Below are 144179 nucleotides of genomic sequence, written 5' to 3'. Positions count from 1 at the left end.
TCCACTTTCACAACTGCTGTTCAACATAGTACTGGAAGTTCTACCTACAGCAATCAGACAAGAGAAAGAAATAAAGGACATCCAAATTGATAATGAGGAAATCAAACATCCACTCTTTGATTATGACATGATTATAATACCTAGAAAACCCTAAATCCTCATCCAAAAAGCTCCCTGAACTGGTAAATGGATTCAACAAGGTTTCAGGATACAAAATTAGTGTTCACAAATCAGTAGCCCTGCTATACACCAACAGTGACCAAGCTGAGAATCAAATCAAGAACTCAGCTTCTTTGACAACAGCTACAAAAGATAGACCTTTACAAAGAAAACTACAAAACTCTTCTGAAAGTAATCATAGACAACACAAAGAAATGGAAACACATCCCATGCTCATGGTTGGATAGAATCAATATTGTGAAAACACAATATTATTAAATGTAAAATGATCACTTTTTAACTTTAATCAAGGGTTATTGAAAGTGCATATTTAGTAAAGGTAAATATGTAGAAGAGATGAATATGAGGATTGTTACTTTTAGAGCCCATATCTGTTTTAATAAGTCTGACTGGGTTGATTAAGGTAAACAACTATTTTAGGAGTATTTTCAAAGCTACAACATTTTTCTTTTTGTAATATTTGAGTATATGATAGTTGCAAATAATTTGACTGTACTAAAACCTGAATTTAGGGACTACAATCTGAATGAATAAAAATAAAGCAAAAAGTATATAATTTGAGATAATAAAACATTATGTTAACATACAGTATTAGCACTGACTTACTCATTTAATTAATGAATTGAGAATACAAGCAAATAAACAGTCATACTTTATTTTTAATGTAGTTTTGTGGGGGAATAAATATATTTTACTGTGAATCACTGCACTGAATTAAAGTATTAAATAGAATATACAATATAAGCCAGTATATGTTTGAACAAGTTACTCTGGCATTATATTTTATTCATTTAGTCATTCACAAATCATAAATTACATACCAGCACATACCAAACTCTGTACTTGTGGTGATTAGCTTTTACATATTGTTTTCTATTCTACATCAGACACTGTATTAGAAGGCTGTTTCTTTACACACATGAAAACTGAGATTTAGGTAAGTCATTTGTTCAGGATCACAAAGGTAGAAGTGATATAAAACAGATTTGAACCAATGGGGTGTTAGTGTAGAAGTGATGTGTATTCACAGAGTCAGATCTGAGTTCCATCTTGTATCTCCCACTTACTTGATGAGAAACTTTGGGCAAATAATTTAACATTTCTAAGCCTCACTTTTATTATCTCAAGGTGAGAATATTAATACCTACTTCATGGAACAGATTTGAAGATTAAGTAAAATGACATACAAGGCCAAAGCAGCATAGCACAAAGGCTTGGAGAACTGAACTAAACTATGACATAGACTACTGCCAATATCTCAGATTAATCCCTGAATGGAACATGTATGGGACACACAAAAAGCCACACAGCAAAAACTTAAAAAACTGAAAAGTTATTGGAAATACAAACATCAAAACAGTGTGTGTAGTCTGAGTTGAACAATATTGAGTGCCTGAAAACCAGAAAACCCCACAGCAGTTCTCCAGAGAATTCATTCAGCAAGACCAGTAATCTCACAACATAATATCAAAATTTACTTAATGTTTAAACAACAAGAAAAATGTTATTTATTTCAAAGTTATTTGCAAGAGGAAAGGCTATAACTAGCACAAACCCCAACTCCAAGATAAATAAGATGTTGAAATTATCAATGAATAGTTAAAGCAGCTATAATAACCATATTCTTTGAGATCAAACTAATAATCTTAAAATAAATGGAAGGATAGAAGTTCTCAGCAGAGAGTTAGAAACTATAGAACACCGTGGTAACTTTAGAACTAAAAAGAAATATAATAGTCATAAAGAATTTTTAATGAGGTCCATATTAGAATGATGATCACAGTGAAATGAATCAGTGAATGCAAAGAAAGATTAATAATCAAATCTGAGAATTAGAAAGAAAATGCATGAAAAAGAAGCATAAATGAAGCTTCAGGAGCCAATGGGACAGCATAAAATATATCACATTTGTGATTTTGAAAGCCTAGATGAAGAGGAGAAAGAGAATAAGATAGAAAAACTAACAAAACAAAATCTGAGCAAAACCTGGCCTAATATTTCCAAAATTTGGTGAAAGACACAATTTACAGATTCACTTCTTGGTGAATGCCAAAGAATAAAAATTCAGAAAGACTTTGCTCATACATAGCATAATTAAGTTGCTAAAAATAATTAAACTTTGAAAATACCCAGAGAAAAGACATTAAAAAGAAGATAACAATGATGTGAAAGTCTGCAATTTCTCATCAAAAACCACAAAGGCCAGAAGACAGTGAGAAAATACGTTCGAATGACCAATATATAAGAATGCCAACCCAGAATTCTATATACAGAGGAAAGATCCTTTACGTAGAAAGATAGAACAAAAGCATTTTTTAAGGATGAAAAATTTTTAGGAGACATGCTTTAATGAAGTGCTAATGAAGTTCTTCAACCAAAATAGGAATGCTGCCAAGGAGAAAACATGAAACATCAACAATGAAGGAAATGATAAATATCGAGCAAATGTAGTAGATTATTTCTTTCCAGAGTGTTTATTAAAATATGTAAAACAGTTTAAAGCATAGATTATATAATCAAATGGGGGAAGTTTAAAATGTATGTAGATACAATACTTATGACAACTATAACATAAAAAGGAGGCAGTAAAATGTATATTATTGTAACTCTTCTGTATTTTACATAAAGTAGTAAAACATTATCTCTGTGGAAGATTACTTATTTGTATTTTAATCACTAGTACATCCATTAAAAATAATAAAAAGAGATATTGTCAAAAGTCAGTAGATAAGTTAAAATTGATTACTAAAAATATCCAAATAATGAAAAAGAAAGCAGAAGAGAAGAGAACAAAACACCAAGGATACAAACAGAAAACAAACCTAAATCTAGTATTTCAATGTTATATTAAATACAAATGGTCTAAAATATCAAATAAAAATATTATTAGATTAGATATTTAAAAAATGCATATACTTTAAATACAATGGTATAGAGATGTTAAAGTACAAATATAAAAATGTTACATTTTAATATCAAAGTAAAAATAATATGACCAGGTATAAGGTTATTTCATAACAATAAAGTTCCAACTAATCAAAAGGACATAACAATTCAAAACACTCATACCTTTAATAACATTACCTACAAATACATAAAAACTTGATAGAACTGCAGAAGATTTAGACAAATTCACAGTTAACAAATACCTCTTTCTCAAAAACTGACAGACTATCCTGTCAGAAAATTAGCAAAGATATAGTAGACTTGGATAACACTATCAACAAACTTGAGGTTACTGACATTTTAAAATATTTATAGAACACTACACAAAACAACAGCAGACATGAATTCTTCTCAAGTAAAAGAATATTTGCCAAGATAAACCATATTTTGGGACACAAGACAAACCTCAATAAATTTAAATGATTTGTCATGCAAATTATGTTTTCTGACAACAATGAAATTAAACTTGAAACTGATAACAGACAGACCTTGAAAAACTCACACATATTTTAAAATTAAACTTATTTTTAAGAATATGTCTTAAAAATAAATATTTTAAAACATGAGCTGAACAAAACTATAAATACCCATACCAAAATTTGTGGGATGCAGTTTAGCAGTAATTGGAGTAAAATAATAGCATTAAATCTTTATTAGAAAGAAGAAAAGTCTTAAATCAGAAACTAAATTTAGGCATTGGCAAATTTTTCTGTATAGGTCCAGATGTTAAATATATAAGCCTTATTGAGTCATATGGTCTCAATCGCAGCTACTCTGCCATTGTAGCACAAAAGTCATAGACAATACATAAATAAATGTTGATGACTAAGTTCCAATAAACCTTGATTTACAAAAATTAGGCAGCAGGCCAGATTTGGACATAGTTTCCCGATTGTTGACACTCACCTTAAAGACCTTTTCATGCCAAAAGCCTGCAGCAGGTAGTTAAGGCAGCGAGGGCCCATCTGGAGAATCCACTGCAGGATACCAGCTGCAGCATGGGGGGCGTGGCTGGGGCTGCATGCTCTGTGAAGCAAGAGGGAGACAAGAAAAGGCAAGAGTTACACCTGCTTCTGAGTTGGCAGTCCAGAGCCTGGAGTTCCGGACCTGCAGCCGCTCAGCTGCAGCTGGACCCAGCATCCCTGTACTCTTCTGGGCCCAGGTAACCCCCCTGGCTCTGCAGGCTTGGAAGTGCCTGTTCCCACTGCTTGGCCTCTCCCTGCTTTTGGTGCCCATGCCAATTTTGGGGCAAAGTTGAAACCAAGCCTGGGTGCTGCTGCAACCTGGCTGGGTGTGCATGTCCTTGGGGGTGGTGCTGACACGCCAGCTCCCCGATCCCCATGCCTCAATCCCCCTCAGGACTTTGGGCACCAACAAGCATAGGAGGGAGGTTGAGGGGTACTGAGGGCGGCAGCGTAGTACCAGCCTGCAGGTGGCTCTCAGCATGAACAGCCTTGATCCAGTGGACAACATGATTGATGGCAGCAGGAGGCAGACAGGTTCCTGAATGGAAAAGGGTCATCCCAGCCCGATCTTCAAGTCAGGGATGGGCTGAAGTCTAGGGGCTGGACTGTCAGTTCTAGGTAAAATCTGTGGCCTAGAATGCTTTGCATCATGCACCAGCAATTTAATTTTAGCAAATTAACCTCATGTGATAGGAAGGAGAAGAAGCATCCCCCTATTCAAAATAATCCCTCTAAAAACTCCATTCTTTTCAGTGGTGGGCATGGTGGAACAGAGCAATGGCCAATAAATATTTGTTAAATAAATAAATGGTAAACATAAAACACACATAGCAAATACACTTATTACTTACCAAAATTGTAATGACATAATTATGAAAACATTTATTTAAAGTTAGCACTCTGTGGAAATGTAAGCTCCCAATGGAGCATGAATTTATTTTTCTACTCATCACCACCATACAACAAATGGTTTGTTTAGTGCCTTATCCATGATAGGAACTCTATAAATATTTTCAACATGAAAGAAAAAATGAATGATTGAGTAAAGGGAAAAAACAGTGTTGTTTAAACAATGGCACCAGATAGAACTAAATTTGTTTACTTTCTTTTCTGGTAAAGGGGTTGTTTTGTTCATTTTTTGTTTTAAAAAAGAATAAAATATGCAATAATTAATAAGATAAAGGCAAATGGAGAGAAGTAAAATGTTTTACCCTTTTTACATACTGTAAATAGTTTTGCGTTTAAGATATATACACAATACCACAAGAATATAAGAAGGGAAGAAAGTGGAAATGAAATATGCAATAAATTAATGTTAACTATAATCACCCTACTGTGCTCTCAAACACTAGAACTTTTTCATTCTATTTAACTGTATCTTTGTATCCATTAACTGACCTCATCTCTCTCTTCCCTATACTTTCCAGCCTCTGATAACGATAATTCTACCTTCTACTTCCAGAAGATCAATTTTTGTAGCTTTCACATATTAATGACAATATGTACCATTCAGCCTTTTCTGCCTGGCTTACTAAATGTAACAAAATGACCTGAAGTTCCAATTATGTTTTTGCAAGTGACATGATTTTATTCGTTTTTATGGCTGAAGACTATGCCATTACATATATATACCACATTTTCTTTATTCTTCTGTTGATGGATAGATACTTAGGTTAATTTCATATCTTAGCTATTGTGAATAGAGCTGCAGTAAATATGGAAGTGCAGATATTCCTTCACTATAGCAATTTCTTTTATTTTGGATATATATCTAGCAGTGGGATTGCTGGAAAGGTCTATTTTTAGTTTTTCATGAAACCTCCACACTATTTTCCATGGTAGCTGCACTCATTTACACTCCTACCAACAGTGCACTAACACACCCCTTTCTCTGCATCTTCACTAGGCTGTCCTTTCCACAATGTATATTCTAGGGGCCTTTGTTATCTTTTAGAAAGTTCACTATTAGCATATAAAATGTTACTAATTTTTGTATGTTGATTTTATACTATGAAACATTATGGGATTGGTTTATGTGTTGTTGACAGTTATGTTAGACTCTTTAGTTTTTTTGTGTGTGTATAAGATCATGTTATATGTAAACAGGGACAATTTGATTTTCTTCTTTCTAATTCAGATGGCTTTTATTTCTTTATCTTGGCTAACTGCTATAGGTAGGACTTTCAGAACCATGTTGAGTAATAGTGAAAGTGGGCATCCTTATCTTTTTCCAGATCTTAAGCAAAGTCTTTCAGTTTTTTCCTATTCAGTATGATATTAACTGTGGGTGTGATACATATGGACTTTATTGTTTAGAGACCTGTTCCTTCTATACCCAGTTGAGATTTTTTAATCATGAAGAAATGTTAAATTTTATTGAATGACTTTTCAACATCAGTTGAAATGATACATGATTTTTTCTTCTTCATTCTGTTAACATGATGTATCATATTTATTAGTCTGCATATGCTGATATGAAAACTAATGGTCAATGATATTTTTATTGTGTTGTTGAATTCAGTTTGCTCATATTTTGTTGAGAATTTTTGCATCTATGTTCATCAGGGACATTGGCCTGTAATTTTCTCTTTGTTATCTTCTTTTCTGGGTTTAGTGTCAGGGTAATTCTGGCCTTAAAAAGTAAGTTTGAAAGTATTCCTTCCTCCTTAATTATTTGGAATAGTTGAGTAGAACTATTTTTCATTTTTATTGAATAGTTGGTAGAATTTAGCTGTGAAGCCACAAGGTCCTGAACTTTTCTCTGATGGAGGACTTTTTTACTACTACTTCAATCTCTAGTTATTATTGGTCTCTTCACGTTTTCTGTTTCTTCATGGTTCAATCCTGGTAAATTGTACTTTTTCAGGAGTTTATCAGTTTCTTCAGGTTTTCCAGTTTGTTGGTATATAGTTGTTCATAACATTAGCTAATGATTATTTGTGTTTTTGAGATACCAGTTGTAATGTTTCCTCTTTTTGTGTCTCTGATTCTGTTTGAGCATTCTGTTTTCTAACTAAAAGTAACTAACTAAAGATAAATCGATTTTGTTTATCTTTACAAATAATCAAGTTTTTGTTTTGTTGATATTCCATATTGTTATTTTACTCTGAATTTCATTTATTTCTTCCATGATTCTTTATTATTTCTTCCCTCTTATTAATTTTGTGTTTGACTTATTCTTGCTACTTCTAAAAGGTGCATTGTTATTTGAAGTTTTTCTACTTTTTTGATGTAGATGTTTATTGCTAAAAACCTTCCAAAAACTGTTTCTGCTTGTTTTGATATACTGTATTTCCATTTTCATTTGTCTCAAATAATTTTCTAAATTTCTTTATTGGCCCATTTGTTGCCCAAAATTAAACAACATGGTTTAAGTTCTGTACATTTGGACAGTTTCCAATATTCCCTTGGCTATTGATTTATAGTTTTATTCAATTGTCAGAAAAGATATTTGCTAAGAGTTTGATTTTTAAACATTTTTTAACACTTGTTTTGTGACCTCATAGATGGTCTATCTTGAAAAATGTTCCATGTGCTAATAAGAATATGTATATTCTGCAGCTGTTTGATGAAATGTTCTGCAAATGTCTGTTACATCATTTGGTCCATGATACAGCTTGATTTTTCTTTGTTGACTTGCTGTCTAGATTATCTATCCATTAATGAAAGTGGGGTACTGAAGTCTGTGTCCTAATATTACTATATTGCAGTCAATTTCTCCCTTTATGTCCATCAGTATTTATTTCACATTTTTGGGTGATTGGGAGTTGGGTTCAATATATTCATAATTGTTATAAGTTCTTGCTATACTGACCCCTTTATCATTATGCAATGGCTTTCCTTGTGTTTTTAATTTTATCTTATCATTTTTTACTTAAAGTCTCTTTCATCTGATGTGAGTATAACTATTCTCGCTCTTTTTTGGTTTCCTTGTATGGAGTTACTTTTTTCAACCTTTCATTTTCAGTCTGTGTTTCTTTGCAGACAAAATGAGTTTCTTGTAGGTAGCATATAGTTGGATTTGGTTCAGTCCCTCTGTTTTTTAATTTGATAATTTGATCCATTTCCATTCAAGGTTATTATCTAAGTTAAAGGTTTACTGCTACCGTTTTGCTACTTATTTTTTAATTGTTTTGAAGATCCTTTCTTCCTTTTCTCTTTATGTCTTCTTTTATGGTTAAGTAACTTTCTCTAATATTATTTTTTGATTCTGTGTTACTTATTTTTAGTGTAATTATTATAGATTTTTGCTTTGTGGTTACCATGAGGCTTACAACAGCATCCTATAGCTATAACAAGTTATTTTAAATTTATAATGATATAACTTTGATCTCAAAGAAAATATAAGTCTTAAAAGCAAACTCTATAACAGAATTACAATCTCCATTTGGATTTACTAATGTTTCAATTTACAAGTTATTATGTTGCCTATCTCTTAACCAGTTGTTTTAGTTATTGTCATATTTAATAGTTTTGACTTGTAGTCTTCATACTTAATATATTAAGTAGAAAGACTCTGGTTTACTTATCACAATTATAATATCGAGAGTATTCTAACTTTATTTTCTTTTTAACCAGTGAGTTCCTTTAGATGTTTATTGTTACAGATTAGTGTCCACTTCTTTCAGATGGAAGAACTCTCTTTAGCATTTCATTTTTAAAAACATATTATTCATTTATTTTTAAAATTTCACCTCTTTTTTTTTAAACAGAATTTCACTTTTATTGCCCACGCTGGAGTGTAATGGTGCTATCTCAGCTCACCACAACCTCCACCTCCCAGGTTCAAGTGATTCTCCTGCCTCAGCCTCCCAAGTAGCTAGGTTTACAGGCATGTACCACCATGCCCAGCTAATTTTGTATTTTTAGTAGAGACAGGGGTCTCCATGTACAGGTTTGTTATATGAGAATATTGCATGATGCTAAAGTTTGGGATACAAATCTCCTCACCCAGGTGATGAGCATAGTACCCAATATGTAGTTTTTCAACCCATACCTTACTCTCTCCTCCCATCTAACAGTATATAGCATCTAGCGTTCTCATATTTATGTCCATGTGTGCTACATGTTTAGCTTCCTCTTATAAATTAGAACATGTAGTACTTGGTTTGCTGTTCCTGGATTAATTTGCTTAAGATTATAGCCTCCAACTGCATCCAAGCTGCTGCAGAGGAATTTTATTCGTTTTTATGGCTGTGTGGTATTCCATAGGGAATACGTACCACATTTTATGAGGTAGATCTGGTGTTAGTGAATTCCATCAGTTTTTGCTTATCTAGGAAAGTCTTTTATCTCCCATTCATGGTTGAAGGATAGCTTTGCTGACGACAGTATTCTCAGTTGGCAGAGAGGTGTGTTTTTGTTTGTTTGGTTGGTTGGTTATTGTTGTTTATCCCTTCAGCACTTTCAATACAGCATTTCAGTCTCTCCTGGCCTACAGTGTTTCTGCTGAGAAATTTGCTCAATACCATACTGGGAATCTGTTGAAAGTAAAATGTTTCTTTTCTCTTGCTAGTTTGAGTATTTTTTCTATGTATTTGAGTTTTGCTAATTTGATTATAATGTGCTTTGGGAAATCCCACTTATAGTTAAATTTGATTAGTGACTTCTGAGTTTCCCATATCTGGATACTGTCATATTTCTCCCGATTTAAAAACTTTTTTGGCCATTATTTGCTTAAATGTGCTTATAGGCCTTTTTCTCTCTCATATTCCCCAAATATTCCAATTATGTGGAGATTAGTTTACTTTATAATTTCCCATAATTCTTGTAGACCTTCTTCACTCTTTTTAAATATTTCTTTTTGCTTCTCTGATTGGGTAATTTTGTATATTCTGACTTTAAATTCACTAAGTCCTTTCTTTCTTTCTTTCTTTTTTGTAAATCTGATATGAAAGGTTTCTAATGAGTTATCCAGTTCAGTTATTTTATTTTTTATTCCTCACACTTTTAATATTGTTCCTATTTTTTCAAGTTTCTCATTTTGTTGATTGTTTTTAAATTTTTATTTAGTTTCTATCCATATTTATTTGTGATTTTCTAAACTTCTTTGAAGTTCTCCATATTTAGAATGGCTGAATTCCTAGCAATTATTTCCTTATATAAAGAGAGGAAGAGGATTTTTCTGAATGCTCTGTCAGACATTTCACAGATCTTTAATTATTCTGGATCCATTGCTGGAGCCTCAATAAGGCCTTTTGGTGATGCCATATTTACCTGAGTTTTCACAATCCTGATGTGGTTATTTTGATGCCTACACATTTGAGGAGACATCCACCTCTTCCAGTTTTTGCAGGTGTTCTTTGGTGATGTTAGGTCTTTATGTCTTAGTATTAAAGTGAAACACTTGAATGTTATTTCTAATCCTGGAAAGGATTTATAGTGAACATTGGAACTAAAATACTATACTGAAACTGAATTATTGCCTGCCATTTTTTTCTCAGTCTGAAGATGACTTATGGTAAGCTGAGCACTAAATCTTAAATACTGCCCCAAACTATACTGCTGCCCTGACATTATGTCTCATTCTAGGGAAATTTTAAGTAGACACTGAACTTAATCCCCACCATTTAGTTGTTTCTAGTTAAGGGTAAGGCTCTATGCAAGCGCCTGGGCTTTATGGAAAATTCAGCTAGGAATTTGAACCTTCCCTAAAATTGTGCCTCCTGTGTTGCTATGGCCCCTATCAGTCTCCTCAACAGGGTGTCACAACTTACTACAGTACAGAGTAGCCATCAAGATCCATGCACCAGTCACTGCAATCATCACCCTGCTTTTTCTTTTCAATTCACCTCAGATGGTTAGGTTTCCTGGCACTCCCAATAGTTTCCACAGGACAGGACTCAAGTAAATTACCTGTGAAGATTCGCAGAGCAATGGGGAAACTGTACTTCCACTTTTAATTCCCTCCTCTCACCCCAGTGACCACAGATCTAGAGAAACTATTATTCTTTTTCTTTATTTTTATTTTTTAGATGGAGTCTCACTCGGTCACCCAGGCTGGAGTGCAGTGGCACAATCTTAGCTCACTGCAACCTCTTCTTCCCAGGTTCAAGTGATCCTCTGCCTCCTGAGTAGCTGGGATTACAGGCACCTGCCACCATGCCCAGATAAACTTTTTGTGTGTGTGTATTTAGTAGAGATGGGGTTTCACCATGTTTGACTGGCTGTTCTTGAACAACTGACCTCAAGTGATCCACTCACCTTGGTTTCCCAAATTGCAGGGATTACAGATGTGAGCCATTGTGCCTGATTGGTCTAGAGAAATTCTCTGTGAGAGGTGTTATGCCGGTTTTGGGGAGGAAGTAGCACACTTTGAAATGACCATTTCTCTTACTGTTCACGGCTTTTGTCAGTTCTATGGACTTAAAAGCTTTCTTGGCTTCTCTCCTGAGTTACGGTGTATTCAGAGTGGTATTTTTGTCTTTACATAGTTTCTAATTGTACTTTTGTTGCGGAAGTGATGCCAGATTTTCTTTTTCACCATCTTGCTGACATCACTGATGAAACTGCATCAGAAACTTTTATACACTATTACTTAAAAAGTAGACTGCTATAGGTACTTCAAAAATGTCAGGATTGGTTTTGTGGAGTAGAAGACATACAGACTCTATGGATCATAATTTTCATTTCAGATATACATCTTGAAGATATTCATTCATGTATAACACTTCATATCTCTCATGCCTTCAATACTTATACGTATATAACAGTAATCCTTTGTGGCACACCTTTCTTTCTTTTTTTTTTTTTTTGAGATGGAGTTTCGCTCTTGTTACCCAGGCTGGAGTGCAATGGCGTGATCTCGGCTCACCACAACCTCCGCCTCCTGGGTTCAAGCAATTCTCCTGCCTCAGCCACCCGAGTAGCTGGGACTACAGGCACGCGCCACTATGCCCAGCTAATTTTTGTATTTTTAGTAGAGACGGGGTTTCACCTTGTTGACCAGGATGGTCTTGATCTCTTGACCTCATGATCCACCCGCCTTGGCGTCCCAAAGTGCTGGGATTATAGGTTGAGCCACCGCGTCTGGCCTGTGGCACACCTTTCAACCCTGGACAATATTTTATAGTAAAATTTTGAATGCAACCATATAATATTTTTATTTGGTAGAATGAAGAAGGCATGTCATGAAGAGCTCTCAAGCAGATTTAAGATAGAATATGTATGGAATTTGAGAATGAGGAAGAAAAACATTTTATCAAAATTATCCTGTGCCTATAAAACACCGAAAATTGTTTCATTTATCAAAATCACTCAAGTAGCAAAATTACACATTTTTATTTTTAAAGATCAATATTCTAGATAACCCTCTTTTTTTTTAAGCATCCTTTTTCTTCTCTATCAAGATAAAGTGAACTCCCTGATAACTAGGTTATAATCATTGATTTGTGTATCTAACTTGGGTAGAAACAACCTCTCATAGGTCCATAAGTACTAAAGAAATCTTAGATTTTATCAAACTAGGTTTACTTATTTAAGTCGTAAAGAAAGAACCTTGCAAGGTAACATATATCTAACATATATCTAAAGGGATATATTCATGAACACATAAAGCATTATTTTCCTCTTTTTCATAATTTTATATCTGAACTTATGTAGCTCACAACTTCTTCTTCTTGTATCATAAAATTAATGCTGCCTGTCAGGTTCCATCATTGCTCTAAATTCCCAAGGTCTTCTTTCTATTTCACTGGGTCCTCACAGATTCTGCTGCTCTGTCTTTCCTTCCATTTAAGCTCCATGTAAAAAGCAAAATTTACTCCTCTTACCCTACACAGAAAGTTCCCCTTTTCTGACAAACAGGTCTTGGTGGAGGAGTTATCAGGGGTCAAGTTCACATTCTACCTTCTACCATCACAAAGCAACCCTTTTCCCAAACAAATATAAAAAAGGTAAAGAGAAATTCTGGTTCTTGTAGATAGAATTTCCTCTCTCCTTTGTTGTAATTATAAAAGTGATACTTGCATTATTTGAATTTTAACATATATCTAAAGGGATATAGAATCAAAAGTGAATATTTTCCTCCTCTGCCACTTTCTTTCCAATACATTATGACTATCCAGTGCTTAACAATTTATTGTATTGTTGAATAAATTCTCAGTGCATATAAAAACATTTTGCAAGTTTTCCTCAAATATGTATCTTGGACATACATTTGTATCTGCATCTAAAATTTTAGTGTTTAACAGTGGCAGAGTATTAAATCATTTAATGAAACAATGACAAACGCTTACCATTATTCTATCTCCTTGTCCTGCTTTCTCTTTTACTGTCTCATTATTGGGCAAAATCATGTGAATACTTGAAGAATTTCCTGTGCATCTGTGTGCCTGTGTGTGTGTATGCATGCAGCAGAGAGAAGGAGGTTTATCGAGAGCTTATGGCATAGGAGGATATCCCAAGACCAAAAGAGGTTTTCCAAAAACAACAAGCATTATCCATTAATATAATTGCTTACCAGAGCAGGATAAATATGCACTAATTCCTGATCATTTCTCTGAAAGTTTTATCTTCCCTCAAAACATCCAATTCTCAGCTTCTCAAGGTCAGAACTCCAGCTTTTGGCTCCTAGACTATTTCTACCAAATCCTCACTAATTCAAAATAAAATATTTGGATGGAAAGAGTAAGGAAATAGCTGAGGGAATAAATGAGTCAAGTTCTACTCTGCACAAAATCTTGAATGCCTGATATCATTCAATACTTACAACATCTTATAATATAGCTATTTTTAAATCAAATTTAGTGCAGGTGAGAAACTGGACTTAGAGTGTTTAAGCAATTTTCTCAAACTCTCTGCATGTGCTCTTTCTGTTACATTATATCATTTTCTTACCAAAGAAAGAAAAACATCTCCTAAAAGTTATATCTAAAAATGCCTGAAGTTGTTTCACTGCATGGTTTTCTCTTGTATTAGTCCATTTTCATACTGCTGTGAAGAAAAATCTGAAACTGGGTAATATATTAAGAAAAGGAGGTTTAATGAACTCACAGTTCCACATGACAGGGTAGGTCTCACTATCATGGTGGAAGGCAAAGGAGGAGCAAAGGTATGCCTAACATGATGTCACTCAAGAGAATCTATATAGGGGAACTGCCCTTTACAAAACCATCAAATCTTGTGAGACATAATCACTATCATGAGAATAGCACAGGAAATACTTGCCCCTATGATTCAAGTACCTCCTACTGGGTCTTCCCATGATACACGGGGATTATGGGAGCTACAGTTCAAGATGAGATTTGGTTAGGGACACAGCCAAACCATATGATTCCACCCCTGACCCCTTCCAAATCTCATGTCATCACATTTCAAAACCAATCATGCCTTGCCAAAGTTGCCCAAAATCTTAACTCATTTTAGCATTAACTCAAAAGTCCATGGTACAAAGCCTCATTTGAGACAAGTTCCTTCCACCTATAAGCCTGTAAAGTCAAAAGCAGTTAGTTACTTCCTATCTACAATAGGGGTAAAGGCATTGGTAAATACACCCATTCCAAATTGGAGAAATTTGCCAAAACAAAGGGGTTACAGGTCCCATGCAATTCCAAAATGCAGTGGGGCAACCAAATCTTAAAGGCCTAAAATGATCTCCTTTGACTCCATGTTTCACATCCAGGTTAAACTGATGCAAGAGGTGGGTTCCCATGGCCTTTGGCAGCTCCTCCCCTGTGGCTTTGCAGGGTACATCCCTCCTCACAGTTGCTTTCACAGGCTGGTGTTGAGTGTCTGTAGCTTTCTAGGTGCATGGTGCACGTTGTTGGTAGATCTACCATTGTGGAGTCTGCAGAACAGTGGCCCTCTTCTCACAGCTCCACTAGGTAGTGTCCCAGTGGGGATTCTATTCGGACTCCAACCCCACATTTTCCTTCTGCACTGCCCTAACAGAGGTTCTCCATGAGGGAGAATTGGCAGCACAACTCTGTCTGGACATCTAGGTGTTTCCATCCATCTTCTTAAATCTAGGCAGAGGTTCCTAAATGCAGGCCACCAAGTCCTAAGACTGTACAAAGCAGCAAGTTTTTGGGGTCTGGCCTATGAAACCACTTTTTCCTCATAGATCTCCCAGCTTGTGATGAGAAGCACTGCTCTGAAGACGTCTGACATGCCCTGGAGATATTTTCCCCACTGTTTTGGTGATTAACATTTGACTCCTGGTTACATATGCAAATTTTTGCAGCCAGCTTGAATTTCTGCTCAGAAAAATGGGTTTTTCTTTTCTATCATATTGTCAGGCTACAAATTTTCTGAACATTTATGTTCTGCTTCCTTTTAAACATAAGTTCCAACTCCAAAGCATATCTTTGTAAGTAAATAAAACTGAATGTTTTTAAGTCATGTCTTGAATGCTTTGCTTCTTAGAACTTTCTTCTGCCAGTAATCTAAATCATCTCTCTCAAGTTCAGAGTTCCACAGATCTCTAGGGGATGGGCAAAATGCCACCAGTCTTCATGCTAAAACATAGCAAGAATCACCTTTGCTGAAGTTCCCAGTATGTTGCTTATCTCTATTTAAGATGACCTCAGCCTGGACTTTTTGTTCGAAACCACTCAACCAGTCTCCAGAAAGCTCCAAACTTTCCTACATCTTCCTGTCTTCTTCTGAGCTCTTCAAACTGTTTCAACACCTGCTTGTTACCGAGTTCCAACGTTACTTCCACATTTTGGGGTATCTTAATGGCAGTATCTCACTCTACCAATACCAATTTACTGTATTAGTCCATTTCTATACTGTTATGAAGAAATACCCAAGACTGGGTAATTATTTTTAAAAAGAGATTTAATCGACTCCTTATTCCACATAGCTGGGGAGGCCTCACAATAATGGCTGAAGGTGGAACAACAAAGGCACATCTTACATGGCAAGAGGCAAGAGAAACTGTGTAGGGGGACTTCCCTTTATAAAACCATGAGATCTCATGAGTTTTATTCACCATCATGAAAACAGCATGGAAAAACCTGCCCCCATGATTCAATTACCTCCCACCGGGTCCCTCCCATGACCTGTGGAGATTATGGGAGCTACAATTGAAGATGAAATTTGGGTGGGGACAGAGTCAAACCATATCATCCCTTATACTAACTGAATACCTACATCATGGCTGATGAGATTATCAGAGTAAACTGCATAGATAATTTTAAATGGTACTTATCACGAGGCCACCAAGACATTGACCCTCATTGATGTACTCAACAATACTCTCATTTGGTTTATGACAAGACTTAAAGATTGATAATAGAGTTTTGTCATCTGAAAATGTCACATAATGAAATCTGCTATTTTTGTATACAGGAAAATGAGTATCAGAGATGTTACATGGCATCTGTGTAATAATAGACGTATTTTATGGTAAAACTTAGATTTTTCTGTGGTCTTATAATATTTTCTCTGAGCAAAACCATACTGGTGAACATCCACAAATAACCATGTATCTCATGAGATAAATTCTATAGAAACAGTGAACTACATCAAACAATAGTCCAAGGTAAACCTCAATCTGGAAAGATATAAGAAGACTGAGAAATACAGCCATCTCGTCTTCAGTGTTTATATTTTAAGGATTAAACTGAAAGGAAAATGAAATGTGAAGCATTTATTTCAACCAGTTTGTTCTCACTTGTTCAGATTTAGTTTTTCTGCTAATCAACTTTAGTTTTCAAGATAGAACTAAAACAAAAGTAGCAACAAGTAGTAAATGCTTGCTAGCATTCAGGCCTTCAGTAGCTTTAAAGATAAATTTCTATATGTTGATGCAATACATAAAGTGAAACAGGAAACAAAAACATACATTTCATCATGAAAAATAACCAAAGTAAACAATTATTATATTGCAAACATAGTATGCATTTTATGAAAGGGCTTTTCTATCAAACTTCAATTACTAAAACTAATTTTTAATAATATTTTATTGTAATTAAGTTTTAACTTAAAGTGATTTAAAGTGATTAATAATGTCTGGTATAGCATGTTTTATTTTCCCTTATTCTCTGTCTATAAATGGATTTACAAACATTTTTAAATTGTGGAAAATTTTGAAAATAATAGTTTATATGCTGTGTAATGTGCTTTCCTTAGTGAAATCTTCCCATAATGCCATGATCATGCAGTGTTTTTACATTGCATATCAAAAACAAAAGAGCATAGCAGCATTATTTTCCAAGATGTTAGCACAGGCTTATTTTCCCATAATAATGGAGTTCAGGTAGCTGACAGAAACATTATAAAATGTCAGCTCTCCAATGTAGCTGCACAGTTTAAATTCAGTCATATTTCACACATCTGTTACGCAGATCTATCCAAACAGAGGTAGAATCCAGACCATAATCTGTGTTAGAATGGCCTTGAAAGTAAAATGAGAGAACTCTTCACCTACTCACTGATACTCTTTCTGCTGTACACAGAAGCAACAAACCCAGGTTAAAGTTGCCGAAAACAAACAATTAGAAATCAAATCAAAGCCTGTTTGGCTTCACAATTGAATGCTGAGATGCATTCAATTGTGAAGCCAAACAGGCTTTGATTTGAATAGTAACAATGCAAAGTAATAGGAATAGTAACAATGCAAAGTAATAGCCTGCCAAATTCAATGAATATGGCTTAATACCTTTGGACCATAGCAAGACTTGGGTAAAATTAAAAAGTAATGAAAAGCTCTTTGGTATGCTCTACTAAATTAGTATTCTGAGGCATGTGTCTACACACCATCCATAATGAGGACTGTTGGTTTCATTTACAGACACTGGCTACATTAGCTAGCACTAATGTGTAAAAACATATTGTATGCTGGTCTATAGAGGCACACCAAATTTTCATTATGTTTCAGTCAAAAATTGCTTGTTTTGCAGGATGGAGTCCATGTCAATAAAATGGATTGGGTGTCACTTAAACCAAGTGACATGCTAATCTTCTAGAGGCCTCTGTCCTTAATCTCTACAGGACATAAGTCAGTTTAGAAGCATGTGCTGTTCTCACAGGTAGCAACTATTGAGCTCTTTAATGTAAATTCAAAAGCAAAGCTTATCAGTGTGTTTCAGAAATTGCTTCAATGTAGTTTGCTGTCTATGGAGAAAAAAATCCCCATACTTCATCCAAATCCATGGACAACTTCCAAGTTTTTATAGTGCCTGGGAGCACCATTTAATTATAAAGAAATTGGTTTTGGTGATAGCTGCCCTGTGACCAATTGGATTAGAGGCATTTCTTCTGGCTATTAAGGTAACTTGACTATTGCCCTTGTACAGTTAGGCATGATCAAAATACTAAGCAAAGCAATGTCTCAATTCAGAATTTCAAGACCCAGTACCTAGATATTTTTAAAGTATAGCTATAACTAACCATTTAATAACAAAAGAACAGAGTAATGGGATTAGGATTAAGAATTCTTTACTTTGTAGAGGGAATTACAGAATATGGAAAATGACACTGATTTCTTTTCTAATATTTTAACATTACATTTGTCATATCATGGAAAAGCTAGAAAAGCTCAAATAAAATTTGCAAAATGTTTCCAGAATCTAAGCTAAATTACTTGACAATAAAATATTTAAAACACAAAATTAAATGGAAGTCTCCATTCTGTAATATATTTTATTTTCTAAATACCAAGTAGTGTTCACTTTGTGCCCACTTGCTCTAAATAGAATAAAATACAATCATTAATGGAAGTTATTATTTCAGTAGTGTATACTGGAATATACTTCAATATAACACTTTCCACAAAAGAGTAAGAGTCTCACATCTATTATTATTTCTGGTATTAGATGACATTTTGTTGATAAATACACACATGAACTTTTGAAGAAATGCATTGAACTAAAATTAGAATCACTCACATAAAAAGATGTCATCTACAGAATAAAATGATCAAATATTATACTACTTCTGAGAGCAAAGCAATAGGCAAATAGCTAATATGTAATGGAGTTAATGAGTCTGCTTGAATACTGGGATATTTTCTTTAAATTGGAATTAGCAAATAACTTTTTAAAAAATTTAGACTTTATTTTTAAGACTGTGTACGAAATATATTTTTCACTTTTAGGAAATAAAATATAATGATTCAAATTTTATTTCTATTGGATAATTTCAGGTGCCACTGACTTGCATTGTTGTAAGTATCGTTCCTTTTAATTGTTTACACATAAACACTGAAGGATACTGAGTAGTATCTGTAATGTTTCCAGGATAAAAAAAGTCAATTTCTTTCTTAAATATATTTTTCATATTAACTTGTTTTATTCCCACATTCTTAGAATAAATGATGTATGTGTTGTTGAATAACTCAATGCATATTGTAAGATCTAGTTGATGAAAAATTAGATTTACTAGGATAAATTAGTTTACTGGTAGCAGTAAAATACAGATTATTTTTACTTAGTTGTAAAATGATGCCAAGTTAAAATTTTGGAGCCATTGTCAAAGGGTTAGTACTATCAAAGCCATAATATATGCATCTTAATGACACATTTAGGAGGAAACATTTTTAAAAATAGTATTTCATACAGTTATGAAGGATGTTGATTTTGTTGCAAGTATAACATTTAAAAAATATTTAAACATATAGGTTAGAATGTCTTAATGAAATAAAAACATTAGTATGTGTAGAATTATCATTTGTCAGCTTTGAACATTATACACATAAGATATTCCTTCAAGTAATTAAAATGTTTGTGTGTCAATAAATATATAAGTAAATATCAATTCTAACGTAAGTTATATAGCATTGTTCTAGATTTTTATCCAGTGTTCTTAGGCGAGAACACTGATTTTTTTTTTTTTTTTTTGAGACGGAGTTTCGCCCTTGTTACCCAGGCTGGAGTGCAATGGCGGGATCTAGGCTCACCGCAACCTCTGCCTCCTGGATTCAGGTAATTCTCCTGCCTCAGCCTCCTGAGTAGCTGGGATTACAGGCACGCGCCACCATGCCCAGCCAGTTTTTTGTATTTTCAGTAGAGACGGGGTTTCACCATGTTGACCAGGATGGTCTCGATCTCTTGACCTCGTGATCCAGCCGCCTCAGCCTCCCAAAGTGCTGGGATTACAGGCTTGAGCCACCGCGCCCGGCCTGAAATATTTTTATTTATTTTTATATTAAAACATTTTATTAACTACATATAAAATACCCAATTGGTTTTTGGTGGGTTTTGTTTGTTTGTTTAAGAAAGAAAATTACGGTAGAATTGTTTGCTTTTCTTAAAAGAAACTTGGAACTGACATTTGTCTCTAAAATATATGAAGTTCATGTGATTCCTCTGAAGTCTCCAAACTGACGTTCAGCTGTTGGAAAATGTTCTTTGTTTTGTGTGACATTTGCTCACAGATGTTTCTGCATGATTCTGTCCACACCTGTTTGTTCTATTGAGTGTCTGCCAATCTGAGAGAATCAGAATGTGTAATGCATGGATATATATTAATAGAAACAAATACTTAAATGTTAATTTAAAAATAAGGATAAAAGTGCTTTGAAATAAAGTATACTATAATAGTTGCTTTCTACATTCTGTTCTTGGAGTTTAAGGATATTTAAAATGTGTGAGCACAAAATATATGTATATGTTTAAAGAAAGTGAAAAAAGAAAGAGAAAAAAACCAAGAGTTGAGTACTAAACTACATTTCCAGAGGAGACATATTTTTTTCTTTTGGAAACTAAGTGAATTTCTTTTCTTTCTATGAACATACGAAGAAACACCGAGTTAGGAAATATAGAAAAATATATACTACTGGGTAACTAACAAAAAAAAGTCATAATAGAGTCCTGAAAAATAATATATTTACATTATGATATATATATATATATATGAAAAGAAATAAATATATTTTCCATATAGGTATTACATTCTTATTCTGGAAACTATTCAGGTAAATTCAGAAAACTTTAACTCTGCATGGCTACAACAAAAGTATCATTGTTCTGGAATAAATCTTAGGGATAAGTAGAAAAGGTAGTGGAATTGAAATATCTCAAGCTTACTGAATTGTGATATATCAAGATTGCTTTTCTTAGTCTGAAAATGAATGTATCATAGTAATATAAGATGTCAACATCAGGGAACATAGTGAATACTATATGGAAAGCTGCTGTAAATCTAAAAGTATGCCAAAATAAAATGTTTAAAAATATGTCATATTTTGTTGTATGAGAGATGCAGCCTTTATCCATTCATTTAGCAGAGGTTGATTCAATGGCTACTGGTGCTTGTCCCTCAACTTGGCACAAAGTGGGCAGTGAGATAATTAAAAGCAAACTACATAATTCAGAAAATACAGAAGCCAAGCTGAGTGCAGTGGCTCATGTTTGTATATCCAGTACTTTGAGAGGTTCAGACAGGAGGACTTCTTGAGGCCAGGAGTTTGAGACCAGCCTGGGCAACACAGTGAGATCTCATATCCAGTTTTTTTTGTTTTTTGAATCGGAATCTCACTTTGTCGCCCAGGCTGGAGTGCAGTGGTGTGATCAATCTCGGCTCACTGCAACCTTTACCTCCCGGGTTCCAGCAATTCTCCTGCCTCAGCCTCCTGAGTAGCTAGGATAACAGATGCACACCACCACGTCCAGCTAATTTTTGTATTTTTAGAAGAGACAGGCTTTCACTATGTTGTTCAGTCTGGTTTCAAACTCCTGACCTTGTGATCCACCTGCCTCAGCCTCCCAAAGTGCTGGGATTACAGGCGTGAGCCACTACACCCAGCCCTAATTTTTTTTTGTTGCTGTTAACTTGGCATAGTGGTGCACACCTGTAGCCCCAGCTACTAGTGAGGCTGAGGTAGGAGGATTGCTTGAGGCCAAGAGTTTGGGCTGGGTAACATACAAAAAAAATTAAAAAGAAAAGAAAATATAGAGACCAAGGTTATTGACTTCATGAAACTTACAGAGTCATATAGTAAATATTTGGTAATCATATGAAAAAAAATACAGATATATGATAAATTCAAATTATTTTAGTGTTAAATTTTAATAATAATTTTAATATGGCAAATGCTTGTTGCTGAGAGAGAAAATTAAGAAATTCCACTGTAATATTTAAGTTTTTTAAAAAATTGTGGTAAATATAAACAACACAAATTTAATAATTTTTAATTGTACAATTCAGTGGCATAAGTATATTCACATTGTTGTGTAACCATCATCCCTATCATTCTCCAAAACTTTTTTAACATCCCAAACAAATTCTCTACTCATTAAACAATAACTCCCTATTTCTTCCTCTCCCCAGCTCCTGGTCACCACTATTCTACTTTCTCTTTCTATTCACCTCTATTCATAATAAGTGGAATTGTACAACATTTGTTTTGTGTCTAGCTTGTTTAATAATGTTTTCAAGGTTCATCCATGTTGTAGCACACATCAGAAAATCATTCCTTTTTAAGGCTAATATTCTATTTTATATATATGCTATTTTGTTTATCCATTCATATGTTGATGGGCATTTGAGTTTCTTCTATTTTCTGGCTATAATAAAGCTGCTATCAACATCAGTGTACAAATACCTGTTCATATTTCTGCTTTCAATTCTTTTGGGTATATACTCAAAAGTGGATTGCTGGATCATATTCTATGTTTGTTTGTTTATTTATTTATTTATTTTTGAGAAACTGATGTGATGTTATCCACCACTGCTATTTGTAAGCAAAACTAAAGTGTACAATGAGAAGGTCAATTGAAGAGTACGTTAGACAGTGATGAAGGGATGAAGGGCATTGGAGGGAAGAGAAAATTGGAAACAGAGGTGACATCATGATGCAGAGGTCCTGAGGCCACATTGGCTAGTTCTAAAGATGCTAAAGGCTTAAAGGAGGACAGCATGTCGTTGGCCATAAAGAGAGAAAAGGAGTTGGGTTCAACATGAGGTGCAGACCTAGTAAGGGGCCAGATCAGACAAGACCATGTAGGCCACTGCAGAGCATTTTCGTTTTATTATATGTACAAAGAAAACACAGTGAAGAATTTTTTTTAAGTAGGACTAACTTATGACTTAAATTTTATGTGAAAAATGGGAGTAAGGCAAGAACATATGAAGTGAGACACCTTAAGAGGCTATTACCAAAGTGCTCCAGGTATGGCTTTATTATCACTTTGCATGAGGAAGGTGGAGTTTGTGATTAGACTTAGGAAACTTGGTGATGAATCCAGTTTAGGAAGTATAGGAGGTAAGAGAGATAGAGGTGGCAGAAATAACTTACAGCGTTTTATTTATAACAGTTCAATGGATGTTTGCATAATTTACCAATAAGAAAGAGATTATGGAGGAACATCTTGATTTGGGAATTTTCAAATTAGAAATGCCCATTAGAGATATGACAATTCTAGAATTCAAAAAGTCTCTCCTTGACTTTAGAGTTATTTAAAGAGGAAAAAGTTTAGAATTTTTTTTTTCAGATTCATCTTGACCTGCAGAGATATAGTGATCCTATAGAGTAAGCATTTTTTTCCTTTTTCTTTTTTTGTTCATTTTAATCTGAAAGTCAAAGACAATTGCATTATTAAAAGAAAAGAAATCTAACAAAATGTACCTAAAACCTTCCTTCCAAAATTATTTTATTTCATAGAGACATTAAAATTTATTACTCACAATTATCTGGTAAATTTACCCTATCTAATTTGTCAAATCTTGTAATTCAGGCAAAATATATACTACCTTTTCAATATATTAATACAAAATGACCTGACTATACAAAACTAATTTACTCTATATATCTGAAGTCTCACAATTGACTTCATTTTATAGATTTTTTTTCTCAATTTTATTATCTTCTGCCTTAGTAGGAACTTCTTTGTATATTACATTTTAGTTATTACTCCTGTGTGGTTGAACTTTGTGAATAGAAGTTTCCTTCTATTCACAAAGGAAATCTTCTATTCACAAAGGAAATCTATTTGTCACCTACTCATTCTTAGGACTTTAAATTGTTGCCACTTGGTCACTTACAATCTTAGTGTGCTTTGAATTTTATTGGTTTTATGCCACCTTTCAAGTAGCTCTTTGCCATTGATATTTTACAATATTATTACATAATCTGGTGATACTACTTTCTAGTAAATTTGCATCATAAAACTTCTCAGTCTTGATTATTGGCATATAATTTTTGACTCTGCATTTACCTTTAAAAGTGGCATGCTTATACAGATTATTTTAGACATAATAGGAGAATGATGACCCATTTGAGACCACGATAAAGGGGTAAGAGATGGCCATGATGATACTGCCTAGACTGAGTTGGTTGGACACTAACAGTCTTCTGACAAATCTGTAAAAGTTAATTCATTGAGAATTAACAGTAGTAGCAGCCATTTAAAGAACAAAAGAAAGATACCTAAACTTATACACGGATTGTATAAAGATACAAAATAGGAAAAGAGTCAAAGGTAGACAAGTTGACCCTTAGCTGAGGCTTCTTTTAAATATTCTAATATTAGTGACATGGTATTCACTGTGATAGGAATGTTGTACTTGTAGTCGGACAGGCTTGTGTCCAAATTTTGAATTTACTTCTTATAACTGTACAAACTGGAGCATGTCATTTAACTTCTCCAACTTGGCTCAGTTTTCTCATCATTAAAATGATATTAATTATAAGACTGCTTCACTGGATTCTTGTAATTATTAGATGAGATTTGTGTAAACAGCTTAATCCAGTGAGTAACATGTAGTAAATGATTAATTAACAGTACAAGTAAATGGTAGCTATACAGATATTTCTACATTATTGACTTTTTTTCCTAAATTGCTCTACCACCCAAATAAATGGATATCATATATCCTATTCATATTGCTGATGTTACATTAAAATGTACAGCTTATTCAAATTATATATGATACTACAAATCTACAAATGTGTAAAGAATGTGCATTTTCATCTGCTCTATTTTGTGATTTTAAAGAATACAGGCATGCCATGTTTTATTGAACTTCACAAATGTTGCTTTTTATTTTTTTTTGAGATGGAATTGCCCAGGCTGGAGTGCAGGGGCATGATCTGCACTCACTGCAAGCTCCGCCTCCCGGGTCTCCTGCCTCAGCCTCCTGAGTAGCTGGGACTACAGCTGCATACCACCACACCTGATAACTTTTGCAGTTTTAGTAGAGATGGGGTTTCACCATATTGATCAGGCTCAAACTCCTGAACTCAGGTGATCCACATGCCTCAGCCTCCTGAGTAGCTGGGATTACAGGCGCCTGGCACTGCACCCAACTTCACGCCTGGCTATTTTTTTTTTTTTTTTTTGTATTTTAGTATAGACAGGGTTTCACCATGTTGGTCAGGCTGGTCTGGAACTCCTGACCTCAGGTGATCCATCCGCCTCGGCCTCCCAAAGTGATAGGATTACAGACATGAGCCACTATGTCCAGCCAAATGTTTCATTTTTAACCAATTGAACCACTGTTTCAACACTGTGTCAAGCAAGTCTATAGGTACCTTTTTTTTAGACAGAGTTTCAATCTTGTTGCCCAGGCTGGAGTACAATGGGGCAATCTTGGCTTACCACAACTTCTGCCTCTGGGGTTGAAGTGATTCTCCTGCCTCAGCCACTGGAGTAGCTGGGATTATAGGTGTGTGCCACCACCCCTGGCTAATTTTTTGTATTTTTAGTAGAGACACAGTGTCTCCATGTTGGTCAGGCTGGTCTCAAACTCCGGACCTCAGGTGATTTGCCCCCTTGGCCTCCCGAAGTGCTAGGGTTATAGGAGTGAGCCACCACACCCGGCCAGATACCATTTTTTCAACAGCAGGTGCTCACTTCCCGTCTCCGTGTCACATTTTGGTAATTCTTGCAATTTTTAAAGTGTTTTTATTATTATTTTATCTGTTATGGTGATCTGAAATCAGTGATCTTTGATATTTCTATTGTATTTGTTTAGGGGCTCCATGAACTGTGACCTTATAAGTTGGCAAACTTAATTTATAAATGTTACATATGTTCTCACTGTTCCACTAACCAGCTGTCTGTCAGTCCTCCTCCCTCCCCTTGGGCTTCCCTATTCTCTGAGACACAACAATATTGAAATATACTGAACTCTTGAAATTAGGCTAATTAATAACCCTATAATGGTATTTAGGTGATCAAGTGAAAGGTAGAGTCACTTTAAATCAAAAGCTAGAAATAATTAAACTTAGTGAGGAAGGCATGTCAAGATTGAAATAGGCTAAAAGCTAGGGCTCATGACTCAAAACAGTCGAGCTGTGAATGCAAAGGAAAAATTTTGTAGGAAATTAAAAGTGCTACTCAAGTGAAGACACAAATGATAAGAAAGTGAAAACAGCCTTATATCTGATATGGACTAAATTTGAATAGTCTGGATAGAAGATCAAACGAGTCACAAAATTCCCTTAAGCCAAATCCTAATCCAGAGCAAGGCCCTAACTCTCTTCAATTCTAGAGAAGCTTGCAGAGGTAATGAAGCTGAAGAAAAGTTAAAGGCTAGCAGAAGTTGGTTCATGAGGTTTAAGGAAAGAAGCTGTCTCCATAATGTAAAGTGCAAAATCAAGCAGCAGGTAATTATGAAGTAATGCATAAGATCTAGCTAAGATAAATGCTGAAGATGGCTATACTAAACAACAGACTTTAAATGAAGATAAGTGCCTTTTACTGCAGGATAATGCCATCAAGGGCTTCCATAGCTAGAGAGGAGAAGTCAATGCTTAGCTTCAAAGCTTCAAAGGACAGGCTTAATCTCTTGTTTAGAGCTAATGCAGCAGGGGACTTCACGTTGAAGTCAATATTTGTTTGTTCTAGAAACAGAACAACAAAGCCCAGAATATAGCACATCTGGTTATAGCATGCTTACTAAATATTTTAAGCTCACTAGTGAGACCTACTGCTCAAAACATAAATTCCTTTTAAAATGTTACTGCTCATTGACAATGTCCCTAGTCAGCCAAAATTTCTAATGAAGATGGACAAATGATGAATGTTGTTTTCACAACTGCTAGCACAACACCCATTCTGCAGTCCCTAGATCAAGGAGTAATTTCAACTTTCAAGTTTTATTATTTGAGAAGTATCTTTTGCAAGGCAATAGTAACCACAGATAGTGATCTCTTTGATGACTTTGGACAAAGTAAATTGAAAACCTTCTGGAAAGGATTAACTATTCTAGATACCAGTAAGAACATTTGTTATTCAAGGAAGGACATCAAATATCAACAAAATATGGAAGAAGCTGATTCAAACCCTCATGGATGACTTTGAGGGATTCAATATTTTAGTCCAAGAAGTAACTACAGATGTAGTGGAAATAGCAAGAGAACTAGAACTTGAAGTGGAGCCTGACGACGTAACAGAATTGCTACAGTCTTATGACAAAATTTAAATGATGAGGAGTTGCTTCTTAGAGATGAGCAAAGAGATTTTGTGAGATGAAATCTACTTCTGGCAAAGATTCTGTCCACATTGTTAAAATGACAACAAAGGATTTAGAATCTTGCATAAACTTAGGTGCAACAGAAGTGGCAGGGTTTGAAGGATAAACTCTAATTTTGAAATAATTTCTACTGTGGGTACTATGCTATGAAAGAGTCTTGCATGCTTCAAATAAATCTTGAACGAGTTAATTGATATGGAAAAGCTTACTCTTGTCTTATTTAAAAGATAACTACAGCCAACCCCAGCCTACTACAATCATCACCCAGATAAGTCAGCAGTCATCAACATTGAGGCAAGACCCACCACAGCAAGAAGATTATGACTTGCTGAAAGCTCAGATTATTGTTACCAAAGTATTCTAGTACTTTGGCAAAAAATCAAAACTCTTTCCTCTGTATTTTTAAAAAATACTTTCCTAGGGCTGGGTGTGGTGGCTCACGCCTGTAATCCCAGCACTTTGGGAGGCCGAGGCAAGCGGATCACGAGGTCAAGAGATCGAGACCATCCTGGCCAACATGTTGAAACCCCGTCTCCACTAAAAATACAAAAAAATTAGCTGGGTGTGGTGGCATGCGCCTGTAGTCCCAGCTACTAGGGAGGCTGAAGCAGAAGAATTGCTTGAACCTGGGAGACGGAGGTTGCAGTGAGCTGAGGTCACGCCACTGCACTCCAGCCTGGCGTCTGGTGATGCAGTGAGACTTTGTCTTAAAAAAAAAAAAAAAAAAAAACTTTCTTAGTATTTTTAAATTAAGTTATATATTTTTTATACATAATGCTATTGTACACTTAGAGTACATTACAGTGTAAACATAGCTCTTAAATACACTTGGAAACCAAGAAATTTGCATGACTTGCATTATTGTGATATTCGCTTTATTTCGGTGGTCGGGAACTGAACTTGCAATATCTTTGAGGTATGACTATATGTTGCAGAAGATATTCACTATAATCCAGTGACTGCTTTTTACATCCAGGGGTGTGACCCTTTCATGACAAGAGTTTGTGAAGGCAACACTTTTCCCTCAACTGTCCTTGGGAGAAAACGTACTCATTAATAGGAAGGTGACTATGATTTAGAAAAGACACTGACCAATGAGATGGAATTTCAGGTTTCAGACCTTGTTCTGACACTCAATAATTATACAGTCTCTGCCAAATTATTTATTCCATTTGGAACATAGTATCTTGTTTGGAAGTGAATGGGTTAATTTATGTCATTCCATTTATCTCCAATATTCTCTTATCTGTTCCCTGTGCATTTGCTTAACTCTTTGCAAATATAGAGTTTACGTAGCAAATCTTCTTAAACATTAAAAGGCCAGTGTTGGTTATAAACTGAGTACAGAGATGGCAAAACTAAATAATGATGGAAAATGACACTTTCCTTTATTGAGATGTATTAGAAGCACAACGGCAACATTGTCAAACTATCAAAGATATATCAATGGAGAAGTTTTATTGCCAGAGGAAAGAGATTTGATTTTCAGTTGCCAAAGTACTGTAAGAGCTGACAGAGGAACCTGGACCAAAAGCAGATGAATAACTTCTTTATGTTCAATGAATAGATTTCATTTAGACCTTGATGACACATTTCCTTCACACATGTGCTTCTTATGCTACTTTCAAGACTTATATTCATTTCTGACTAAGAGTACTCCATACACCTATAGTGGCTCTTTTCCAAATCTGTTCCAAGTAGAGCTGAACTCGGTAGCATGGGAATGGGGGGTGGGTAAAAATGAAAGTTATTGAGTGTTGAGTACTTGCCAAGGAATTTGGTAAGAACTCAACATTCTGATTTAATCATAGACAGTACCTGAAGTAGTTATCCTCATCAACTCCATTTTACAGATGTAAAAACTGAGTGTCAAAGAAATGAAATTATTTACTCAATATAATAGGGTTAGTAGATATCTGTGCCTCAATGTGAGCATCTATTTAAAAAAAAATTAAGGCAGGCCTAGTGGAGATGAAATCTCTCAGCATTTGCTTGTCTGTAAAGGATTTTATTTCTCCTTCACTTTTGAAGCTTAGTTTGGTTGGATATTAAATTCTGGGCTGAACCAAAGAAGAGCCTGCATAGGCAAGACAATCCAAAGCAAAAAGAATAAAGCTGGAGGCATCACACAACCTGACTTCAAATTATACTACAAGACTACAGTAATCAAAACAGCATGGTATTGGTACCAAAACAGATATATAGATTAATGGAACAGAACAGAGGCCTCAGAAATAATACCACATATCTACAACAATCTGATATTTGAAAAACCTGACAAAAACAAGCAATGGGGAAAAGGAATCCCTATTTAATAATTGGGAAAACAGGCTAGCTATATGCAGAAAAATGAAACTGAACCCCTTCTTTACACTTTGTATGAAACTTAACTCAGGATGTATTAAAGACTTAAATGTAAGACCTAAAACCATAAAAAATCCTAGAAGAAAACCTAGGCAATACCATTCAGGACATAGGCATGGGCAACGACTTCATGACTAAAACATCAAAAGCAATGGCAACAAAAGCCAAAATTGATAAATGGGATCTAATTAAACTAAAGAGCTTCTGCACACCAAAAGAAACTGTCATCAGAGTGAACAGGCAAGCTACAGAATGGGAGAAAATTTTTGCAATCTATTCAACTGACAAAGGGTTACTATACAGAATCTACAAAGAACTTAAAGAAATTTACAAGAAAAAACAACGCCATCAAAAAGTGGGTAAAGGATATGAACAGACACTTCTCAAAAGACGACGTTAAGCAGTCAACAAACATATGAAAAAAGCTCATCAACACTGGTCATTAGAGAAATTCAAATCAAAACCACATTGAGATACCATCTCAAGCCAGTTAGAATGGCAATCATTAAAACGTCAGGAAACAACAGATGCTGGAGAGGATATGGAGAAATAGGAATTATTTTATATGGTTGGTGGGAGGGTAAATTAGTTCAACCATTGTGAAAAACAGTGTGGCGATTCCTCAAGGATCTAGAACCAGAAATACCAACTGCCCCAGTAATCACATTACTAGGTATATACCCAAAGGATTATAAATCATTCTACTATAAAGACACATGCACATGTATGTTTATTGTAGCACTGTTCACAATAGCAAAGACTTGGAACCAACCGAAATGTCCATCAAGGATGGATTGGATAAAGAAAATGTGGCACATACACACCATGGAATACTATGCAGCCATAAAAAAGAATGAGTTCATGTCCTTTGCAAGGACATGGATGAAGCTGGAAACCATTATCCTCAGCAAAGTAACACACACAAAAAAACACCAAATACCACATGTTCTCACTCATAAGTGAGAGTTGAACAGTGAGAATACATGGACACAGGGAGGGGAACATCACACATTAGGGCTTGTCAGGGGGTGGGGGGCAGGGGAGGGATAACATCAGAAGAAACCTCTAATGTAGATGACAGGTTGATGGATGTAGTGAACCACTATGACACATGTATACCTATGTAACAAACCTGCAAGCTCTAAACATGTACCCCAGAACTTAAAGTATAATAATAATAATAAATTTAAATCTCACATGCTTAAATATGATATGCAGCTCAGAACTGGTGCCTTTGATACATTAGAAGTATGCTGAGATATTTTTCTCTTTGGTCAGTCCCTATAACTGTGGCCTATGTCCCAGGCCTGTTTGCTCCAGCTTCCAAAGGCCTTCTCCATTTCCCCCTGCACATAGTGCTGGCATCATTTTCCATGTATGCATGATGTAATAAAGTTTAGAGGCCAGCTCCACCATATGACCTGAACAAACACTGGGAATAGAAAGAATACCTATACTAAGTGACATACTTAGGCTTTTATCAGTTTTTTTAAAACATGAAATTAGCATGGGTAAGAAATGAGTTCTAAGAAGTAATGTATACATCTGTACATTACATCACTGGTTAAAATATGCCAAATTTATAATTGTGAAAAGAAGTTTGAGATAGCACCTGGGTGGTTGTCCTTTCAGAAGTGTTGAAAAATGAAAGAGAAGATCAATGCAATACTTGGTTATACTAAAATTATACAACAGCTCTAATAATGTTGTTTGTTAAATTATCTATTTAATATTAATACACTGTTTATGTCAACAACATTCAGATCCAAAGAATGCCTGTCATTTATCACATATAATTTTAATGTTTTAAAATGTCTTCACAAAGAAATATATTTAAATCTAGAAATTTTCATAAGTGTATAAATACAGATGACTCTTTGGTCTAGAGGTTGAGTCAGACTTTGTGTTTAGGGGTAAGTAGACCACTGCAATGTCTTTAGTGTTGAACTCATGGGGTTCTGGGTGGCCAGGGGCAATATCTACTATTAAAATAACTTTAAAATACATTCCCTTACTAGCAAGGTACTTTCTGACTTCAGGGACAAATACTTAATCCAACCAATCCAGCAAAAGTGTTCTCATTGTCCAGGAACTCTTGTCATATAGACAAAAGATTAGCAGCTGGTGTTTACCTTTTTCCCTTAATTCCTGGAGATAAGGAGCTTTATAGATAAGGGCTGTCCTGATCAAAAGTTTGATGACATTTACATAAAACAGCTGAGTTACCCTATCCCTTCCTGCCTTAAATTCTGGTGATGGCTTCTCTTCCTTACTAATAAACATCCTCTGTGGCATCTTTTTTCCAGGATAGCCTACTTTAAACTGCATTAAAACTCTGTTGAGGAAGATATCTTTTCTCCTCAAGAATTCCTTTAATAGTCTCTGGGAACTTTTCTGCTGCCTTTTGGTCAGCAGAAGCTGTTTCTCTTGTTATCCTGACATTTTTTAAAGTCAAATCTCTTTCTAAAATTATCAAGCCATCCTTTGCTGGCATTACATTTTCCAGCTTTAGATCCTTCACCTTCCTTTTGCTTTGTCATATGACTTCACTTTTTCTCAAATTTTGTGAGTCGACAGGTATGCCTTTCTTATAGCAATCTGCACCCACATAAAAGCTGCATTTTTAATACAAGATAAAGAGGCGCATGTTTCACAAGAAGTGCAAAGTTTTTGTGCCTGCTGGAGGAATTGCAGCAATGGGTTTTCAAATTTTCTATTCTTTTTGACAATGGTCCTTAATCTGAATTTCTTTATCTTGAAATGGTGTGCAACTGCTGCAACTGCTGCTACTGCAGACATTGTTCTATGATACATATGTAGCAATTCAGCTTTTTCTTATAATGTCATAACTCTTCTCTGCTTCTTGGAAGCATGTATAGCATCACTAGTGGCATAGCATGTGGATCTCATGGTGTTATTTAAGACTATTGTACTGCACTAAACACCACGGAAAATACATGAGAACTATGAGAGATCACTTTTTTTTACTGCAAAATGCAATTTATTGGAGAGACAAGCTGCTCACTTGGAGGTGATTAGCATCACATGGAGTTTTAAGTGGATACACCAAGTGTTCACTGGAATAGCAGGAGGTGGCTACAAAATTATTACACTAATATAATATTATAATTAATTTTATACAGTTATAATACAGTACTTTTATTTTTTTTTTTTACATTTTTCTCAACAGCCAATGACACTATTACTATCTGTAAGTGTGGGCACAAGTTTTGATTTTAACTTTTTGTAATAGATTTGTGTATATTTTATGGTAGTAAATGATAAAATATATTCATGACACATCATATTTTCTTAAATTTTTTTAAGTTTCTAGGCTATGTGAGTTCAACTGTGAATTTTTTCAAGTTGTTGAAAATCTTTGAAAAGTTGATATAATATTCACTGGGAAAAAAATCTTTGTGTATATAAGTGGACCCACACAGTTCAAACCTGGATAGTTCAAGAGTCACCTGTATTTTAGAAAGTTTACGTATCTTGTTTCTTCAACTAGAATAATAATACCCATGACTTTCTCAAGAGTAGATAAAATAACTAATGGTGGAGTTTTTTTTGGGTGTGTATGCACACTTTTGTAAATTATCTAATTGTTAACAATGAACAAGTTTTGCTTTCTGAATTAAAAAAGAAATAAAAGTAAAAAGTCAAGATAAAGTAACGTGCAATGTGTTTTAAATAAAATGATTTGGTTATTATTGTAATTCTTACAGGTCAGAATAAGTAAAACACTCTAAATGAGTCATTCTTTAAAAACAATATTAAAATATTTGGATTTAAACTGATAGTATCTCTAAGTTGAAAACTTTGATTTAGGGCTTCATAAATTAGAAGTCATTGTGGGTTTAGTCTTTTGAGATGCAATAGCAGTTGTTTTATGTAGTCAGATAGAACATTTATAATATATAGAGACACAGATGGCACTTTTGGATTTCCTAATAAGGATGTCATTTTACTTATGCTATCTACTTGTAAATTTTAAATGAAAGACAAAACTAGCTAGTAGAAACTGTCTTATATTAATAACGTTTATATTTTATAAGGATGATTTCTTTACAAAGACTTGTGCTTTCCAACAGGCATTTAATTTCCTTTAGATTTGTGGTGATATAGCATTATGCATTTCATTTTAACAACTGTCCACTTTTTAACATACAGTAACATGATTTAAAGAAAAAAAAAGGGCCAGGGGTGGTGGCTCACGCCTATACTCCCAGCACTTTTGGGAGGCCGAGGCGGGTGGATCATGGGGTCAAGAGATCGAGACCATCCTGGTCAACATGGTGAAACCCCGTCTCTACTAAAAATACAAAAAATTAGCTGGGCATGGTGGCGCGTGCCTGTAATCCCAGCTACTCAGGAGGCTGAGGCAGGAGAATTGCCTGAACCCAGGAGGCAGAGGTTGCGGTGAGCCGAGATTGAGCCATTGCACTCCAGCCTGGGTAACAAGAGTGAAACTCCATCTCAAAAAAAAAAAAAAGAAAAGAAAAAACAAGTGTATATATGTAATTATTTTACTAATTTTTGATGTTGCATATTAAATATGAAATATTAAAAAATAAATAGCCTGCTGATTATACTGTCAACATACATTTGATATAAAATATTGATATGCTAGTAACTTTGTATTTATAATCTTTCCATGAATAAGCATGTTTCATATTTCTTTATACATGAACATATACAGAGATATGTGTATATATATAGCTAATGCAATGGTACTGGAATCAGTAATATTGATAATAACAAACATTAGTAACAATAACATTAATGTATTGAGTGTAACTATGTTCTAGTCACATCACAGGGTTTTGTTTTAGCCCTCATAGTAGCCCTGCAATATACAAGCGTATTTAACCATGAGGATGCTCATGCTCAAAAAAGGCAAATAACTTGACACTCTTTTTTTTTTTTATCTCAAGGACTCTGATTCTACTCTGTTTCATTATGATATTGGTATATATTCAACTATAGCAAGTTTGTAATCTATTCTCCACAATAGATAGATTACAGTTTAACTACACTACTTAGTAAAAGGTATTCTATGTATACATTGTGTGCCTTAAATTGGTGTGTTGTTTTAATACTTGTTTTATGAAGACATCTCATTATTTATACCTGTGCTTTTAGAACCATAAAAGCAATTTTATTCTAAATTTCCAAATGATAATAAACTTTATAACAAAAAAATCTTACTTAAATACATATGAGGTAGTGGCTGGCAAAACAGTTGTATAAATAACAGTTCTCACATCTTTACTTTTAAAATAAGAATTTTCATTTCAAGATCTCACAATGTTTGTTTAAATTATCCAATAGTAACTACATATATACTTAATTGGAGTATATTTTCCATGTAACATGTATTATATTTAATTCACTACTTTAAAATACTTATTAAGGATGTACTATGAGTAACGTATTGGAGAGAAAGCCCAAAGGAGTAAAATATATATACTGACCTAAAAGAAGTTTTGATCCAGCAGCAAAGAAAGTAAACGTACAATATAACCATAACGTGTTATATCACACATAAACAATGAGGAGGAAACAATAAGCATAATTTAAACAAAATTCACAGAGTTTTCAAGCTTTCAGCTGAGAAAAATTAAGTAAGGTTAAAGAAGGATCATATTCAAGGGGAATTTCACTGGTAAATTTACAAATACTGCATTCTAAATCAAGGAGAAACGATTAACCAGTTATTCAGGCTATTACTGGTTTTTCATTTGCACTGTTGCATATTGTATGTGGAAAAAACTAGAGGCAGATAAAATTTGAAAGCCATAATGTAGCCTAGAGTGCCAAAGAGTTTGCATTTCATATGGTATTTTAAAAAAAGCCAAGGTATAACATAATCTGAGTTTGCATAATAAAAATTTATCTTACAACAATGTTGAGGTTAAAGTCAAGCGAGAAGAGCCTCTCACTAAACTTTATTCTCCCCCATGGTCTCTGGAAATAGACTAGACACATTTACAGATTTTTTATGTGTATTTGATGTACTCCCTTATGTCAGAAATTATAAATTTAAGATTAGTGGTCAAACTTTTTTCCTTACTCTGAAAAGTAGATTATTCTTGAGAAAGCTTGCTCATGATACTCACTTGCTATTGAATTACCTACTGGCACCTCAATGTGCCCCAAACTAGATTCATTTACCAAGATCCCAGATAAGATACTTCTCTTATTCATTCTCTTTGATTATGCATCCAGTTGCTCAAAAAACTAATCAGGCCATCATCTTAAGTATATATATATTTTAAATTCACCGCCCAAAGGCTAATACTTATTTTTGCTTTCAGTTCAAGTCCATTTCTTGTCTCTCATCATTACCAGCTTCAATGTTTGCTGTACCTTCTAGGTTGTTTACTATGACTCTCTACCAATTTTATTCATTATGCTGTCATATAAATAGTTTTTTCAAAGCAGTAATCTGATGATATCATTTCTGTGTTTCAAAATCCTTTAAAGAGTGATACAAAACACACCCCTTAGTTTCACACATAAACCATGAGATTTCTTGGTTTTCCTGCACTCTATGTTTCTTTCCTGCCCTTCCTCCCATCACTTCCTCTTAAAGTTTGTCTTCCAACAATGGTGAACCACTTTGAGTTTCCTGAAAAGCAACAGCCACCTTATCACCATTAATCTGTCTTTAGAAAACTTTTTTTCTTATCTGTCATTATCTTGCAAAATGTTGCACCTCCATCATACTACTTATAATCTCTTTGACCTGTATATCTATGACCTCAGTGTAATTAATAATTAGCTGTATGTACTATTTATTCATGCCATATATTTATTATACAACATGTCACAGAGTATTCTAATTGATAGTGTATACATATATATATGTATTTGCTTCTGGACCAAAGCTACATGAAAACAGGGAGTACATTTTTTCCTTATTTCCATAGCATCTAGCATAGTACATGAAATATAAATAATGCTCAGATAAACTTTTCTGTAAGAAAAAAAAAAGGCCTTGGAGAGTAGAGACTTGAAACAGGAAAGATAAGGAAGAAATAATAACATTGTAAATATCCAGTGCATTTTATTTCTAGTCTTGACTGTAATTTCTACTTGAGCCCAGCCTGCAACAAAACCTTTGCAAAAAAATATTTAATGAGCAGAAATATTTTCCCTATGTAAAAAGTAATGAAATTTGAGTGTTTCACTATTTGCTGTTTTGTTAAAACTTCAGAGTTAGAGTTTAAGTGTAGATAAAACAGTGTCAAATGAGAGATCAAAGAACAGTGGAGTTTTTTTGGTTATTATAAGCATTAAGCATGCACCCATTAAAATTTGGGTATATTATGGACTTCTTATCAGTTGATAAGTTAATAATTATGTATTTGTACCTTATGGTGGCATCACCCATTTTCAACACAGATTTATGTTTATACAACTATTTTAAAATAAGAATATCTAAACACAGTATAATAAGTAGCCTTACTTTGTAATGGAAGTTGAATTATCATTGAATATGGGTAAACACTAAAATAGTTAATGACAAAATATCTTTTGGGTTTTTAAATCTTATTTTAATCTCACTTCAGAAATGAATTAAAAAATCAGAAATAATGTTATTTCAAAATATATGAAATATTCCCATAAAAGTATGTTTTATATTAAGAATAAGACAATCTTATCTCAAAAATGTTCTTCGGTGAAAGAAGAAGCAAAAGGCATTTGAAATTTATTTCCTTAGCGTAATTTGTGACATCTATTCTGAATCAATACAGCAGACTCAAATCAGAAAGGTATCAGAAGTACAAGCCATAAAGAGTTAAGAATTAAACATAGGTAAAATGCTCTTTGATGAAGATCACAGATCTTTCAGACTGACCATTAAATCTTGTTAAATAAAATAGGAGCCAAATGTCAAACTTTACAAAATTAAAATAAATCAGTGGCATTTACCTATTATTATTATTATGATTTGAACTCCACATTAGAAATTTCTGTCCTATTATTAGCAAGAACATGTCAGTATTTTTTTTATGAATGCCTATAATGTTAAAAGAAATTTCCATTTTAAAATTTTACTCATTCATCTCATTATATACATATGTATATATGTATAGGTATTTCTTTCTTTCATAAATCAGATACACAGGCCATAGATTTATTTGAAAGGAAATTTACAAGTGAATTTCTTTCTCAATTATGTGAGATTGAATAATTATAATTTCCAATATACTAAATTTAATTAAGTAAATATTTATATAACATTTTAATTTTTGCACCATACTTTAAAATTTTAATCTTGAAAAACAGTTTCTAAGCTCAAGCAATAGTTCCTGAGCTGATTGATTTTATACTATAAATATTTCTTAAAAATTCATATTAGTTATGTCTTGGTAACCAGTCATAGATCACCAGATGTAACAAGTCACCATCTTCATGAGATCAGATTACTGAATATTGACATTTACAATAAGCATTATTTTACCATAAACTATAGAAGAAGGGGAATTCAGAAAAAATGAAATTGTCAATTTAAGGAAGAACTGTATATATGGACTTGATCAGATTAAGTCTGAAGCATATTTTTAACAAAGAAACAAATAAAGAGGTAAAGTGTTGAGCACTTTGCTATATCAAGTCAGCAATGCAAAATTAAACATTAACTCTGGTGGTAGATAGAAGATGATTTCAGAAATTATGGCACTAGACTTGCAAGACCATTTTTAAAAAGTAAATTAGGAGGATTATTGCAAGATATTTTAGGAGATTCTGAAAAATCAAAACCTATAAAAGAATTCAGATAAAATATAAAAAGCATAAATGAGAAGAGAGTGGTATGTGGATTTACATCCACTTTAACTCTGTGATCTCAGGGTTGCCTAACTTCTCGGGATTCAATTTTTTTGTTTATCAAACAGAAATGCTATTTGTTGTGTACGTTATTCTAAAATTGTAGTATGTATACATCTGTACAGAATTCTGGGATGATTTAACTATAAACTCTGTATTAACTTTACTTGGCCCTGAAGAAGTTCAACCCCCCTTTTACTATTTATCTGGAAGGAAAGAAAATGTTTTATGTGAAATATGTAGCACAATACCATCCACATACAAATGACATCCTACGACAATGTACACAACAATGATAAATGTATCTCATGTATTAAAATATCAGAGATAGTATAATTAATTATGTTATTAAAAGTCACACAAGGTAATAATTGAACAAACAATGTAGAATTGAGGGCAATTCATAAAGTGATGAATCTAATATATGGGTAGCATTTAGAAAAACCACTAATGGTGGTGTTTTAGTACTCTTGGGCTAATAAGGAGAGTGAGGAGATCTGTAACTAACCCTAAGCTTGAAGGGGAAGTGGGAAAGTGATCACTAGAAACCAAAAATGGGAGCTATATGGAGAAGGATGTTCAGGATGCACTGTGAACTTAGATACAGTCAACTAATAGTAACCTGAAGAAACTGAATAGAGGAAATATGTATCATGACCTCACTATTCATCCTTTTGTTTACATTCTTCTAATAACTTCTATTGGCCGAATCCTTTTGCAAGCCTGAAGTGATACAGTCTATACAAGACAAACTCATTAAACCTAAAGCAATGGAGAAGGGTGGAAAGAGGATACAGATGACCAATCATTTCAGGAATATATTAAATATTCATCAACAATTTTTCCAAATAATTAAAACATATGCAGTATACAGCAGTGGAAAGAATGAAGACTGCAGCCAACACACCTATATTTGAATTTAAATTCCATTGTTTTCTAGCTGATTTACATTACGCAAGTTAAGTATCTTCTCTATATTCTAGTATCCTCTATGAACTAGGAACAATAGCACTTGTTAACATGTGAGATCACTATATTTTGTTCATAATAGGTTATATATAAAAAGATTCTACACAGAATTTAGCACATAGTAAGCACTGGAAAAAAATATTTTATCTTTATTTTTCCCTACAAATCAGATTTTACTCATGGCACATCACTTTAAAATTTTTGGGATAACAACTACGTTCTGAGAACATTATATTCAATCACTTTCACATTTTTTAAAGGCAAGAAAGAGTCTGATGAATTTGAAAATTATGTAGTAAATATTCTTAGAGAAATCAAAATTGATTTAATACTATAGAACATTTATTAGTCATATGCTATAATTTTATTCTGAATTTTATAATGTTTCATCTTATGGTAATAATTCTCAACAAAGGAACAAAGCAGACTAATATATTTTAACCATGGATGTTTGCTGTCATCTTGAAAATGTACTTACAAACTCCATACAAGGCAGGAATTGGTGTTAGGTTTGAAAGAAGTGGTGAACCATCTCTTTGACAATGATTGCATTACAACTTTTAAGTTATCAAAAATTGGCAAGAACTGGTATCTTCAATCACTTTATGTGTTGCTAAAACAGGAATACAATACCTAAGAGTATAATATATAAAGAAAAAGATTTGTCTCACAGATCCTCAGGTTTTGTGAGGAGCATGGTGCCAATTGCTCTTCTGAACTACTTCCACTCATGGCAGAAAGCAAATGGGAGCAAAAGTGTGCAGAGATCACATGGCAAGAAAGTGAGAGAGAGAGGGGAGCGGGGTGCCAGGGTTTTTAACAGCCAACTCTTTTGAGAACTAATAGAGTGAGAACTCACTAGTTACTGAAGGACAGCACGAAGCTATTAATGAGAGAACTGCCCCCATGAACAAAACATCTCCAATTAGGTTCTACCTCCTAAATGATCAAATTTCACCTTGAGATTTAGAAGGGTCAAATATCCAAACCATAGCAACTGGTAAAAGCAATATTAACAACTGATAAAACTTTGTCCTAAATTAAGTGTGCAGTATTTAGTGTTTGCAATTGTTCAAAGAAAATACATATTTTAAAATATAACCCATAATTAAGTCAGGGAATAAACAAAAATTTTACTTTTGACATAATACTTTAACTTAAAAAATGTCATTGATTACTTAAATATTCAATTGTGTGAAGAAAAAAAAATCACTTTCAACTGAAGTCAACAGCCTTAATGCATTACATTTAGAAAACCATTATCAATAAGCAATATACTGTACAGAGAATTATCTTGATAATAATTTAAATAAAGTACACAACATTTGAGCACATATTGAGTACTTACTCTGTGCCAGGTATTCTGTTACATGTTCCAAACAAATTACCTTATGTGATCCTCACGACCATGTATACATTATTCATTACCTCCATTTTATGAATGAGGAAAGTGACTCTTAAGGGAGGTTAAATAATTTGCCTAAAACATTGGGATAGTAAGTTTTGGGGTCAGAATTTATATTCAATCAGCATGACTCTGAGACTGTACTCTCATTCACTATGTCACACTGCATGTTTCACGCATTTCAAAGTTTTACATGATGATCCTGAAATAACTAATGAAATTCTAAAAAGTGAAGTTGCCAAAGATGTAGTAAAACTATACATATATATATATATATATATATATATAGTTACAAGCAGAAGATGACAGGATACACATCACAGATAAAAAAAAAATTGATGGCACATACGTTCAACTGAAATGTTCTTGAGTGAACTACTGATGTAATAAGCCAACAACAATAAAATGCAAAAAGGAGATACATAATCTAGGTAAAAATAACGATATTATGATTTTCTGGGTGAGAAAAGTCAGATAAATTAACATAATTTTTCTACCATGTTCAAGAAGAGGTTTGCAAGTTTCTGGTCACAGAGGGGAAATTATTGCTCTAATTGACATTGGTACTTTCTGTTTTGAAAGATTGTAAAACAGGTAGTTTAAGAATAAAGTTTAAGGCTGTGTGGCTCAAGGTTATTTTTGCTTTTGTTATATACAGGTTTATTTTGTAAACTATGGCACAGTTATATATCACTCACCCCAAATGGAGAGAAATAAAAAAATAAGTGGTTAACTAAGATAAATTAATCTAAGTTAAAATAAATACATTAAAGGTCCTGGAGGTAACATCCCCTTTAACATTTGTGAGGGAAATATCAGTAGGCTAAACTCTTTGACTGTATTAAATATGATATTCTTATGATTATCAGAAAATTTTTATTGTAATATGCTATAGTGGTTAAGAAATTAAAACCTGGAATAACTACCTACAGATTTAATTGTGTGTCTCACTTTATCTCTAAAATGAGAGAAATAATGTTAACATTTTACACAACTTTATACATTGAGGAATCTCAAATTTATTTCTTTCAAATTTATTTCTCCATCTCTGACTTCTCCTTTGAGTTCTCAAACTTATACATAATAGCCTATTCCATTTATTCCACTTAAAATATTACAATCATCTTAACCTTAACATATTTATTATTAAAGTTTTCATTTACTACCTAAGTTAGGTACTTTCAGTCTTTCCTCTCTCTGTATATATCACACCATCTGACCATCTGCTTAACAGCCATAGGTGTCATCATTATTATCTCTCACTTTCTCCTTCACGTATCATAATTCATTGGCAAATCAACTCCTATCTCTCTCCATCTTCGTCGCAACTACTTTCTCTCCATCTTCATTACCACTACTTTGTCTTGATGAAAATATTTTAATATCATCCTGAAAGCAACATTGAAAGAAAGAAACAAAGAAAGAGAACAGAGTGAGAAGGTGATCTACAGAGAAAATATTTGCAAACTACACATTAGACAAGGGGTTAATATCCAACACTTTTAAGGAACTTAAACAACTCAAAAGCTACAAACAAAGCAAAAACAAAACAAAACAAAACAAAAAAACCCTTCAAATTGCCTAATTAAAAAATGCACAAAAATACCCTAATAGAAATTTCTCAAAAGAGAACATACACATAACCCACAGGTATATGAAAAAATGTTCAGCATCACTAACCACCAGGGAAATGCAAATTAAAGCCACAATGAGACATACCATCTCACTTTATTAGAAATGGCCATTGTAAAAAAGACAAAAGAAAACAATTGGTAAGGATGTGGAGAAAAATAAACATGTACACATTTTTTGGAGGAATTGTAAATTAGTACAGACATTATGGAAAACACTATGGAGGTTCCTGAAACACTAAAAATACAACCACCATATGATCCAAAAGTCCCGTTACTGGGTATATATCCAAAGGAAATGAAATCAGTATGTCGATGAGACATCTGCACTTCTATGTTCATTGTGGTACTCTTTACAGCAGCCAAGACATGAATCAATCTAAGTGTCCAACAATAGATGAATGAATAAAGAAAATATGGTGTATATACACAAAGGAATACTATTCAGTCATAAAAATAATAAAATCTTGTCATACACAATTACCTGGAGGACATCATTTTAAGTGAAATAAGCCAGATACACAGACAAATACCACATGATCTTATTTGTTTGGAATCTTTAAAAAAAAGTTCATATCATAGAGGTAGATTAGTTACCAGAGACTAGGGTAAGGGAGACAAGGAAGAATGGGGAGAGGTTGGTCAATGGGTATGACATTACACTTAGATAAGATAAATAATTTATGGTGTTCTTTACTATGGTTAACAGTAAGGTATTGTATATTACAAAATAGATAGAAGAGAGGCCTTTGAATGTTCTCACTATAAAGAAATGATAAATGCTTGAGGCAATGGATATGCTAACAACACTGATTTTAACATTATACAACGTATACATGTAGGTATCAAAATCCCAAATTGTACTCCATAAATACGTACAATTACTATTTGTCAATTTAAAAAATTAGAAAATATGTACCCCTCCCTCAAATTCTGACATATAAAACAAAACTAAATAAAATTAGTGTTATGTGAATTAAAAGTGTGTGCTGCTAATTGCTATGCTCCAGAGATTGTAGGTTTAATGGATAATTTCAGAGACAACTGGAGGTTGGAGTAATAAGGGCTAAATCCACAAAGATTCAACACAGATAGGTGTTAAAGAAAATATTAGCTTACAGAAGAAAGGAAGGCTTTTCATCTTTGGAGAGACTACAAGAGACTACAAGAGCAAAGACCTGAAGGTAGAAATGATCACTCTTCATATAAAGAATAATCAAATGTTCTAGTTGGAGAAAAATGAGGGAAAATTAATTAAGTGACAAATCCATTGATTATTCTTTGGACTACTCTCAGTAAAATTTCTATATGTTGCTAATATAATATATTGTGAGTGATTATTATTAGGACTTTAGAAAACATAACTAAAATCATTGCAAATAAATGTTATTCTAAATCTTAGATCACTTATGACTATAGGTCCAGCCTGTGTTAGAGCACCTGCATATTACATTTGAAAGAAGGGAATGAGACAACATTATACAAACACATTGCTCTAAACTACCTTACATTAAAAATTTCAAATTATTTCAGTTAGAAATAGCAGTTTCAGTACAATTTCAAAATCTTTCCTTAATAAACATGAAGTTTCTTTTGAGCTATTGTTATCTGAACATGAACAAAGTCATGAGAACATAAGCAATTAGTAGATGTGCTTCCTCAATAATCCCCGTCAGACTTTCTCAGTAATTCCTTTTGCTGCTGTCAACTAAAGGGTTGTGCTACAGGGAAAATGATTAATTTTGACTTCAAAATGTAGTATTAATGGATGTGAATTAAAAATAGATAAGAGTAGAAACACTTTGTTAGAGACTGTTTATTCTTCTTTACATTTATTTTTATAGTAACTTACTGACAGATTATTTTAAATATGTTAAAAGAGACTTACCCAATAATAAAATAAAATAAAATTCCTATTAAAATACAGTATACATTTTCAGAGAAAACAAGGAAAAGGAACTTCAAGCTAGCACATTCATGCTATGATTTTTTAAGCTGAATGGTTCCTATAAACTTGTTATGCAACAAACAAAACATTGAATGAATCCTAGTCTCTGATAAAATGGACTTTAAACAAACAAAGATCAAAAGAGACAAAGAAGGGCATTACATAATGGTAAAAGAATCAATGCAACAGGAAGAGCTAATGATCCTAAATATATATGCATGCAATACAGGAGCACCCAGATACATACAGCAAGTTCTTAATGACATACAAAGTGACTTAGACTCCCACACAATAATAGTGAGAGACTTTAACACTCCATTGTCAATATTAGACAGATCAAGGAGACAGAAAATTAACAAGGATATCCAGGACTTGAACTCAGATCTGGACCAATCAGACCTAATGGATATCTATAGAACTCTCCACCCCAAATCCACAGAATATACATTCTTCTAAGCACCACTTTGCACCAACTCTAAAATTGACCACATGATTGGAAGTAAATCACTCCTCAGCAAATGCAAAAGTATTCCTATACAACAATAACAGACTAACAGATAGCCAAATCAAGAGTGAACTCCCATTTATAATTGCTACAAAGAGAATAAAATACCTAGGAATACAACTACCAAAGGATGTGAAGGATTTCTTTAAGGAGAACTACAAACCACTGCTCAAGGAAATAAGAGAGGACCTAAATAGATGGATAAACATTCCATGTTCATGTTTGTTACGGTTTCCGTTCTTTTGCATTTGCTGAGGAGTGATTTACTTCCAATCATGTGGTCAATTTTAGAGTTGGTGCAAAGTGGTGCTTAGAAGAATGTATATTCTGTGGATTTGGGGTGGAGAGTTCTATAGATATCCATTAGGTCTGATTGGTCCAGATCTGAGTTCAAGTCCTGGATATCCTTGTTAATTTTCTGTCTCCTTGATCTGTCTAATATTGACAATGGAGTGTTAAAGTCTCTCACTATTATTGTGTGGGAGTCTAAGTCACTTTGTATGTCATTAAGAACTTGCTGTATGTATCTGGGTGCTCCTGTATTGCATGCATATATATTTAGGATCATTAGCTCTTCCTGTTGCATTGATTCTTTTACCATTATGTAATGCCCTTCTTTGTCTCTTTTGATCTTTGTTTGTTTAAAGTCCATTTTATCAGAGACTAGGATTGCAATTCCTGCTTTCTCTTGCTCTCCATTTGCTTGGTAAGCCCTCTTCCAACCATTTATTTTGAGTCTATGTGTGTCTTTACACGTGAGATGGGTTTACTGAATACAGCACATGGATTTTTTTTGACTTTTTATCCAATTTGCCAGTCTGTGCCTTTTGATTGGGGCATTTAGCCCATTTACATTTAAGGTTAATATTGTTATGTGTGAATTTGATCCTGCCATTATGATGCTAGCTGGTTGCTTTGCCCATTAGTTGAAGTAGTTTCTTCATTGTGTCGATGGTCTTTACCATTTAGTATGTTTTCGGAGTGGCAGGTACTGTTTGTACCTTTCCATGTTTAGTGCTTCTTTCAGGAGCTCCTGTTAAGGCAGGCTTGGTGGTGACAAAATCTCTCAGCAATTGCTTGTCCGTAAAGGATTTTATTTCTTCTTTGCTTATGAAGCTTAGTTTGGCTGGATATGAAATTCTAGGTTGAAAGTCCTTTTCTTTAATGACGTTTAATATTGGCCCTCAATCTCTTCTGGGTTGAAGGGTTTCTGCCAAGAGATCCACTGTGAGTCAGATTGGCTTCCCATTGTGGGTAACCCGACCTTTCTCTCTGGCTGCCCTTAGCATTTTTTCCTTCATTTCAACCCTGGTGAATCGGACAATTATGTGCCTTGGGGTTGCTCTTCTTGAGGAATATCTTTGTGGTATTCTCTGTATTTCCTGGACTTGAATGTTGGCCTACCTTGCTAGGTTGGGGAAGTTCTCCTGGAAAGTATCCTGAAGAGTGTTTTCCAGTTTGGAGTCATTCTCTTAATCACATTCAGGTACACCTATCAAACGTAGATTAGGTCTTTTCACATAATTCCATATTTGATGGAGGCTTTGTTCATTTCTTTTCAATCTTTTTCCTCTTAACTTCCCTTCTCATTTTATTTCATTGAATACATCTTCAGTCTCTGATATCCTTTCTTCTGCTTGGTCGATTTGGCTATTGAAACTTGTGTATGCTTTGCAAAGTTCTTGTGCTGTGTTTTTCACGTCCATCATGTTGTTTATATTCTTCTCTAAGCTGTTGATTCTAGTTAGCATTTCATCTAACCTTTTTTCAAGCTTCCTAGTTTCTTTGCATTGGGTTAGAACATGTTCTTTTAGCTCAGAGAAGTTTGTTATTACCCACCTTCTGAAGCCTGTTTCTGTCAATTCATCAGACTCATTCTCCATCCAGCTTTGTTCCCTTGCTGGTGAGGAGTTGTGATCCCTTGGAGGAGAAGAGGTATTCTGGTTTTTGGTGTTTTCATCCTTTTTGCAATGGTTTCTTCCCATCTTCTTAGATTTATCTACTTGTGGTCTTTGTAGTTGGTGCCTTTTGGATGGAGTCTCTGAGTGGACATCCTTTTTGTTGATATTGAAGCTATTTCTTTCTGATTTTTAGTTTTCCTTCTAACAGTCAGGCCCCTCTGCTGTAAGACTGCTGGAAGTCCACTCCAGACCCTGCTTGCCTGGGGATCACCCACTGGGGCTGCAGGACAGTAAGGGTTGCTGCCGGTTTCTTCTGTTATCTTTGTCCCAGAAGGCTACCTGCCAGATGTCAGCCTGAGTTCTCCTTTATGAGTTATCTCTTTGGATATATGGGGTGAGGGAGCTGCTTGAGGAAACAGCTTTTTCTCTTATAGGAGCTTAAGTGCTGTGCTGGGAGCTCTTTTGTTCTGTTCAGAGATGCTGGGCAGGTATGTTTATGTCTACTGCAGTGGAACTTATAACTGTCTATTTTCCCAGGTGCTCTGTCTTGGGAAGGTAGGTCTTTATTTATAAGTTCCTGACATGCTGCTGCCTTTTTTCAGAGATGCCATGCCCAGCAAAGAGGTAGTCTAGTCACAGTCTGCCAGCAGAGGTGTTACTGAGCTGCCATGGTTACAGAGTTACTGCCCAGCTGCTATGTAAATTTCCTTGTGGTTTCGTTTACAGAGGTACAGTTAGAACTGTAATAGTGATCTGCCTCAATAATGGCAGACTGCCTTGGTAATGACAGACTGCCTTGGTAATGACGAACTGCCTCAGTAATGGTGGATTTCCTCAGTAATGGCAGATTGTTTTTCAGTTGAATGGGCAGCTTTGTCTCCCAGGCGTTCCAGGCGCCAGTTGAAACGGTTGCCCAGATTTGCGTGAGTTTTTGTGTGGAAACTGGCAGCACCAGCTGAAACAGTTGTGCTGGAAACTTGTGTTGCTTTTTGGCCTGGGAATCTCCTGGTCTGTGGGCAGTAACAACTCATTTGAAAATGAGGTGATCACTCACCCTCTGCATTGTTCTCACTGGGAACTGCACTAAAGAGCTGTTCCTATTTGGCCATTTTGGATATCCCCCAATATTCTGGTTTTAAATGGACTTTTCATATCAAGTTTCAAAGTTCTTATTTTTAGTACAAAATAATAGAATTCTATGACATGTTAGATGAAATAAGCTACAATATATTTTGTATTTCATTTATAGCTCAGAACTCACTAGAGTCTATTTCAATGTTTCTATATGAAGCACAATATCATGATTTTGATTAATAATGTTTTGTTTTTAATAATTTTCACCATAAAATAGGTGCTCTGTGAGATTATGAAGAAGTATCCATATCTTCAACATTTTTTTAAACATAGTTTAAAAATAAAGACCTTGCAAAACTTTCAGTTTGAACACAGCTTTTGAATAATTAAAAGAATAAAACATGTATTTCTACTGAAACATATAGTTGAAAATAAGTAATGGGATTTACACAAACACTTCTAAAATAACTAGGCTCAAATGAACATATTTTCAGGTTTCTAACTTCATAAATTATTTACTTCTGTCCAGTTGCTTGAGAACTAATAATCTGTTATATCAGAGACTTTCTCTTAATTTTTGAGGCCTAGGGGTTTGTAAGTGAAACTTTTGTACATGAAAGAATGCTATAAAACTTTACTAGATACTATAATGCTTTACTAAATACATACTTAACAGAAAGAAGCAATAATTATGACTCACAAGGATGGATATTACTAGAGAAAATAGGCTGCATATTGAATTAGACTTGACTTGCTTTTAAAAGTATTCCAATCTAATTTTGACTGTTTTAATTAAATATATATTCATTGGAAATTATTCATCCCTATTTCAAAAAGTAAATATTATGAGAATATTGTATTCAATGTTAATAATCATTCAGTTAGCACTTAGCACAGTTCTAACCTGACTTTATAAACTATGGGTAAAAGGTGAATAAGGCATAATAAACTCAGTGTTATGGAAAAGTAGGAGTATATACATTGGGAAATGAAGAAATAAGGAAATTTTGTCTAATAAAGAATTATTGAAAATATAACCAAAGCATATCCAGAATGGCAATATGGAGAATGACTAGGGGTATTCAGAGGTAGAAACAGGGGAATATCATGACTAAATGGACAGGATATAGTGATAATTTCCATAGAATCCGGGATATGTAACAGTCTAATTCTAGTTTAGTTAAGAATAAAACAGAATCCAGGTTTTTAGGGCTGGAGGAGAAGGGATGAAACACAGTATGTAATTTTGTAGATTTTGAGGTTAGTTGCTCGTGGACCATCTAAGATTTAATGTTTAGAAAGATCTCGGTACAGAAAAGAATGTACACCTACATGGATTAATGCTGTTAGCATATTTTTAAAAGGCAACATGGAAGTTACTGACTTTTTTAATATCAATAAGTATTATTCAGTAAATGAATATTTTTGTATTAAATCTAATTGTGTGTAACCTAACACCAGCCTTCATCCAAACCTATAACTAGCCAAATATCAGGATAAAGTACAGTTTTCCCAAGGCAAATATTCAAATATATTTTGGTTTAAAAGCCTATTGCCTTAAACTTGAAAGAAAATTAAAGGGAAAATTCAGTAAGTTAATTATAATAATATCTAATAGATAACCATATAAGAAGAGTCTACAATAATGATGATGGTGATAGATAATATTTATATAGAGAACAAAACAAATATAAATGTTTTAACTGATTAAAAGTATCACATGAAATCCTAACAAAACTTGAAACTATTTTTTTCATATTTTGAGGTAATTATTGATATTTAATAGTGACTACATATTTAATTTTAAAATATTTTAGTAGGGTGATATCAATATAAAGAAAGAAATAATCAGTTATACACCTTAAAATAAGTTAGAAAAGTTATATGGCTATTAGAATATATATGTATCTCCTATGTGCTAGGAATATCTATCTAATGTTCCAAGAACTTTATATAAATTAGTTCATATATTCCTCAGAGTATGCCTATAAATTCCTGTTTTATTAAGCAGACATTTAGGCTGAAAAATGTTTCCATTAGAGTCAGAATTTCAACTCTATTAATATATTTTATCAAGATATATAAACATTATCTTAAAAAGACTTTCAAAAATATGGGTTTTCTTATCTGATCACATAACACAATAATTTTGTGGTTTTGGCTGATATTCATGAAACCTAATCTACATTTGAAGTAATGTACCAGAAAGCCGAATCTGGTACACCCAGGAACCAGCCAGGATCCACCCTACTTCAAACACCTGGTAACAGGCCTGTGGCCCTCACTGCAGACTCAGCAGTAGCCATGTGACCTGGCTCCAATCCCATAAGACCCCTATTCTGGAGGTAAGACCTTCAGCCTATGAACCCAAAAGATCTTTACCTACCGACCCAGTTTGTAAAGAGTGGAGGAGGTGTTTGCTCCTTCAAATGCACAGACACTAATGCAAGACTATGCAGATCATAAAGAATCACACAACTGTCACACCACCAAAGGAAAGCAATAAAATCCTAGTAACCCACTTCCACTAGATATACAGATCTATGAATTTTCAAAACAAAACAAAACAATAATCATCTTAAGCTGAATAAGATGCTAAAACAGATAGACAACTAAATAAAACTAGAAAAACAATGCATGGGCAAAATAAGTTTAATAAAGAAATGGAAACCATAAAAAGAGACTAATAGAAATCCTGGAGCTAAAGAATGCAATAATGGAAGTGAAAATTTTATAGATAGTTTTAGTGGCAGACGTATCCATGCAGAAGAAATTCTTTAATTGTTTTTAATACCATGATTTTTTCAATACCATAGAACACTAGAAAACTTAGAAACAATACAAAGTAGATTTTCATTGACTACAATAATAGTAAGATATAAAAATAGAATAAATTGGAAACTAATTTTCTCACATTTTGAGATCATTCTAGATAATATTTAATGACTACAAACACCATTTTCAAATGTTAGTTGAGTGCCACTAATATGAAAATAGGAAGAGGCCATCTGATATGGCCTCTTATATAAATGATATGGCTATTAGAAAATATATCAAAATTGAAGCTAAGCACATTGGTTAACACTTGTAATCTCAGTGTTTTGGGAAGCAAAGGTGGGAGGATTGCTAGAGCCTAAGTGTTTGAGGTTTATAGTGAGCTATCATCATGCCACTGCACTCTAGCCTGGGTAACAGAGCAAGTCCATCTCTCTCTTAAAAAAAAAAAATTGAATATATCCAAATGGGTCTGTCCTTATGCAGAAGATTCAAAGTTAACTCCTACCTTACACCATATACAAAAATAAACTCAAGATGGATGAAAGGCTTAAATGTAAAACCCAAAACTAGAAACTGGGTTATACCATTCAGGACATAGATACCGGCAAAGATTTCATTACAGACACTTAAAGCAATTGCATCAAAAGTAAAAATTGACAAGTTATTTACACTAAAGAACTTCTGCACAGCAAAAGAAACTATCAACAGAGTGAACAGACAATCTACATAATGGGAGCAAATTTTTGCAAACTGTGCTGCCAACAAAGGTCTAATACCCAGTACCTATAAGGAACTTAAACAAATAGACAAGAAGAAAAAAACCCCATTGAAGAGTGGGCAAAGAACATGAACAGAAACTTCTCCAAAGAAGACATATATGCAGCCAAAAAACATGGGGGGGAAAAAAAAAAGCTCAAGCTCAAAATCACTGATAATTAGAGAAATGCAAATAAAAACCACAATTAGATACCATCTCACACCAGTCCGAATGGCTTTTATTAAAAAATCAAAAAATAACAGCTGCTGACAAGGCTGTGAAGAAAAAGGAATGCTTATACATTTTTGGTACAGTGTAAATTAGTTCAATCATTGTGAGAGACACTGTGGTGATTCCTCAGGGAATTAAAGACAAAAACATCATTCACCCAGCAATTCCATTATTCGGCATATACCCAAAAGAACATAAATCACTGAATTATAAAGACACATGCACCCACCTGTATGTTCATTGCAGCATTATTCACAAGAGCAAAGACAGAATCAACCAAATGCCTATCAATGATAGACTGAATAAAGGAAATCTGGTACATGTATACCATGGAATACTATGCAGCTATAAAAATATAACAAGATCCCGTTTTTTCAGGGACATTGATGGTGCTGGAGGCCAATATCTTTAGCAAACTAATGCAGGAACAGAAAAATAAATACCACATGTTTTCATTTATTAGTGGAAGCTAAATGATGCGAACACATGGACACATAGAGGGGAACAAAATGCACTGAGGCCTATCAGAGGGTGGAGTGTTGGAGGAGGGAGAGGATCCAGAAAAACAATGGGTCCTAGGCTTAATACCTGGGTGATGAAATAATTTGTATAACAAACCCCCATGACATAAGTTTATCTATATAACAATCATTCACATATACCTCTGAACTTAAATAAAAGTTAAAGAAAAAAAAATTCAGGGAAGTTTTCTAGAATTATCTGAGCAATTACTCCAAGCCATTGCTCAATAAGATTTATGTTTAACCTGTGCTTGCTATCCAAATGCAGCCTTATTTTTTAATACAGACTCATTTCTAAATGAGCCCAGCAAACCCCACTATAAACCAAATTTCTTAACAGCAAGCTGTGAGAATGGGTTGCAGAAAGCTTGCTTTTTAGTGGAGTTAACTGTTCACAATCAAGAGAATTTATGGGAATCCCAAGTTCAGAAGTAAACACCCACTCTGCTTCATGCTATCTAGAACTTGATAGAAGAAAGCTGGAAGGCTTTTATGATTTTCCTGTGCACAAGAACTAAACTGGCAGGCTTTAAAAAGTATAAGTGAAACCTCAGACGGTTATATAGCTCTGAAGTAATGGTAAAAGACCTAGCAAGGGAGATGAGTGGTGAAAAAAAGGGCTGACTCTAAGAGGATCTCTGGTAACTACAGCATAGTTAAACTGACTTGGCTGCTAAAATACCTGCTGTGTCTCAACATCAGTCAAGAAAAGCAAACAAAAAAAAAGAAAAAGAAAAAGAAAAAGAAAAATGCATTTTGACTCTTTAAAGTACTGTGTTTAAAACTCAAGATGTTTAATGTTATTTTAATTCCCATTTTTATTGTTTCTTCACATATCCTTTTAAAAACATACTTCAATTGAACATTTTACTCTTTTTAATAAAAATTTGTATAGGGACTTGGTTATAAGCACAATAAACTATTCTGTATATGAATTATGGGGTAATAATTCACACCTTGTGCATTAATTGGAGCTCAGTGTGATCTTATATCTAACCATTCAAAGGATGTGAATTATTACATCATCATTCAAATCCTGTTGTGTTGGGCTTCTTAAATATCATCTCTTTGCAGAAAAAATGCTTCATATTTATCTGTTTTATTCTTAAATTTGGGTTTGGATACATGGCTTTGGAAACTGTACAAATAATGCTGTGTGAGAGGCATTGTTTATTTTATATTTGAAATGTTGGCTGACTTTAATCAAGTTATATATATATCATCATACTAACAAAGGCATTGCATAGGTGTTACACATTTCTATTACAGAGCAGACATATTCTTCTGTTTGATTACCCTGATTATCATCTGTAAAGTTTAATTTGTCGGTTTGCCTGTTATCTGGTAAATTTTGGCAAGTGTTATAAATTAATTATTTAATGTTACACAGATGGTAGAGATTCTTTCACATTTAGGGTTCCATCTAGGCAGACTTCAAAAATTTCTATTACTTGTTATTTCCAGAAGTACACAAGTTTTGGTAATTCTACCAATTTTGTTAAATAATTTTTATGTAAATATTTTGTAATGAAATTAAAAAGTAAAAATTGATTTTGTTTGCTGTGCAGAAGCTCTTCAGTTTAATTAGATTCTATTTGTCTATTTTGGATTTTGTTGCTATCGCTTTTGGTGTTTTCATCATGAAGTACTTGCCTATGCCTATGTCCTGAATGGTACTGCCTAGGTTTTCTTCTAGGGTTTTTATGGTGTTAGGTCTTATGTTTAAATCTTTTTTTTTTTTTTAATTTCACATATTCTTTGTTTTAATTATACATATTTTAATAGACAACATAGTCACAGGGTTCACAATTCAGGAAGAACAAGGGGGTAAACCTTAAAATATCCCTCTGCCATTGCTGTCTCCCAGATCAACATATTTCCTTCTGAGCTTGTCATATATTTGCCCGTTTCTTCACAAATCCATTCCCTACTATTTGTTAGCTCTGCTTTCTATTGCAGGAAACTACATTTCCCAGGTTCCTTTGCCTGGTGGCTTCTGGCTAGCTTCAGGCAATGTGAGAAGGGCAGGCACTGGTACAGACTGGAGGGTGCAAGGAAGGCAGAGCCAAGGTATTTCTCTCTCTGTCTCCCCCCGGCCCATGCTTTGTGTAGGGTTTCCCAAAGTTGCTGCAACTTCTTGGCTACAGCTTCCTTCTGGGCAACCCCCACCATGGTTCTACTACTGCTGAATTTGCCCAGCTTCTGGGATCTGGTAACAACACCTCTTCCCTGTGTTCCTCAGCCCTAAGGTTCGTAGTCATTTCTTGCTATTAATAATTTCAAGGTTAATTCACAATCTTCTACTTGGTGTCTTAACTCTTTATCACCTGTGTAACCAATTTCTTCTATTACTTTCCCTCTGAACGAAATACTATTATCTGTTTCTTGTATATGTGTTTCCAGAATATTTTATGCATATAGAAGCAAACTGTATCTATTCTCTCCCTTCTGCTTTTTTCACAAATAAAAATATATTATATACAATAGCCAACACCTTGCTTTTTCATTTAGCAATAATCCTGGAGTTCTATATAAGATTTTTTTAAAGATTCTCTCCATTCCTTTTATTTATTTTTTATTTTTATTTTATTTTTTTGATATGGAGTCTCACTCTGTTGCCCAGGCTGGAGTGTAATGGCACAATTTTGGCTCACTGCAAACTCTGCCTCATTAATTTTTATTTTTTTGATATAGGGTCTCACTCTATTGCCCAGGCTGGAGTGCAATAGGGTGATCTCAGCTCACTGCAACCTCCACCTCCTGGGTTCCATATGGACTTAATTTTTGTATAAGGTGTAAGGAAGGAATCCAGTTTCAGCTTTCTGCATATGGATAGCCAGTTTTCCCAACACCATTTATTAAATAGGGAATTCTTTCCCCATTGCTTGTTTTTGTCAGGTTTGTCAAAGATCAGATGGTTGTAGATGTGTGGTGTTACTTCTATTATGTTCCATTGGACTACATATCTGTTTTGGTACCAGTACCATGCTGTTTTGATTACTGTAGCTTTATAGTATAGTTTGAAGTCAGGTAGCGTGATGGTATGTTGGCTCTCTTTTGGTTCCATATGAAGTTTAAAGTGTTTTTTCCAGTTTGGTGAAGAAGGTCAATGTTAGCTTGATGGGGAAAGCATTGAAACTATAAATTACTTTGTGCAGTATGGCCATTTTTACGATATTGATTTTTCCTACCCATGAGCATGGACTGGTTTTCCGTCTGTTTTTGTCCTCTCTTATTTCCCTGAGCCGAGGTTTGTAGTTCTACTTGAAGAGGTTCTTCACATCCCTTCTTAGTTGTATTCTTAGGTATTTTATTCTCTTTGAAGCAATTGTGAATGGGAGTTCCCTCATGATTTGGCTGTTTATCTGTTATTGGTGCACAAGAATGGCTGTGATTTCTGCATATTGATTATGTATCCTGAGAGTTTGTTGAAGTTACTTATCAGCTTAAGGAGATTTTGGGGTGAGACAATGGGGTCTTCTAAATATACAATCAATCATGTCGTCTGCAAATAGAGATAATTTGACTTCCTCTTTTCCTAACTGAATGCGCTTTATTTATTTTTCTCACCTGATTGACCTGGCCAGAACTTCAAATACTATGTAGAATACGAGTGGTGAGAGAGGGCATCCTTGTCTTGTGCCAGTTTTCAAAGGGAATGCTTCCAGTTTTTGCCCATTCAGTATGATATTGGCTGTGGGTTTGTCATAAATAGCTTTTATTATTTTGAGATATCTTCCATGGATATCTAGTTTATTGAGAGTTATTAACATAAAGTGTTGTTGAAGTCTGTCAAAGGACTTCTCTGCATCTATTGAGAAAATCATGTGGTTTTCTTCTTTGGTTCTGTTTATGTGATGGATTACACGTTTATAGACTTGTGTACATTGAACCAGCCTTGCATCCCAGGGATGAAGCTGACTTGTCATGATGGATAAGCTTTCTGATGTGCTGTTGGATTCAGTTTGCCAGTATTTTATGGAAGATTTTTGCATCAATGTTCATTATGGATATTGGCCTTAAATTTTCTTTTTTAGTTGTGTCTCTGTTGGTCTCATAAAGTGAGTTAGGGAGGAGTCCCTCTTTTTGTATTGTTTGGAATAGTTTCAGAAGGAATAGTACTAGCTCCTCTTTATACATGTGTTAGAATTTGGCTGTGAACCCGTCTGGTCCTGGACTTTTTTTGGTTGGTAGGCTATTAATTGCTGCCTCAACTTGGAACCTTGTTATTGGTCTATTCAGGGATTCAGCTTCTTCCTGGTTTAGTCTTGGGATGATTTAAGTGTCCAGGAATTTATTCATTTCTTCTTGATTTACTGGTTTATGTGCATAAAGGTGTTTGTAGTAATCTCTGAAATTAGTTTGTATTTCTCTGGAATTGGTGGTATCCCCTTTATCATTTTTAATTGCATCTATTTGATTCTTCTCTCTCTTCTTTATTAGTCTGGCTAGCTGTCTATGTATTTTGCTGATCTTTTAAAAAAAAAAAAAACAGCTCCTGTGTTTATTGATTCTTTGAAGAGTGTTTTGTGTCCCTGTCTCCTTCAGTTTTGCTCTGATCTTAGTTATTTCTTGTCTGCTGCTAGTTTTTGAGTTCGTTTGATCTTGCTTCTCTATTTATTTAATTGTGACATTATGGGGTTGATTTTAGATCTTTCTTCACTTCTCAGGTGGGCATTTAGTGCTACAAATTTCCCTCTAGACACTGCTTTAAATGTGTCCCAGAGATTCTGGTACACTGTGTCCTCGTTAAAATTGAGGATTGTTAGACATTTCATTTTATTAGAATCTACAGAAACCAGCAGACAGAGAATTTGCTTGGCCCCACCTGCTCTTTGTCTAATTATTTACTCATTAACAAACAAACAATCCACAAGGAATTAAGTTTATCAAAGTTGATAAGAGAGACATCAAATATTTCAATTTTTCAATTGTAAGTTTTGTCAGATATTGTAACAATGAAACAGCAAAATAACTAACTTTGTTTTTGTTTACATGGCCTTTACTCATTCCTGCAGGTAGGGTAGTATAATTTTGGAGCACTAAGAAAATACGTAAAAACAGCCATTATGTAATTTTTAGAACTAACTCTGAGATTAAAGGAGAAGTATATAAATAACTATGTTTTGGGAAAGATTTATAGGAGCATTGTGACTTGATCAAGGGCAAAGAAGTTCCCAGTTTCTCTAGACCCTCCCTGGTGCTCAGATATCTGTGGTTATCAGTTACCTCTTGATCCCAACAAGCTCTTCTTCTCCCTGCCCTTAACATTGAAAAAGCCTGTAATTTGTACTGACTTATGATGGTATTTTAGGATACTAATCCACCACCTTTTTGGTTTGATGGCTTTCTGAATAAAACTGCTTTTTTGCCTGCACCAATTCTCTGCTTTTGTGTTTGGTCTTTGAATGGTGAGTAGCTCAACCTGGGCTTGCCTTATTCTGTTGTAACATAAACCTGTAATTATATTGTTTAGTATCATTATATATATATATATATATATACACACACACACACACACACACACATATACATACACACACACACACATATACATATAAGCATATATTCATATATTATATATAAAATACCAATATAAATTTAGATTATATATGTATATTTTATACATAATTACATATATAATACTAATATATAGATATGTTTTGCTCTCCAACATGATATTCACTAACTTTGTCAGTTATTTAAATTCAAATTTTGATTAAAATTAAAATTTCAGTTACTCAGCTATACTAGGCACATTTTAAGTGTTCAATAGTCCTCATCATAGAAAGTTCTATTGAACTGCACTTAATATATATGTACACACATACACACTATATATAAATACACACACACACACTTAAACATATGCTGTTTAAATTTAAATATAATCCATACATACACAGGCACACATATGTAAACATAAGTTTTAAAACAGATTTTCTATGTATTAACCAAATTGAGTAGGTCACCAGAAATCACTAGAAGCTCTAAACAAAACAACAACAACAACAAAAAAAAAAAAACAGCAACAACAACAAAAAACACTATAGCTCTCTTAAAGGCAAATTTTATTTTAAAAAAAATTATTCAGAATTTATCTCATTTGCCAGTATGTTGCTTTTGTATGTTTGTTTTCTTGTTTGCATTTGAACACTTCTTTTTAACCCAAACTACTATTGAAAAATTTTACTGTAAACTGCAAATTATTTACTTTAAGAAAAATGAACTGAAAAATATTTGGTGGATGGTTATCTTTCTTAATTTATGTCAAAAATAATCATTTTCCTTGTCGTTATGTTGCCTAAAATATTTCTGTGCTATTATTATATAAATGTATTTTTGTTAATTTATAAATATCTATTATAGTTTTGATTCCATCACTTAAGTAGGCTATAATATAATTGAATTTGACTGAAGTTGTTTTTATAATTAATTTTCATATTTATTTGTTGAATGTATTATGTACACTTTTGAACAGTTTGCCACATGCAATTAATTGTAGAAGATTTGACCTGGTATGCTATTTTTCATTTAATTAAAACTCCAATGTATTGCTATGATGAAAATTGGCACAATGGGACAGGCAAATAATCTAGAAAAGAGTGAAAAGTAACAAGCTTCAATGAAACATGCAGTTTGGAAATAAGTGAGAAAATGATAATATCTTTTATCTTGTGCTCTAGTTTTGAAAATTACTATGGCATATATTCATTGAAGCACCCATTCATTAATCTCTTATTTAGTATTTACTATGCATGAAGTACCATGTTAGATGAATGCAAGACTAGAAAATCGTGGAGCCAGGAGAAATCCAGAGAAGCACAAAGTTACCAGAAGAGAACTCTTTCCAGACCATTTTCAAGTAGTTATGTTTTTGCTTAATCAAAAAAAAAAAAAAAAAAAACTAAACTAAATAGAAAAGAAAATTTTAAATGTATGCTCAGTGACTGTTCTCCAATTGTTTATTACTACTACACTGTGAGTCTTGTTTGCATGCCCAGGCCTGAATGCAGCTGACTGAGAGCTGCAAAGAGGTCAATATTGTAAAATGGGATGTATATAAAAAACATCTAATGAACAAAAAGCATTTGCTATGTTGTGTATTAATTTTCTAGGGCTGCCATAAAAAGTACTGCACCACTAAGGACCTATTTTCTCACAGTTCTAGAGGCTAGAAGTCCATGATCAAGATGTCAGTAGGGTTAGTTTCTTTTGAAAGCCTGTCTTCTTGTAAATAGTCATCTTTTCCATGTATCTTCACATGGTCTTTCCTCTGTGTGTGTGTATCCTAATCTTCTCTTCTTATAAGGACACTAGTCATATTGAATTAGGGCCCATACCAGTGACCAATTCAACCTTAATTATCTCTCTAGATACAGATCAGTGATACTGAACTTTTTTTTTTCATATGCTTGTTCGCCACATGATGTCTTTTTTAGAAAAGTCTCTATTCATGTCATTTGCCCACTTTTAATAGGGCTGTTCATTTTTTTCTTGTGAATTTAAGTTCCTTAGAGATGCTGGATACTAGACCTTTGACAGATGCATAGTTGGCAAAAAATTTGCCCCCATCGTCCAGGTCTGTTTCCTTTGTTGATAATTTATTTTGCTATGCAGAAACTTTTAAGTTTAATTAGATCCCATTTGTCAATTTTTGGTTTTGTTATGATTGCTTTTGGCATCTTTGCCATGAAATATTTGCTACTTCCAATGTTCAAGATGACATTTCCTAGATTGTCTTTCAGAGTTTTTACACTTTTGGGTTTTACATGTAAGTCTTTAATCCATCTTGGATTTATTTTTTTATATGGTATAAGGAAAGAGTCCAGTTTCAATCTTTTGCATATGGCTAGCCAGTTATCCCAGAACCATTTACTGAATAGGGAATTATTTCCCCATTGTTTGTTTTGGTCAGCTTTGTTGAAGACTGGGAGGTTGTAGGTGTGCAGCTTTATTTCTGGGCACTCTATTCTCACCACTGCTATTCAACATAACTATGAAAGTTCTTGCTGGAGCAGCCAGGCAAGAGAAAGAAATAAAGGGCATCCAAATAGGAACAGAAGAAGTCAATCTATCCCTGTTTGTAGATGACAAGATTCTATACCTGGGAAATCCCATAGTCTTAGCCTAAAAGCTTCTTAAGCTGGTAAACAATCCCAGCAAGTTCCAGGATACAAAATCAGTGTACAAAAATCACTGTTAATCTTACACACCAACAATAGCCAAGAGACAAATCAGGAATACACTGCCATTCATAGTACCCACAAAAAGAATTAAATACCCAGAAATACAGCTAACCAGGAATGCAAAAGATCTCTACAATGTGAATTACAAAACATTGCTTAAAGAAATCAGAGATAACACAAACAAATGGAAAACATCCCATGCTCATGGACAGAAGAATCAATATCATTAAAATGGTTATATTACCAAAAGCAATTTATACATTTAATGCTATTTCTAACAAACAATCAATTACACTCTTCACAGAACGAGGAAAAAAAATATTTCATAATGCATATGGCACCAAAAAAGAGGCCAAATATCCAAGGCAATTCTATGCAAAAAGAACAAAGTTGGAGGCATCATATTACCCAACTTCAAACTATACTATAGGGCTGTAGTAACAAAACAGCATGGTACTGGTACAGAAAGAGATACATAGGCCAAAGGAAAAAGTGTCTTAAATTATTATATTTGTTGATCTATACATACAAATTGTTTGTTACATACTATGATTTTCAATTTTGATTTATAAATATCAGATCTTTATTATTTGAATAAAGTACTGGATTTCAATTAACTTGGTTAGTTGTTGCTTTATAATTTGTGAAAAACCAGTTTATATAGAAAATGAAAATACATATGCTTTCACTTATGTCATTCTCACAACAATTTCATGAAATAGGTATTATTATACCATTTATAGATGGAGGCACAGAAAGTCTCATCAACTTACTCAAAACCATACTGCTTAGGATGGAGTATTATCTGAATGAGGCTGGTGTACTCTTGGGGCCCATAACTTAACCTTCGTGCACTGATCATGAAAGATGATAAAAGAGCAGATTGTTTCCTCTCCTCAGTTTTTCTCTTTTTCTGAAAGAAAACTTTAGTATTCTGAAGGAAAATATTGTCTTCCAAAATTACTCCAAGAACACTGCTCTAAGAACATAATAGAATAACATAAAATATTGTCTACTTTATATAATTAAATTGAAGTAACTATGCTTCTTTAAGGCTGGCCATATACCTCTTAATCTACTCACACTCATGTTTTCAAAGGTGAATTTATCTCATATTACTATTTATGTTCAAGTTTACACATTTCTTAATTACTTGATACCCTAAATATAGTGCATTTAGTTTATTAATATAAAATGAGAGCTGGTATACATTGTTGCTTACTTGTCTTCTCATAGAGCAACCTATCATTCAGTCAAAGAAAACATGTATAAGATTAATGTAGGTCACACTAACTTATGTGTTTTGATATTTTCGGAGTAAACAGAACCAAAAAGTAAACAGGCAAAAAGTCAATCTTTAAGCCAGCAATGATAATAGGATATGTGTAAATGAATGGTTACTATAATTTTTCTACATCAAAAGAAGCAAAATAAAAATTTTAAACCCTTTCATAAGGCCATGGGGCAGATAAAGACAGGAGAAATCTAATTGCAATATATCCTGTAATGGAATCACAGTCTGTGTAGAAGCTGATTAAGGTTAATTTGAATCACATCAATTTGAATTAATGTGGCCTTTGCAGAATGAACAACACCTTAGTGCCAACATGATCAATTAGTACTTTTAACTCCATACATCCGCTTAGAAATGTTAGATTTATTAGTTTTCAAGATAACATTTTAGAATGCAAATCTGTACTACTTCCTTTTTCTATAGGCTACCTCACCTGAACACCTGGAAGTTCTCAGGACAGATATGTCTTAGAGTGAATTCGTTTATAATGTGAATCAAAAAAAAAAAAAAAAAAAAAAAAAGTGTATAGAGAGAAACAGCCAGATAGTTTTGCCTCTCTTCCAATGAAGGATAAATAAGTTTAAGTTACCCAGTTAAGACAAAGATCATAGTTGAGGACAAATAACTGGTTATATTAGGTATACAGTTACGTGTTTCCATACAGAGTTTAAATCTTAGCGTTCAAAGATCCTTTAAGGTTTTAAGGACAACTTATTTTAGTTCCCCTATTTTATAGATTGAAACATACTGCAGCACAGCAAATTTAAGTAACTTGCTTATAGTCACACAACAAACTGGACCAAAAGTTTAGTCTTTAGGCCACATTTTACACTTTATAATCCCTGCTGAATTAGATGTTTTACATTATTTGCACACACATGCAAAACCATGTTACTGATAAGATACAGTGTTTCTATCAATTGTTACGGTATCAGCAACAATCTCATCCTAGCAATAAAATTATCAGAGATGTCATTTCTTTACTTTGCTCCTAAAAAATTTCCTTTTGTTAAAAAAAAACAGCCTTTTCAAGTTAATCATCTTATCACTTTGACTAATAGACTATTGGAATGTATTCAGGCCTACAGAGTGGTTTCATGCTTCTACGCCTTCATTTTCGCTTTTCCCTCTGGAATGCCCTTTCTCACTGTATCTTAAATGTCTACTTCCTTCATTCCTACATGGAATACTCATCTTTTCACTGGTTTATTGTTATATAACAAATCATCATAATCAATTCCTTCAAATGGCAAAAACATATTTGCTCACGATTTTGCAGCTTAGGCAGATAAGCATAGCTCATGTACATCTGCTTCACATGGTGAAATCCGGGACAATTCGCCTAAAGCTAGAGGTTCCAAGATGCTTCAATGACAGTTCTGTTGCTTTACCTGGTATAAATGTAATGGTAGGGGGCTGGCAGGGCACGTCTTCCTTACTTCTTAGTCTGTTATTATACAGGGCTTCTCTGTTTCTGAAGGCTAGCTCTCAACCAAGGTATTAAGACTTTTTCTATGATGACTGCCTTCCAAGAGAAAAGAGTAGTTGTTAGGCCTCTTCACTTCTAGGCCTAAAAGTCATACAGTATGACCTCTGCCACTTTCTATTGGTCAAAGCAAGACTCAGAACTAGCCTGCATTCAAGGGAATAGGAAACCAACTCCCTGTCTGGCTGGAATGAGAGCATTTGATGACGGCCACCTTCTGATCAGGTGACATCAGCTAGACTAAACCAAGTCCTCTTCCAGAAGCATCCCTGGCATACCCATAGTCAACTGAAGCTAAGCCAAGGGTTCCCATTTTGTACCTTTTTATCCCTTATCATTATATTTTTCACATTTTTACATGATTTATATAATTTTTATAATATATTAAAATGATATATTTATATAATGATTTGTGACTGCTTCTTGCAAAATGATAAGAAATAAGAACATGATCAGTTCTTAATCATCCTTGTGCCATTGGTACTCACAGTATTGGTAAAGCAAGTATTGGCAAAACAAGAGCTCAATAAAAGATTGCCAAACATAACTCAAACTTTAAAAGTACTGAAGGGGGAAGCAGCATGATTTTCCAATATATTCACATGGCTAACTGAGGACAGCTGAACTTGAGAACAGGGACACTTAAAAAGATGTAACAATGTAGCTAGAATACTTTATGAAAAAATTCATAATAAAATGAAACAATGAGATAAAAGATGCCCAGAAGTTTGTTTCGTAATAGTTGATTGCCCTACATGGAGATAAATAAGACATTTGATTCTATTTATTTAATTTTTATTTTTGTTTGTTGTGAGACAGAGTCTGGCTCTGACACCCAGGCTGGAGTGCAGTGTCATGATCTCAGCTCACTGCAACCTTAACCTCCCAGGTTCAAGTGATTCTCCTGCCTCAGCCTCCTGAGTAGCTAGGATTACAGGCACACACCACCACACTTGGCTAATTTTTGTATTTTTAGTAGAGATAGGGTTTCATCATGTTAGTCAGGCTAACTCCAGAACTCGTAATCCACCCACCTCGGCCTCCCAAAGTGATGGGATTACAGGCATGAGTCACCATGCCGGCTTATTTATATCTTGTTTAACTGGAAATAATTCATATTTGTTCATTAAATACGTGTATCTGAATTTGGCATTTGTTTTCAAGTATTTATTCTTATAAATTTTCACATATCTAAAAATTTTGGAAAATCTAAGAAAGGCAAATAATGCATAGAGTGAAATATTCCTGAGGGCAAAATTCCAGGATGAAATCTTTAAGGGAAAATTATTTATCAAAATCCACAGCCCTAATTTAGTGTATTTGAAAGATGTGGAGGCTTCTTCTTCCTCTAACACTTCCATCTGTCTCTTAGTTTCTTTCCTTACTATTGCTTATAGCTGTGAACTTGTTGAAACAATTAATCCAAATGGAATATTTCCAAGCAGAAAGCTGACTCTGTATAAGACCATTTCTTGAAAATGCTTAATAAACACCAATGCTTTTATTTCCCTTTTCTAAAAGGCAGTAGAGGACTTACTAGAACCCAGGGATGGTTTCCTTATTCCTTGTTAAAGTATATGAGAAATAGTAATAAAGATCTGTACATGACACTGTCTCTAGTCCTGTATAAACTTTTGTCAATAAGTGCAATACCTGTAAGCTTATACAATGCTTTTACTCTGGCAAACAATGATAATAACAGATATTATATGAGCATATTTAAAGAATCTTTTATGTGTCAAAATTGCTTAGGTAAAATAGAAATTTTGTTTTCAACTAGGAATCACAGTGAGAAATAGATAAGCCATTACTCTCCTCCTTTAATGGTAGCTTTATACTCACCAAGATTTAAGTTGTTAGTTTTCCAATTAACTTCATTAACTTTGTATTTCTGTTCATTATGTTGAAAGCTTTGAGAAAGGTCTATTTGAAATGTGTCTCCAGAGACTTTTTTTTTAGCTAGAAAATTAATGTGACATTTATCTGCCAGACACAGAACCACCAACACAATAAATAAACTTATAATTTCCTTCCAAGTATTCCTATGTCTAAATTGCATGGTTAGAAACTATAGCAGACATAGGACAAAAATGCAAAGCAGGAAAAAGTGTGTCCACAGATTTTATTAGTGAGGCAGGATTTATTAAGCAGGCTAAAAGCAGAGCAGGTGGGAAGGCTAAGTAGGCCCTTCCAGCACAGTTGGTACAAAGGTTGAGATGAATGAAGCAGCTAACAGCACAAGCTTCTTTTTCAAAACTAGTCAGTAAAAGCAAAGTGGGAAATGAGAGAGACTTGCCTACCAGGAAACTGTTTTCTGAGACTAACCCCTGTGGTTGATACAGGAGAAAAATACAGGGCTACACAATAATATGGGTAATATTACTCCCTGTCAAACACAGCCTTTCCAACATTGGTCATTACAATCAGTCTCAGTGGTCAAATGCCCATATTTGGAAGCATCTAAACATGTAATTACTTAATAAAAAACAAAACAAGTTACATGTTTATAACAGTATTTTACCAACATTACATGTTTTATTATATTGTCTAGCAGTGAATGTGACTGCTATAAAAATATGAAAATAGCTTTTAGCAAACATTGGTCTGTGAATTTAAAATGTTGACATCTAGTGTTAAAATATGTTGACATAAACTTACTAAAATTAAAAATGTAACATATTCATCTGCATTTTGTTTAGCTGAATATGTCTGTTTTCTTTTTAACTTGCATCCAAATAAATTCTGGAAAGTTTAAAAAAAATCTAATTCATTTCCATTTAATAACAATGTTTTGTATCTGTTCACCTTAGCACATTTCATACTCATCAATTCAAACAGCCTGTTTTTATTTATGGAATTCTAAACAATGTTAGAGTAAACTATTGGGCACTCCATTCCATTTAATAAAGGATTGCTGTGCATATTTCTGCAGTTGATATTCTATTTGAACATGTACAATTTATGTTTGTGTATATGCATATTGAGTCCTATGTCATTTCACAACAGAGATATGTTCTAAGAAATACATTGTTAGGTGATTTTTTGTGTGAACATGATGAGGTGTATTTACCTCAATGTTACAGATTACTACACACCTAGGTTACAAACTTGTACAGCATGTTACTGTACTGAATACTACAGACAACTGTAATGAAATATTAACTATGTGTATAGCTAAACATAGAAAAGAGTAACAATGCAGTATTATAATGCTATGGGACTACCAGCACATATGTGCTCCATTGTTACTGAAATGTTGTTATGCAGTACATGACTGTGTATAAATATATATTTGTGTATATAAATATAAAAACACACTATATACATTTTAATATATTTGTGTTATGTTTTCACAACTTGCATTTAATATATACTGTTTGATATAATATGATTTGATATAGCAATACTATAATAGTAATGTGAAATATTTGGAAGATTTAGGGTAAAATGAGAAAAGATTTGACCTATACAAAAATTTTAAAATCAGCCCAGAAAAAAGAATGAAATTGAGAAAAGAGAACAAACTGTGGTGTGCAAGAAAGTTGTTAAAAATGTCGGCTGTGTTAGCTTAAAAGGTGATTTAAACTCTTGAGTCAAAATAATCTTTAGATTCCAGAATATAAAACTTTTCTCACATGCTTCTGTGATTAAATTTATAAGAAATTCTGGCAGATAGGAGATGGTCAACAAGCAGAAGTTTCTTTCCTCAGCATTTTTCCAAAATTGATGCAAGGCTTTGCTCATTCTTTTTAACCAGGAAGAGAATAAAATCCAAAGGATAGGAACAAGGGTTTGTGTGTTAGTGAAGCATAAATTCAAATCTCAGTCTATGCTTAGGATTTAATGTGAATGATTTTGATGGTTAAAACTGAATACCAACTTGATTGGACTGAAGGATACACAATATTGATCCTGGGTGTATCTGTGAGGGTGGTGCCAAAGGAGATTAACATTTGAGTCAGTAGGCTGGGAAAGGCAGATCCACACTTAATCTGGGTTAATGTGGGTGGGCACAATCTAATCAGCTGCCAGCATGGTTAGAATATAAGCAGGCAGAAAAATATGAAAAGGGAGACCGGACTAGCCTCCCAGCCTACATCTTTTTCCTGTGCTGGATGCTTCCTGCCCTTGAATGTCAGACTCCATGTTTTTCAGTTTTGGAACTCAGACTGGCTCTCCTTGCTCCTCAGCATGTAGATGGCATACTGTGGGTCCCTGTGATCATGTGAGTTAATACTTTATATATATATATATATATATATATATATATATATATTCCTATTAGTTCTGTCCCTCTACAGCACCCTAACAAAATGATCTTTCCATGTATAATTTCCATATCTGCAAGATGTATTTCAAATTTTCTGTTATATAAAAATGCAATGATGGTCAATGGGGAAATATATATCACTCATCTAACATATTATTTGACACATAATTGGCAATAACTAAATATATATATGATATATATATACATACACCTATACAGCTTTTGCTTTCTAACACTGTACTAAGTACTTTACATGTGTCATCTAGTTTATTACTCAATTAATCACTATTATCTTTATTAGTTTCTCAAATTTTAAAAAATATTTAAGTAAGTTCAATAGAACTTTCTTCAATGACAGAAGTTTGAAGTTTCTTTTTTTTTTTTTGTCTTCTCTAATATGGTAGCTACTAGCTATATGTGGAACATTACAATATGGCTAGTACAACAAAAATTTGTTTTTAAATCTGATTTTTTTAAATTGCATTTCAGGTTTTGGGGTACATGTGAAGAACATGCAAGATTGTTGCATAGGTACACACATGGAAGTGTGATGTGCTGCCTTCCTCCCCATCCCCTATATCTGGCATTTCTCTCCATGCTATCTCTCCCCAACTCCCCATCCCCCCGTTGTCCCTCCTCTATTTTCCCCCAACAGACCCCAGTGTGTAGTGCTCCCCTCCCTGTGTCCATTTGTCCTCATTGTTCAACACCTGCCTATGAGTGAGAACATGCGGTGTTTGATTTTGTGTTCTTGTGTCAGTTTGCTGAGAATGATGGTTTCCAGGTTCACCCATGTCCCTACAAAGGACACAAACTCACTGTTTTTGATGGCTGCATAATATTCCATGATGTATATGTGCCACATATTCCCTGTCCAGTCTATCATCGATGGGCATTTGGGGTTGGTTCCAGGTCTTTGCTATTGTAAACAGTGCTGCAATGAACATTTGTGTGCATGTGTCCTTATAGTAGAGCGATTTATAATTCTTTGGATATATACCCAGTAATGGGATTACTGGGTCAAATGGAATTTCTATTTCTAGGTCCTTGAGGAATCACCACACTGTCTTCCACAATGTTTGAACTAATTTACACTCCCACCAACAGTGTAAAAGTGTTCCTATTTCTCCACATCCTCTCTGGCATCTGTTGTCTCCAGATTTTTTAATGATTGCCATTCTAACTGGCATGAGGTTGTATCTCAATGTAGTTTTGATTTGCATTTCTCTAATGACCAGTGATGATGAGCATTTTTTCATATGTTTGTTGGCCTCATGTATGTCTTCTTTTGTAAAGTGTCTGTTCATATCCTTTGCCCACTTTTGAATGGGCTTGTTTTTCTCTTGTAAATCTGTTTTAGTTCTTTGTAGATTCTGGATATCAGCCCTTTGTCAGATGGGTAGATTGCAAAAATTTTTTCCCATTCTGTTGGTTGCCTATTCACTCTAATGACTGTTTCCTTTGCCGTGCAGAAGCTGTGGAGTTTGATTAGGTCCCGTTTGTCTATTTTGGCTTTTGCTGCCAATATTTTTGGTGTTTTAGTCATGAAGTCCTTGCCTATACCTATGTCCTGAATGGTTTTGCCTAGGTTTTCTTCTAGTGTTTTTATGGTGTTAGGTCTTATGTTTAAGTCTTTAATCCATCTGGAGTTAATTTTAGTGTAAGGTGTCAGGAAGGGGTCCAGTTTCTGCTTTCTGCACATGGCTAGTTCATTTTCCCAACACCATTTATTAAACAGGGACTCCATTTTCCATTGCTTGTTTTTGTCAGGTTGGTCAACGATCGGATGGTTGTAGATGTGTGGTGTTGCCTCCGAGGCCTCTGTTTGTTCCATTGGTCTATATCTCTGTTTTAGTACCAGTACCATGCTGTTTTGATTACTGTAGCCTTGTAGTATAGTTTGAAGTCCGGTAGTGTGATGCCTCCTGCTTTGTTTTTTTTGCTTAGAATTGACTTTGCTATGTGGGCTCTCTTTTGGTTCCATATGAAGTTAAAGGTTTTTTGAAAAGATCAACAAAATAGACAGACCACTAGCCAGATTAACAAAAAAGAAAAGAGAGAATAATCAAATAGAAGCAATAAAAATCGATAAAGGGGATATCACCAGATTCCACAGAAATACAAACCATCATCAGAGATTATTACAAACCACTCTATGCACATAAACTAGTAAACCTGGAAGAAATGGATAAATTCCTGGACACTTGCATCCCTCCAAGCCTAAACCAGGAAGAAGCCAAAACCCTGAATAGACCAATAACAAGGTCTGAAGTTGAGGCAGCAATTAAGAGCCTACCACCCGAAAAAAGCCCAGGTCCAGACGGATTCACAGCCGAATTCTACTAGACATACAAAGAGGAGCTGGTACCATTCCTTATGAAACTATTCCAAACAATCCAAACAGAGGGAAACCTTCCCAAATCATTTTATGAGACCAACATCATCCTGATACCAAAACCTGGCAGAGACTCAGCAAGAAAAGAAAACTACAGGCCAATATCCATGATGAACATAAATGAAAAAATCTTCAATAAAATACTGGCAACCCAATTGCAACAGCACATCAAAAAGCTTATCCACCATGATCAAGTAGGCTTCATCCCGGGGATGCAAGACTGGTTGAACATACGCAAGTCTACAAACATAATTCACCATATAAACAGAACCAAAGACAAAAACCACATGATTATTTCAATTGATGCAGAGAAGGCCTTTGACAAAATTCAACAGCCCTTTATGCTAAAAACCCTCAATAAACTAGGTATTGACCAAACGTATCTCAAAATAATAAAAGCTATTTACAACAAACCAACAGCCAATATCATACTGAACAGGCAAAAACTGGAAGCATTCCCTTTGAAATCTGGCACTAGACAAGGATGCCCTCTCTCACCACTCCTATTCAATATAGTATTGGAAGTTCTAGCCAGAGCAATCAGGCAAGAAAAAGAAATAAAGGGTATTCAAATAGGAAAGGAGGAAGTCAAATTGTCTCTATTTGCAGATGACATGATTGTATATCTAGAAGACCCCATCATCTCAGCCCAAAATCTCCTGAAACTGATAAGCAACTTCAGCAAAGTCTCAGGATACAGAATCAATGTGCAAAAATCACAATCATTCCTGTACACCACTAACAGACTTAAAGAGAGCCACATCAAGAATGAATTGCCATTCACAATTGCTACAAAGAGAATAAAATACCTGGGAATACAACTAACAAAGGATGTAAAGGACCTCTTCAAGGAGAACTACAAACCACTGCCCAATGAAATAAGAGAGGACACAAACAGATGGAGAAACATTCCATGTTCATAGTTAGGAAGAATTAATATCATGAAAATGGCCATACTACCCAAAGTAATTTACAGATTCAACACTATCCCCATCAAGCTACCAATGACCTTCTTGACAGAACTTAAATCTAATTTAATTTAATTTGAAACTAACTTTAAATAGCCTCATGTGGCTGATACATATTGGAAAATATAAACTTAACCTATATAGATATAATACTAAGTATATGAATAAAAATTAAATTTAACTTGGAGCTGACAGGATCTCACTCTGTTGCCCAGGCTGCAGTACAGTGGCATGATCATAGCTCACTGCAGTCTCTAGCTCCCAGGCTAAAGTGATCCTCCTTCCTCAGCTTCCCAAGTAGCTGCGACTATAAGAGCACATCACAGCATCTGGTCTATTATTATTATTATTGTAGAAAAGGGCTCTCACTAGGTTGCCTAGGCTAGTCTTGAACTCCTGGCCTCAAGCAATACTCCTGCTTAAGCCTCCCAAAGTACTAGGACTACAGGCATGAGACTCCGTGGCTGGCCTTGGAGTTGTTTTCTAAGATGAGAAATTCTTAAAGTTTGTACTGTACAATTCACCAACTCATCTTACATTATTCTGTTGAATATTTTTTAGTGTTTGTTAGTGTTATCTCCCCAGATTGTGTGGTGAATTCCTTGAGAGTAATAGCTATGCTTTTTATTTATTTTTTTCTGCTATATGCCTACGCCAAAAAGCCTTTGCACAATCCTGCCCAGTTAGGCTGAAGGCCCTTCCTTGTCCATTTGCCATATGACAATATTTCCCTCATGGGTGAACATTTGGATTAGTAAAACTACCATGGTTTAGGCTATTGATTCACAAGAGGTAATTTATAACAAAGGAAGGAGATCAATTATGTGATATTTTATTTATATAATGACATAAAAATATTAAGAAAATTTTTACCTTTTATGTTTACATTATAAGTACTTTTTTCAAGAAGTAAAAAAAAAAAAACCTGACACTCAGTGGCCCAAATAAGAATAACAATTAAAAAGTTAAAACTGGGTGGCATCACTGTTGAGCACTTCATGTGTGAGGGAAATGGTACCCTAGGAAAGAGAAAATTGAGGAAAAAAAATGTGGTCCACAGAACTTATCAGATCTCCTTTTTGTTTATCTAAGTTGGGGAAAGTATCAAATATCTTTGAGTCTATTAAGAGTGAATTTATGAACAGAGCAAAGAAAATACATTAGAAACTATATCTTGTATAGCAGGTGACAATTATAATGGTGTTTTGCTAACAGAGCCATTCTAATTGATGCTTTCTCTTAAGACATCACTCACTGTCCACTTATAGTTCTAAAAATAACCCAGAAAGGGGAGAGAATTGTCTAGCCAAGTACTTATCCAGTCAACTTATAACAAAATTTACCTAAGATATTTTAACTTTAACTTTTTTAGAAAAGCTTATAGAAAAATAACTTTTTAGAATGGGAAAAATGGTAGAAATTATCCAATCTAAATTTTCTTCTATTATACAGAATAAACTATATTCCAGAAAATACACAGACTTATTTAATGTAACCAAAATGCTTAGCATCAGAGTCAGAATAATACTTTTTTCTTAGTCTGATTTCTAATAGTGATAAATGTTAAGATTACACTTAATACAAAATATCTGAATAAACAGAACTTTTAAAACACTCATAATATACAATAAATAAGCAAGATGTACTGGGTAAACAGAAAGTGCTTGCTGCAAGTTACGTGAAAGACCTATCTACCTCATTCTCATTCAAGATGGCCACGTGCTCTAAACATAGAACATTACAATCCTCTGACCTTAAAGTTATTATAAAACAAGGTACATGTCACTATAAAAGTGTTTAGTCAAGCTTATAAAATTCTTAGAAAATCCAACTTAATTTTACCAGCAAATGATTAGGCCTACTAAAATATGATTTTACTTTCTTCAAGATCAATCAAATCAAACAGCATATACCAAACTTTAATCCACATATTTTTTTCAACTATAATACTGCCAATAGACAGAAAAAGGAAGACTGACTTCTCTACCATTCTGAAAGATTCTTGCCTCTATATCTCCACACTATGTTATTAGATAGCACAGAAACACATAAAAACTATGCTAATAGGTGTCATGGAGACACAGAGCAAAAAGTAATCGATTGCTCAAGTGAGACTTCACAGCTGCTTGAAGAGGCTTTAAGGCCTCCCAGGCTATGCAGGTGAAACAACTTATTTTGCCAAGCAGTTTCCTTTAAGGTCCTCAGCCTTGTATGACCATCTAATCCAATTTTATCTTCAACAGCAGTTATTGATTCAAATCAGACAAATTATTATATATGGAACATGGGCCCAGGAACACCTGCGTCTGGCAAGATAGTACATTTAAATTTCATTCTTGGCAGCTAGAATCCAGGATTTTTTAATATGATTTTTATAAATTTATAAGGTGTGATCACATATAATATTTTGTATTATGAAAAAAAATCTGAAAAATAGCCATGTTTTTAAAGCCTATAGGGATATGGTGCTGTGACATTTATAATTCTCATTTAGATATAAGTAATCAAGTATCTAATAATGTAAATACAATAATTTAAAAAACTAAAAGTTCTTTTTGTTTTTGTTTTGTTTTCATAATTTCTACCAAGTATGGTTGTTACTCTAGGGAGAATCTGCAGAGCTCCTGATGCCACCATTCCAAAAATACTATCTTTCTCTGTCAATATTGTATACCAAACTGTAATGAGTGTTATTTCTTAACATGTTTCAAGCTGAATTTATTCTATGCTCTAATTTAGGGTCACTCTTTTGCCTTGTGCTCCTTTTTAAATATCATTACTTGATAAAATATTATTTTTTTAGATGAAGTTTAAGCATTGTTTTATTTAAGGAGGTTTCTTGATTTCCAACTTGGTGTGTTCTCCTCAATATTTAATCCATGAGCCTTTATTTCAAATCTGTCTACTCACATACCTTTGCTTTAGTTTGGAGTTGTTCTTTTTCATCCTTTTCCCTACCTTTGATTTTAAGTTCCTCCAGGAAATAAATTATGTTTTATCCATCTTTGTATTTCTTATCTTTTTTTTTTCACATTTTGGCAACTATAACAAGTAACATCTAAATAATTGTCAATATATACTTGGTTGTAGAAATTAATTAATGAACAAAATGAAAATATTTCATAGTATGAAACATCATATCAAAAACCACACAGTTACTAAACTGTGTCTCACGAGGTTTCATAATATATTATTTCAGACAATTTTTGTCCTAACGTCCGCTTAGCAATATTTCATATTCATCAAAAAAGTGAATAGAGAGAAAAATATTACTACTGTGATTTATTTAGCTTGGCCTTAATGTAAAAGGGAATTATTAAACTATTAGAAAAACATAAAATGTAAAATTTTTATTTAACAATTCAAGTAAAAATCAATCAAGAAGCTTAATAAGATTTGTCAGAAAATGGTATTAAATGGTACAATTGTGCTAAATGTTTTTAAGTGAGGCCTGCAAACATACATTTTAAGTTATATTAGAATATTTTGAATTTGTCACTGAATATTCCCTCAGTTTTACTTATCATCTTGGAAATCATTCAAAGGTTTAGTCTCACAAAGGGAATGAGAAGGAAGACAAGCAGGAACAGAGGAAAAACTAACTTATTAAGTCTTACATTATGTAAAAGACTAGCTCTGAGATACTGATTTCAGATTCAGACCACCATAATAAAACAAATATCACAATTGAGTCACACAAATGTTTTTGTTTCCTATTACATATAAAAGTTATGTTTATATTATATTTTATTATAAGTGTGCAATAGCAGTATGTCTTAAAAAGTATAAACCTTAATTGAACTGTATTTTATTACTGAAAATACTAATAATCATCTGACCGTTTGGCCAAGCATAGTATTTCTGCTGGTGGAGGATCTTACCTTGATGGCTGCTGACTGATCATTGTGTTGGTTGTTGAAGGTTGGGGTGACTGTGGCAATTTCTTAAAATAAGATAGTGAGGTTGTCACATCAATTGACTTTTTCTTTCATGAAAGATTCCTCTGTAGCTTATCATGCTGTTTGAGAGAATTTACCCAAGGTAGAACTTACCTCAATGTTGGTGTAAATTCTCCCAGACTTTGTCATATTTTATTAACAAAGTCTAAATCATTTGCTGTCATTTTAACAAGTTTCATATGTCTTCACCAGTAGTAAATTCTCTCTTATTAGATCATTTTCTTTGGTCATCCATAAGAAGCAACTCTTTATCCATTCAAGTTTTATAATCAGATTTCAGGAATTCAGTCACATCTTCAGGCTCCACTTCTAATTCTAGTTCTTTTGCTATTCCCATCACATTTGTAATGATTAACATATCATCTATTAAAATTTTGAACACCAAAGTCAATTCTGAGGGTTGGAATGAACGTCTTCCAAATTCCTGTTAATGTTAGTATTTTGTCCTTTTCTCATGAATCATGAATGTTCCTAATGACATCTAAAATGGTGAATCTTTTTCTGTAGGTTTTCAATTTACTCTACCCAGATCCAACAGCAGAATCACTCTCTATGGCAGGAATAGCCTGAACAAAGGGTATTTCTTGAAAAATGGGAATTGAAAGTCAGAATTATAGCTTAATACATGGACTGAAGAATTGGTGTTGTGTTAGAAAGCAGGAAATCATGTCTTGATTCTTATACATCTTCACCAGAACTCTTGGATGACCAGATGCAGTGTTGGTTAGCAGTAATATTTTGGAAGAAATCTTTTCTTCTGAGCAGTAGGTCTTAACATTGGATTTAACAGACATGCCATCATTCAGGTTTTGTTATTCCGTTTCTAGAGCACAGGGTAGATTTAACATAATTCTTAAGGGCCCTAAGATTTTCAGAATGGTAAATGAGTATTGGTTTCAACTTAGTCAACATTTGTATTAATCCCTAAGGAAAGTGTCAACCTGCCACTTGAAACTTTAAAGCCATATATTGACTTTTCCTCTCAAGCTATGAAAGTCCTCAATGACATCTTCTTTCAGCATAAGGCTGTTACATTTACACTGAAAATTTGTGGATACATGTATCCACCTTCGTTAATTATCTTAGCTTCTAAATAACTTGATACAGCTTCTACATCAGCATTTGCTGCTTCACTTTGCACTTTTATGTTATAGAGATGTATCATTTCCTGAACTCATGAACCAACCTCTCTTAGATTCCAACTTTTCTTCTGAAGCTTCCATACTTCTCTCAATTTTCAAAGATCTGAAGAGAATTAGAGTCCTACTCTGGTTTAAGATTTCGCTTAAGGATTTGACACTAAAACTTTCTTCATATCAGCAATAAAGTTGTTTCACTTTCTTATCATTTGTGTGTTCACTGGAGGAGCAATTTTAATTTCCCTTATGAGCTTTCCTTTTGCATTTACAGCATGGATAACTGTTTGGTGCAGGAGTCCTACCTTTTGGTCTATCTTGGCTTCCAACATGCCTTTCTCACTAAACTTAATCATTTATAGCTTTCAAATTAAAGTGACAGACATGCTACTCTGCCTTTAACTTTAACACTTAGAGGCCAGTGTAGGGTTATTAACTGACTTAATTTCAATACTGTTGTGACTCAGGGAATAGGAAGGTCAGAGAAGAATGAGATAGATGGGAAGAACATATGATAAGTGGAGCAGTCAGAACATACACATTTAACGATTCATTTTCCTGTCTTATATGGGCATAGTTTTTAGCTTTCCAAAACAATTACAATAATAACATCAGAGATCACTGATCACACAGATCATCATAGCAGATATAATAAAAACTTCTGAAACATTCCAAGAATTACTAAAATGTTATACAGAGATACACAGTGAACATATGCAGTTGAAAAAAATGATGCTGATAGACTTGGTTGACACAAGTTTGTCACAAATCTTCAATTTATGAAAAATACAGTATCTTCATAGGGCAATAAAATGAGGTATGTCTGCATTCTCTACAATCAAGTGGAATAGAGAAAAATGAGAATTCTTTGCACAGTTGTAATATTATATATAAATTAAACTATTCATAAATTTTAATGTAGCATCAGCAATATGAATGGGATAGATGCTACCTGTTTATGAAGGTAGTGTCATAGGAACTCAAATAAGAAAAAGGAACAATAGTGTAAGAAATAGTTCTATACCACTATTTACTTGTACCATTCATTTTTATTTTCTGTATCTATTATCTAAGGCTTTCTTCACACCAAAATAGAAGAGTTGTGCAATTGTGACTAAGATTTTATGGTCTATAAGGCCAAAAACATATACTAATTAACCTTAACAGGAAAAAAAAATTGATGTCCCCATCACAGAACATGTGCTCCGTAAGTCAGATAAGTAATGCTTTGTAAGGAATCTTCACAGCATCAAACCAAGAGAGAACACAAGAAAAGGTCTGAGAAAGGGCTCTGTGCTAATATGCTATATATTTTGTTTGATGACAAAAAATATGCATGTTGCTTACTTCAGGAAGTAATAATATGTATCTCAAATTAGGATCTCTAAAAGCAGGGCCTGAGACAGAAATTTGGGTACTAGTTACATATTAAAGGATAGCTTTTAATAAAACAATATACAGTCTGAAGTGGGTGAGGGGAAAAGGGAAGGGTCAAGCAAGGATATTAATTATGATAAAGTGTAGCCTTGGCTGAATCTACCTTGGAGGATGAGGTCTCTGGAATAGAAATCTTGCTGTGGTGTTTTGCCCCTTTGAGGGAAAGGTGCCCCTGTATCAGTCGTTCATGGATGGATACTGCCCCAATATGAGTAGGTGGGTGCAAAACATTCCAACAAAGTTGGCTTCTGCTAGCTGAAGCAATTATCTAGGAAATGGGGTAGCTGTGAGCCATTAGCAGGCAGCACTTACAACAGCTAGGGGATAGGCACATTGGCCTGCTATCAGGAGATCCAGTGGAGAACCAACAGCATCTACTACAGAATCTTACTCAAATAACAGTCTACTAAATGTCTACTGGATTTCAGTCTTGATAACTACCAAATGATGCATGCAGAATGATCTTTCCAAAGTGCAAACCTCAGCAGCTATTTGATTAGAAACCTTTGAGAGTCCTCTTAGGATATCTGTTAAGTCACCCATGACCTGGCCTCTCTAGATACTCATTACTTATTCATGACCCCAAATAGCATTTTCTATGTACGAACCCTAATTTACTTCCTTTACTAGTCAAGTATAAAAATATTTGAATTTCCCTAAAAACGTTATGCTGTCTTATTCCTTAGCATTTTTCCCATGCTGAACCTGTGTCTTACGTCAATATGTTGACATATACGTTGAAAAATTCAGTGCCCCTCCTACCCTCATGTGACCACTTCAATACAGGAACTGCTGAGACTTAAATATTAAATTCCTACTGGTTTTATTCAAACGAAATATGGTAGATTGGGAAAAAAAAAGATAAATGCTCTGCAGCTCCACTTACCAAGAAGTCAAGTTTATCTATGTTAAAATCTCTTGAAACTTGGCAAGGCTTATGACTTGCTTAGGCCAGTGGAACAGTAGAAAAGTAGATATTTAACCTGATGCAAGTAGATATTTAAAGTGCTGGCACAATGAGGCTTTGGAACTCTAGGGCTACCAAGTGAATGAGTCTAGGCAAAGCTAATGTAAAATAAAAGAACACACAGAGTGAAGACCAAGTTGGTCCCAGATGTCCCATCCATCATAACAAACCAGTCACAGCTGGCCCACCATTCAACTGCAGATGCGTGAGAATGAGATAATCTATGCCTGGTTCAAATCAGAACTACCTAGTGAACCCAGTCCAAATTACCAAACTACAGAATCATAAAGTCAATTTTTAGCCACTACTTATTTTGGCAGTTATCCTATAGAGAGAGTTGTCCTAAGATGCTCCACTCCTTTATAAGGTTCTATTAAGTATACCCAAAATATTGGGAAGCCCTTTAAGCTGGAGACAAAAGTAAGTTAAAGTAAAAAATTAGAAAAGAATGTACTTAGAGACTAACTGAGTGAGTTATATTATTCCTTTGAGAAGGTTTGTCTTCCCATGATGTATGGGTGGACCTGAGAGATGACAGAGTGATACTGCTAGGTAAGGAGGAGTGGCCACATATAGTTCCCAGGGATTCCCAAGAGCCGCATAGAGTATAAATGTCATCAGTTTTCCAATGGGCAAGCCAGGAACATTAGTTAGAAACATGGATTGGTTTTCCAGTCACTAGAGAAGCTGCCAAGTAAAGCAAGAGGACCTCAGAAACCTAAGGCTGTGGTGTGAACAGTCTGTAAGGTGTGGAAGACAGAAACAAATCATTCATACCAGGAAGCTGCTCAGGTCATCCAGGAGGATTAATTGTTCATATTCTCCACAGTAGAGCCAGAAGTAGAAACCATACCACATGAGTCAAGGAAAAGAACCCATGAACTGTACAAGGATGAAAATTAAACCAGATCCAAAAACATACAGAATCTTGGGCTCCTCCTTTCTCCCCAGGAGTCCCTGGTTGTGACTGAAGTCAACATTGTCAGAGCCAGTGATCAGATCATTCCTCTCAGAAGCCACCAAAGACCAAAGACATAAATCAAATGTTCCACAGAGACACTTGAGTTATCTCCCTGTCCCCTCAATAAGTTGGCCAGAGGACCTGTTAGGATTATTCATTCAGAACAGGCAGTGACGAAGAAGTGTGGGAAGAAAAGGTGCTGAGAGAGGCAGCTTTTACTAGTGGATGAGGTAGTAACCAGAAACTCCTAAAGCCTTTACTCAGGAAAGAGAAAAAATAAGTTGAACTTGAAATTACTGGAATAACTGCAGGCAACACTGGTACCTTTGCCACTACATAGGAAATATTAAGAGTTCTTAATCATGCTGGGTATGGTGCCTCACTCCTGTAATCCCAGCACTTTGGGAGGCCAAGGCAGGTGGATCACTTGAGGTCAGGAGTTCAAAACCAGCCTGACCAACATGGTAAAACCCCATCTCTACTAAAAATACAAAACTATTAGCCTAGCCAGGCGTGGTGGTGTGCGCCTGCAATCTGATCTACTTGGGAGGCTGAGCCAAGAGAACTGCTTGAACTCAGGAGGTGGAAGTTGCAATGAGCCAGGATCGCACCACTGCACTCCAGCCTGGGCAACAGAAAAAGACTCTGTCTCAAAAGAAAAGAGTTCCCAATCAAAGTAAATATGAGCAATTATACAATGAAGTTGATTTTATTTTTGTACATACCTGATTTGTAACTTTAAGTTATATCTTTTATATCAGCAATACTCTTACCTTGTTTTTATGCCAGTATAATTCCTAACTGTACTTACAGAATGTAACCATAACACTCATTATACTGCTTGATAAGCCAATCTGTGGCAATAAACTGTAAGTTATTTGTAAGCAAGGGACTACGTCTTTTATCTCTGCAATTTCATTTTCTGTTACAGCATTTGACACAGTGGATACCTAATAAATATCTTGCCAAATAATTAAATGAGTGGATAAACATGAAATATCTAGAAAATTTTAGTTAAATATTAAGTCTAAGTTTCCATAGTGTTGTGAATACCCTAAAGCTAAGGAAATTAAAAAAAAAAATCATTATTAGAATTTTTCCTGGAATTCCAGCAAAAATAACAGTAACAACACAAATAAAATGTATTGCCACTTCCTGACACTGTGCTAAGGACTTTATCTATATTATCTATATGTTCACAAAAACTCCTTTGAGTTAATCCTTATCTCTATTTTCATGTTAGGTAACAGTTTGAAGTGGCAGAGTCAAGGGCTTTGATTATAATGCAAGTGGTTTGACTCCAAAATGTGTGCCTCTGTTTTCAGCTAACCTATTTTCCACATTGTTCCCATTGTTTTCCATTCCTAAAACTACTGTCCTTCATGCAATCAAATCTGGGCACTGAAATTCCACCAATCTCATTAATTCCATCTGGTTCTCACAAACAGTATGGTAAAGAATCATACCAAATATCAGAGCTCTTCCAAAAGAGTTATTTGAGTTTGTTTGTGCCAATTAATATAGTTCATACAAGAAAAAAGTAGTAATCTAAGAATAGAAGCCTTCTAAACTCTATGAAACTGTTCATAAGAAACATTTGCAGGTAATCATCATTATTGCCACATAACAGGCATTGGCGTTTACTATATAAATTAGCTTACCATCATCAGATAAATGAAGTTACTTCATTGCCTCTATAATTAAGTGGAAAGATGGCATAATAGGAAAGTACTCTCTTGCTTCTTTGGTTCGCAAAATTCAAAATGCTGAACTTGATCAATGTGCTTCCAATGACCAAAAACTTTAGTTGCAATAACATTCATAAAAGCTAACCCTGCCAATGCTACAGTAATGCAACCATAATATTTCTTTTATCTTGTTTACACTTGGAAGGTAAAAGAGATAAAAATTGTCAGAAAATCTCAGCAGTTCACATAAATTTATCTCTTCTTAAACATCTTTTCCTACAACAACAAAAACACAGAGCATCATGCTGTATTTTATTGACATTGTAAATAGTGATTTTTAAAGATTTCTGGCTTCATGATTTCTCTCTCTTGTTGCTTTCCACAAGTTTCACGAATAACATAAGAATATATACAGTCAAATATTTATTCCTTCCACCCCCTGGACCATACAATATGTCTTCAATGTTATCCTACAAAACACTGTGTTAGACTGTGAACACAGATGATAGCCTTAAACAAAACAAACAACCCCCACCCACTGGGAAAAAAATATATCTGAAGCAAGGATTTGTAATGTCATTGTAAATAAAATTCCATATGGCCATTATTGAATACTAGGGATTCTGGTGCATGAGTTTTAGACAATATACAGAGATTCACTACATATGCCTTCGAATGTGCATACTTTTTCTTTAGTGTGACAGCAATCACCTGATATGGATGAACTTTGAACGATGTCCAAATACAGAAAGATGTTCTTAAATGTGGCCAACTGAAGACAAGATTCCGTGGTCACGATAGTGATTATTATATTTGCTATCGCCTATATATTTCAGTACAACCAGGAAATATCAGACCTTGAAATATTTTCTATGCCATGCTAGAATTTAAGTTCCACATGTATATAAAGTATTATTTAGCTCACCAATGTATCCCAAGCATGTAGAATATAGCCTGACAAGTAACAGGTGTTAAATTAGTTAATGGATGAATATATGATGAGATAGATTCTGGTAATTTTCTATAGTGCTGAGGTGTTAGGGGTTCTCCTCTCCTTGAGTTGTTAAAATTATTTGCTGCTCTGTATATTCCGTCATAAACATAACAGAGGTCAGCATAAAATATCTATTGAGATGTATTTTATAGGCATTAACAGGAGCAGGACAAATATTTAGAGAAATTTTGCAGCACAGGACAAGAGTCTGAACAGCTATTAGAGTATAATTTTAGGTAGAATGCAAATCAGAATGCTGTGCTCAGGGACTGCTCTTGCTTTTAGGTTTTCCTATAATGCCGATTGTTCACATTCACAGTCCTCTTCAAGAAGAGTGAATTCTCTGTGTCAATTTAAGAAAACCAGTGAGCTTAAAACAAAAACGATTGACTCTTTGTCCTTTCTTTATTTCAAAAATGCATTCTTCCTTTTATTTTATTGCCTATTATCAGTAACATATTCAGCATTAGAATTTCAGTTATGAATATCCAGTGTGTATTTTAAAAATTCAAATAACTGATACATTGGTCAAATCTTCAACTTGTATATCAGAGCATTAAGGATATAAGCTGAAGTCTGTTCTCTCTCCAACCTCACCAACCTCATATAATACACACACACACAAACGTATATAAATGTAAACAAATCTCATATATAAATATATAAAATAGGTTTGTGTATATAAATATATAAAATGTATATATAAATATATAAAACATGTATATACACGAATATGTGTGTGTGTGTGTGTGTGTGTGTGTGTTTAACACTTTAGGAAAAAAATGTAATGCTTGTTTTTCAAAAGGAGACTCAGATTTTTAAATACAAATCCCATTCCTTTGAAGAAGAATTAATTGTATTTCCTATTTAAAATTTAAAGTGAAATCACCTATTAAGAAGAAAAATAATTTTCCTTCAAATAAAATATAATTCTTATTAAAATATAATTGAAGAAATCTAAATGAATAAAACTGTAAATGAACCAATTACCTTCTTCTTTTATTAAAGATTAGGTAGACATCCCAGAGAGCATTAAGCTTAAATTTGAACAAATTATTGAAACTTGATCAGCAATTTGAATGGAAACTGAGTGTGGGGACAATTGTGCAATGTAAAAAGCTAGTATATTTTTTTGTACTTTTGGGGGAACTATGTAGCAGTTTTTATTACATATATTTTTGCATTATTACCTACTGCAACAAGTCAGAGGGATATAATGTTTCATGCAGGGTGATGACACTGTGAGACAGCACTCATAAATAACAGAAGTGAAAGCACACTTTCGACTTCTAAATAAAATGCCTTTCTGCTGATTCAGAGTGAGCATCAAAGCTCTGCTTTGAGAAATCTTATCTTTGAACTACTCTATATGGAGTAGAGTAAATATGGCCTTATCTGGGTTCAGTTTTCAAATAAAAGTTAAAATAAAAATAAAATCATCCATGCATTTTTAAATCAAATTATATCATATTATCCTCTCACCTTTTTTCCTTTTCACCAATGTACCACAAATTGAAAGTTATTTTGTTGTCATGAACTCATATTTATGAAATGCAAAATAACAAAGAAGGAACTCCATAAGGTGGGTTTAAAGCTTATTTTTAAAACACAGCAAATAAAAATAAACACCAAAACTTTATATTTTAATTTTCTTTGTCAAAAATTCAGACATATTAAAATAGTATTTTAATGTTATCTAATTGTTTTTATATAGACTTTTTTATAATTACTTATCTGTGGGAAGTTTTAGAAGGAACTATAGTTTTTTTCACAATTATATAAATAATTTTGTCCATACCCCTAATCCTTCTCCATTAATTATCATTGTATATTTGAATTTTTGTTAATTCTTGAAGCTAGGGTTTTCACACTCCTCTCATGCATATGAAAGCCTACTGAATTCGAGATCAGTGTATACAACTACTTATTAAGTATCTACAACTTGAATTCCTTAAACCCAAAACCCAACTGCCTATCTGAGCTCATTATCTTTTCAATCAAACCAATCTTTGTTCTGTCATCTGTTCAGATACTAAAGCCAAAATCTAAAAAGGTGCAGCTAGTCCTTGCCAAATTCTCTTTCCTTGATAGCCCCATAGTTAGCCTCACATCAAGTCCTGCCAATATCACCCATGTATTTAAGAACTTCTCTCCATCTCCATTCTTACTACTTGTATCCAAACTATTGTCTCATTTTTTCTGTATTGATGCAACATCCTTATACATTCCTGCATTTATTTTTACCCTTTTCAGCTTCCTTTATAGCTAGAGTTAGATTTTTAAAACGACAACCTGAACATGTCCCCTCACTGCATAAAAACATTAAGCTGATCTCAGTGTCATTAGCATAAAACCCCACAAATTATTACATACAAGGTTCTGCACAATATGGTAATTGACAAATTATGTCGCTTCATTATAGGTTACTATAATGCTCCAGTTTTTCTTAATAAAATATGTGGACATTTACACATACATACCTATGTGTTTGTCTCTCATCTCTTGCACTTAAGATTATAAGGACAGAGAGCTTGCAGTTCTGACCCTAGCCTGCTTTCTCCAGCCTCTAGCTCAACTGGTTCCAAATGAATTATAAAAACACAGAGGGGAAGATTACTAGGCTATGCATAAAAGAAAAAAGTAAAAATTATATAGCAATGGTTAATTTTGATAGCCTTAACTAAGAGAATATGAATAATGTATTTGGCAACTGAACAAAAGTCACTTGGTGATGAGAAATTCATTTATTTATTTATCCTTGAACTCAAAATACATTTCCTAAGAATAGATGGTGTTTTGGAAACTCAGTTGCCAGAAAAGAACTCATTCACTAGTGTAGCATATAAACTTATAAATATATCATTGAATCAAAGTGAAAGATGTTTCAATGGAGAAATTCAGAAGAGACACTGAAAGCATAAATAATAAGGGAATCCTACACAGCATTTGAGAAATATTTAAGAATTTGCCCATAGAAATTTTTCTAGTTAATTCTGTATGAAAAAATTCCTGAATGTTTGGTATAGAAAAAAATAAATATTTATAAGTAGAGAAATGATTAAATAAAGTATGATCTGGTAATAGTAAGAAATACTCTGGAACCATTATACACACAAGGTAGATGGGCAGCACTGACCTGGAAATACATCAGTGGCATTTTGCTTAGCAAAAAAGAGAAAGTTGCAAAATAAAATATATGAGCGTATATGCACATAAATTGTGTGAATGCAATTTAAATGGTTTAAAAGGTAAACATGACATGCACCAAAATGTTAACAATGGTTAACTCCGAGGAAGAGATTTACTCGGCAAATGAGATGTCTCAAGGGAACACTCTAATTACTGCATGCAATATATTATTTTACTGTTTGTGCTTCGGTATATGCATTGTTTTTGCTTTGGTTTTTGTGAAATAATTTTTCTAAAAATAAGTTAAAGGTGCTCACATATTGGGTTGGATATAGAGGGAAGAGTACATCATTTGTAGATTTGACTTTTGCCTGCATTTGTTCTGTACTGTCCTATGGCTGTCTAATTATCTCTTTATGTGCCCAGTGGGATAGAAAACAAACACAAAAACGGCTTGCAGTTTCAGAAAGACCACGACGGTGAATATCATGTTGTTTGAACTTTACAGGAATGAGACCATTAAATATTTTTTTTTCAATAATAGTTACTTGAACCATAATAGAAAAACCCATAGATCATTAAAAGGCAATGCAAACATTTTTTGCAATACATTTTTTATCCCCGAATTTGAAATACATAAATTTTAAAACTGAAGACTAATTTTTAAATGTTCCGAAATTAATTAATATAAAGTTTTGTTTATATTTAGAGAGTAAAAGATTCTTACCAGAGGACAAATACAGGCTCCCGGAGAAAGTGGTGCTGTCAGTCCGCGGGCGCTCGTGGGCTCCTCAACGTGGAGCCACGGGGAGCCTTGAGAAGTAGCCGCAGGAACACAGCGCACCGGCCAACCACATCACTGGAAGCAAAGCAGGGAAGAAGCTCCAGCTGAGTACGGCTGACACGAGGCGGCCGTGCATCCTGATGGGCATTTATCCTCATGAGCACAAACACAGGAATTAGATTAACAACGGTTCTACTCCGGTCCAAACTTTTTACCTTATTGAAGACACCGGGGTTTCTCCTCCAAGAACCCATCGTCAACAAGTTCCGGGAATACAAAGCGTCTGTCGGGAAGCCCCGGAAGTTGTATGGGAAGAGCGAGCGGAACGCCGAGGAACATCTAAAGGAAAATAAGGCCGACTAGAAACATGACCACATCATCAAGGAACGGTACCCCACTTCCACTGACGCCCGCGGGAACCTGGGCGCCACCTTTTCCATATGCTTCCCTCTTTTTCACCTTTCCCCGGACTGGCAAGTTCCATGTGCGGACCATTCACCTGTGCCGCGGGCTCGCAGTGGAGTTCACACATTACATCATCGCTGCCTGTGCCCTGTGCAAGGTCTTCCTGTCCATCAAAGGCATTTACTACCAGGCTGAGGTGCTGGAGCAGCCCATCGTGTGGATCACCACCTATGCTTTCTCCCACGACCACTCGACAGATGTGGATTACAGAGGAATGGCCACCTTTGCCTATTTCTATACCACCCTGCTGGGCTTCGTCAATGAACTTCAGCCACTACCAGTCGCTAAACGTTCACTATTCCCTCAAGCTGAGGGTCAGGCCCAAGCAGAGGCAAAGACCAGTGAGGGCACCTACGTGCTGGACTCGTAGAACCCAATGGAGAAACTGACAGCCCTCTGTGCCAGCTTGGCCCACATGGTGCTGGCTGCCACATAGGAGGAGGCAGAGGTGGACGAGTTTCCCGCTGATGGGGAGATGGCTGTGCAGGAGAGGACCACAGGAAGAAGTTGGAGGTGAAGGAGAAGCACAAGAAGCTTTTCGAGGACTTGAAGTTCTTTAACTAACAGGTGCCCCGTGAGGCCCTAGCCTTCGTCATCAGGAGTTTTTTGGGGGACATATCCTGGGACAAGCCTTTGTGCATCGGTGCCACCTATGCAGCACCCACCAGATTGTCGACTGGCCTGGGCAGCAGGCCTCTATTATTGGCAGACACTACATGCAGCCCCATTGGGTGTTTGACTTCATAAACGCTAAACTGCACTTCCCTGTAGCAGAGTACGTCCCTACAGTGCAGCTACCCCTACACCCTTCACCCTTTGTGACTAAGGAGGAAGGAGACTACATCCCACCTGAGAAGTTGAAGCTTCTGGAGAGGACCCAGTGAACTTGAATGAGTAAGTAGAGAAGGAGGAGGAAGACAACAAAGGTGATGGTGATGAAGGTGGGGGAATGAAGAGGAGGCTGGTTCAGAAAAGGAAGAAGAGGCCTGGCTGGCAGCTCTGGAGGAAGAGAGGATGTAAAGGAGGCAGCCCAGGGTGATAGCAGGACCCGTGAAGCTGGAGGAGAAGCAGCAGCTGGCCCAGGAGGGGGAGATAGAGAGGCCAAGCGCCTGGCCCTTATGATGATGAAAAAGCCAGAGAAGTACCTGTACCTGAAGATCATGTTTGGCAAAAGGTGAAAATGTCAAGAGGCCAAAAAGCTGCCGAGTAGCAGAAAGCCCATGATGAGGCAGTGAGATCTGAGAAGAAGGCTGAGAAGTCAAGGCCGGTTTGAATGCCAGTTGCCCCTCAGAGGGCTGAGGCCAGCTCCCTAGCCACTGCAGGTGGCAGAAGCAGGCCAGGGGACCTAAGTGTGGTGACAGACCAGAGGCACTTCTCTTCTCCTCTTCCTTCCTCCGGCCAGTCCTGGACCATCATGCTCTCTGGCTAGGCTGGTGGGCAGCCCTGGCTTCCTTTGGATGGAGCTCCCCTGCTGGTGCCTGGACAGAGAAGAGGCCTCTGTGCCCAGCCTTATCCTGTGCTCCCAGAAGCCAGTGACACGAGGTGCAGGGGCCTGACCAGCCCCCTCACATGCTGTCCCCATTCACCCTGGCTTTCCACAGCTCCCTCCCACACAGTGAGTTCCATGATTCTCAGGACGCTGTGATGGATTGAGGACGTGGTAGCAATGGTTATTAAACATCTGGACTTTTGCAGCCAATTGCGAAGAAAAGAAATAGATTCACTAAAAGTAAGTCATTTAATTTATTAATTCAATTAATTTAATTCATTTCTCTGTTCTTGAAGTATAACAAACCTGTAGCATATTGTACTTCTTTTTTTTTTTATTGCATTTTAGGTTTTGGTGTACATGTGAAAAACATGCAAGATTGTTGCATAGGTGCATACGTGGCAGTGTGATTTGCTGCCTTCCTCCCCTTCACCTATATGTGGCATTTCTCCCCCCATATTGTACTTCTTTAAAGAATAGAGTACAATAAAAGGGTACAATAAAAGTTTTAAAAAATCTAAGCACCTATGTAACCATGATGGAGATTGAGGTAAAAAAAATTATATCTGTATAAGATGAATAGGAAAAAAAAATTATGTGCGTGTGTATGTGACTTTATTGGGTGCAATAGTAAGATAACTAAATTTTACCTTAGCCCCAAAATAGTTGATTTTCTATCAAACTCTGCAGTTAATTAAAATAAGTTATTAAATATATTATTTAAATATGTTGGAAGAAATTGTGTCTAGGCATACAAATTTGCATGTCAAATGGGATAGCCATGTGAAATTACTGGACTAAAATTTATATTATACATTTGTTTAATAAACTTAAAATTTAAATTAAATACAAGCAATGCATATTTGTAGTTTCTAATAAAAATACAAAAAATTAAGTTTGGTGATGAAGTATTTTTAAAAGATTAAAAAATGGGAAATATTCAGTTAAAAATCTAGTTTGTCTTGGCACATATACCCACCAAAAGAATTATTTTTGAAATGCATCAACTACTAAGTTAATCTCAAATGTGCATTTGAAATCTAAAGAATAAATTAGCTAAAAATAAACAATTTTTTAAAAAGTAAGATTGTCTTGAATTGAAAGTGTTGTAAAGACCAAATAATTCTAATAAGACACTATAAACATTACAAGGACATCAGAAGTTTGATATAATTATTAATTTTATGGCTATATCAAAACTATGCAAAATCTATGCAAGTTATAAAAGTAAAACAAATATTTTCATAAGTACAAATAAAAAAATCAAACCAGAACTAACCTAAATATTCTCAAAACAAGTATTTTAATTAGATGTTCAGAATTATACAATTAGTTCTGTTGCTAAGAATTTCCTTTATTATGTAATTCATTGTTGGAAAATGATGAATCATGCTGTCCATATGATGTTTTGGTCAGTGATTGACTGCATATATGACAGTGGTCCTATAAGATTATAATGGAGCTGAAAAATTCCTCTTGCCTAGTGACAATGTAATTGTCAGATTGTTGTAGCACAAACTCACGGGCCTGTGGTGATGCTAGTATAAACAAATCTACTGCTCTGCCAGTCATATAAAAGTATAACACATACAATTAGGCACAGTACATAATATTTGAAACTGAAAATAAATGACTGTGTTACTGATTTATGTACTTACTATACTATGATTTTTATTGTTATTTTAGAGTATACTCCTATTTATTTGAAAAAAAAAAAAGTGTAGAATAGCCTCAGACAAGCTGTTCAGGAGGTCTTTCAGAAGAAGGCATTGTTATCATAGAAAATGATAGCTCCATGTACATTCTTGCCCCTGAAGCATTTCTACTGAGACAAGATTTGGAGTGGGAAGACAGTGACATTCATAATCCTGATCCTATACAGGCCTAGACAAATGAGTATGTGTGTTAATTTTTAACAGGAAAATTTAAGAAGTTAAAAAAAAAAGATTCAAAATAGAAAAATGCTTATAAGATAAGGAAATACAGGAAAAAAATTGTATAGCTGTACAATATGTTTGTGTTTTAAACTGTTATTGTAAAAAAGCCAAAAGAAAAAAAATTAAAGAGTTTGTAAAGAAGTTGCAAAAACTAAGTTTAATTTATTATTAAACAAAGAAAGTGTTTTTTGAATAAATTTAGCCTCAGTGGACGGTATTTATAAATTCTACAATAGTGTGAATTAGTGTCCTAGGTCCTCACATGCACTCACCACTCACTCAGGACTCACCCAGAGCAACTTCTAGTCCTACAGTTCCCATCCATGGTAAATGCTCTATACATAGTTACGATTCTTCATCTTCTATATTGTATTTTTACTATATCTCTTCTATGCCTAGATATGTTTAGATTCACAAATACCAAATACAGGTTTGTAGCTGGGAGCAATAGGCTATACCACATAGCCTAGTTGTATGGTAAGCTATATCATCTAGGTTTGTGTAAGTACACTCCATGACGTTTATACAAGCAAGGAATTCATCCAGGTATTCATTCCTCAGATTATGTCTCTGTCACTAAGTGATCCATGATTGTGCTTGTATGTGAGTGCATGTGTATGCATGTGTGTGTGTGTGTGTATATATATGTATATATATATATAATTACCATACACTGATAACATAATTTCACATTTCTAATAAGAAATCTATGAACTCTAATACTGCTTGCTTTCACTTTCTCCTTTCATTTGTTTTTACCTTCAAGCTAATAGCTGAATTTATTCTCTTTACTTTTTTTTTCTTTGAAGATTAAAGACATGCCTAGCTTTGTACTGCAGTTGCCTGGACAGTTGACAGCCCATTAAACTGAAGTCATACAAGCCGTACATTTTAACGCCTGGATTCCAAAGTGCAATCAAAATGACTTTTTTTATATGTAAGAGCAGTGCACTTCTGAAATATTTGTAGATGGATACATAACAGTTTCATAAAACCCTCTTGGCTTTTTGCCTTCTTAAAAAACATTGAAGTCAACTAAATTGATTAAAGTCTTTTTTAAGTTGGGAATTCTGGAGAGATCTTAGTGCATATAAAATATGTAATTCTGGTTTATTATTAACTCTAAATTAACTTTAAGAGTATATATGCAGTAACTGAGTAATTCTGCATTGACTACAGGATTGCCTAGTAATGATTGAAAGCCGTCATATCAAAGAGGTAACAAATTTTAAAAATAAGTCAATAAAAACGTGGAGATGGTCTAGTCTAAACACATTATATTCTCAAGTCTGTTATCTTCATTCGTAACTCATGACATTTATCTTTTTATTATATATTAGAGAAAATAATGTCATTATATATGCATAATTTAAATATCCTTTATACCATATTTTACCTATTAGGGAAGGTATTTTTCTACTCCATATCCCAGATTCGCCACCTCACAGACACTTACAAATCAAGACGCTTAACATGTAAAAAATCATGCCTTAATGTTGTAGGACAAGAAGTTTGCTTCCTGGTGTATCTGTCATACTCCCTTTAGCAATGCTTCAGTTGGAAATTAAATCAGCAATAGAAAAAAGTCAAATGTGTAAAATTCTGATGTGTTCCTAAAGTCAGGATAGATTTCTTTTTTAGCATGGAGTTAGCTTTTATCCTCTAATTATCCTCACATACAGCAATTATAAACCAGTGGAGAACTACCAAAATTTTCCCAGAAATATTCTGAAATTTGTGTTTTTCTAAATCCATGATTCTCCCTAATGTAAGGATAGATTTTTAAATGGAAACATTTTTTTTAACACCCTTTAACCAAGAAATCCCTATTTTAAAGATTGCCAAAGTGTACGTCCTAAACAAGAGCTCTCCCAGATCACAGTGTGTAACAGTGATGGATGCTTGTTGTTATATGGTCAGATTGCTTATTCAGATCTGAGCAAAATAGCAGTATATTCTACCTCTCCTCCACTTAGACTCTCTAAAGTAAGAATAAATTGCATTGCCCTTTATGTGCATATTTTTCACTTAGAAGCAGCCTGCATCAATTCAAAAGTGTTAAATTTTCATGTTTTGGCAATACATAGATAAAAATTTAAATAAATGGATAAAAAAAGCTGTTTGTTTTTTACTTAAATGGAGAAGTGCTAAGGAAACAAGTAAATTTGACATGAATAGCAACACTTGTGAACACATATTTAACAAGACTAAATTGTAATAGCATATTTTCCAAAGCAAGGGAACACACAAATTATTTTTTAATGCTCCAAGTAAATTAAAGACTTTAAAAAAAAGCTAAATATTATACAGAGGATGATCAAAGCAGAAAGTATTTATATTTTCATTTTTATTTATTAAATGATAAATTGAAAACTAACTGGAATTTAGTGTATGTTAATTGTCACGTTATTCTTGGCTAAGAAATTTCATTCAGAGAGAAAATATGCTTTTGTATTTTGAAAAGGTAATCACATTTTTTTACTCCATTAATGTATAGATATTTATATGTAGTTTTATATCAATTCATCGTATTGAGCTCCATTTATAAATATTTTCTGAGTTGTTACTTTGTGCAAGTCATAATGTTCATAAAATTAACTACTAAAATAGGTCTTCTCATTTTCTTGTTTCTATTACAAAATTAGGTAGCAATTGCAATTAATGTTAAGCATACTTGGCAGTCCATTTTTGTGTGCAAATTACAACATACCTAATTCTCCTAGAAGTTTCCTTATATTATAAAATAACCTAAATTTTTTCAAAACAAATGTAAAATTTTGCCATGATCATGTTAGCTATTAAAAATAAAGCTAGGTTTTAAAAACTGCAGTGAATATCCCAAGATACTATTTTTCCCAAATTACCCATGGAAAGATTTCAGATAATCTCTTACCTTTTCGATGATTAACACATTAACATATTACTAATTGATCATAATCATTTCTAGATATCTAACCAAGTGGCCCCAGTTCAACAACTCATTATTTTACTTGTTCATTTTGATATTATTTGGTACAACTACATAACGCTGCTGAATGGAATCCACTTACTAGCATGCAACTCTACGACTGTAATTTTGTTTCTGTTTTCTGTACCATTATTAGATTTAGTGTTCACTTGGTCCTAACTCAGCACCATTCTTTTTGAACTTTGCAACTTCATGCTCTCCAAAATCCTAGGAATTAGTCAAAGTACCAAACTCAGTGGCCACACTTTCTTTTAATACTCTAGAAATTCACTTGCCAACCAGTTTTCTTCACATGAAAATATAAAAACTACCAAACAAAAAGTTTTAACAAGTAATAATAACCCTTGTATTAATATTTTCTGTATTTGCATACACATTTCACAATGTCATGATTTCATGACATGAATACTGTTTATTAATTCATTTGAGCTATTGTCTACCTACTGTTTTATGTCAAAGCTGTTCCTCACCCTCCCACCCCCAGAAACATGCACCTTTCTTTAATTAGCAACATCCTTTTTACAGAAAATGTGCCTTTTCTCACTACAGTCTGTGAGTTTTGTGAATTCTGCCACTTTCTTATATTATATTCCTCTCTATCCATCCTGTACCCTCGCCTATAGTGGACAAGTTCATTCATCACTAGGACATCACCCAAAGTGCATCTTCTCACTGATAGATTTAACTACAATAAAGAAAACCATAGGTCTCTCTTTCTACTAGAGGTAGACAGAGAGACTAAGGTACACAATGTGTGTCCTCTCTGCAGTCCTATTCTTAACAAATGAAGGAAGACACGGAAAAGCAGTGAGAAAAGAGGGACTTGACTAAGCAAACAGAGAAGTAGCAGTGGAACTGAAAGTCTTGGTACAGTATGAGTCATAAAGACCAGTTGTTGCTAAAACCAAGTATATTCCTGCCTTTTCAATGAATGTGCAACCGTTCCTTGCAGTTCATGAGCAATTATGACAAGGGCCATTCATTTGCATTTCTATTATTTTTAATACACTCGCTATAATTTCTTCTGCCTAAGTATTCTGCTACCAGATTAACTTTTCTAAAATATCTCCTTTATAGTGATAACAATTTTCTGAAATTAGGCAGTTGTGATGGTCACATAACTATATACTTACATTAAAAATCACCAAATTATACATTTTAAAAGTGAATTTTATGGTATGTGAATTGCATTTCAATTATATATATAAAAATGTTTAAGTAATATGTATATTTAAATATATATATTATATATTGAATCTATATATATATGCATATCCATTTTATTATTTTATTTCTTTAAACAAAATGTCAGGTCTTCTACTTGTCTTTCAAATAAAATTCAAATTTTTCATTCTGTCATTTAATGCCCCTCTCCTTAAAACCAATGTAATCCCCAAATGTAAATTTTTCTACTATCCAATATGGTCTCTTCATTTTTTTTTTCAAGCATCACATGCTATTTCCCAACATCTTCTTGGTTGAGCCATACTATTTTTTATGATGATCTCTTAATTATCAAAGCAGCAGGCACTTTTATTTTTATTTATTAAACAAATCAAGTAGCAATGATATGAAACTATTGAATGTTAAGTAGAATTTAGTACATATTGCCATATTATTTTATTTTTGGCTCTGAAATGCCATTCAGAGAGATTTTTTTTTGGTTGAATAATTTTCTAGGCAGTGTTTTGGCTTCATCATTACATTGATAGTCATACGTAATTTTTTCCACTCTATTAAGCTAAATATATAAATATTTACAAAATATTTATAGGTTACAGAAGCTATATTTATTTTGCTTTAATTTCATCTGCAACTATATATTTATCTGTGCAAATTTATTTTGATAAAGTATTATCAAATATTGTTTAAAAGATAAATGAAATTATTATAAATAAATATTTTTCTTTTAAAAATTATTATTGAGTTGTTTGTGGATAGTAAGTAGTCTAGCTCCAGACCAAGAAACTGTGCTTGTGTTTGTGTATGTGCACGTGTGTGTATGTGTTTTCATGCCCCTCTATAAGCAATTGTAAAAGCTTTACCTGGCAGACCGACCCTGGAGAAAGCTGCTTCCTGCCTACCAGACTTGGTAAGCAGCCATGTAGTGCAGTCTCTGAAGAAAGTTGCAGTCAAGGACACAGGCAGTCCTGTACTCCTATGCTATACTTTTACGTGTATCTGTATTCCTAGCCTAGCTGCCTCTTTACAGAATGCTTAGACTAAGGTCTTGCTTAGGTTCCTTTCCTGAGAACTCCTTACCGGAGGAGTCGGGGGGTGGAGACATTTTTCTCCATTCAGTCTCAGTATGTTTCTCCTTGTAGCTCACCTCTCCTTCCTCTGCCCCTCAAGGCCTATCAAATGACAGGAGGAGAATGTTTTTCTTGACTCTTTAATTAGTGAGGCATTCTCTAGGTCTGTGCATATCCTTCTGATCCTCACCTCCTGTCCATGTAGAGAAATGGAATGGTGATGGAGGAGCTTTTTCTGTGTAGCCTCTTGCTCATCTTATGGCTGTGATTAAAGGCTTCCTTCTCCCTTCCATGCTGGCTTGGTGCTTTAATCAGCTACTCTTACACTTGGCAGCTTAACTCTCTCCAGCTCACCTCAGCTCTTGACATAATTTTATTTTGTTTCCCAGCATATGAACAGTAATAATTGGTACTTACTTTATATGGTTTCACTGTGTCCTACCCACATCTCATCTGGAATTGTAATCTGAATTGTAATCTGTAGATATTGAGGTAGGGGCCTGGTGCAGGTGATTGGATCATGAGGGTGGTACCCCCCATGTTGTTAGTCAGTGAGTTCTCATGAGATCTGGTTATTTAATAAGTGTCTGGTGCTTCCTGCTTATCTCTCTCTCTCTCCTGATGCCATGTAAGATGCGCCTTGCTCCCCTTTGCATTCCACCATGACTGTAAGTTTCCTGAGGCCTCCCCAGCCATGCAGAACTGTGAGTCAATTAAACCTTTTTTTAATTTGTTTATAAATTACCCATTTTCAGATAGTGTCTTTATAGCAGTGTAAGAATGAACTGATACATTACCAGATTCAAAATAAATAATTTCTGAAAGCACAGAGAGGTATTTGCTATTGTTTAATACTTTTTAATTTGTCTGTGCTAGGCTTTCCCTAATTGAATATTAGCTACACTTGTACTATATTATTGGACAGAAAAATATTTCAAAATTTTCTTTTCTACCATAATATAGATCTATTTTCAGCGATAGTATTTTAATTTAATGAGTTTTTAACCACCTTTTTTTTTTTAAAAAAAAGTACTCATTCTTATAGCTGAGAGTTTCTCAAGTAATACAAATTAAATTATAATCACTTATGCATAGTGATGATTTTGCTCATCATGTTAAGTTATTTTGGTTTGTGTTATTCATACAAAATATTTTAGTACAGTTCAATTCTTAATTCTTGCAGAAGTGTGTTAAACTGAAATGTGGTTATCTGTCTTCATGTGTGATCTGAATATAATGGAAATTTAAAATCTTATATAAGAAAATTGGTGTTAGAGTTTCCTAAAAATTTAAAAATACATATCAGATTCTGGCTTTCATTCAGAATAGAGAGTATGCTAAAGTTGGTATTTCTGGATGGCTTACCAAGGGAAATAAAACTCGAAGTACCTTTTGTTAACACTTCCAGTTGAAAACCAAATAATGCAACAATTTGTGCTATGCTTTGATAACTCGCCCAAAGTCAACAAACAAGAAACAGAATGTGAATAACAGCAAGAAAATCTTTCAGAGAACCTTTCACTTATGTTGTTTTTAGCTCAACGTGGCAAGTGCTAAATATAATCTTTGTTTCCAGCAATCTATATCCTGTCATCTACTTACTCAGTTATTCTACTAATCATACAACATTTACCAGAAACATACACTTCAGTTTACATGCAGACACACATACACATACCCAAGCATGATTTCTAAAGATCCATAGTGTTTTATATCTGCTCTCAAACTCTTTGAAGCCTTTGCACTCTTATTCTTAAAGTGTTTAGGACATCATTTCAGTGAAGACTCTGTTTCCAGCTCTCTTGCTGATGCTTTAATGTGTACCTGATTTTGTGTGTGACTCAGCTGCCAGATGTTTTCAGGAAGTTTCTTTTTAACTATTCATTTAGAAGTGGTTATGACAAGTTCTCTTTGCTCTAGTTTATTTGATGTGAGCAATTTTTGCTTATTTATATGAGGAAAAATAGCAAAAATACTTATTAGACCACATGAATCTTTGCATCAGCCTTCTAATTTCTTTCTGCTTTTCATATTATTGAAAAAAACTAAATTTTCTTTGAGTTTTTCTAGTAAAGAATGCTTTGTTTTTACTATACATAAGTACCATAAATCTGAACCATCAAATATCATATGTAAAATTATGGCCAAAATCTTTATAACTGGGTAATTGCTCATTCAGAAAGACCCCTTCATCAAACCAACTGTTTGAAGGTTACTTCAAAATATATTTTTTTTCCTTAAGGGTTTTCAGTGTTAGTCATTTAACATTAAAACGCTGATTTTTAAGAATTAGAACTAAAGGTCATGTTTATAAAACAACTGTATCTTAAATTAAAAAGAAAATCCAATACATACAAAATCTTTGTATCGGATGTAAGTACAAACAGAACATCTATTCAAAGTTCATATGTCAAATTACATATTCTATTAGCTTAGTTTTTGAAATATATACTTTCATACATTATGCTTTATTCAGGAAACAGCTACATTAGGAAAAAAAAAAGTCAGCCGGGCACGGTGGAACACAGCTATAATTCCAGAACTTTGGGAGGCTGAGGAGGGTGGATCATGTGAGGTCCAGAGTTTGAGACCAGCCTAGCCAACACAGGAAAACCCCATCTCTATTAAAAATACAAAAAATTAGCTGGGTGTGGTGGCAGGCACCTGTAATCCCACTACTCAGGAGGCTGAGTTAGGAGAATAATTTGAACCAGGGAGGTAGAGGTTGCAGTGAGCCGAGGTTGCGCCATTGCACTCCAGCCTGTACAACAAGAGAGAAAGTCATCTCAAAAGATAAAAAGGGTAAAATGATATGAAAAATTAATTTCTTATTTATATATAACTTGGAGACAGTGCTGAGCATGTATTAATTATAAGTGTTGCATCATAGGAAAGAATATGCTTTTTGATTTCTTATCCCAACTCTGCCCCTCGCCCTTGCATTACTTTAAATAAGTTACTTAATGTATCCATAACTTAGTAACCTCACTTGTAGCTTCTTTAAACCAACTAATACATTTGTATCTATGTTTATTTGTGTCGATACAGTTTGAAAATAACAACATGAAGTACTTACACATAAAAGTCCATATTTCATTAACTATGCTTAAGATCAGTGTGTACATATAGAGATCAAACTAAACATACGCCTTCATCCAGTACATGGTAGCTGCCATACCATTGAAATCATTTACTAACAGGTTTATGATTAATGCACATAGATATAATTCTGTTCTTAAAAAAGAAAAAGAAAAATTAGGAAAACAAGCAGAAACTGACATTGTATGATATACTGCATTTGGAAATCTTCACATGCACTTCAATATTTATCAGAACTTCAGGCCTGAAAGTTTAGCTTAGTTATTTTTGTTTGTGTGTCATCTAGTAATATGTACTTTAACTAATGAGATATAAATCTAATACACAAGATTCATAAGCTATTTTGTGGTAAATGTATAGTAAAATGATTGTGTCATTGTTGCTTTAAAGCCCAATATCTCCTTAATATCCAATGTCACCCTGTCCAGTCCCCTATCAATCTGTGAAATCTAAACTAATGTCTGTTTTTCGGTATCATTTATTAGTACAGTTTAAGAGCAATCCTGAAGAATCATAAGTGACAAAACAAGGCACACCAATTTCTGGATTTTCATCCCTTTTTTGCTTATGAAATAACTAATAATGATGCATGCTAGCTGAGCTGGTCATAGATGAGAGTGGGCAACAGATGAATCTGAAACTGAAAATAAGTTTGTGGTTTCCTTGATGGGCAGCCTCAAGCAATGTGACATCTCTAACAGCCTGCTCAAAAACAAACAGTAGCCCATATATCATTTTATTTTTCAAGCATAAAAGGTAAAACCTTTGGGAAAATATCTTTGCCTTGGTTTTAAATACTCTTCTCAGATTCTGCTACTAAATATATTAGTAACATAAATATATTTTTAAAAATAACAATCATTTAGTCCATTCACTATGAGAAGCATCCTATCTATAATAAATTATATTAATATGTACTTAGAAATGTACAGCAACTTCCTAACTAAACCTTGGTTGTAGTCTTCTATAACATAATCTAGAATTTTAGTCCAAAATAACTTATGGTGAGAAAGGAACCAGGGAATTTTGGATAAGAAAAGAAATAAATAGACACCTGATGGACAACTAAGTATTCTAGTTATGATTTCTTGGAGAATTGAACAGCAGCAATCAAAGAAAGGGTACAGATATAGAAGCAGTACTTTCAAATAAAATAGAACAAATCACATATAACTACTAATGCTTGTATCAATGATCATCAATTTGAAGCATCCACTGCAATGCATATGAAAAATGGAATGAGAGTATACATCCTCAAACTATATCCCTACTCAGATACAATAAAATGGACAATGTGAACAAACAAGGTAACTGAAATTTAAAAATCAACATATTACATTTTTCTCCAAAGTGAATTCCTCCTCCATTTCTTATTATGAATTGACCAAAACATAAAACTAACGTTTTTTTTTTTCTTAAATTTTCTTGAAGAGCAAAGTCTTAGCATTAATTTTGACTTTTTCCAAATTTGTTTCTTGCCTGGAAAGAACACATTAAGGAACAGATATTTTAATTAAGAAGACCAAAAGAAAAATAAAAGCAGCTTTAAACACTTAGTATTATTCATAGTAGATTATGAAAATCAGAATTAATACACAGATAATGAGATCTCCAAGCAAATTACCCACATTTGATTTTAATAGCTTGGTTTTGAAATGGTAAATGATGGGAATAATTAATTTTGAATTTGGAAACTCTGTGGGTGATTTCATCCTTTTTAATATGTGAATCAACAGTTAAATTCCATATTAGTGGTTCCTCCACTAGCTGATATTTCAAAAAAATACTGTTTTCTGGACACAGAGAATCTGATTCATTAGATTTTAGGTGGTTCTAGAGATCCATGTAATTCTGATAGTCAGCGACCTTGGGGGATGTATATTTAGAAACCATAACTGCATTATCTGGGTTGTGCATGTAGCAAAAATATATTTTACAATATTCTGGATATTAATGAATCCTCTTTAATTTGAACAGGCATGAAGCTTTTTGTTTGTGTTTTGTTTTTATTTGTTTAGTCATTTTTGTTCTTCCTGGTTTCTAATGAAGGTTCTTAACTTGTGAAGAATGATACAAAACTTGTGTCATCGGCAAAGTCTAGAGGATATAATACAAAGTTAACATGAATAATTATTATTCTCAGACTTTGTGATTATAATCACCAGCTCTAAGGTTCTGACAAAGTTTAGAAAAATTAAATGAGAATCTAAAAGATGATTAACATCTTTGAAATATGACAATCAAGCAAGGTAAAAATTATTCAGTATTAAATTTTTTTAAAGAAAAATAACTAAAGGGAAATTTAAACAGTCTCCAAGCATGGTAAAGATGGGAGGCTAACCTTTTACTCTCTGAGACTTAATATTCATCACTTATAAAGTTGTAGAATGAAAATAGGTATTCAGTAGAACATAAATGCTTACAGATAGGGAGTTGATAATTTCACTCCTGTAACTCTAGAGCCTAGTACAACCTGTAATACATGGCATGTTCTTAACAAATATTTATTAAATGAATGAAACTAAACATTGTTTAGGTACAAAAAAATGCATGGTTACATCTTTATCCAATGTGAGCTAATGAGAAAAAATATATACTTGTCCTATGTTTTGTGAAGTTGTATCTCGTCTTTTTTTTTTTTTTTTGAGACGGAGTTTCACTCTGTTGCCAGGCTGGAGTGCAGTGGCACAATCTTGGCTCACTGCAACCACTGACTCCCTGGTTTAAGCAATTCTCCTCAGTCTCCCAAGTAGCTGGGATTACAGGCATGTGCCACTACGCCAGTTAATTTTTGTATTTTTAGTAGAGATGGGTTGTACAATGTTGGCCAGGATGGTCTCGATCTCCTGACCTTGTGATCCACCCGCCTCGGCCTCTCAAAGTTCTGGGATTACAGGCATGAGCCACTGCACCTTGTATCTAGTCTCTTTTTAAGAAAGAATAATAAATTGTATTAGTATGTTATTCACAATATACAAAATTTATAGATAAATTGAATATTGTGATTTTTTTTTTATCAAATTGTATTTTGCCATCTGTATTAGTCCATTCTCACACTGCTATTAATATAAAGAACTGCCAGAGACTGAGTAATTCACTAAGGAAAGTGTTTCAATTTTCTCACAGTTCAGCAAGCTAGGGAGGTCTCAAGAAACTTACAATCTTGGTATAAGGGGAATCAAACACGTCCTTCACATGATGGCAGGAAGGAGAAGCGCTGAGCAAAGAGGGAAAAGCCCCTTACAAAACCATCAGTTCTTATGAGAACTCACTCACTATTAGGAGAACAGCAGCATGAGTGTAACTGCCCCAATAATTAAATTACCTCCCATGGAGTCCCTCCCATGACACATGGGGATTATGGGAACTACAATTTAAGATGAGATTTGAGTGGGGATATAGCCAAACATTATCACTGTTCTTTTATTCGAAGTTAAAAGATAAATGTTTAAAAGATATAAATACACATTTATCCACTTTGCAGATTTATTGTGCTAATCAAAAATTTTAATGTCATACTTGACATTTCAAAATACATTCAGAAAAATCATTTGAATATTTAAGCCAAAACATTTATCTCAAATATTAAGTTTTATTAACTAAGCAAAATGTATATAATTGCTTTAACATGTTCTAGATAATTGGGAGGAATTTAATTTGACTTGTAAACCTATGCAAAAGATGATAAAGAATGCCAAAATCCCACACTCCCCAAATTATTTATTTCTCTTCTTGGCCACAGGAATTCTTTCCAATGATATTATTGCTTGCATTCTATTGGAAAACCTTTGTGTTTTGTCTAGGTTAATTACTATGACACTCACAAACAGTAATAAATGCTGGTTTGCTTTCAGTTTATTAGTGCTCATTCTCACCTGATAGGCAAAAAAGAAGGTGGAAACTTTGAGAAACAGATGAGTCTAGACCAAATTATGTAGAAAAGAGTGAATAGTATGACTGCTAAAGAATTATTAAAGAAATTGCTCATTCCTTTCCCTTGTTAACCAAGGCAAGCAAGAATTTTATTTATTTATATAAGTTGATGTGTTAGTAAATGTTTTACCACCTGGCTCTCTAAAAGAAAAGCCCGGATTTGTAGTGTTTGCTGATTTCTGTGGAGAAAATATCCCTAGGAATTTTCCATATTAACTATGTCAAGTAAGCTCACTTACATTATGGACTGTTTTTCTACAGACTTATCATTTAATGTCTGTTTCTCATGCTACAGTATAAACGATAAACCCAAGGGAAGCACGCTATAGATACTAAAAGAAGAAATAAAATCTCACTGTTAGAAAGGTAGGGTTCCAACCAAATGATCATACAGGTACATTATTATTTTATGGTAATGTAGCCTTGAAGGCATCACTAAAAGGAATAAATTCCAGAAAACTATCCTGCAAACCCAGCAGTGCCTGAAGGAGTTAGTAATTAAGTTGTGCAGGAAAGACTACACTATAGAATTTCCTACATATTCACTCTAATAAATGTTTTCATTCAAGGAAAAATGTTAGAAAGAAAAATCAAATAATAATTGAGTTGAGAACCTGTACACCAATTTTTAGCTGGGAGCAAATATATAATACAGATGTATAAATCTCTCCAAAAGGATGTTTAATGATGGAAGCCCTTGGGGGGTAAAATGTACCTACGGCATTTCACTACTCCATGTAAACCATTGCATTGTACTTTATTTACAACAGTGTATTAAATGCTCATTTTGTGAAAAAAAGAAAGGAGAAACAAGAAACATAGGCTGTTCCTCCCCCGCCACGAGAGTTGTATATATTTTTAGCTTTACCTAACAATGTACTGGTTTTCCTTTATGATAGTCTTCCAATGAAATTATCAAGAGTATACTGGAGAGAGAAGGTATAAACTTTGAAAATGCACACTAGCTTGAATTCCAGTCTAAATTATTTGCATTGTTACTTTAAGTTGGCTAACATCTCTGGCTTTCAGTTTCCTTAACTGTAGGATATGAACAGTAATAATAGTAGTTACTATGTAGTGTACTGTTTCTGTTTCTTAAGTTATGCTAATAATTTCAGAAACTTTTCTCATTAAACTTTCAAACAACATAAAGATCCAGGTATTATATACGTATTTGTAACAGACGAAAAATCTGTGACACAGAGCATCTTAAATTCCTTTCTGAGAGTCACAGAGCAAACACATGGCTTAGAAGAGATTGTACTTGGATATCTGTTTCCTAAAGTCAGACTTGCAACCTCCTCTCTAACTTCATAATATTTGTGAAAGAATTAAATGGATATGAAAAGCTAGCAATGTGCTTAGTATCTAGCAGGAGATCGATAATTATTAAATTCATCCAATTCTTCCTTACATTTCTAAAGGTACTATGCTGAAAGGATGTATAGCTTTTATAGTCAAAAATAATTATCATAAATACTCTGCTGGGTATTTCGCATCCTATTGATGTTTCCTTATGGGAGAGAGTGGAGAAAAATAAAGAGAATTAAGAGAGAGAGAAGAAATCTCCAAATTGAACTTAAATAAATAGCAGGAGCTGTCCTTCAGCACCAAGCCTGCTATTAAACTAAATAGGTGCACACTGGATGCATATCGATCTTTACTGTCACCTTCTACAAACTATGATTGAGTAATAGATGAGTATTTGCATAGAGCACTATATTCCATCATTGGCATGTCAGCTCCCAGTGCTGACTAAGTGAATTGTGTTGCTCTCTGATTAACTTGAAATAAAGAGGACGATGATTTCCATCAACATTTATCAGAGCTTTGTGGTACAGGCTAAACAGTTTGTGCCACAACTATTCTTGAAGTTAAGTTCAGAAATTCCAATTAATCAGCAGAATTAGTTTCCCAGATTTTCAGAGCTGTATCTTAACACAATGTTAAAAATGATCTGATAACTATTCTGATAATTTCTGCAAAATATTTTCAAGTACATTTGTTGAAAATTTATCTTGATATACAAAAGTACCTTGGTCAAACGTGTAATACAATTATGACTCTTTGTTTTCCTCATCATTTAATAGTAACAAAGTTCTCAAAATAGTTATCAGATCATTTTTAACATTGTGTTGTTTGTGGGGAAGGGAAGAGAAACAAGTTAATGCCACTAACACTGATCTGCATATCTGTTAACAATCAACTAACAAACAATAAAATACAAAACATTATTACAATGACAGAATAATTGTTTCTTCTAGATTTTACTAAACTTCAAATTATACATGTCTATTTTAAAAGCAAAAGGAAGAATTATACTTGGAGATATTTCAGAGATACATTTCAGAAATGAAATCTTAAGGTACAGATTCTAACTCAATGAAAGGTCTATATATCAGACAAAACAATCTGCCCAGCTAGATTAAGAAGATTACAATCTCTCGCCAAAATCCATACTGGTAGCATACTACATTATCTCTCTAGTCTTGTACAAACTCCTTTAATCTTTCCTTCTAATATAACTCACTTAACCGTTTTAGTACTTTTCTTCCCCTCAAATCATATGGAGTATTTCTTTCTTTCTTCTTGGAACATATAATATCTGACATTCTTATCATTTGTTTAGAACCACAAAAATAATTTAAAAAGGGCATAGGGATCCTCTAATGATTAGACACTTGTTCAATTTACTACGACATAACTGATATTGGTCACTGAATGAAGAGGCTTGTTTTAGGGTGACAAATAAGAATTGATTATTATGATCAATGATAGCAATAAAAGGAACAATGGGAACCATGGATAAAAAGAAAGCTCTGCCCCATCTGAAGGTGGTCATCATACACAGTGCTTGCCAATTAATGAACAGACAGAATGCAGGTTCAAGACATCCATTGTGGAACAAGTTGATCAATACTTCTTGTTTTAGTAAGATGCTGTGTTAGACATCTCCACACAGTTTTAAATACAGTATTGGTAGTAACCCTACATTTTAAAAAAGTCTGATTTAGGTAAGCCTAATGACTCCCCAATGTCCAAGCAGGAAAGGCATGTATTATATAAATAATAGATTTTTAACTCTGAAAATTCTAAAGGAATGACAGCTAAAATAGAATCATACTACATGAATATTCAAGCATAAATGAAGTTCCGATATATTCTAAATTTTCCTGAATAAACAAGAATGTCAATATTTGATATTTAATTACAAAAAATAAAATGTAGGTTTCTTTTAATACAAGAGAACATGAAAACAAAATTCAAAATTGGATAATCCCCATGACACCGAAAATGTTCCAGAATTAAAATTATATTACCTTTATTGTCCTCAGTATTTTACGAGCATTATCTCATTTCCTTACAACAACCCCATGAAATTGCTTCTGTTATGACCTCCAATTTATATATAAGAAAACTCAGGCCCAGGTGAGAAAAGTGACTTGTTCAAGGCCAGACAACAATAAAATTATAGAGTAGGATTTGAGCATGCTCTGTCTTTGACTTTCTTTCTCTTTCTCTCTCCCCTGATTTGTCCTTTCTTTCTGTCCAACTTAATTTTAAACAACTTGTACATACTATACACACCTGCATCTTGTTTTTTCAAATAGTATGAAAGTTTGGAATTATTTTCTATCAACCTATCCAGATCTACCTCATTTCATAACAACTACCTAGAAGAATCATAATTCATGCAAATTATTCAGAGTAGCAGCACAGTGTTGTGTTTTAAGACACAGTCTCTAGAATTCAACTTCTGGGTTTTGGATCTTAGCACTGTGCTCATGTCACCATTGCCCTCACTAGCTCTATGATCATGGTGCAAAATGGGGACAATAATAGTAATAGCTCACAAGGTTGTTATGAAGGTTAAATAAATATTTCAAATCATATTGAATAGAGGCTGGTGTAAGTAACAAACTATATAAGTTATTAATAAACATTAAGGAATTTTTATTTCTAAGTTGTTTTTATCTCGAACAATTTAAGTTCATCAATAGCATTTTTTTTTTTTTTTTTGAGATGGAGTCTCACTCTGTCACCCAGGTTGGAGTTCAGTGGCACATGGCACGATCTTGGCTCACTGCAACCTCCACCTCCCAAGTTCAAGCCGTTCTCCTGCCTCAGTCTCCTGCGTAGCTGGGACTATAGGCACATGCCACCACATCTGGCTAATTTTTGTATTTTTATTAAAGACAGGGTTTCACCATGTTGGCCAGGATGGTCTCTATCTGACCTAGTGATCCATCCGCCTAGGTCTCCCAAAGTGCTGGGGTTACAGACTTGAGCCACTGTCCCCCACCTGGATGTAGCATTTCTAATTTTGAATATTGCCAAATGATCAAAAATGTGCTGCTTTATAGAATAAATCTTATTAACATTTTTAATATTGGCTAATTTTTAAGTGAAAATCATTTAATTATGAGAAAGATGAAATGCCTTTTCAATTAGTTGTTATTTACATTTACTTATTTAATATTATCAGATTGAGTTCATACTTTTTTAATGGATTTTTTATCTTTTCTTAATCTTTAGAATACTTTTACAAATTTGTATCTTGTATTCTCAATTTTATCCTTCATAGTTTTACTGTATTTATGTATTGCCATGCTGAAATTTTTTTTTAAAAGTACTTATTTGAATTTGGGAACCCAGCAGAAGAAACAATGTAATTTTTTACTAACAGTTTTTAAAATTGTTTAATTTTCTCAATAATTATAAATACAAAATAGCTCTATAACTTATAAAAATACTTAATGGAACTTAAATGCTCTTGTATTATATTTAATTTACTGGTGATATATAACCAACTCAATGTAAAAGACAAATATTTCATAATCAGACACTTAAAAATATATGCACATTTAAAAAATATATTTACAATAATTAGTTTGCTTTAGTTTCTCTTAATATAATAAAATAGAAAAGCCAAAACTATAGATTAAATATTTAAAAATCAAAGTGGACAATATTTTGGTATGTTTTTCTCAATGATGATAAAATAACCTAACTTAGTGGAAATTCAAATGTATTACAAACAGTTCTGGTCATTTTTCACTTGTCAATGAGCCATTAGACACTGCATTAATTTATTGGAATCTGTTGTTGTTCTTCTGTGATACTTGGGCTCCTAATAATTCTTTTTTGCAGTTGACAGTCTCGTCATTCCTTGAAACAAATGATAATTGTAAATCTTTGGCAAAGAGTGTATCATGATCATAGCTATCCTTTATCCTGTCTTTCATTAATATATTCCTCCTCTGCCTTGTATTAGCAGAGTATAGGAGAAGAATGATTTGATGTTTATTGAGTATAATTTGAAGGACAATCAAAATATTCCCTTGTGATATAGTCAACACTATTTGAAGTTATAGCAAATTCTTCTTATTTGGAATGAGACGTTACTTCAAATACTGTTATATGGGATAATTTTATGGCAAAATAACATGTTGAATTATCCACAAAACTACTCTTAAAATACTCAATATAATATGGAATATTTCAAGATCATTTCCTAATAGCTATAAGGTAACATTGAACAAAGGTAGTGCCAGATTATGAAATCTTCGATACAACATTGTGCATTCAAGTACCAAAAGAAAAATCTGGAGCACAAAATTCTAATACCAGAATGACTACAGATATATAGGAAGAGAATAAAATTAAATTAATTCTTTGTGTGAGGCAATGAGGGACCTAAATCATGACAGGTGTTTGAGATGTACCTAGAAAAGGAGCTTAGAAAAGCCAACTATGACAAAACATAGAGGACTGAGCCATGTTAAAAAAAGAAATATAAATATAAAATAATGGTCCAAAACATTATCAGACAGATGAATTTTAAGACACATAAACACTCAAGCCTGTAATCCCAGCACTTTGGGAGGCCGAGGCGGGTGGATCACGAGGTCAAGAGATCGAGACCATCCTGGTCAACATTGTGAAACCCCTTCTCTACTAATACAAAAAAATTAGCTGGGCATGGTAGCGCGTGCCTGTAATCCCAGCTACTCAGGAAGCTGAGGCAGGAGAATTGCCTGAACCCAGGAGGCGGAGGTTGCGGTGAGCCGAGATCGCGCCATTGCACTCCAGCCTGGGTAACGAGAGCGAAACTCCGTCTCAAAAAAAAAAAAAAAAAGACACATAAACAAACAGACAAACTTTGTATTAAAGCCCAATTTAGAAATTGTACTAAATATAGAGCATGTTGAATCATACAAGAATATTAGTTGCTACAACAAAGGTCAAGATAATTTATAAAATGAAAAGAGAAAAATCTTAACATTTTATTTGTGCTTTAGATCTTCATATTAAACTAGCCATGCTTATGCTTTGATTTACTTTTAAAAAAATCTCATTTGCCAAATTTCAGGTACTGTTTCCTTATTTTGACATGATATGCCAATTATTTGCACTCTTGTTTAATCAGTAGTCCCCCAATTGAAACAGCAATGAATTTTAAAATAATTTTTATAAAGGAAAGAAAAAAAATGAAAAAGTATTTCCACAAGAAATTTATTCTGTAGTGAATAATATTTGTTTTTTTCATTTTAAAAACAACATAAATACTCTAAAGTCTTATGTGCCATTATATATACTATAAAGATATATATAATCCCTAAAGAAAATTTGAAAAATATACAAATAAAGAGAAAAAAACCCACATATTTCCACAATCTGAAGTCTGTCAGTCATCTGTTTTTCTTAGTAGTCTTCTAAAATATTGTAGGAAAATTCTCAAAATAGGGAAGTACAAGGCACAGAGGAGTCACATAGATGAAGTCATCTCTCTACTGAAGAGGCTTATAAATCCTTCATGAAGGAGACACATGAGCTGTGTCTTGATACTAATCAAACAAAGGAGGGAAATATCTAGTAGGCAAAGGAAAAAATGTGCAGAAATATCAAGGCAGAAATAATATCAAATATAAGGCAAAGATAATTACTTCAGTTCGGTCTATGTATAATTTGGCAGGAGGAAGTCATAGTAAATAGGGCCAAAATTGACAAAAAGATTCCTAAGGGAAGCTGTTGATGGCAATTTACTATAAGGGCAGTATAATTCACACTTGTTATTGGTATATAACTATGAGAGCAAAAAGAAATTATCGTCGAGTTTAAGATCAGAAACAAATGGAAATAATAAAATTTGGAGACAGTGAGACATTTTAGAGGACTGTTATAATAGCTTGGTGCATTAGATTATGCAGGTCTGAACTCAGATAAAAGCAGAAAGAATGAAGAACAGAACATTTACCCAGTACTTCAATACTTAGAATACAGAAGAGACTACCTACATCTTTAAAAAAAGTACAGAGAAGATGAAAAACACTTACACTACAGAATTAGTAGGTCAGTACAATGAGCAACTGAATTTTGGAAGAAAAAAGTATAGGAAGCAAGGATAATCCCTATGCTTCTGACTTAGAAAATGTTATTATTCCTAACAGAATAAAGAATAATGGTAAACTTTTAGGTATGAGAGGAAGTGATTAATGCACAAACACACACACACAAATATATAAAAATGTGGAATTTTATTTTTAAACATGAAATGTATTTTTTCGAAATATAGATATTTTATTATCAAAATGAAGAAATATTTAAAGCCATATGCATTTGGAATTTCCATGAGTAAGAGTAAAATGTATAAAGAAGTACTAATTTACAAAAAGCCATTTAAACGGTAGACAGAGAAAGATTCTACTATGATAGAAACAAAGATTGAATAATCAGAGGAAGTTGACTAGAATTTTGAAATATTATGAAAGCCAAGGAAGAAGAAAATTTAAGAGGTGGAATAATGAAATGTCAAATGCCATAGAGAGGTACATAAAATAAAATAAAAAGTATGCCCAAAGGCATTGGCAATATTCCAAGTCGTTGGCAACCTTAGTAAGAGCAGTTACAGCAGTTTCTGATGAGGACAGAAACCAGTTTGCATGGAATGTAGAGAGGCTGTAATCTTATAAGGCAGAAACACTAATGTATATTCCCCATTGAAAAAATTTGGTTCTGAAGCAAAGAGAATAAATAAGACAGTTATAAGAGTTTACAAGGGGTCATGAACAATGAAATAAGTGAATATAAGTGTAAAAAAGGAATGATTAGAAAGCAAAAAGTTGAAAAAATATTGAATAAATAACAAAACAAGAATTTCTAAGTGAAAACACAGAAGTTAGAAGAAAAAAATCATTTTTTCCCTTATATATGGGGGTCTCACTATGTTGCCCAGGCTGGCCTCAACCTCCTGAACTCAAGCAATCCTCCCACATCAGCTTCCCTAGTAGCTGAGATACAGGTGTGAGCCACTATGCCTGGCAAAAAATCTTGAGAAAAATAAGGTGTATTTATCTAATTGAGGCAGGAGAAAATTAGGTAAATATGACTATAGGGAGGCAAATACATTTGTAGATAGTAGATACAAGTGGAAATATTGTGTAGCATATGACCAAAAGAAAAAGAGAATCCCAGAGTTTATTTATTTTCCCATCCTGATACATTACATCGCAGTTGTTATATCATCTCTCATACATTTCTAACTTAAAGGCTGATTAATAGCAGAAGCTGAGAGAGAAAAGAAACATAAAAATCTAAGACTGTCTTATTTCATAAGATTGACTGAATTCTTAAAGAAACAGAGAAGAGAGCAGTTTAGAAAGGCAGACAAGGGCCCTGAGGGCAACATCACCAAATTGATATCAGCTTGGCTCAGGTTCCCTTAGTTCTTTTCAGATTCCATTTCCAGTTGAACTAAATACATTTGCTTCATCACTATTTTCGACTATCTTTTCAATGTCCTCAATACATTTTCACCCTGAAACTTCCTAACTAATCTATAACTGACGTCTGTTGGGACATTCCTAAATGGATAAGCATTTGATTGTTGCATGTCTGCTTTTTTTTTTTTTTTTTCTAAAATGTTTATTGTGTATAACATCAGAATGAAGTGTGGAGTAGTTGTCTAGGGGCAAGGAATAGTGAATTCTTGAACACACAGATCCAAGTTATGAGCTTGTCTTTAGATGAAAAGACAAATTTCAGTGAATTGAGTAAGACATTATAAATTGAAGACATGTGCTTCAAAATGAAACTGGATACTTTATGTTTAAAAAGGTACAAGAAATATGTTGTGATACTTCGAAGTGATGAACGTCAAAGTAAAAATAGATCTTTTAAGTCCACATTTTCTAGGAAAATTTTAATAATTATGTCATCCTTCTTACCTTCTTTAGTTTCTGTCTCTCTCTCTCTGTTTCTCTTAATTCAGAAAATGAAATGCTCAGGGTTTCAATTGTTCTATAAAGAAAATTTTGTGTTCAAAAGTTTCCAAATAATATATGCCATGTCAGACTGACACAAGAGACAGACCCCTTATTGAGCAGGGGACCTGTCCAGAATATTCAGTCAATATATTATTTTGTACTTATTTTACTCAAAACACAGAATTAGAAAAAAAAATTACAAGGATTTTTGTGTCTCTGTATTTTGTTACAGTGCAGGATCATCTCTGCCTGCAGCAATTGTAGCAAAACTGACTTCAAAGTGCCTGTTTTTTTAGATTTAAACCAATGAGAAGTAAAATAAAACTTAGCCATGATAAGCCAAACAAAGATTAATCTATGATCTTGATATAATCACAATTATATTTTGCACATTGATGTAAAAAAGTCTTTAATTAAAACACAAGTAATGATAGAGAAAGCTAAATGTCAATCATCATTTATGTATAACCTTTAAAACAATTTATATTTATAAATTAATGAATCACAAAGAAAAACAAAGAATAATGTTGAAGGTAAAATTAGTAAAAATCTAGATCTTATTTTTATGTAAAGTATGGTTTAATATCAGCATGTTTCTAAAACACATTTACAAATTAGATAATATATGTGAAAGAGCATAGAAAAATATAAATCTTTAATCAAATATGAATGCTTATTTTAAATCCTTGGTTGTAACTCAGATTTGGCCTTCATGTGTGTGGAAATCAATCCCCTGTATTTGAGTGCAGGGAATTTCAATAAATGAGATTATATTAATAAAATCCTATTTTAGAAGGTTCATGTTTATTAGAAGCGTCATCTGCTGAAATCCAAATCAACATTCATTCAATGGTCACAAATAACATAATTAGTTATTATAAATTCATTATTGTAATCCTTGGAATATTTGTAAAATTAATAATAGCAAATATTCAAGGGTAAAGCATAAATATTTATTTAGTGGGGAATCATACCTCATCAAATGTATGCTCATTAAATATCAAGTCTAATCTCTTTTTTGTGTTTTCTCTGATATCCCTACAATCATTAGGAATTTTGCTGTTACAGTTTTGGCTTTTACATGTATAAGGACCTGTTTGAGCAGTATAAGCTTTATCTAGCTTGAAAGTTCAATAATGCACATTAGATTAATAAAAATATATTATTCTATTAAGTAGTATTCTTTTTCTTTGCTCTATTTTGTGGTTGTTTTATATAAATTTATGTTATACTTTTCTTCTTCATTCACAAAAATGAATTACTTGAGTACATTGACTATATTTTGCAAACCTGTTTCATATAATATTAGCAAAATGAGAACCTCTTATTGTTAGTTGCATTAGGTCCCACCTTATTTAATGTGTGAATATATGACCTTTCAATCTGCCAGTTAATGTTATATTATTATTATTTTATAAATCGTGGGCACCTCTAGGCTGTAATGATGATAAAATGAAAACTATCTGAAGAGATTTAGAGTTAAGAAGGTATGCCACCAAAATAAAAACATATAACTCAATGTAATAAGCATTAAAGCAAACACACAAAATATTTACAAAACCTGCTATAGGAGAATAGTGGAGTCATTGTCTATTTTCCTACTGGACAAAAGTAGACTTCCTTGAGGAAATGGCATCTATTCTGAAAGTTAAAAAATGGATAGGGACACAACAAATGGGCCAAAGATAGTGTCAATAAGGAAGAAGTTTGTGTACAATCACAGATATGCAAAGCAGGATGTAGATGGCTCAAAAGTAGTTTAAAATATATCAGCCTTAAAAAATAGAAACCAGATGATCATTGTCACTGTGTTATATGCTTAAGTGTTTGTTCAGAGTTTAGCTCATACATCTACCTCCTGCACCCCTCACTCACAAAAGTTATCTAAATAATAATTTAATAAATTCTATAGAATCATAATAGCTGTAATTGAGATAAAAGAGATTTGGGAATCTAATACATATGATGAACCTGAACCTTATAATATCAGGACTTAACACCCAAAACCAAACTATCCCCTAACAAATGTTCACTCTTTCTCTTGCTCTCTCGCTGCCTCACTTTCTTTTTCCCTTTTTTCCCTCTCACTTGCTGGGTGTCTTTTTTGTTTCACTTGGTTACTTGCACATGGCAAAAGTCTATTAAGACTACCACTGTTATACATAATAAAGATGTGATCTATAAAAGACAGACTAAAGTAAGCAGGGGAAAAAATAAGTATTTTGTTTGAGAAAGAAGTTTATCATGATATTGGAAAGAAAGAATGTAGAGAAGTAAGGAAACCCACCCAAATAAAGAATCACCAAGAGAAAAATAGAGGAATGCTGTATCTCAAAAAGACACGTGACTATAAATTTCTTGTTACTGAGTCAACTGATAGGACTAGTGAAAAGAGGTGCACACTATAAAGTAGTTCCATAGATCAATACCAGTGGAGGGAAAGGGATGAGAAGAGAAGAATAGAGGAGGACAAATATTTGGGCAGGAGAAGTTGAGTGGCAATATAGGTCCAATACTTACCTGAGCTGACTCCACAGGAAGCTCCAAGGCTTAAATGGTCAGCAATAGTTGTGTTATGTTGGGCAAAAACGGGCAAGATTTCCAACCTCTACCTGAATGGAATACAGGCTCTCCGAGATACAGTGTGACTTTTAGATGAGACTGCTTTTTGCAGCTGAGATAACCTTTTAAGGAGCTGAGAGTTGATGGCCATCTACTGACAGCATTGCTAAAAGCTGGAAAACTAAGACTTTTCTTGAAGAGAGACGTGAATGGGACACTATGCCCAACTCACTCCTCTCTACAAATCTGCTAGTTGAAGATGGTTATTGAGTTCCTTAGCAATAATATCTTCTCCAAAGCAAGCATTCACATCTTTTCCATCCCGTTTGCCTTTTATGTTATTCTTGGTTGTAAGTTCTAGAATGGTTTTCCCTTCATCAGTTTAGAAGCCTAAGACTAAACATAGAATTCCAATAAAATGTAAACCATAAAACACAGCATGGACGGCTACAAAGGACAAAACAAACATTTAGCATTTATCAACGTTCTTAAGAGATATAAGAGAAAATTCCTAAGTGAAAAACAAGATAAAAATTATTTACATTGAGCCTAGCATTTTAAGGACATTTGAGTTAAATAGACAAAAAGATTGGATTCCTTATAAAAATTATAAAAATATGTGTTTCATGGCAATCTGACCCTTATAAATTCTTTCAATGATATTAAGTAGCCTTGTTTGCATCTCATTTTAAATATGTGAACAAAACTACTGGACTAAACTAGAAAATAGAGGTCACTGATCTAAAGAATGTGTTCCATGGGAAGATAGGCTATAGTGTTGGTTGGTGTGGATTTATAGGTCGTTTTCCAGAAAAAGCTATAAGCTAAAGTACGTTTGTGTCTAAGGTTGAGCTATATTTATATAACCACTGATCTTCAGAACATGCCATCTGCCATCCTGCAGCCATGTGGAAGTTCTGGAAAGGCTTTCATGTTACCAAAGCATAGCAGAGAGGACATTTATAAAATATATTACCTTTTGATCTCTTTTTAAATATTTCTTTCACCATTTTTCTCTGCTTATCTGAACTTTTACAAGATGACTATCACATTCACACTTAAGCATGTGATAAAGATTGCTAATTTATAAAATTGGTGAATCCTAATTCAACAAATGCTCCATGGTTTACAGAAGGTGCGAGAGATTGCAACTGTAACCTTTCTCATCCATTAAAGCAATAGCATGTGATCAAAAAGGAAAAATACATAATCCAAACAAAGCTACTCAGATTAGAAACCTTAAGCAGTTATCTTATGTGCGTATTATCTGAATCTTCTTTAATACATATGGCTTCCAGAATGCCAGCTAAGGGAACAAATACCAGCAGGTGTAGCTACATATTATGCATTCAAAAATAAAACCTCAATAAAAAGAAACATATTTTCTGCTTTGTGATTTAAACTTCTCTTACTTCACTATCTATACCAGGTTTCAAATACAGACTCATTGAATTTCAACAGTGAAAAATAGATGAGATACATATCACTATTGAGTTTGCAATATTATTTGGGTATGTTGTTTGAACTTTTGAACCACTTTTTAAATATAAATCTTCTGGGCCTAAAAAACTACTTTTAGAACTTATCATTACTAAACAAGGAGATTTCTGTACAATGATGTCGCTGAATCTGTTGTTATTAAATGAATTTAGTGTTCTTCAGTTCGTCTTAGTGCTATATGATGTGAAACTTCTCACCTCCTTTTTAATGATAGTCTAACCAATATACCAGTCTAAACATGGATGCGTAGATGACACAAAGATACTACCATTTGTTACAAATAAAAGATAGAACAATGAATAGAGGATTGCCTATTCTGCAATGATAAATGACCAGTAATCTACACAATGAACATATTCTTCTGATGTTAAATATTTCTAATATGACAAAAAGTATGAATTTATTAATAAAAATTAGGAGGATAGGTATTCATTAAGTTTTATTATTATTTGTAGATAAGGAATCCTGTCTGTTATCCAATACCAGCTCCTTTTTTCCATCCATGAGAAAAATCAGTAATCAGCCATGGACATCTTCCCAATACCTACAGAATTATCCCCAGGATCCTTTTCCACCTGGCTTCTACCAGCTGATCAAAATTAGGACATGAGTTAAAATCTGTCTTTGATCTTTTTCTACATGATAGCAGTAATCACTTACAAATATAGCTTCTTGTTCAAATAAAGCTGGCTTCCTGTAACATTGAAAAATAAAATTTATAGCAATTTCTGACTTTCTTCTGCCCATTGTAGCACAGTTTTATTTTTAGCTTGTTCATCTTAAAATTTCATCCATGTCCCTTTTCATATATCCCTCTATTCTATCTTGTAATCTTCATAGCAAATGTAAGATTGCTTAAAGAAATTGCTACTTCCTACTGGTTACCTTATAATCTCTAGAGGAAAAGTATACAAAAAAAAATTGTCAGGTTCCTGTATCAGAAGATTCTTATTTAGCAGGCTGGATTCTATGGAAAACAGACATTGTGATGAAGCTTATGTGCCAGAAGGAAATGTGGGGAAACTCTTGGGAACAAGAGCTATAAAAGAGGGAGGGGAGCATGATGAGCAAAGGGAGATGCTAATAGAATGTTTTGTAGTTGGTATGGCCTTTCAGAGTTATCCCTTGAAGCAAGATGCTGGCCTTTGTAGGCCCACAATGACTAGTGATGCTGGCTCTCCCAGGAAAGGGCATGACTTAAGGTAAAACAGCTCCTGCTGAGAGCAATTCCCAGATGGAGGATTTCTGATCCTCTCCATTATTCCTGCCTCACAGCCTGCAACCATGAAAATGTGCTCTGATGGACAGAATTATAAAGACTGAGAATCTCAAATCAAACCTAGGGCCAAGCTATAAATTGTTACCTTTGTTTTAGAAGTCTTCTGATTTGGCCAGGAAAATGAGGCCATAGGCTACATATCCTGAGGACCCAGGCATAAGGAACTAACTACCTATAGATATTTTCCTTTACTGGGGACAGTGGCTGTTGAAGCTTTCAGACCTAGTCAAACATTTCTTCAAGACACTCAGCAATGTCATATAAATAAAAATAATTTAAAATATACACATAGCAAAAGAAAGAAACTATTTTCATGGCAAAAGATAAAAACAAAATATTTAAATTCAAAGATACATTTTCAAATGGATAGACCAATTTTATTTCTTCATTCATTCGAAAATTATTTGTTGAATTTCTTTTATGTGCCATATTTGGTTCTAGGCTCCAGTCATACCACATTGACAGAACAAATATACAAACTATTCATGGGGCTCGGTCTCAAAAAAAAAATGTGGACAAAAGACATAAACAGACACTTATCAAAAGAAGACATACAAACGGCCAACAAACATGAAAAAATGTTCCACATCAGTCATCATCAGAGAAATGCAAATCAAACCACAATAAAATACCATCTCACACCAATTACAGTAACATTATTAAAAAGTCAAAAAACAACAGATGCTGGCAAGGCTGTGGAAAAAACGGAACACTTATACACTATTTGTGGGAATGGAAATAAGTTCAGACCCTGTGGAAAGCAGTGTGGAGATTTCTCAAAGTACTTAATACAGAGCTACAATTTGACCCAGCAATCCCATTACTGGGTATACATCAAAAAGAAAATAAAGTGTTCTACTAAAAAGACAAATGCACTCATACGTTCATCACAGCACTATTCACAATAACAAAGACATGTAATCAACATATGTGGTCATCAGTGGTTCACTGGATAAAGAAATATGGTACATATATATTATGGAGTACTATGCAGCCATAAAAAAAATAAAATCCTGTCCTTTGCAGCAACATGGATGCAGCTTTAAGCCATTATCCTACATGAATTAACACAGGAACTGAACATCATACTGCATGTTCTCACCTATATGTGGAAGCTAAACATTGGGAACACATGGACATAAAGATGGGAAATGCTAGAGGGTGAAGAGAGAAAGGGGAAGGATTGAGAAACCAACTAGTTGGTACTATGCTCACTACCTGGGTAACAGGATCAACTGTATCCCAAATCTCAGCATCCTGCAATATACCCTGTTAATGAACTTGCACCTCTGAACCTAAAATAAAATTAGAAATTAGAAAAGAATAGAATATGGCATACTACTAAAAAACAAAATAAACATATGCCTTAATCTCCTAATTAATTATAAAAATACTGGTTTTCCATCATTAATATAAAGAGGTGTATGTAAAGTACTCAGCCTCTGTTCCTAGTTGATATTAAGTCAAAAAAACACTGACTATTATCAAGGTAGCTAATAGGATGGTACAAATGTGGATATTGGAGTAATTTAACTCTGTCTTGATGATAGCTTTTACTCTACTTTTTCTTTTTCTTTTTTTTTTGGTTAAGTGAGAAATTAAACTCTCTAAGCATTGAATTTGAGAGATACACAATGCTGAGTAAAGATAGATCGTGGATGTGAAATGCCAAATATTGGTTTAACACAGACATTTCTGAATAAAATTACATATTTTTGACTTTCTGCCCCAGTCAAGTTATAGTTTAGGCATCAAAACATTCTTTATTGAGAAATGAGAGGAAACATTGTTTATCATAGCATAGATTATTTTACTAAACTAAAATATGCCACAACTTTCTCAGTTGTCTTCCATATTATTAATTTCATGTAAGATACTGTCTTCAACCTGCCTGGTCACATACTCTTCATGTGTGAAATATATAAAGGGTTTAAAATGTTAACAGCACTTCTATCACATAAACGAGTAGACTGGAAAGAAAAATAGTGTGCTGTCTTCTGTGTAAGAAGGTAACTGGCATCTTGTGCTGACACTGTTCTTATGGGACAGAGGGTGAGAAGTTTCATGATGAAGATCAGAGAAATAGAAAATCTCTCCTCCATGTGCAGACATGCAGGTTTTGTTTTGTTTTTTGTTTTCCTTGCTTTTTGGTAAAATATGTCGAGATTTTGCTTTGGAACTATGTTTGTTTGGGGTTGCCAAGATTCTAATGTTGACCTAGATATTTACTTTACATTTTAACCTAATAAAAATTAAACATTAATAGAACAAATCTAATGAGATGTGTACATTTTTAATCATTAAAAAATATGTTGATGTTTTAGTAGAGCAAATAATTCTGAATTTGTAAAACCTGTATAGAGGTAAAGCACGGACAAAACCAATATTTTAAAACTGAAAAAAAAAATCTTCCAGCCGCACTAAATTTGAAGAATAAATGTGTATTCTTTAGTGTAAGAAAGATTCTTTTGGAGACATTTTTAATCATATGTAACAAAACAATGATAAAACAATTATAGAAAATGTGATTTTCCCATGGAAGAGTGGGATGTTCAAGACAAAAGTCTATCTCTATAATAAAGTATGATGAAACTTGACTTATATTGGGGTTACATTTGATAAATTTGTCATAGTTGAAAATATCATAAGCCCAAAATGTACTTAATACACCTATGGAACATCATAGCTTAGCCCAGCATACCTTAAATGTGCTCAAAAACACTTGCATTACCCTACAACTGGGCAAAATCATCTAACACAGAGCCTATCTTATAATAAAATGTTGAGTATCTCATGTAATTTATTGAATACTGCACTGACAGTGAAAAACAGAACAATGCCTGGTTTTTACGGTGACAATAGCTTTTACACCATTTTAAAATTGAAAAATTATAAGTTGAATCCTCTAAGTCAGGATAGCTTTCATATAATTGTAAAATTGAAAAATTAGAACTTGAATCCTCTAAGTCAGGAACTGTCTACATTTTTTAAAACTAAACAAACTGAAATTTCTTCTATTGTCCTTCGAAACATGGGTGGGATTTGGGAAAGGAGAGCTTGTTCAAGGACTGAGGAAAAGAGGACATATTTTTTTAAAAGGGCCTTTTCCCCCTAACTCTATACTTCTCCTGTACCAACTCACTTTCTCTTGGCTGAATTGATGGGGCATTTTGGAGGACAGAAAACAGCTGGTCACCATACACAAAGCTTCTTAGAGGTATCACAGACACTTGAGCTAATACAGTGTAGGAAACATCTCTGTGGGGAAAAAAAGGTTGAAACTGCTAAAGGATGGACCTCAGGATTTAAACTAAGAAGTAAATGCTAACAGCCTAAGAAGTAAAAGCAAACAGCCTAAGAGCTAAAACAGAAGTTCTACTTAGGAATGCATATATGCATTCCTAGCTAACTACATAACTAGATAATAGTCTTGATTTCTCAGGATCAAATAATAAAACAACAACAAAAATCAAACAACTGCTTAAATATATGAGCTGCACTGCCTTTTATTTATTTATTTATTTATTTGCAAAAGTGGAATTAAAATGCTTTTTACAGTATAAAGTTTAAGAACACAAACTTCAGGATTAGTCTAATTTCTCCTCAGCTGTGCCTCTTACCAGATGTATGACTTTGAATATATTACTTCACCTTTCTGAATCTTAGTTTCTTATTTGTCCAGTGAGCACTAATAAAACATCCCTTGCATAATTGTTGTGAGAATTACATGAAGTAATTTAAGAGAAGCAAATAATCAGTTAGTGCCCAGGAAATTCTTAGTTATAGCTTTATTACTACTATTACTAGTAGTAGCAGTTATTTTATCTACACAGTTACTAGGTTTATCAATTTATTAATCAAAGCAGGTTGACATATGATTTCTAGCTACACTCAATTTGTTTTAATCTGGCAAAAATTGTACAAATCTAACCATTTCTGATTTCCTAGGATATTTTATTTCTCATCTCTTTTAAATAGATGGAAAACAAAGATAATTCCTTTCTTTCTTTTGTGCGATTTTGTTCCTGCAACAGAGGAGAGAAAATTGATAGAAAGAGGAAAGATACTCCTGCAGGAAAACTTCCCAGATAGTACTAGTGCTTGTAGGGAAAATAGAAGAATGAGAATATCCTTGTTTTGCTCCTTTACTGGATATTTAATAAGTATGTGGTTTAAATGAGTTTGTTCTCCATTCAATGTACTAATTGGGTGGATGGTAAAATGCCATTCAGTGATGCATGAAATGTTTCACATTCAGAAACTTATTTATATTTGTACATAGGAAAATATTTGTCATCCTAAAAGAATGAGTCTGACAACCTTCAGTAGTCATTCATTATTAAGAAAATTACCAAATTAAGGAATACAATACTGTTTCAGAATAGAAAACTAATTGCTGAACCTCTACAGCTTTCCTCACCAATCCAGAATACTTAATGTCAAATATTTGAGTTTCTGTCTCAGAAAATAAGATAACTGGTTTTAAGTCTCCTAAAAATTCCTCCCACAAATGCTTTCTAAATTAAACTATAATCCCTGCTACCTCCCAACTATTTTTCTTCTTTGTAGAATTATAAGAAAAAAAAAACTGCTGCTCTTACACATGCTAAGAAATAATTTTCCAAAGCCTGTGCACCGTCCAATTTTTCTAATAGCTCTGAAAGCCTAAGATAGTTCCTATATTCAGGGTATATCAAGCCTGTCAACATTAAAATCATCTCTTTCTTTGTCTGTCTCTTACCCCAACCTAACCTTCTTCTCCATTCTTAGTTTAAAATGTATTTAGCTTTTACGACATTTCTCAGACTTTTATTCTTTTCAGTATCCTAGAGCTCAAGAATTTAGTTCTTCAAAACATTAAACTTATTAAACTCATATTTGCTTTGCATTTTAAAATAAATCACTGAATAACTTATTTAGACTTTTTTGGATTAAAGTAGAATGCTAAAGGTACTTTTTTTCATTATATTAACATATACATTTTATAGTATTTTGACTTCCATCTTGACTTCTGTATTAGTTTATTTTCACATTGCTGTAAAGAACTACCTAAAACTGGGTAATTTATAAAGAAAAGACGTTTAATTGGCTCACAGTTTCACAGGCTGTACAGGAAGCATGACTGGGGAGACCTCAGCAAACTTAACGATTATGGCGGAATGCAAAGGGGAAGCTAGCATGTCCGACATGGCTGGAGCAGGAGGAAGAAAGAGAGAATGGGGAGGTGCCACAAACTTCCAAACAACCAGTTTTCATAAGAACTCACTCACTGTCACAAGGGAACAGCAAGGGGAAAGACATCAGAAAGGGGTAGTCCACCTTTGTGATCCAATCACGTCCCACCAGGCCCCTTCTCCAACACTGGGAAATACAATTAAATGAGGTTTGGGCAGGAACATAGACCCAAACCATGTCAACCTCCACCCTGCTGTTTTTGACAAATATCTATAATTTTAGTTTATTAAGTAAGTTGTCTTCAATAAAAGTATATTCCTATAGTTAACTATTACATATACTTAGAAGCAAACATATTATTCACTAAATTGTATAAGTAAAGCTTATACAAGCTTTTTGATTGTTTGCGATCAGAGGTCTGTTATATGTTGAAAGTTTTATCCGTTCTTCCTAAAATAATTCCTAACAAACTGTATTGCCGTAGATACGTCCCAATAAATTAGCAAGTAATTGAACAAATAGGTGTTCACTACTGGACTAAGAGACAAGTAACTAACTGCTGCTCAGTCAGATCTTATTTCCTCCTGCATAATTAAGTCAAGGTTAGTGCCTTTCTTATTCTTGCTTTCCTCTTTCCTATTTCCAGGTCTACTGATTTATCTAAAAACAGATCTAATCATCAACTCTTTTTCTAAGACCAAAACCTGTTCAAGGACAATATCATCACCTATCGTCATGAACTGACCTTTGCCCATCCATTACTATCTCGCTCTTTTGTACCATCGGCTAGTTCCTCGCTACTGGCTCCACTCTCTTCTTGGTTCTCTCCAAACGTAAAGCAAGCTTTCATTCACCATAAACTTTCAGCTCATTTTCATCTTCCTTCCCCATGGACGTTTCTTAAAGGGTAATTCATCATCACTATTTCCGTATTTTGTTCCCTTAATTTCCATTTCTAATTAGACTCCAAGTCCTGATGACTTCACATTTTTAAATATTTTACAATCAAATCAGTATCTACTCATTCACTCATCCAGGTTATCAAATAACATCTGAGAGTTTAATTCTTCCTCTCCCTCACCGTTTACATAAAATAAATCACCAGCACTGTCAACTTTCTGTTTTTTACTGAATCTATCCACTTTGTTCTGTTTTTAACGCTGACTCCTATTTGAAGCCACCCCTTGCCCCCTGAATTATTTCCATAGCCTCCCTACACGTTTCACTGCATTTTCTGTTTCCACCTTCTCACTCTAATGAGAGGGATATGTGCTAGAATGTGATTAAGACATCCTTTCTACTATTCCTTTCAGAAGAACATGCAGAATGTATGGCTATATTGTAAAAATAATTCAACATTGCAAAGTAAAATACCATGCTTCGTATGGTCTTATTTCTGGTGCTAAAGCCAGATTTTTTTTTTTAATCAACTTTCCTATTAAAATGTATTAGTTTTTTGGCTTTTTGAGTAAGGGAGAGCTGGATAACAAAATAGCAAGAACTATTATATTGAGAAGAACGTTATATGTGGCATGAATACTTTTCCTCCTCCATTTCAGTAATGGGTGAGTGAAATCAAGTGTTCCCACTTCCTCGCCACTTTACTCCTAAACTCAGAAAGCTCCACTGAATTCTGATAAGCCTTCATACCACTGATGGATGTTACAGTATGGGCATGTAAAATAAAGAAGAGACACAGTGACACTGAGATTGCAGCAACCGTGATTTCCACCTTATGGTGTCGCAAGGGTGGATGTGTTTCTCAGAGGAGCAGAAGAGGTGAACTCTCAGAGTATCTGCAACAAGAGGGTATGGGATAGAAGAAAAGTTGTAAAAACATGGCACAAAGAACATTTCACTTTGCTAGGCTCATTCAAATCAGAGAACAGTACAGGGAGCAGTGTTGTAAGACAGCCTGAAAATCATCAAACATACCCAGAGAGAAAGGCAGCATTTTGGATGCCAACAGCAGCACTCTGAAATTCAATGGCAAGGCAGAATTAGATGAAAAAAATCAACAAAGGAGAGATCTGAAAACTTACAACCAATGTGTTTTTCTTATCTATCTCTGACATTTTTCTCTTATTCCTCTCCCGTTCCCTGTTTCAGCAAAAAGACAGCACATCCATACAAAGAACAAATGGGAATGAGAAACAAGAAAGTAACTAGGTCACCAAGCTCCTGCTTCTGCCCTGCTGGTGGCTTACCGATGCCAGCAAGACCCTGGCTCTTCCAGTGTTTAACATGACAGAGGGAAGATATAATATTTAAATATTTAAAATATGTAAAATTTATCAAATATCTCCCAAAATTGGTATCTCAAAATATGAAAATATCTGAAAAATATATGTAATGTGTATATATATGAATATGCATACATATATAATTTTTTTTTGTAAATACTGTGGTCCTATTATTTGGCCCATTTATATTCCCTTTTACCAGCTACACAATCAATGAGGTTTCAAATATTAAAACTAATCCTAACCTGATTTAAATATTGTGGAATCTTTTGATACATTGTTAAATCATTAAATCGAGATTGTTTTATTTGCATCTGTTAAATCTTTATAAAAGAAAATCTATAAATTAATTTACTTTCTTACATTGCTTCTATTAAGGCTATGATAGAATCTAAGCATTTTTTTTTCTTGTAGACAGCTTCATAATTTATTCCATGGCTTTTGTTCATAAGCTTCATCTTCCGATATTTTACATTTGCATTGTGTGATCTAACTGTACTGAATTCTAACTGCATCTCGAATAATAACACTTGTTCTTTTATCAGGCCCTGACATATACTGTTCCCTATGCCCCAAATACTACTTTAAATCCAGCTCACTCTTCCAGTTAACAGGTCTGTCTTTGTTTTCACTTAGAAAGAAATGATTTTCTTGAAACTCTAAACTAGATTACCTCCCCCTTTTATGTTGCTCTATAGCATTGAGCATATCCTTTTTGTCAAATTGATCATATTTGAAGTTAATACTTCAGTGTTTTTCTTCCCAGCCAAACTGTGAAGGAAAGGAAAAATGTCACCCCTTCTTTATTATTAAATTCCGACTTTTTACATAGTATCTGGTAGATGATAGAATTTCACCAATTTCCTATTTTACAAATTCATTAACTGTGGGTACTTGAACAGCACTATTTACCTTGGGCTATCAAAGATCACAAACAGTGCAAATTGAGACAGAAACAAAACAAAACACAGGTATCAGAGACTCACTAATTACAAGGAGTCACCCAGTGAACGTATTAAAGCAACATCATAGAATAGTGTGGAGTTTTTTTAGTACAAAGTATTGTTGAATTTCTCAAAATGAATGTCTACAGAGTCATTAGCATATTTTAATTGTTGTTTTAAAGGGTGGATAATTTTAAAACGTTTTAAAATTATGTTTTAAAATGTTGAAGTCTCACCAACCTCTGGATAAAAATAAAATCACATTAGAAAGAAAGAACTCAAATTTCCCTAGAACTTGTATACAACTACATAAAAAATATTTGAAACTTTTTCCTCTGAAGTTTCTTCATTTCTGAGGGTCTCAAGTTGCTACTATGCATAAAGAGTCCTTCTACAGTCCCTATACATGTCTGTTATCCATGAGATCATCTGAAAGCAGAGCCTCTAGAAAGCTACAGATTTCAATCCCTTCCATGGGAAAATAATGGAACTAGGACCTTGAGCTTAAGTCTGAAGACTCTTTAGGTAAAAGGATACATTTAGGTGATTAAATATGATTTGGGGAGCAACATCACAATGTCCCTCTAGTTCCCTGGATTTTCCCTGGTGCCAGAATGTAAACATTCTCTAATTGACCACTTGTTTTGAAGCACTGGATGTGAATAGATATCTAGGGCTGCTGATTGGAGTAACTCACCAAGCAAACTAGACATATCTGAATCTCAGTTTTACTTCACTGCAATTATCCACCACACTAGAACTGCTCAATTTGTGAACAGTACACAATAATATAGATGTGTTTGAATAAAATAAAAAAATCTATTTAATGTACCGTGTAAAAAAAAAAAAAGAAAAAAAGCCTTCACTGAAAGGAAATATCAAAGAAAATTATTTTAACTAAATATTTGTATTGGGTATTAAATTGGGTATAATAAATGCATATTTCTTTTTAAAATTATTATTGTTATACTTTAAGTTCTGGGGTACATGTGCAGAACATGTAGGTTTGTTACATAGGTATACAAGTGCCATGGTGGTTTGCTGCATCCATCACCTCGCCATCTATATTAGATATTTCTACTACTGCTATCCCTCCCCTAGCCCCCCACCCCACTGCTGACCCTCCTCTAGTCCCCCACCGTAACAGGCCCCAGTGTATGATGTTCCCCTCCCTGTGTCCATGTGTTCTCATTGTTCAATACCCACTTATGAGTGGGTAAGTGGGTTTCTGTTACTGTGTTTGGTTTTCTGTTATGATGGTTTCCAGCTTCATCCATATCCCTGCAAAGGACATGAACTCATCCTTTTTTATGGCTGCATAGTATTCCATGGTGTATATGTGCCACATTTTCTTTATCCAGTCTATCATTGATGGACATTTGGGATGGTTCCAAGTCTTTGATATTCTGAACAGTGCTGTAATAAACATACGTGTGCATGTGTCTTTATAATAGAATGATTTATAATCCTTTGGGTATATATCCAGTAAAGGGATTGCTGGATCAAATGATATTTCTGGTTCCAGATCCTTGATGAATCACCACACTGTCTTCTACAATGGTTGAACTAATTTACACTCCTACCAACAGTATAAAACTATTCCTATTTCTCCACATCCTCTCCAGCATCTGTTGTCTCCTGATTTTTTTTTGTCTATTTTCCTGTCTCTTTATTTTTTAATGATCACCATTCTAATTGGCATGAGATGGTATCTCAATGTGGTTTTGATTTGCATTTCTCTAATGACCAGGATGATTAGCTTTTTTTATATGTTTGTTGGCTGCATAACTGTCTTCTGAGAAATGTCTGTTCATATACTTTGCTCACTTTTTCATGGAGTTTTTTTGTTTGTTTGTTTTTTGTTTTTTTGTAAATTTGTTTAAGTTCTTTTTAGATTCTAGATATTAACCCTTTGTCAGATGGGTAGATTGCAAAAAGTTTTTCCCGTTCTGTTGGTTTCTGGTTCACTCTAATGATTGTTTCTTTTGCTGTGCAGAAGCTCTGGAGTTTAATTGGATCCTATTTGTCTATTTTGGATTTTGTTGCCATTGCTTTTGGTGTTTTAATCATGAAGTCCTTGCCCATGCCTATGTCCTGAATGGTATTGCTTAGTTTTCTTCTAGAATTTTTATGGTGTTAGGTCTTATGTTTAAATCCTTACTCCATCTTGAGTTAATTTTTGTATAAGGTGTAAGGAAGGGATTAAGTTTCAGCTTTCTGCATATGGCTAGCCAGTTTTCCCAGCACCATTTATTAAATAGGGAATCCTTTCCTCATTGCTTGATTTTGTCAGATGGTTGTAGACGTTTGGCGTTACTTCCGATGCCTCTGTTCTGTTCCATTGGTCTATTTCTCTGTTTTGGTACCAGTACCATGCTGTTTTTATTACTGCAGCCTTGTAGTATAGCTTGAAGTCAAAGTGATGCCTCCACCTTTGCTTTTATTTTTTGTTTGTTTGTTTGTTTTTTTACTTAGGATTCTCTTGGCTATGCGGGCTCTTTTGGTTCCATATGAAGTTTAAGGTGTTTTTTTCCAAATCTGTGAAGAAAAGCAATGTGGCTTGATGGGGATAGCATTGAATCTATAAATTACTTTGGGCACTATGGTCATTTTCATGATATTGATTCTTCCTAACCGTGGGCATGGAATGGTTTTTCATTTGTTTGTCCTCTCTTATTTCCTTGAGCAGTGGTTTATAGTTATCCTTGAAGAGGTCCTTCACATCTCTTGTTAGTTGTACTCCTAGGTATTTTATTCTCTTTGTAGCAATTGCGAATGGGAATTCACTCATGATTTGGCTTTCTGTTTGTCTGTTATTGGTATATAGGAATGCTTGTGATTTTTGCACAATGATTTTGTATCCAGAGACTTTTCTGAATTTGCTTATCAGCTTAAGGAGATTTTGGGCTGAGACGATGGGGACTTCTAAATATACAATCATGTCATCTGCAAATGTATATTTCTTTTCCAAAATATGGCATTCATATAGCTTTTCTATCTCTAGGATATCACCTCAAAATTTAGATAAAAAACAAATATCCTCTACCACAGAGTAGAATCAGCAATTACCAAGTACCACACTGTACCATATATTCTGATGGGCACTTTTCATTTGTTAAATTATCGTCCTTCAATACAGTGCAAAGAAAATTATTGTTAGCTCAATTTTCTGTTTAATATCTGCCTGAAAGAACTGCCATTCCGATGGAGCTTTAGTAACTAGTGGAGATACTGCTATTGGTGCTCTGTGTATGATTCTAACAATTTAAGAACAGAAGTAATTAGTACAAGACACATTTTGCCTATGCTTGTTATAATATTATTAACATACATGAGGAAGTTGTTTGCCCAAGATCTTTTCCTTTCCCTAAGATATGAACCCTTAATAGCCTTTTCTTTCCATTTTTCTCTTTTAACTAATATTTGTAATGTAAATCAAGTTAACTGTGAGCTGGGCCCAGATTTATACTTTCGGGATTCTGTTTCTCCATCTAAAAATTGTGGAAGGTATAGCAGATGAGCTCTGAGATATCAGTCACTATACGTTCTATGAAATATTGTTCAGCAGCTAAGCCTATGGTGAAATTTTCCAAGAAATGTTTCCCACCATCATGTTGTTTAATTATTCAAAAATCTTTTTGTTCTATCTCCTTTTTATGATAAAGAAATTGTCAATGCCATCAGATGATGGTACATAAAATTACCAAAATTCTTATTATAAGACACTGTAGTGAAAAGTCCAGGACTGGACAAGAATTTTTGGTCTGAACAGAGTACCCTTGGAAATCACAAAGGCTAGAGCATGGCTCAATTTTAGGATGTGTCAGACACACCTAGTTAAGGTGAATAGAAACTTCTCTGTGTGTTCAGGGCACAAAGTTCTATGATATATGAAGTGTCCCTGAAAACCTCTCATTGTACACTTCAGGTGCATGTAATATAAGTGGAATTTCTTTATCACTTGAATCAAAGAGTGATCTTAAGACTAGGTTAGGGTTGTAACTGAAACAAATCAATATAATTAAGCCATTGTGAGAACACCAGGAGTGAAAGGGAAGAATATTCTCTCTTCTCTATGAAATTGGAATTATGCAGGTATATGCTGGAGTTACCAACATTTTTCTTGCTATCACATAGCAAGACACTCAAGATTGTTGTACCCATCTGTGTCATACAAGCCTGTAGATGTGTGAGCATACGCATGTGTAGGAGGGATCCCTGTGTCCTTCATTATTATAACTCTTCAGTTTGCTTATTAATTTTTTTTTTGATATCAGTTTTTAGATATGGGGGTACACGTGCAAATTTGTAACATGAGAACATTGCATGATGCTGGGGTTTGGAGTATAGATCTCATCATCCTGGTAGTGGGCATAGCACGCAACAGTTTTTTTAACCCATCCCCCTTGCTCCACCCTTTAGTAGTCCACAGTGTTTACTGTTTCTACATTTATGCTCATATGTGCTCAGTGCTTAGCTTCCACTTATAAGTGAGAATATGCAGAATCTGATTTTCTGTTCCTGTGTTAATTTGCTTAAGATTACGACCTCCAGCTCCACACATGATGCTGCAGTGGAATGAATGACAAAATGTGGAACATATAAACTATGGAATACCACACAGAAATAATACTGTATGGGCAAAAGCATGAACCATTCTCCTTGAGAAAAGGAACAAGATAAAGATGCTCACTCCCACCATTCCTGTTGAACATAGTACTAGAAGTCCTGGCCAGAGCAGTTGGGCAAGAGAAATAAATAAAAGGCATCTGAGTAGGAAAGTAAGTCAGTCTCTCTTCACTGGTAACATAATTAAATACTTAGAAAATCCTAAAGGCTCTGCCAAAATGCTCCTAGAATTGATAAACAACTTTAGTAAAGTTTCAGGATACAAAATCAATATACAAAAATCAGTAGCATTCCTATACACCAACAATATCCAGGCTGGGAGTGAAATCAAGAACACAATTCCACTTACAATAGCCACAAAGAAAATGAAATATCTAGGAATACAGCTAACCAAGGAGGTGAAAGGTCTCTACAAGGAGAATTACAAACCACTGCTGAAGGAATTCAGAGATGACACAAATAAATAGAAAAATATTCAATGTTCATAGATTGAAAGAATCAATATCATAAAAATGGTCATACTGCCTAAAGCAATTTAAAGATTCAAAGCTATTCTATCAAACTTCCAACGTCATTCTTCACAGAGTTTAAAAAAAATTATCTAAAATTTATATGGAACCAAAAAAGAGCCCAAATAGCGAAAATGATCCTAAGCAAAAAGAACAAAGCCTGAGGCATCACACTACCTTACTTTAAACTATACTATAAAGTCACAGTAACCAAAACAGCTTGGTTTTGGTACAAAAACAGAGACATAGACCAACAGAATAGCATAGAAAACTCAGAAAGAAAGCTACACACCTACAACCATCTGATCTTCCTGTAGGCTGACAGAAACAATCAATTGGGAAAGGACTCCATGTTTGATAAATGATGGTGAGATAGCTGGCTACCTTTATGCAGAATATTGAAGCTGAAACCCTACCTTTCACCATATACAAAAATTAACTTAAAATGGATTAAAGATTTAAGCTCTTCAGTTTATAATATAAAGGTGGACTTTTTTTTTGTTTTTTGTTAACTATAAACTTCAGAGCAATTCTTAGTTTTATTTTGATTTTGATCTTTACTATTTAAAAAAATATATATGTTAGTGTGTGTGCGTGTTGGTGCATTTTATTACATTTTCAGGAAGAAAGATTCAGTCCAATATATTCACAGGTATTGAAATTACATAGAAGACAAAGGTTAGATAAAATAAGCAGGGGAAACACTAAAATATCCTTAATGAAGAGATTTTTTTTTTTTTAAGTAAAGAATTACTGGTATAGTTAATTTAAAACTTTTTTGTGTGGCAGAAAAAAAAATAGTAAATAATGATTTTTAAAAGTCACTATATTGACATTTCCAGTAAAAATAGAAGAAAATACTAAGACCCTTGAAGCTATTATTAAATAACTATAAGTTATATTAATATAAACTGCCTGAAAAGAGGTAAATTGTCTTACATTTTATGTTCAAACAATTAGGTTTATAAAGGAGTTTTTCCTATTAAAAGGTCCATCAAAGAGGAGATTTACCCGTAAAACACAAACACATGTGGGATTAATCTCTGTTTCACTTTGTTGTTCCAGTCAGTTTTTTTTTTTTTTAAGCAAAATTGAAAGAATATGGAACTGGGTGTTGGTATTCCAGTTTTAAATTAAGGATGTTCAAAATGCAACTTAATGCCTTTCTCAGTAAATTTTATGCAGACAGTTTAAACAGTTTTTTCAAAGCTTTAAAAATTTAAAAATCATGTGAAATGTTAAGCTTTCCTGAAATGCCACCATGGCCTTTAGTCAGGACCCATTGTGGGTACCTGTCAGGTTTTTGAAACCAAAGAGACAATTAAAAACATTGGAAATTTTTAATTTTAACATTTGAACACTTGAATTCTAAGTCTTGAATACCAGACTTTCGAATATTAACTAGTCAAATGGCTTTGTTTTCTCTAGCAGCAGATATTCAGCTTGATTCAGCCATAAACTCCAATGGCATGAAAAGCATTCTATTCCACCTTTGAGGAAATATGGAGGCATGATTGGGGTAGAGAAAAGGAAAAATAAAACTAATGCCAACATGTGTCATCTTCACAAATATCCTGTTACATATCCTCATGTTATTTTTCTCTTTCTTCCAATGTCTAGGCACTCATAGCCAAAATATCTTTGCAAAAATTTATAGAAAAAGGGGAGAAGGATGGGAAATGTGAATAGTTAGGTTGAATATGAAACTCTACATCCTGTTTTTTGTGTTAAATGTTGATGTGATGGTGTGCTGCTATGTTGTAGATTTCTACTCTATTTGAAATAACAGAATAAAGTTTTTTATTCTGGAGAAAAATCAAATCCAAATTTCTTGCAAGAATCTTTGAGGATGATGATAGTGATAATGATAATAATAGCAAAAAAAAAAAAGTCGATGATTTTTGAGTGCTTTATATGAGCCAGGACTTTATGTATATTATGTCACTAGATCATCTCAGAAGCTTCATGGAAGATAATGCTATCATTATCATTGTAGAAAAGGAAACTAAATATCAGGGGAGTTGATTATTTTGCTTATAGTCACTGTGCTAGTAAGTGGTGAACTTATTAATAGAATCTGAAATTATGTACTCTTGTTCAAGAGCCCATGAGCCTAACAATTATGTTCTTCTGCCTCCCTATATTAACCAGTTTTAACTCTTATGTAGCAAGTTTGACCATTGTTGATCACAATATTCTCAGTCTGGAACTTCACTGAGATCACTTTATACTGACCTGATGGTAATATTTAACTATGTTACCTGGCTTCCCTTCCTCTCATTATCAATCACATACAAACATCATGTCCTAAAAGTCTCCAGTTCTACTCAATATACTGTCATATCAACCCTTTTGTTCACCTATCTCACCCAGTGGGTTTCATATTTCTAGTTTTGAAAATTTACCTGCAATATAACACAAAGGATACCTATCACTATAAAAAACTGAAGGTATTTTGATATTACATACAGTTAGTAATCATTTGAAAACAATCAAATGGCTATTACTTACCTTTATTTTAAAGGTGCAACTTCTAAATGTAACCATACAATATTTGCAATTATATTTCATTTGAGAGTAGACACGTAGCATTACATGAGGAATCAGTACGGCAATGTAAGCTTTGTCTTGAAAGTCCTGATATAATACAGAGTAGAGAATTTATAGCATTGAAATTACACTTAACACAGTGGGTTTCAATAATAACTCTTTTCCTTTATTTATAGAATGTGTCCATTCAATTGCTATTGCATTAAACTTCTAAAGCATGAACCCAATAAGAAACATTATGGCTTATTAATTTTAACTCAGATCCTTTCACTTTGTGATGAATAATACAACTTCTTGTCTACTCTAATACACATAAAACAGAATCTAAAAATATTACAACAGTGAAGTTAAATTCTGCTAGTTTATCAGGTTTTTTCTTAATTTATATTTCACCTTCGTTTATATTTCTTTGTTCATCTATCTTTCTAATACTGCTGAATGGGGTTTTAAAAAATATTTCAAAACTGGTGCTTCAATAAAAACCTGTGCTTCTTTCAGCTAATGCTTCACACATACTACTTTCCAAACCAGCGTCCTTTTGCTTTAACTGTCACATTTTAAAATAATTAGAGACTCGCCATCCACTGGCTGTTGATGTTCATGAATTAATTGACTTGAATGTTTTGGATTTCTTTTATCTAAGCTATTTTCTCTGTAATACTGTGATTTACCTGACATTAAAGGGCAAACTAAGCAATGAGTTTCAGGAACTACGAATTCACATAAAACAGCAGCAGTATACCAATGAGTGGCATTAATTGCAATTGGGATATTTACATGGAAGCAGGATGCAAATATAACATTTTTGGGATATATCAAATGCCAGAAATTGTTATTCGAATTAGACCAATGGAAGATATAATCATTTGGTTCTATTCTGCAAATGGTAGTTTAACACCTACTATATGCAGGCATTTTGAGGAAATCAGAACAAAGCCTATGAGTATAATTGAAGAAAATGAAAATGGATATGGTCTGACTTTAGAATATAGCCCCTCCTACCCCTGTTATTATGGCAAGAGAAAGTTTTCTCTTTTGATATTCAACTTTTCACTTTAAAATTAAAAGCCCAAAAAAAGGCAAATAATTGAAAATAAGAATTAATCCAGGTTAAGGTAACTGAATTTTTGCAACCGTAATTTCAACTTAAGTAAATAAATTTAGAAAACATAATTCCAATTATTTGCCTTTATGATTAAGAAAAATTTGATGCAAATATCCATTTGTAACTGAGGACACTCACTTACTACCCTACTCTTCTAGCTTTATATATCGTTCTTATATATTCACTTGCTTGCTTGCACAATGATTTTATCTTCCTATCAAATTTGAAGGCAGAGGCATTCATTATTATAAACTTTGCACCAAGAACACAGAGAAAGCATTGAATCCATTTGTTAAGTTAATTTCCACTGTATCTTTTCTTGCAGTATTTGGCTATTTTATATTTTCTCTTCACTTGCATTATGATTCACATTTCAAACAGATCATTACCTTATAAAATATATTATACACATCTTTCTAAAATTCTGCCTTCTTAATAGAAGGGCTCTTTTAAAAATCTCTAATTATGAGAATTATACAATAGTATTACAATAGTAGAGGAGGAAGAGAAAATAATTTCAAAGAAAATAAATCCTAATTTTTGTTCAATAAACAACTTAGACTGACCCAAGTATGAGACATAATGGGCTACTGATGAGGGAGGGGACAAAATAGTGGGACCACATGTCAGACACGGGACCCTAGACAATCCAGTCAAAATCTTTTTATATAGATTAATATGGAATGAATCAAAAATTATCTTCCTTTCTGAGATCAAGAGCTTGAATATTACGTAAAATTTCTGATGCTAGAGGCTATCTTTCCAAACTTAACATGAAAATCGGACAGAAGGGTTCTAACGTAGAGGGCAGAAGAAATGATAAACAAGGAAAGACAAATTCACCAGTTCATTGTTTCAAAACCTACATGTATCTGACCTGAACCCCTGCATTTTTAAATCCAGAAAAACCAATAATTTTGTAATTCATTTTCTGTTCATTACGTTTAGTTGGATTTCTATCCCTTGCAAAAGAAAATATATTGGCAAAATTTGAATGGCAGTGGGAAAGGTACAGAAAGTTAGGTCATTTGCGACCCACAGAATGATCTAGACTTGGTTGATAACAATACTGCTTGTGGTTAATTCAAAGGTGACAAAGGCAACCAAGAAGGTCTGCAGTTGTCTGAGCTACTACATACTAGATCTGGGAGCAGCTACATGTTAAACCTCATAACACATAGGATAAGAACAGTGGATCACACTTTTTTTTGTTGAGATTTGCACTGCAGGTGTACCAAAGTGAAAGCCATCATTATTTCCACTGTGTAAGAGACTCAATTTCTAGTTCCATAGGAGTCACCTTATTCAGTTGGGCATGCTTTCTGTTACTCATAATGGTAATACTTATTTCTCCACACATTATCACATCCGTTTTTAAAAACTGTAGCACCCTTTTCCCTTCCTACTTGCTTAGCAGAATTCTTGGTATTTTTCTAAGTGTTCATTTCAAGTCCTACTTAAGTTAAATTAGAGTTCATTATAAAAAATAAAGTTTACAATGATAATTATTTTATTATCAAATATTTGCCTCATTGAAATTACAATAATCATGGATCAGCTATTGTACTAAGCATTTTACATTTAACTCATTTAAAATTTACAACTATCTTCCATGATATTCAACAATAAAAAAATTACAAGTGTCTTAAAAGGAAAAAAACTTTATAATCAGCACCACAATATTAAATATTTAAGGAAAAAAAGCCTCCTAAATATAGTAGTTAGAGTCTCTAGTCACACAGTGAGTTCCTAATGAAGAATGTAGGTAAATTATAGTCCTTTCTTCTAATTTCAAAGTAACACAATATTGGGCATATAAGTGATATTAAACCACATTTTCAGTAGATTATAGTTTCATCCAAGAAGAAGAAAAAGGTGTCAGGGATTGCTTCATCAAGGAATATCAGTTTCTTATTCTGCCATAACAAACTATAAAAAATTTAACAGCTTAAAACAATATGAATGCATTAAATTATAATTTCTTTAGGTCAGATGTCTAGGTATGGTGTGACTCACCTGCATTCCATGCTTAGAGTCTCACAAGGCAAAACTCAAGATGTCAGCTGGCCTGTTCCTTTCTGGAGCTATGAGGCTGAATGGCTTTACCACCTTACTCAAGGTGGTTGGCCAAATCTCATGTAATGTAGGATAGAGATCTAGGGGTTACCATCTTCTTGCTGGCTGTCAATTGGGACCACCTTTAACCCCTACAGGCCTGTCTCTAGTCATTGAAAATATGACCCCACATCTGAGAGCCAACAATGGAAGATTAAATTTTTCTTATTCTTAGAATCTGCACTTTCTCTGCTCCATCTCTTCTGTCTCCTGTCAGAAAGAGTGCTCTGATTTTAAAGGCTTACATAATTAGATGGGAGCCACAAAGGTAATTCAGGAAAATCTTCCTTCTTTAAGGTCTATAACCAAAATTACCTCTGCAAAGTCCCTTTTGCCATGCAATGTAATATATTCAAAGGTTTAATTCATGAATTAAAGCATGGACTTTTTTTTTTTTTTTTTTTTTTTTTTTTTTTTTTTTTTGAGACGGAGTTTCGCTCTTGATACCCAGGCTGGAGCGCAATGGCGCGATCTCGGCTCACCGCAATCTCCGCCTCCTGGGTTCAGGCAATTCTCCTGCCTCAGCCTCCTGAGTAGCTAGGATTACAGGCACGCGCCACCGTGCCCAGCTAATTTTTTGTATTAGTAGAGACGGGGTTTCACCATGTTGACCAGGATGGTCTCGATCTCTTGACCTCGTGATCCACCCGCCTCGGCCTCCCAAAGTGCTGGGATTACAGAGCATGGACATTTTTGAGTGACATTTCTGCCTACTGCACCAGGTAAGCTCTTTTGTTGCCTTTAACTCACACATTGCTACCATAATGTTTTTGAATGAGCATTGGAGTTTATGTCCAAAATAACTATAATACTACAGAGTACATGAAAGTAAAAGTAACTATTGGCAAGAATACATATAATGTCTCTGCTATGGCTTCAGCTTTTAAAAAGTTATTTCTGAAAAAAAGTCATGCCATTCCAACTAAAAATGTTTTAAAAAAGTGTTAAAGTTATTAAAGTACTGTTTGTGAAGGAATAATTACAAGTTGTTAAAGATATTGTATGAAATATTTATAAATATCTTTCTCTCAAAGTAAAAACATACTGAATTAAGTATTTTATAATTAAAGTTCAATTAGTTTAACAAACATTTACTAAATACCTTCACTATGATTATAGTGAAGAAGAGAAAAATTAACATTTATAGACATTATTCTCAATGAACTTACAATTTAATTATACTATAGTGGTTACAGACGAAGACAAACAAAACCATTAGTGATTTCATACCACAAAGAGGATTAAATATTTACTTTATGACTTTTAAATTTCTCTAGTCTTTCCTTTTCCCCGTTAGAAGGCATTTATTAATATTATCCTATCTTCCTTTAAAAATAAAAATTTTAGTCCTGGCTACTACTATGTAAAATTAACACCATAGAATCATAGAATTGACAAAGATATTAGATCTTGCAGGTCCAACCTCCTCACATTCTAAGGCGTAACTGAACAGTTTTCCTGCTCTTGAGTTATTTAAAGAATAAGTACCTAAGAACAAAAGATTTGCTGAACCCAGTCAGATTCAAGAACTATGTAACACAGTATTACATCTCTGAACAGGTGATGTTAAGAACACGGTTGCTCTTCACAATTTCAAAATATGAGTCATGCGTATGTTCTATGTTCCCTTGCCTATTCGTTAAATTTCATATTTCAAAACTTTTAAAGAAATTAGGAAAGCAGTTCTTCTTTATGAATGACTTTCTGCACATTTTGTAAACTGTGTAGCTGCCCTAGGCTTCACCCAATAAATTCTACAAAGTGGAGTGACAAATTCCCTCTTTGCCTCATCCAAAAAATAAAAGAAAAACCAGTATTTTTTCTAAGGCTCAACAGGTAGATAAGTACTAAAAATATTAACTAAGTATGATTGAAAATAAATTAGTCTCTGTTTTGCTATTAATGATTTAGACTATTTTGTGTAAATGAAGTAAAAATCTAACTGGGTAATTACAATGTTCATATAAATATGTTGCAAAGGACAGAATATAACAAATAAGCATAAAAGGCAGAACACGTAACTATTAGTGTGAATTCAGGTTTTAATCTTGGCAAAACACTATGTGTAAAGTTGCAGTGTCACTATACAACAATTCCCCACTCACTAAAGATAGTTCAAAAATCTTTTGAAGATTCTTGAAACTTATGGCACCCTAAATATTGTGATATTCTTCATTTACTCATTTCATATAAATTCACATTTCACATTTCATATAGCTCACACATCATATAAATTCACAATGAGGAAAGAGTAGAAGTTTCTAGAAATAATATAATTAGTTTAATTTTTCTTTTAAGACAAGTATATATAGTATTTAGTTTTGTGGCTTTTATTTACATCAAATAGGTGCTTGCTGACTTGGGAAATCATTATGACACAGCAGTGTATTCACAACACATGATTTTGTGAATAATGATTAAAGATGAGAATTGAATTGATCACAAAAATGCCTTTCTATTGAGCCACCAAACTGATATCCTAGGGCAAATTAAATCCTGGAAAATGGATTGATTACAGGGCCTCGCCCAGAGATCAAGTTAGCAAGTGGGTCTTTTTGTTTCATTATGTTTTGTTTTGTTTTTATCTCAGCTTCAAGACTGAAAGTTTGTTAAGGTCCTTTTTTTTTTTTTTTTTTTTTTGAGACACAGTCTCACTGTCTCCCAGGCTGGAATGCAATGGTGCAATCTCAACTCACTGCAACCTCTGCCATCTGGGTTCAACCAATTCTCCTGCCTCAGCCTCCCAAGTAGTTGGGATTACAGGTGCCCACCACCATGCCTAGCTCATTTTTGTATTTTCAGTACAGACGGGGTTTCACCATGTTGGCCAGGCTGACCACAAACTCCTGACCTCAAGTGATCCACCCACCTTGACCTCCCAAAGTGCTGGGAATATAGGTGTGAGCCACAGCGCCAGGCCTTAGGGTCCTTTTTGTTTTGTTGCATTTTGTTTTTAAGATTTAAACTCCAGTTTGAAGATTATTTTTCCTAGGTCTACTTTCTCAGTCATCTATTAACAAAACAACATCTAGAAGGAACACCAAATTCTTCAATCATCAAATAAAAACAAACACATACATAGTTCTTTTTGTTAGTATTTTTTCTAAATTCCAATTCATTGTTTGCGTCATCTTTCTTATCATTATTCTCTGAAGTTCATTTATATGTCTTTTCATTTGTCCATGTTTATGAATATTTCCATTTTTAAATCTCTTTTAAAAATCTGTGCTCATCTAAAAACCCCTCTTCCTTTTCTTTCTTATCTGCATATATTGTCAAGATTAATTTTTTAAAAAAATTCATACCCCTTTAGTCATAGAGTAAAAAATCCTTTCACTTTTAGCTTAATTCCATTCAACACAAAAATAATTGATGAGCAACAGGGAAACTGTAAGAGTGGTTAGTGTTTGAATGAAGCTTAGATATTATCTAGTTGAATTTGTAGATTTTACACGTAAGAAGACAAAAGTTTGGATAGATTAAGTTTTTTGCATAAAATCATATAGGTTGCCTGTGGATTTTATGCTCAGCTATTTTGATTCAACAGTTAATGTTATTTCTAACCAAAACAATGCTATGTTTCTATCTCTAACAGGGTTAGGAAATATTAGAGGTAGTCAGAATTTGGAAAATCATATTTTACAGACTTATAAAAACATATATAAATAGAAAGATTCCTTGTCTGCAAATAAGATAAAAGCAAGTATGTTTTACTAGCAGGTTGTCATTCTCAAGAATTAGGGTGAAAGGGTAAAAATATTTTATAAAATGGAGGATGTGGTTGAGTGTTACCAGATTGGAAACAGAAGAAGAATAACATGTCTTGAAAAGTCATTTGAAAACAGTTTTGAAGATCTATTACAGAGTTAATTACTTAAAAACTGCATGCCATACTATGTAGGCAAGGTTTGACATAATTTTCCAGGCTGGGATTGTGTCTTTAAAGCACTTAAGTTGAACTAGACAATTTCACACACTTATGTTCCTGATAAAATGAAATTCCCGTTTGCTTCTCATTACTTCTGACATGAGCACGTGCAGTTACAGGATGTCTATTGTAATTATGATTAGGATTTAAAAAACAAACAAAAAAAATTTTCATACTCACTAGAAAATGCTGGGAAACCACATTCCACAAACGTTGAGATGTTTATCATTAAATAAATAATCACATTGTAAGCTCCATGTAAAAACCTGTGTTTGAAACAAAATTTAGTCTAAAATGTAAGATCTAGACCCCTCTTGAGAAGGCCAATTAAGCAGGTCATAAAGTGGTTTTAGAACATAAATGTATTTGAATATGATATTTAAGAATCTCATCAGAGCTCAAAGGCTACCTCAAAATGGTGAAACCAGGAGAAATTTGCCCCAAGCTTAGTGTTCACTTGAGTAGCTACACAAGAGTGAATTGGAGCACAGCTATAGCTCATTTTGAATTAGGACAACCGAGAAAGGCAAATGACTATCATTGTTTCACCTATTTGGTAGATGCCATTGACACAATGATAGAGGCAGGAGGCAGAGAAATTCTGGGCAGAAAAGTGTAGATCCCCAGCGAAACCCCACCCTTAAGCCAAAAAGCCTGAAACCATGGCCTAAAGTGAGAACTTCTATTCCTGTCTCTCTGCTTAAATGTTGTCTTTTCCTAAACCACCTATGGCCCACCCCACCCCATCCTGTACCTATAAAGACCCCAGACTCAGCCAGCAGAGAGAATAAGTAGCTGGACAACAGGACGACTACAGCTGGACAATGGAGAGAAGCAGCTTAACTTCAGAGGGACAGCATAATGACATAACTTCAGACAAGAATCCAACCAGAAACAGCCAGACTTCATGGAAAGATTACCTACCCACATTTGCCCTTTTCAGTTCTCTTTCCCTCTGGGAGCCACTTTAATCATCAATAAAATCCCTCCCACTTACCTTTCAATTTGTTCATGCAATAAAAACTCATTTTTCTTGTACGTTAGACAGGACCTCGAGAGACATCAGTGAGGATACAAAAGGCTGTCATGGCTGGCGTGGGGGCTCATGCCTGTAATCCCAGAACTTTGAGAGGCCAATGCGGGCAAATCACCTGAGGTCAGGAGTTCAAGACCAGCCTGGCCAACATGGTGAAACCCCATCTCTACTAAAAATATAGTATATGTTCCATCACATACAATACTCAAAGGAAGTAAAAACAGAACTATAGAATAAAAATCATTGTTTAGATTTTTACCTTCAAAGGAAGTAAAAACAGAACTATAGAATAAAAATTACTTTTTAGATCTTAGAGAATAATTTGTCTGAGAAAGAAGATATACATTTTCTAGAAAGGATTTTAGGCTTTCTTAGCTTTTCAAAACTTCCAAATTCCTTGCCAGCATGCAGAAAGTGCTCCTTGAGCAATTTCAACGTCTTTAGGTGCCTTTATTCAAGAGAAATTTGGGGGGATTTTTACCTGCAGGGACTAAATCACTATATACTGTAATACAAAATACCACTATGTGTCTTAGCTTTCCACCATTGTATTCGCAAGGCTCTTTCATTGAGTAGCATTCTAAAATAACTTTAAGCAGGATGAGATATTTAAATATATACAAAAAATTGCTGTTTTGGAGTGTTTTCAAGAGCAACTAACTCTAATTACCAACATTGGCAAAGTAAATACTACCTATTATCATGAAGATGATCTATAAAAGGGAACAAGTTCTAAGACAAATAATACTATAACACAAAGGAGAAGCAGACTGGATGGCAAAAGAAGATGTAGTTTACTTTGACATCCTCAAAGACATGTAGAGAATTACAGGCATCATCAGGATTGGTAGTGATCTTACAGATCGATTTTTTGAATAACAATTGCAGATATCACAAGCTAGAACCTGAGAGCTGGACACTCTCTCTGGCCACTTGTAGCGAAGTGTGGAAAGGGATATTATAGCAATAGCCTGTGTAATGGTGAACAACTCTGCTGCATCTTGTACATATCATAAGCCAAAAGTATTCATCACTAGAGATTGGGGATAGAGATGCCAGAGGAAAAATAGCACTTAAAAAATGCAAAGTGATCAAACATCAAGTATGCATTGTGGGCATAATTGAGGGATGGCAGAAGATTAGATAATAGCAGTTAGAAATGAATAAATAAATGTGTACATGTAGATGTTTCTTTATACATGGGAAAACAAATCTTATATTTCTTTTTTGATTTTTGTAGAACACACAAGGGAAAAAAGCCCAAGGGCAGGCAGAATAAATGAGGAAAATGAAATGACAGAAAGAATTAAGTCTCAAGTGGCTTGGCTAAGCAAATTTAAATGTCTTGCTGAGTTCTTAAAGGAAAAAACAAGATTCAGGTTTTTTCTGTTTGTTTGTTTTCTTTCCTTGGGATTTTGGTTAGTACATAGTATTTATATTCTACTTTTGAGTGTGGTTTTTGTTTTCTTCTTTTTATTTTTATTTGAGTGAATCCTTTTAGGTGCACTTGACAGAGATTTACATTCGTATATCCAGTGGGGCACACATGACATTTTTCCCTAGAGCATATTGGCAGAGATGATGATCCTTTTCTTTTTATTTAGGTTATTTAATGACTACTTGGTAGAATTAGAGTCTTTTCCACATTGTTCGGGGCTCACAATGTAATAGAGTTAAACATAAAATGATTTGGAATTAGTCTCTAAGAAAAGTGGCTATCAAACTGCATTTTCCTAAGATGTCCCTTATTCATTTTGCCCTGAATATTTAGCCTAACATTTTGTAGTACTGGTAAGCGAGGACATGATAATAATCTAACTTCTTGGTTGTATGCATATCATCCTGACACCTGATTTTCCTAAGGGGATTCATGATTGAACAAAGCTGCCATGTTATTACAGTCCTTCATGAAAGATTGCCTGAAGTGATGTCACAACATCAGACAGCGAGCTTTAGTTGACACTGAAACATCACTTCCAGAAAACGGTTGCTTTGGGCATATTTTTACTTTAGCTGTGACAACTCCATATAATCATCTAAATGACATACCTGTGGAAACAACATTAATCAACAGCTTATTCTATGACTCTTTCTATTTAGTAATTATTCATGGCCTGCCTAGTTTTTCACTTTATTTTTCAGAATGCCACATTAAACATTTCTATTGAAAAATGATACACAATGTTTTAGTCTCTTATCTTTAATAGCAGAGTAATCTAAATGTCTTCATTTTCAAAATCAACATGACTACCATATAAAATAATTTTAAAGCTTCCTTTATTACTGTAGTTTAATTCAACTTATGTAACAAAAGGAACCAGCACGCATGATCAAAAATATGTGCTTGCAAGAGCAAAACAGAGGATTAAAGAGCAAATTTTAGAGAAGACAAATCAAGTCACAGATGAAGAGGGTTACATTTTTTAAAATACAATGTTTACTGATATAGTAGGATAACTACATTTACATTTTTGGTTATTGCTATAAGACACAAGAATGTCAAGGTAATACTCATGAATTATTGGCCTCCAAAACTATTTACCTACTTCATGTTGGTTATCTTAAAAAAGATATTTTCAACAATTCTGAAGTGTAATGCTGTATTACTTCTTACTAAACAAATTTTGAGTCTACTCTGTGCAGTATTTTTCGTTATGATTGTATCATATATCTTGTTGGTAAACTCCATTACATTATCCTAAAGAAGAAAAAAAAAGTTTCTGACACTTTCATCACTCTATCTCTTTTTGACAGTCCCAATAGGGCCACACACTGCTGCCTGACTTTCTCTCCTGACAGCAAACCAAGCCAGACACAAATTCAAATGACAGATTAAGGGTTATGGGGTGGAGGAGTGAAAGGCTAGGTTTATACAGTAACTTGAAAATGTTTCTCATAGCAAAAAATGTAGTATGTCATAGATCAAAACGATGTATAATGAATGTTATGGTTAAGATATCCAACTATATTTAACCCTGGTCTAATTAGGATCATTCCATCTCACCTCAGATTATCTTCTTATCCCCACATTCCTATAGAATGGTATATATTGTCATTAGACATTACAGATATCATTTTATCTCAGGACAAAAATGAGGTACAGAACGTCCTAAAAATTTTACTTGTGAAATTATTCTGGATTATCCAGGTGAATTCTAAAT

At 34.0% G+C, this 144179-nt stretch overlaps 1 pseudogene; it reads left to right on the top strand.

Moving 5' to 3' along the window:
* Positions 1 to 27269: 27269 nt before the first annotated feature.
* LOC105710720 (pescadillo homolog) lies at positions 27270 to 87772 on the top strand (annotated as a pseudogene).
* The last annotated feature ends 56407 nt before the right edge of the window (positions 87773 to 144179 follow it).

This window comes from Aotus nancymaae, unplaced genomic scaffold (assembly GCF_030222135.1).
Source record: "Aotus nancymaae isolate 86718 unplaced genomic scaffold, 86718_ANA_hifiasm-v0.15.2.pri h1tg000033l, whole genome shotgun sequence".
Classification (NCBI taxonomy): Eukaryota; Metazoa; Chordata; class Mammalia; order Primates; family Aotidae; genus Aotus; species Aotus nancymaae.
This window is presented reverse-complemented; position numbering and strand designations above follow the sequence as displayed.